Below are 142,030 nucleotides of genomic sequence, written 5' to 3'. Positions count from 1 at the left end.
CGAGCTGCTCCCACAGGTGCTGGGTGGGGTTGAGGTCAGGACTGCAGATCCATAGTCTCCACTCAAAAATCAGTTTCTGTTTCAGAGCTCCTCACAGCACAGAAACAGCTTTAGTGACGGATACAAATCATTTGACCTTTCCCAGGACGTTCCAAGCACCGTTTAAGCACCGTTTCAAAAGTACCGGTTTGGCACCGGTATCAGATAAAACCTAAAAGATACCATCCCTACTGCTGCTGCACCCACACACTGAGGCCTGCTACACACACACACACACACACACACTGAGCCCTGCTACACAAACACACACACACACTGAGGCCTGCTACACACACACACACACACACACACACACACTGAGGCCTGCTACACAAACACACACACACACACACTGAGCCCTGCTACACACACACACACACACACACACACACACACTGAGCCCTGCTACACACACACACACACACACACACACACACACACACACACACACACTGAGCCCTGCTACACAAACACACACACACACACACTGAGCCCTGCTACACACACACACACACACACACACACACACACACACACTGAGCCCTGCTACACACACACACACACACACACACACACTGAGCCCTGCTACACACACACACACACACACACACACACTGAGCCCTGCTACACACACACACACACACACACACACACACAGAGCCCTGCTACACACACACACACACACACACACACACTGAGCCCTGCTACACACACACACACACACACACACACACACACACTGAGCCCTGCTACACACACACACACACACACACACACACACACTGAGCCCTGCTACACACACACACACACACACACACTGAGCCCTGCTACACACACACACACACACACACACACACACACACACACACACACAGAGCCCTGCTACACACACACACACACACACACACACACTGAGCCCTGCTACACACACACACACACACACACACACACACAGAGCCCTGCTACACACACACACACACACACACACACACTGAGCCCTGCTACACACACACACACACACACACACACTGAGCCCTGCTACACACACACACACACACACTGAGCCCTGCTACACACACACACACTGAGCCTTGCTACACACACACACACACACACACACACACACACTCTGAGCCCTGCTACACACACACACACACACACACACACACACACACACACACACACACTGAGCCTTGCTACACACACACACACACACACACACACACACACACACTGAGCCCTGCTCTACCCGTGACTGCTCTCCTTGCACTCCATCAAATGAACATGAAGCCGTCCGCGAGCCCACCGCTGTGAAGCTAACGGCTCGGAGGTGAAAGGTCAGAGGTGAATGGTGAGAGCGTCACCTGGTGGTTGAAGTGCAACTGCTGCACCTGCGCGCTGATCCGGTTCTTCGGGTCCAAGAAGCTGGAGCTCTCCGAGACCAACAGAGTCCGCGGAGTCCGGTCCAGCTCCGAGGACGTCATTTTCTTCGGCTGCGAGTTAACTGCACGTGTTTCCGGCCGCGGCTTTTCAGCTTAGAAGTTTCCGGTAGCGAACCGGAAATGTTCGTTGATTTTATTTTGGAGGATATTCCGGTGTTCAGACTTTTTTTTTTAATGAACTTTATTTATAAACAACAGCATAACATACAAGGCACCATTATTAATTCAAATATCCTCGGCTGAGCGCTACAACGAGAAAAGAAAACAATAAACACAAAGCCAAAAAGAGTTGACAAAAAACGAAAGAACAGTCATTGAAGGAAACCAAAGGCACAAATAATATGAACAAAAAAGGGCAATCATGATCATTAAATAGGGAGGCTTCTTTTGAACATGGATTAAACTTATTAAATAATACAACACGTTTATGAGCTTTCTTGTTATTCACAAGTTTCTCAGCCATCTGTTTATACATGGTTTAGCTTCAAAGTATCTGCATTTGTGAATAATTTTTTTTCCCAGTAACAAAACCGTCCTAATCATCAAGTCAAAATCTGCATTCTCAGCAAGTATTCCAGATTTTATTACCGTCACCGTCAAATGTGGTAACTGAATTCTCCTGGACTGTAGCCAGCTCCACATGTCAGTCCAGAAGTGCACTGATTCACAGTAGAAAAACAAGTGATCCAGACTTTCAACATCATCTTCACAAAATGCGCAGGTGTTCACGTCTAAGTTAAATTTCCGTCTTAAGAATTCATTGGTTGGATAAACCTCATTAATGATTTTAAAGTGAATCTCTTTAACTTTAGGGGAAAGAGGAAGTGAGATATACTTTTTTCTTATCGCCTTAACCTCCATGGTCTCAAATTCTTTATGAATATAATTTCTTTTAACTGGATTAGGGCAAACTTCATTTATCAAAATATTCCTGATCACCTTGTTTGTAAACCTGCTGTCACCAAATTCAACTCCAGCTATGCAGAGCTGCCTCAGTCAAGGAGAAATTTTAGAGTGCACAATATCTTCTTTTATCTTTGATCTCAAAGGGACTGGGATGGCTTTCATCAGGGATTTATATCTCTTAGCAGTACATCTTACATCAAATTTCTCACAAAACGTCTCATGTTCCCATTCTCATCCATAAAATGAGCTACAGCCCAAATCCCTTTAGATCTTCATTCAAGGTTCAAGGTATAGTATATACATTGGGTGAATGTGCAGTAGTAGCAGCAAGCAGGTGAATTCTCTACATTAATAAGAATAGACATCTCACTATTTTACAGAATAGACATCCATGCATTCGCTTCCGCTTATCCTTTTCAGGGTCGCGGGGGGCGCTGGAGCCTATCCCAGCTGTCATAGGGCGAGAGGCGGGGTACACCCTGGACAGGTCGCCAGTCTGTCGCAGGGCCAACACACAGGGACAGACAACCATTCGCACTCACATTCACACCTAGTGACAATTTGGATTAACCAATTAACCTATCCCCACAAGCTGCATGTCTTTGGACGGTGGGAGGAAGCCGGAGTACCCGGAGGGAACCCACGCAAACACGGGGAGAACATGCAAACTCCACACAGAAAGATCCCGGCCTGATGGTGGAATTGAACTCAGGACCTTCTTGCTGTGAGGCAACAGTGCTAACCACCGTGCCCGGTGGCACAGAATAGACAATATAAACATATTTAAAATTAAAGGAATTCATCCACGTACACAGATTTCCTACACAAACGGATATACCTGTTGTTCCATATAGGGGTGTTGTGAGGAGTAAAGTTATGTTTATAGATTAATGTCCAGTCGAGAAGGACCTGCTGATGGAAAGCTGAGAGTTTAACAGGTAACGAACTGCAATCAAGGTCACAACGTAACAAAAAGTCTATTCCACCCATTTTGCCAAAAATCACACTGGGAATAATGTTCCAAAAGGAATTTTTGTTCCTAATGAAAGATCTTAACCATTTCAATTTTAGTACACCATTCATAACATCAAAGTCAATGGCATTAGCCCCACCCTCTTCATAATTCTTAATCATATCATTTTTCTTTATATAATGACATTTGTTCCTCCATATGAACCTAAAATTAAGATTATTTATAGATTGAATTAGTTTTGGAGATGTGGGCAGAGAAAAGGCTGGATAGATGAGTCTGGACAGACTGTCCATGTTGGTTAGCAAGATTCTCCCAAACAGACTTATGTCCCTCTGCAGCCACCTGTTTAAAATCGACTTACACTTTTCTGTATTGGCACAGATATTCTTATTTTCTGTTGATGTCTTATCCTTGCAAATTACAATGCCCAGATACTTAACCTCTTTTTTTATCTGTATATTATTTATTGCTTGCAGGGGACACTCATGCAGAGCTAGTATCTCACATTTATTAATATTCAGCTGTAGGCCAGAAGCTTTGGAGAAGTGGTTGATCGCCTGTAAGGCTGAAGGAATCTGGTCCTCATTTCTTAGAAACAGGGTGGTATCATCTGCCAGCTGACTGATTATTATCTGTTCACCCATCACAGTTAACCCCTCAATGTGACTGTTTTTAATCAAAATAGACAACAGCTCAGCAACCATGATGAACAGAAGTGGTGAGCTGCTACATCCCTGCCTTATCCCTCTATTAACCTCAAACCTTGAACATGTACCATGTTCTAGCAAAACAGAGCTGTTGATGTCATTATATAGCATCTCTATAACATTATAAATTCCTCTTCAAAACCAAAAGACTGCAGAGTTTTTAATATGAACGGATGTTCAACTGAGTCAAATGCTTTGTAAAAATCCAAGAACAGGATGTATCCTCTCTCTTGGATTAATTCACTGTACTCAAGGAGGTCCAAAACCAGCCTAATATTGTTATGAATTAGTCTTCCTTTCAAAAAACCTGATTGTGTTTCACTGATAATGTTTGAGATGCCTTTCTTTAGCCTCTCGGCTCCAGCTGCAGACAGGATCTTATAGTCAGTGTTTAGTACAGTGATGGGTCTTAAATTGTCTAAAATTCTTTTATCCTTGCCCGATTTAGGGATCAGGGTTATCAACCCTTGTTTCATGCTCGGCATCAGTTCTTTCTTCTCTATCGATTCCTTTAATGCATCAAACAATAAAGTTCTTAGGTCCTTCCAGAAGAAATGATAAGAATTAGTAGTGAGTCCATCTGTCCCTGGGGACTTGTTTAATGCCATTTTCATGACCACCAAATCCAGTTCCTCAATTTTAAGCTCTGAATCACACAGATCTTTGAACGGCTTGTCAATACATGGGATGAGATCATGAATCTTATCAAAGAAACTATCAGAATCAGCTGCTGAATATTCTCAGGAGTACAATTTGGAATAAAAAGTGAAGACTTCCTTTTCAATCTCTCTGAAATCTTTACATTCAGTCCCATTTATCAACAAGCTTGAGATTAGATTTCTCTGCTGTCTACACTTTTCCAGCTTACTAAAATATGATGAGTTCTTTTCACCTGCCTCAATCCATTTGGCTCTGATCTTATAAAGGCACCCTGGGCTTTCTCTAGGTAAGGCGATCGTGGCTCAAGAGTTGGGAGTTCGTCTTGTAATCGGAAGGTTGCCGGTTCGAGCCCCAGCTTGGACAGTCTCAGTCGTTGTGTCCTTGGGCAAGACACTTCACCCGTTGCCTACTGGTGGTGGTCAGAGGGCCCGGTGGCGCCAGTGTCCAGCAGCCTCGCCTCTGTCAGTGCGCCCCAGGGTGGCTGTGGCTACAATGTAGCTGCCATCACCAGTGTGTGAATGTGTGGATGACTGGATATGTAAAGCGCTTTGGGGTCCTTAGGGACTAGTAAAGCGCTATATAAATACAGGCCATTTACCATAAAGATAGTCTAATTTAGTTTGTAACTCCATCAATTTATTCTTCTCTTACATGTTTAGTTTTTCTGTACTACAGCACTGAGTTATTTCACGAAGTAAATTACTTTCATATTCCCGTTTTCCCTGTTCAGTTCTTTGCAGAATTTTATAGTGAATTCTCTGATTTTGAATTTAACAAATTCCCATTTCTGTATATTACCCACTACTGAGTCATCATTTTTTATATCTGTAATTGTATGTCTAATTTTATCACAATACTCGTCCTTATTTAAAAGGCTGGCATTAAATTTCCAATATCCCCTGCTACTACGTCTCATCCTTGTTGGTGCTTTGGAGATTTTAGATTGTGAAGTACACCTCAAAATTTAATCGCTCACTAACCAATAATCAATTCTTGACCTGCTTCCTCCATTAGGTTTAAACCATGAATAACTCTTAACTCCAGGATTCAAACTTCTCCAAATGTCTGTAAAATTATTATCACTAGAGACGTTCTCAATAATGTTATTCTGTTGCCTCCTTCCTAAGCGAGGAGGCCATCTGTCCATCCACTCATCTGGTGTCATGTTCCAGTCTCCTCCTACTAGGATGTAATCTGTGGGGTACATAACTTTAAACTCTGAAATAACTTTTGTTAGATTTTCCAATAGACTTTTATTTTGACCCTCATTATTATGGCCGTAAAGATTCATGACAATTAGAAATATACCTTTGCACTTCAAAACTACAGTCAACCAATGGCCCTCTCTATCAGCTTTGTAAGTTATGATCTCGCCTGGGAACTTATTAAAACAAATCGCCACACCTCCAGATCTGTGAGATCCACGACTGAAAACAATCTTTCTCCCCGCTGGCTGTTCTCACTATTCAATTCAATTTTCAATTCAATTTTATTTATACAGCGCCAAATCACAACAGCAGTGGCCTCAAGGATGACAAACCATCCTACTTTGGCAAAACGTCCTACCGTAAGTAGTGTAACGTTCACAAGAACCAGACGGTTGGGTCTCAGTTCGTCCGTTTATTCGGCACATAAGCAAGCGGGTTGCTAACTCAGGGGAGAGCGCCCTCGTGCTACACCTCTCTTCAGCCTGGCACCCACACAACACAGAACCCAGGTCCCCCCTCCCCTTCCTCCACACCACCCTCCCTACTTCCTGCAGCACAACCAAACATGAATCTTAAAAGAACAACAACAGTGTGCAAAGATAACCAACATGTGCAATAACACTTAACCATCGTTACACTGCCCCCCCCAGCAATAAGTTCCTCGTCCCCGAGGGAACGACACAGTCTCTGAGGCGGGGTGGTAGCCTACGTTCCCTCCTTGACCTCCTGAGCCCCTGAGGTGGGCGCGGAGCGTCGGGGCTTTGGGGTGAAGAGTCCGAGGGAGGGGAACGCAGCCCCGGTCGGGGGCCCCTCTGAGCAGGGTCACGGACGCTCTGTACACGTCCCTCTGGAAAGGAGGGGAGGGACTGCCCTCTGTAGGGGGCCATCTGGTCTCTGTGCAGCGCTACTATCCTCCCCCTAGGAGGCAACTGCACCCTGTAAACAACCTCCCCCACTCGCTCTAGGACGCTGCAAGGCCCCACCCAGCTGCTATCCAGTTTAGGACACCGTCCCTTCTTTCTCTTTGGGCTGTAGACCCACACCAGCTCCCCAGCACGGAAGTGCCTCCCCTTAGTGGTGATGTCATAATTCCTCTTTTGGCGCAGGCCTGCCTTCGCCAGCTGCTCCCGGGCGTAGGAATGTGCAGAATCCAGCCGGTCCTGCAGCTTCCTTGCGTAGTCCCGGCCTGGTGGTGCTTCTGGCGCGTCCGGGGGCTTCCCAAAAGCCAACTCTGCAGGAGTTCTCAGCTCTCTCCCTAACATGAGCAGGGCAGGCGTACATTGGGTGGAGTCTTGCACTGCCGACCTGTAGGCCATGAGGATAAGGGGAAGATGGTAGTCCCAGTCCCGTTGGTGTTCTGAGGTAAGGATGGCTAGCTGCTGGGCCAGCGTCCTGTTAAACCTTTCCACCAGTCCATCGCTTTGGGGGTGAAGTGGGGTGGTGCGGGTCTTCTTAATCCCAAGGCGGTCACACATGGCAGCAAATACCTTGGACTCAAAGTTACGCCCCTGGTCACTGTGGAGGGTCTCTGCTGTTCCAAAGCGGCTGAACATCCCCTCCACTAATACATCAGCGACAGTCTCAGCCTCCTGATCTGGGATGGCGTATGCTTCCGGCCACTTGGTAAAATAGTCCATGGCCACAAGAACATAGCGGTTTCCTCTGTCTGTGCGAGGAAATGGGCCCATGACGTCCACAGCTACTCGCTCCATTGGAGCCCCTGCTGGTTGCTGCTGAAGCTGAGCCCGGGACTGGTCCTGTGGCCCTTTGTGTGAGGAACATGCATCACAGCTGCGGCAAAAGTCCTCCACATCCCTCCGCTGTTGACCCCAGTAATAGCCCTGGCGGAGGCGGCGGAGAGTCTTAGAGACCCCAAAGTGGCCGGAGCCAGTGCTCCCATGGCAGGCTTCCAGCACCGCTGACCTCAGCGACCTTGGCACCACAACCTGCCACCTCTCCTCCCCCGTGGCAGGATCCTTCCAGGCACGCTCCAACACCCCCTCCTTCAGCCTGAGAGCTGCAAACTTGGCCCATAGCCCCCTGGTACAGATGGAAAACCCAGTGACCTCATCCCAAAGGGGTTGCTCCCCCTTCTCCAGCCACTGCAGGACCGGCAGCAGGTCTGTGTCTTGTTCCTGCCGTGCCCTCCACTCCACTGCATCCACCACCAGAAGAGCCCTGCAGGCGAGCTGTGCTGCTCCGTCTATTGTCGTGAGTTCCCGCTCTATTTCCTCTCGCTTCTCACAGTAACGGCAGCCAGCTGCAGCACATGGGCGGCGAGAGAGGGCGTCTGCGTTAGAATGGTGCGTCCCTGCTCTGTGCTCCACAGTGAAATTGAAGGCTTGGAGCTCCTCCAGCCAGCGAGCCACCTGCCCCTCTGGCTCCCTGAAAGACATCAGCCACTGAAGGGCAGCATGATCAGTTCTGATAACAAATGCTGTGCCGCACAGGTAGTACTTAAAGTGTCTCACCCCTGCCACCACAGCCAGCAGCTCTCGTCGTGTGACACAGTAGCGCCGCTCACTCCTGTTCAGGACCCGACTGAAGTACGCCACCACCTTCTCACCTTCCGGCCCAACCTGCGACAACACAGCTCCCAGCCCCACATTACTTGCGTCAGTGTCCAGGACAAAAGGCAGGGTGGGGTCAGGGGGGGCGAGGACTGGGGACTCTGTCAGCGATTTGCGGAGGGTGTTGAACGCCTGCTGACAGTCCTGGGTCCAGATGAAGTCACGGTCCTTCTGCAGCAGGTGGAAGAGTGGTGCGGCTATGGAGGAAAAGCCCTTCACAAACCTCCTGTAATAAGACGCCAGTCCTAGGAAGCTTTTGAGCTGTTTCTGGTCTGCTGGTGTGGGCCACTCGGTAATGGTGTGAATTTTTTCCTCCAAAGTGCTGATGCCCTCACGACCCAGCTTGTGGCCCAGAAACTCCACCTCCCTCCTCATGAAGTGGCACTTGTCGGGATGCAGCTTCAGGCCTGCAGCCGCCACCCTCTCCAACACTTGTCTCAGGGCATCCAGGGCAGCATCAAAGGAGCTCCCGTGCACTAGAAGATCATCCAGGTAAACCAGACACCGTTGCCGTGGGACGCCAGCCAGCACACTGTCCATAAGCCTCTCGAAGGTCGCAGGAGCGTTGCAAAGACCAAAGCTCAGGACTTTGAACTGCCATAGTCCCCTGTTAGTGCAGAAGGCTGTCTTCGGTCTGGATTCCGGGGACAGTGGCACCTGCCAGTAGCCACTCCGCAGGTCCAGGGTGGAGAACCAGGAGGACCCGGCTACTAAGTCGAGAGACTCATCAATCCTGGGAAGGGGGTAAGAGTCCTTCTTCGTCACTTTGTTGAGTGGTCTGTAGTCCACACAGAAACGCATCCTAGGACTTTTTTTCTTAGGCACCATCACCACCGCGGAGGCCCACGGGCTATCAGATGGCTCTATGATGCCCGCCTTCATCATTTCACACAACTCTCTGTCTGCAGCCTCCTGATGAGCCAGGGGCAGGCGGCGGGGGCGCACTTTAATAGGCTGGGCATCCCCGGTCTCAATGACGTGCTCTACCAAGTGTGTCAAGCCAACATCACTTTCTTTCAGGGCAAAAATGTCACTAAACTCTTTTAGTACCTGCCATAGACTCTCTTGCTGCTGTGGAGTCAGCCCCTCACAGTTCTTTGACCAGATACTCCTCACTGCTGAGAGCCTCTCCTCCTCCTCCGCTCGCTGTTCTGCTGGCGGGTCTGCAGGGGTCTCTGCGGTGGAGGTGGACGCCGCGGCAGATGCTGTGCAGACCGGGGGGGGAATAAGCGGCACCTTCTTCCCATCAGGGAGTGCGAGGAAGCCTTTGCCTAAGTCCAGTACACCACCAATGGCTCGTAAAAAATCCAGCCCAAGGATGCAGGCGTCCTGCACGTCAGCCACCCAGGCAGCATAAGACACACCGAGGTCCCCCACCTTGAACTGGAACACTCCCCTCCCTCTCATTGGGGCCAGATCACCGGTCACAGTCTTAAGTTGCACATTAGTCGGTTGCACAGCAGCTCCGGGTGGGACAACATCGGGTCGGACCAGCGTTGCATTGGACCCCGTGTCCAGCAGGGCCGTACAGGACACCCCCGCAATCGTCACTGGAACATGGCAAAAGCCGCCAACCTGGGTCCAGCCCACAGCGATGGCCGCACCAGGTGGGGGTGGCGGTGGAGTGGGGATGTCGTTCTCCCAGGCCCGTGTACTCCCGCCTACACGGGCCCATGGGCGTTTCCCTGAACCGCTGCAAGCTTGGGGCACTGCCTGATGAGGTGTCCGACTTGTCCACATCCCCAGCAGCTCTGCGGTCGGCGGTGTGGGCCAGCCCGAGGGGAAGGCGACTGCAGCGAAGCCGCCTGCACCAAACTGCACAGGCCCGCTGGCGTCTCCGTCTGTTCCACAGGTGCTGACACAGCCCTCACCACGTGTGCGTCATCAGCGCCCCCAGAGGATCCCGCAAGCATCTCCCTCTCCAACGCTAGCTCCAGGGCTGCACTGAGTGTGGCCGGCCGAGCAAGCTGAGTTTGCATGCGGAGCTCTTTAGGGCTCAGGGCCTGCAGGAACTGGTCCCGAGCTAACTCCGCCTGCACTGATGGTGGCATGCTGTCATACGCCCTCCGGCAAAGGCACTCGACTTCATGGGCCAAAATGCGGAGGGGCTCACCTGGCAATCTGCGTCTGTTGTGGAACTCTGACCTCAGCAGCACTGGTTGGTTATACTGCCCGAAGCGCCTCTGAAGTGCTCCGACCAGAGCATTATAATCTCCCCTCTGCTCCTCGGTTAGCAGCAGCAGGCATGCAGCTGCATCCTCACACAGGCACAAAGCCAACTGGAGAGCTTTATGTTCCTCAGACCAGCCAGCTGCAACAGCTAACAGCTCGAACTGTGCGATAAACACTTCCCATGGCGTCTTGCCGCTGAACTTAGGCGTTTTTATATGCGCTGCAGCTTGCTGGGCGCCGCCATGTTTGTTTACATCACGTGACGGCGCGCCAAGCGAGGTCGACTCCTTCCCGCCGGAATCGCGGCCGCTGTGCGAACAGTTCCCGAGCCTAGTCAAACCTGGAGAAAATCCAGCCTCGGCAGACAGCCGCAGCGCCGTTTCCCTCACTCCATGGGCGGGCGAGCGCGGACGAACCTCCCTCTCCTCCGTCTCCTTCTTAATCCTGCCCGGCAACATCCTCGTCTCGTAACGGCAAGCGTCGCCAGCAACAGGGTGTCGGGCGTTCTGGGGTTCTTTTTTCTTTCTTCACTTCTGACACCAATGTAACGTTCACAAGAACCAGACGGTTGGGTCTCAGTTCGTCCGTTTATTCGGCACATAAGCAAGCGGGTTGCTAACTCAGGGGAGAGCGCCCTCGTGCTACACCTCTCTTCAGCCTGGCACCCACACAACACAGAACCCAGGTCCCCCCTCCCCTTCCTCCACACCACCCTCCCTACTTCCTGCAGCACAACCAAACATGAATCTTAAAAGAACAACAACAGTGTGCAAAGATAACCAACATGTGCAATAACACTTAACCATCGTTACAGTAGTTTATGCACATTTCTACTGTCACAGAGCAATTCCAGCACGAATTTAAGTAGGTATGATGGAGTGCCTCTCAACGTTACCCTTCAGAGTATGATTGTAGCCCATATTCATGAAGCCAGGATGGTTTGCCACTTCATTTTACCCGATAAAGTATGCTTGTAGGTAACATTCACAAAGGTAGCATGGTTTGGCACTTAATTTTACCCATCAGAGAATTTTTCTAGCTGTTATTCACAAAGGTAGGATGGTTCGCCTCTCAATTTCGTGTTGTACGCATGCGCAGAAACAACGGGTAGGATGATTTGTCAGGTAGGATGGATTCCCAGAACACCACTTCCTCTGGAAAAACGGGACACATTACATCAGAAAAAGTGTATTGATGAATGACTATGAACACGGTGGTCTCAATGTTTTGGATTTTACTACTCTAAACAATACATTTAAGATTAATTGGGCGAAACATATCCCTAAAAATCAGGTCTCCATCTGGAATTTTATTCCTCACTACATTTTCTCTAAGTTTGGGGGTCTAAGTTTTGTCTTAGGTTGTGATTGTAATATAGATAAGCTTCCAGAAAAGCTCTCGATGTTTCACAAACAAGTTCTATTAGCTTGGTCCCTTATATATAAACACAACTTTACACCCCATACGTATTCAATTTGGAATAATAGGAACATAGTGCATAAAAATAAATCATTATTTTTTTCTAGGTGGGTTGAGAAACAGATTGTTTTAGTGAATCAGCTGTTTAAGCAAGATGGCGCCGGTGTGCATGGCTGACCGTCTCCGACCACGTCTTCGCCTCGGCGTTGTACTTCTCGTTGTTTTATCTTTGGTTTTATGTTCTCTAGGTGATTGTACACTAATAACTTATGACAGAGACACGCTCCTGAATCTTCGGTTTTCCTGTTCTCAACGACCTGACTGCCTTGGGACCGCCGGTGCCGCTATCCCCCTGATGCCTGTCTCCCCTACCTATGTGACCTATCCTCCTCTTCCCATGCTCCGTAGGAAACGCTTCAGGAAACGGGGTAGGAGGAGCGGCGTCCGTGTCCGCGTTAAGGCTTATATCAGAGCCATGGCTATGGACTTCCCTTCTACAAGCCGTGAGCTATCCTGTTTCTTCCACTATCTCAGCAGCCACTCTGCGGCTAGACTGCTAACCCACCGTTGGATTTGCTCCGTCAGCCTTCAAACCTACCCTGCTCGCCCAGTGGCTTACCACTCTGCCCGATTTTGGATAACACCGCCTGGCCGCGGTGTTCAACATAACAACCTTTGCTCCTTGCGACGGGCTACTACAAAGGTCCTGGCCCCCCGGATTCGGATGGCCTTATTTAATGTCAGGTCTCTTTCAAATAAGGCCTTCCTCCTAAATGACTTTTTTCTCACCTCGGGACTGGATGTCCTATTTCTAACGGAGACCTGGACTTCTCCGGGTGAGTTCATCCCCTTCTCTGAGCTTCTACCTCCTGACTGTGCCTTCTTTAGCTCACCTAGGCTAACTGGTAGAGGTGGTGGCTTAGCCTCGGTTTTCAATAATAAACATGATGCACGGCTGCTATCCTCTCCAACCTATTCCAGTTTTGAAGTTCAGCTATTGGAACTGACGGGCTCTCGGACCACTTTGTGTGTCGTGGTCTATCGTCCGCCTAAATATCATAAGATGTTTATCTCTGAATTTGCTGATTTTTTGGGATCCGTTCTTTTTAAATATGATGCTGTTATTGTTTCTGGAGATTTTAACATTCATGTTTGCTGTATGAATGACCAATTGGCTAAAGATTTTCTTGTGCTGACTGATTCTTTTAATCTTATTCAGTGGGTGAATGAGCCTACCCATGTTCAAGGCCACACCCTTGATTTGGTTTTTTCATTCAATGTGGACATTTGCATTAAGGAAATCAGGAATACTGGTCTCTCTGATCATTCCCCGGTCATCTTCGATGTAGACCTGGGTGATACTGGACAATACCTAAACTCTCCTCTTTATCCTACGCGCACTATTAATGCCAATACTGTGGTCAACTTTATTACGTCTTTTGTTAACTCCCCATTTAGTATGCTGGATTGTTCTTCCCCACACACACTTGAGAACTCTACTAATACTCTTTTTACCACCTGTTCCTCGATTCTTAACATTGTTGCACCCATCAAAATGAAACGCCCTAGAACTTTCTCACAATGCTGGTTAAATGATTCTGTTCGTGCCCTACGACGTATATGTCGGCGTGATGAGAGGAAGTGGAGGAGTGATAGACTTCAGTCTTCTTATGATATTTTACGTATTAGCCGCTCGAAGTTCCAAACTGCTGCCAGAACGGCTAAAGCGGCTTTTCTCTCTAAAATTATTACCACTAATGGTGATAATCCACGAATTCTATTTAAAATTTTTAACTCTGTGGTGAACCCCCGTCCCTCTATGCCACTGCTGTCTTCCCCGGGTCTTTGTGGAAAATTCTCAAACTATTTTTTAGATAAAGTTTTATCCCTTAGATCTACTCTTCCTCTGGTGACTGATTGTATGTCTACTCCTGATTGTTCGGCCACCTTTTATCAATTTGAACCCGTTTCTCTCTCCACTCTGAAGCGTCTAATTGATAAATTGAACAATACTAACTGTGTACATGATGCTCTCCCATCCCGTATTGTTAAGGATTGTTTCAGTGTAATTGGACCTTGTTTATTGTCCATATTGAACTTCTCCTTGCTTTCTGGCTATGTACCTTCAGCTCTCAAGCATGCCATAATCCAACCTGTTCTAAAAAAAAGGAACCTTGAGCTTAGTGATTTTGCCAATTTTAGGCCAATTTCTAAGCTTCCCTTTCTGGCTAAAATACTTGAGAAGGTGGTTCTGCTCCAACTGCAGACCTACCTTGATGAGAATAATATAAATGATAAATTTCAATCGGCCTTCAAACAACATCACAGCACAGAATCAGCATTGCTTCGTGTTTTCAATGATCTCCTACTAATGGCTGACAACGGACGCCCCTCAGTCTTAGTGCTTTTGGATCTATCATCGGCATTTGACATGGTTGACCATAATATCTTATTAGCGAGACTTGAGCACACTGTAGGCATCAAGGGCGCTGCCCTGGATTGGTTTAAATCCTATCTCTCCAATCGGCTCTCTACGGTACATCTGGCTACATCCTCTTCCTCGGCTGTACCTGTTTGCTGTGGTGTCCCCCAGGGATCTGTGCTGGGCCCTACCCTTTTCTCATTATACTTGCTTCCTTTAAGTGCCATCTTTGAGAAATACCATATTGCTTATCACTATTATGCAGATGATATCCAGCTCTATTTTGAGCTAAACGACGATCTTGCTCTGTCTCTGAATAGCCTCCGAGAATGCATGTCTGAGGCCAAGAAGTGGTTGTTGTCGAATTCTCTTATCCTTAATGAGAAGAAAACCGAGATTATGATTTTTGGTAGTAATGCTCTTCGTGCCAAACTCCGGGATGCCTTTGGTTGTCTTAGTTGTTCTCTCTCTGATACTGTCAGGAATCTAGGTGTCTTATTTGACAGCTCCTTTTCACTTGACAAACAAGTGTCTGCTGTTGTCAGATCTAGTTTTTACCAGCTTCGTCTTATCTCTAAGGCTAGGCGCTATATCCCGCATAAAGATCTCGAAAAGCTCATCCACGCCTTTGTAACGTCGAGGCTAGACTATTGTAATTCACTTTATTGTGGTCTCCACTCTTCCCTTTTACAGAGATTACAGACAGTTCAGAATGCTGCAGCTCGCATTCTAACCAAAACCAGCAAGTTTGCCCACATTACTCCTGTCCTTGCCGATCTGCACTGGTTGCCTGTCAAATATCGTATTCAATTTAAAATTTTGTTGTTTACTTTTAAAATTACTAACAACACTGCACCCAGCTACCTTAAGGACCTTTTAAACCCTTATGCTCCTGCCAGGGCTTTAAGGTCATCGTCACAGTTACTGCTGGCTCAGCCCAGATCTCGACTTAAGACTAGAGGTGATCGATCGTTTGCTCTTGTTGCACCTGTGCTTTGGAACAATCTCCCGATTGGCATCCGGGCATCTGATTCTATTCATTCTTTTAAATCACAGCTTAAAACATATCTTTTTAAACTTGCCTTCTCCACCTTTTAATTGCTGGTTTGTTTGTTTGTTTGTTTGTTTGGTTGCTGTGACCTATTGACCTCTTGTATTAATTCCCTCCTATCTTTCTATTGGTGTTTTTTATTATGGTGGTACAGCTTTTATCTTGCTATTACCCATGTGCTGTAGTCATTCTTATTGGTAGCTTTTATCTATGAACATAACTCCTTATTTTTATTTATCCGTTATCAATGTTTGAACCTTTTATTGTTTTATGTAAAGCACTTTGGTATGCCCAAGGCTTTTAAATGTGCTCTATAAATAAAGATTGTTGTTGTTGTTGTTGTTTAATCCTAATGAGCAGCTTATGTCCTATTCAGAATTCTTAAACACCTATAAATTTCCAGCCACACCCAAAGAATATGCCATATTATTTGATGCAATACCTACGGGTATTATAATGCTTTTTAAAGGTATTCAACCTTGCATATCATTGTTTCTCTCCCCAACCCTTTAGATTCACACATAGGAAGAATCTGTCTAACAAACCACAGTAAAAGTAATAAGAATATTCGTGCTTTGTTCCAGACAGAATCTCTAACTGTCCCACATGTGGTCTCTTATTGGAATTCCTTTGTCAGTGACATTAACTGGAAAAGAGTATGGACAATTCCTAACAAGTATCTGGTAACGAATAAAGTGAAGGAAGTCTCATTTAAAACACTGATTTATCCTGCTAATCATTACATGACGAAGTTCAAAAGGGACATAAATGTGAGCTGTGGATTTTGTGGAAGCCATCCTGAGACTGTGCAGCACCTCTTCTGGATCTGTTCATGCGCTGGAACATTTTGGAAAGACTTCAGTAGATTCATTGCTGGACATCTCTACAAAGACTTTACTGTGAAACGGGACAATGTTGTATTTTGTTTCTTTTGAAGGCAAAAAAAAGAAGTTTACTTTATAATAAACTTGTTAGTTATCTTAGCTAAATTTTATTTTCACAAATGCAAATACAGTAACAAAAAACCTAATTTTAAACATTACTACAATGTTTTATGTTACATAAAATTGATTCGTGGATCACTTAACAAAAAGGCTGTGAAAACTATTACTGTTTGTAGTAATTACAAATTATTTTTTTTTTATAATTCAAGTATTTATTAGATTTTGCATTTTATGACAGCAAATACAGAGATGCAACAACCAAAAGCAAGAAGCAAACAAACAAAAACAAACAAGATAAATAACTAAAATAAATAAATAAATTAAAAAAAAACACAACGAAACAAAACAAAACAAGTGAGGTTTTAACATATGTTGTATTAAGCTCAAATGTCCAAGTCAGGTAGACATGTAGGTGCAAAAATTGTCCCACTGTTCCAGCGCAGCTTCCGTCACATGGTGTATTTTTCCCAGCATCTTTTCGCATGCAACATTCCCAATCATTCTGTCTTTCCACATTTTAAGCGTTGGAATATGAGAGTCCTTCCAGTGTTCCAAAATGACACGGGCACATGTTACCAATGCAGTACTTAACAGGGACGTGCAGAGGGGGGGGGGGGGGGGCTAGAGGGCAGGGATGTGCAGAGGGGGGGGCTAGAGGGGCTTGAGCACCCGCCCCTTTCCTGATGGGTGCCCATTTTTTATTTATTTATTTATTTTTTATGTGTGTGTGCGTGCGGAGTCCTGTCTGTGCCCCTCAACAATAATATTTAACTATTAATCACAGTTTTGCTAAATAAAAGGATCTGGCTTGCATCAGTCACATGATCACATTTAACCAATGATCGCCCTCGACGGCAGAACGCGCTGGTTACGAGCCGGGAACGAGCTCACAAAGAGCACGCGCATTTTTAGCGGTCCGGAGCTGTAGGAGAAACACAAGTTAACTCAGAGACACAGACTGATGCGACACAACCAGTAAGTAGGTGTACAGCGCACACTGTAGTGTGTAGCACCCAGGAGTATCAGCTTATTACGTACACGTTGGTAAGCTGTCTTGTTGCAACTGACGAACTGAAACAAACGAGCGTGCTGTGTGTGCAACAGCGCGACAAACATTACCTGTCCTTTTATTAACTGCACAGGTAGTGCTGGTCACAGCTGCTGGCTACCTGTGTAAGGCTGTCATGGGTCTGTAGCTTTGTCCCCGTTTTAGGGAACATATTTAGTTTTAAAGTATTTAGAAACATATTTAGTTTTAAAGTAAGTTTCCGGGCTTTTCCTGCCTTTCTGGAGGGATTATATTTCACTAAAAACGATCTAATATCCATGTCCACATAATTGTCCACATTATTATAATTATAATATATTAAAAACACACGCTGTATTTTAAAGAACATACATTAAGAAGCAGATTATATTAGATTTATATTTTAAATAAGACAAAAGTTGGATTTTACAGCAGTAAAATGATTGTATCTCTACAGTTTAAACATGTAATAAGCTTTGCCCTGCACAGAGTGGATAGTGAAACAAATGGAATCATCATAAATACATTATTTCATATTTATTACTTCCCCCTCCTCATTGCTTTATTATTGTAGCTCTAGTAATAAATAATAATGTAAGGATTCTGGATCAGCACTGTGATGCCCATAGTATATACAGTATTCTGAAGAAGGTCTAAAATGTCACTGTGTGTGCGTGCATGTGTGTGTTTTATTTAGATGGATTTTTAAAAAAAATATTACTCATGATATAACATTGTGCAGACATGGCTGGTAAGGACACGAGGAGGAAACAGCAGGAGCTGTGTGAGGCTACTAAAGGCAGGGCTATAACATTTTTCTGTCATCATTTTATTATAGATTAAGTGCAGGAGTTGTTAGGTGTGGATAATTAGATTATAGTTTATTGCAATAGCAAGTTGTGCCTTGTTCTCACATAGACAGCAAGTGCAGAGTGATATATGAAATGATGGAAGGAAGAAGAGAAGCAAAGAGTGATTCACAGGCAGAGCCTAAATTATTTCTCACAGTTTTTTGTGTCCTTATGGTTCCAAGCGCTGTCACCAATCTTTGCATTTTGTTATTATCTCATGACACTTGTTTAATCAGCTACCATCTCTCCTGTGGACTTTTTAATGTCTACAGTCTCAGATCAACACAGCCCTGCCCTTCCCATATTAGATTCTTGATGAATGTGTGTTGTTGTTATTCAGCCTGGTTCAATGTGCCCCTTTTTAACTTTGAGCACCCGCCCCTTTAAACCTCTCTGCACGGCCCTGGTACTTAACACTCTAAACTGGTGTTTACTTAATTGTGGCACCTCTCCTTTGTCTCCTAGTAAACATAATTTAGGTGATCTGGGTAGGTTACAAAGTGTCCACCCCTGCAAATAATTCAGTACAGTGTTCCAAACTGGAAAAACCAGCGGGCATTCCCAGAGGGCATGTATCAGAGTACCTTTGGCTTTTTGGCATTTCCAACACAAGTCATCTCTACCAATCCCCATTCTATACAGCCTTGAAGGAGTATAATAGTATCTGTTAAGAATTTTGTATTGAATAAATTTTCCCCTGGCTTCCCTAATGTATAATCCATTGTTCGACAATATAGAATCCCATGTATCTTCATCCATTGTACGCCCTAGATCCCTTTCGCATACTTTTTTCAGGCTCTTATTTATATTGTTTTTAATCCATGGGCAAATATTATACCATTTCGCAGCTGTGCACAGAAATGGGGGTAGTAGCATGAAATTCTCTATCGAGTTACTTTCACATGTTATTGTAACTCCTCCTTTTAAACAGTTTCTTATTTGCAAATACTTCCAGAAATGACTGTTACCCTCTAAACAAAACTTTTTTTTAATATCCTCATACGACATGAAAACACCCCCTTCAAATAGGTCACTAACAGTTCTGATACCTCTTCTCAGCCATTGTGTCCAATAAACAGTCTGCTTACCAATTTTAATTTTAGGGTTATACCACAAGGAGGCATACTTCTGTACATATGGCACAAGTTTATATTTCTTATGCCCCTCCAACCACACCATTTTCGAAAATTTCAAAATAGGGTTTTGCGTCTTACCGTGATTATTCACTTTTTGTGATAAAATATCAATTGGTGTGAATGGAGATGCAAGCTCTTGTTCTATTAAAATCCAGTCTACATTATTTTTCCCTGCCCAATGTTTGCCTAATCTAGCCATTTCAAAAGAGATACTATAATACTCTATATTGGGCAGGGCTAGTCCCCCTTCTTTCTTAGATTGGGACAGTCGATTTATGTTAATACGGGGTTTACCACCCTTCCAAAGAAAATCTTTTATCATATTATTGTAGCTTTGCAACATCCGTCGCGGGATACACATAGGCAGCATTCCTGTATAATAGTTGATGAGCGGTGCCACAACCATTTTAACTGTGTTCACTTTTCCCCACAATGTCAAATTTAGTTTACTCCATTTACCCAAGTTTTTATTGATCTTGTTTAATAATTTTCCCATACTGTTAGCCATAATATCCTCAATATTGGGGTCCAATTCAATTCCAAGATATTTCATTCCCTTGTCCACCCACTTAAAGTTAAAGCCCGATATAAAGTTATGACTGCAAGCCTGGGAAACTGGCATCGCCTCTGATTTATGCCAATTAATTTTGTACCCCGAAAACATTGAGTATGTATTAATCACCTCTAATAGTTTTGTGATAGAATTAGTTGGGTCTTGGTTTAATATCAGCACATCATCTGCATACAGGAATAATTTGTGTTCTCTGCCTCCCCCAAATACACCTTTAATCTCTGCATTTTCTCTGATTTGAATAGCTAATGGCTCTAAAAATATTATAAATAGCAATGGGCTTAAATTGCATCCTTGACGTGTTGATCTGGAAATACTAAAAAAAGGAGAAAGTACCCCATTTGTAAATACAGCTGCCTCTGGACCAGAATACATGGTTCTAATCCATCTGCAAAAATTGTCACCTATTCCAAACTTTTCCAGGGCTGTGAACAGAAAGTTCCACTCCACCCTATCAAAAGCTTTCTGTGCATCTAAAGATATAGCCAATACAGGATTTGTGTTATTTCTATTCAGCCACAGCAGGTGTAGTAATCGCCTCATATTATCAGAAGCAGATCTATTCTTGATAAACCCTACTTGATCTTGATGAATAATTTGTGGTATCACAACCTCCAACCTTGTTGCTAAAACTTTGGATAGAATTTTGCAATCCACATTGATTAAACTTATTGGTCTGTAATTACCTGGATCAGTTAAATCCTTGTCGCCTTTTGGAATTAGTGATATTACTGCCTGATTAAAACTTGCAGGGAGTCGTCCAAATTCAAAGGCTTCATGTAATACTTCAGTTAGAAAAGGACATAGCAAATCTATAAATTTATGGTAAAATTCTGCTGGGAATCCATCTATTCCTGGTGACTTCCCAGCTTTCATTGCACGGATAGCTTCTTTTACTTCTACCTCAGTTAGTGGAGTTTCCAATTTGTCCCTACCCTCTTGTGAGATTTTTGGTATTTTCATTTTATCAAAGTATGTACTCAGCAGATCCATACTTACTTTGTTATCGGACGTGTATAAATCTTGATAAAATATTTTTAAAATTGTGTTAATCTCTGAAGAAGATGTAACTAATTTATCATCCTTTTTAACTGCCGTAATAACATTCTGATTGTCCATTTGCTTAAGTTGTCTGGCTAATAGCCTGCCTGTCTTTTCACCATTCTCATAGAAATTAGTTTTAAGACGAAAGAGGGCATACTCTGCTTTTTTGTTATAAATTTTATGAAGATCATATTTAAGCTGGCAAATCTCTTTAAATTTATTATCATCAAATTTTCCTGCTAATTGTTTTTCCAATTTACTTATATTTTCCTCCAAAGTTTTTATCTTTTCCTTATCTTCTCTATTTTTCTTAGAACTATAGCCTATGCACTTTCCACGAATAAATGCCTTCAAAGCATCCCATACAATAGCCAGCCTGTCCGTAGATCCAACATTCACCTCTAAAAAATATCTTATATCCTCTTTTAGGGTTGATGCAAATTTTTCGTCCTGCAATATGCTTGAGTTTAGTCTCCACCTACCCGTTCTGTTCTTTTCGACATTTAGATTTATGTGCAATTCTACTGGTGCGTGATCTGTTAAAGCAATCACACCAATGTCACAGTTTACTACTAAATTGACACATGATTTAGAAATCAAAAAATAATCTATTCGGGAATATGTCTTATGCGAATGAGAGTAAAAGGTGTATTCTCTTTCCATAGGGTGAACAAGCCTCCAAATATCTACCACACTGAGATCTTCTTTTAAAGCATCTATCGCTGTCCCAGTTCTAGTACTTGAAGTTGCATTAATGGCACTTCTATCAATATATTCATCCATCACATTATTAAAGTCTCCACCTAACAAGATCTGGCCCTTCATGTTCCCTAGCATCTTGTTAACCTCATCCATAAAATTAGGTTCATCCCTATTTGGGGCGTAAATATTGCACAGAACAACCTGAACTCCATTAATGAGAGCCTGCAGAGCCAACACTCGCCCGTCTTCATCCCGGCTTTCCTTCAATAATACAAAGTTTAGTCTTTTATTAATGAGTATCATGACACCACGACTCTTGCTTGATCTTGAGTTATGAAATACTTTCCCAACCCAATCCCTTTTTAATTTCAATGCTTCATTTTCATTCGCAAAATGCGTCTCCTGGATGTATGCAATATCAGCATTATGAGACTTGAGGTAGCTAAGCACTTTTTTTCTTTTGACTGGTGTGCCACAGCCATTTATATTCCATGACACAATATTAACGTCCACATTCCCCATGACTATGCCATGTTAAGGTATCTATAAGCCTTATATCTTCCAACCCATAACCATTTAACCTGTGCTGATAACCCTGCTTGAACCAGAACATAAGTTTAAACAAGAACAGTACCTCACCTATAGAATCTCTACCAAAAAAATAAAAAACAACGAACATAAAAAAAAGAAATAGCGCCGTCCAAAAAAGGAACATGACAGCGCAAAAGCCCCGTGGGCAAAACTGTCTCTGGTCCGTGATGGTCCCGTGGACAGTGAACTGCTGTCCTCCTGCTGTCCCGTCGACACCCCAGGGAGCCCGCCCCCGTCTTATGAAATTATTAACGATGCGCTCCCATGCACGTAATTTAGCTTATTAACCCCTTACTCCACCACTTCCTGAAAGTTCTCACGCACGAATTTCTGGGGAGAAAAGCTTCCTCTGCGCCGCTCGCTCCGCGGTCATATCTTCATAAAATGACAAACGACAGTTCTCCCACAGTATTCCTTTCTTCTGTTTAGCGGTCATGATAACTTTTTGTCGTGCAGTGTAACGGAGAAATCTCACCAGCACGATTCGAGGTGACTGACCAGGTCCCAGGCGTGGTCTCGTACTTCTGTGGCATCTTTCCAGCTCATATTCCTCCCAGCTCATATTCCTCCCCTCGTAGACCTAGGCCATCCGCGAGTATCTTCATCACATAATCATTTATGCTGCCACCACTTTCCAGACCCTCTTCCAGACCGATAAGCCGAACATTCAGTAATTACAAATTATTGAATGTATGTAATTCTTTGTATTACACCCCCTGGCATATGTTAATTTTGTTCTGGTTGTATACATGTTCTGTATACTGTTTCTTAATAAAGTTTAATAATTGAAAAAAAAAAAAAAGGATTCCCAGAACACCTGTTGTTGGGTGAAAGCTAGATTACCGCGTGTGTGTGTTTGAGAGTGGGATCGGTAGAGGTGATGTGACGTCATCCTCTGAGCCGCGCCGCTCTCCGTAGTCACGTGGTCGAACACGGAAGTGGCGTAAACACGAGGAGCGGCGCAGCACAGTCGGTCCAGAAGGTTCAGCGCTCACCTGTGCACGTGTAAGAGGCTTTGATGTCATGGCGGAGTCGGCGTGTGTACCTGGGCAGTTTGATGACGCGGAGGAGGACAGGTGAGTTCGTTTGTTTGTTTTGATAATGCGCTGTAAACAGTGAGGCTGTACCTGGCTAAATCACCATGGTAACGCGTCACCACTCCATAGCAGGATTCAGTCTTATCCAGGTAAGCTCAGGTGTAGCCTGGGTTTCAGCAGCTGATGCTCTGATGCTTTCATGTGTGAGCTTTTCTGTCGCGGTTACTGACGCACCTTACACACACACACACACACACACACACACACACTCAGTGTAAGTCTCCATGGCCGTACTGTTGGTGTTTCAGTCCCATACAGAAACCAGCCTCTCACCATCAGGGCTTCTTGTTTCAGGCCAATATTTGCAGGTAAAATTCATTAATATTTACTACATAAATACAATCGACAGGCTTCAGGGCACAAGAACAGAACCACAACTTTAACCCACAGAGGAGCTCTGATAGCTTCACAGAGGGGACCAGTTCACAGCTCGGGCCTCTGCCTTCCTGACCATCGGGGCACCAGGGCTGCCTCCTCTTTCATCATTACATCTTGTTTGCTGTATGAGTAACTTTCGCAGAGATTTCAGCAGCTCTGACTGTGTTTTTGTTGTTTGTTTGTTTTTGTTCTGCAGCGTCAAATCAGTGGAGCTGACTCGCATCAGTGATGCACTGCCTTCATCAGAGCAGCAGGATTTCAGTGAGGAGGAGGATGAGGATGATGATGAGGATGAGTGGGCCTGGAGCTCAGCAGCAGATCTGGCCAAAAGATATAACCAGGCAGCGGGTGGCTTTCAGGTAAGACAGGAAGTGAGTAGAGGTGGAAGAACCAATAGCCTTCCAGGTGTAAAAGGAGATCAGCTGATGATGTATGTGTTGAACGCCTGATTATGCAACAGAGGAGCTAACAGAGGAGCTAACAGAGGAGCTAACAGGGACTAACAGAGGAGCTAACACAGGAGCTAACAGGGACTAATAGAAGGACTAACAGAGGGGCTAACAGGGACTAACAAAGGAGCTAACAGGGACTAATAGAAGTACTAACAGAGGGACTAACAAAGGAGCTAACAGGGACTAATAGAAGTACTAACAGAGGGGCTAACAGAGGAGCTAACAGGGACTAATAGAGTGGCTAACAGAGGGACTAACAGAGGAGCTAACAGGGACTAATAGAAGGACTAACAGAGGGACTAACAGAGGAGCTAACAGGGACTAATAGAAGGACTAACAGAGGGGCTAACAGAGGGACTAACAGAGGAGCTAACAGGGACTAATAGAAGGACTAACAGAGGGGCTAACAGGGACTAACAAAGGAGCTAACAGGGACTAATAGAAGTACTAACAGAGGGACTAACAGAGGAGCTAACAGGGACTAATAGAGTGGCTAACAGAGGGACTAACAGAGGAGCTAACAGGGACTAATAGAAGGACTAACAGAGGAGCTAACAGGGACTAATAGAAGGACTAACAGAGGGGCTAACAGAGGAGCTAACAGGGACTAATAGAAGGACTAACAGAGGGGCTAACAGAGGGACTAACAGAGGAGCTAACAGAAGGACTAACAGAGGAGCTAACAGGGACTAATAGCAGGACTAACAGAGGGGCTAACAGAGGAGCTAACAGGGACTAACAGAGTGGCTAACAGAGGGACTAACAGAGGAGCTAACAGAAGGACTAACAGAGGAGCTAACAGGGACTAATAGCAGGACTAACAGAGGGGCTAACAGAGGAGCTAACAGGGACTAACAGAGTGACTAACAGAGGAGCTAACAGGGACTAACAGAGTGGCTAACAGAGGGACTAACAGAGGAGCTAACAGGGACTAATAGAAGGACTAACAGAGGGGCTAACAGAGGAGCTAACAGGGACTAATAGAAGGACTAACAGAGGAGCTAACAGAGGGACTAACAGAGGAGCTAACAGAAGGACTAACAGAGGAGCTAACAGGGACTAATAGCAGGACTAACAGAGGGGCTAACAGAGGAGCTAACAGGGACTAATAGAAGTACTAACAGAGGGACTAACAAAGGAGCTAACAGGGACTAATAGAAGTACTAACAGAGGGGCTAACAGAGGAGCTAACAGGGACTAATAGAAGGACTAACAGAGGGACTAACAGAGGAGCTAACAGGGACTAATAGAGTGGCTAACAGAGGGACTAACAGAGGAGCTAACAGGGACTAATAGAAGGACTAACAGAGGGACTAACAGAGGAGCTAACAGGGACTAATAGAAGGACTAACAGAGGGGCTAACAGAGGGACTAACAGAGGAGCTAACAGGGACTAATAGAAGGACTAACAGAGGGGCTAACAGGGACTAACAAAGGAGCTAACAGGGACTAATAGAAGTACTAACAGAGGGACTAACAGAGGAGCTAACAGGGACTAATAGAGTGGCTAACAGAGGGACTAACAGAGGAGCTAACAGGGACTAATAGAAGGACTAACAGAGGGGCTAACAGAGGAGCTAACAGGGACTAACAGAGTGGCTAACAGAGGGACTAACAGAGGAGCTAACAGGGACTAATAGAAGGACTAACAGAGGGGCTAACAGAGGAGCTAACAGGGACTAATAGAAGGACTAACAGAGGAGCTAACAGAGGGACTAACAGAGGAGCTAACAGAAGGACTAACAGAGGAGCTAACAGGGACTAATAGCAGGACTAACAGAGGGGCTAACAGAGGAGCTAACAGGGACTAATAGAAGTACTAACAGAGGGACTAACAAAGGAGCTAACAGGGACTAATAGAAGTACTAACAGAGGGGCTAACAGAGGAGCTAACAGGGACTAATAGAGTGGCTAACAGAGGGACTAACAGAGGAGCTAACAGGGACTAATAGAAGGACTAACAGAGGGACTAACAGAGGAGCTAACAGGGACTAATAGAAGGACTAACAGAGGGGCTAACAGAGGGACTAACAGAGGAGCTAACAGGGACTAATAGAAGGACTAACAGAGGGGCTAACAGGGACTAACAAAGGAGCTAACAGGGACTAATAGAAGTACTAACAGAGGGACTAACAGAGGAGCTAACAGGGACTAATAGAGTGGCTAACAGAGGGACTAACAGAGGAGCTAACAGGGACTAATAGAAGGACTAACAGAGGAGCTAACAGGGACTAATAGAAGGACTAACAGAGGGGCTAACAGAGGAGCTAACAGGGACTAATAGAAGGACTAACAGAGGGGCTAACAGAGGGACTAACAGAGGAGCTAACAGAAGGACTAACAGAGGAGCTAACAGGGACTAATAGCAGGACTAACAGAGGGGCTAACAGAGGAGCTAACAGGGACTAACAGAGTGGCTAACAGAGGGACTAACAGAGGAGCTAACAGAAGGACTAACAGAGGAGCTAACAGGGACTAATAGCAGGACTAACAGAGGGGCTAACAGAGGAGCTAACAGGGACTAACAGAGTGACTAACAGAGGAGCTAACAGGGACTAACAGAGTGGCTAACAGAGGGACTAACAGAGGAGCTAACAGGGACTAATAGAAGGACTAACAGAGGGGCTAACAGAGGAGCTAACAGGGACTAATAGAAGGACTAACAGAGGGGCTAACAGAGGGACTAACAGAGGAGCTAACAGAAGGACTAACAGAGGAGCTAACAGGGACTAATAGCAGGACTAACAGAGGGGCTAACAGAGGAGCTAACAGGGACTAACAGAGTGGCTAACAGAGGGACTAACAGAGGAGCTAACAGAAGGACTAACAGAGGAGCTAACAGGGACTAATAGCAGGACTAACAGAGGGGCTAACAGAGGAGCTAACAGGGACTAACAGAGTGACTAACAGAGGAGCTAACAGGGACTAACAGAGTGGCTAACAGAGGGACTAACAGAGGAGCTAACAGGGACTAATAGCAGGACTAACACAGGGGCTAACAGAGGAGCTAACTGAGGAGATGAGTAGTTCCTTGGAGGACTGTTTCTGTGCAAAGCTAACTGAACCTTGCGTTATATTAACATAATTATAAAATGATAGATAGATGGGAATACAAATATGTCTGTGAAGGTTCTCATGGGAATACAAACTTTAGTCTATCTTTGTTTATACAGCTTGAATCAGAATAAAAAGCATAGAAATAAAAACAAGTCTCTATTTCCTGTTGCCTACATTGTAGAGGGGGACTTTGTCTCCAAACAGGAATATGTGTACAGTCAGAGGTTAATGTGGATTCAGCAGGTGGAGGAACCTTTAAATCAGCTGTCATGTCTCAGTGTGGGGGAAAGACTGAAAGTCATTTCCACTGAGAGCTCCAGTAGTTTCTTAGCGTGCAGGCTGTGATCAGCTGACCTGCTGCTCTCTGTGGATGTACACACCTGGATTCATCCAGATTTGAGCAAATGTAAAATTCATATTGTTGAGTCGGGGTTCTTTCCATTTTAATTCATTACTTAAACATTTAATTATTTAATGGGCTATTTAATTATTTTTGGTACTCCTGGCCCTCCATACCTTGGTATAAGCTAACTGTGAGCATGAACCCACAGCCACTGTGCAGCAGTCACACACTCTACTGTAAACCCATCAGTGCAGCGAACTCACCTGTTCATCCTGCAGAGGATTCTCATGCAGCCTTTAAATGACAGTCTGCCTCAGTTTGATTAGTAGCAGGTTTATGAACAAACACAATGTGACAGATTTAAAACCACGAGGACTTCCATGTGAGCTTTAAATGAGCGTCCTTCTTCCTCTCCTGTCCTTCTTTCTAATCTGTCTCCATCTCTGAGTGAAGTAGCTTTCTGTCTTTTCTCTCCCTGTCAAATACAGCAGCTGGACCTTTAGCTGCAACACACTGTGAGACAAACTGCATGTTTGTTGAGCTGATAAGTGTCAGCTAATAGAAATGAGCTGACAGCGTTGCTCCTCTTCTGTAGTGCTAGCTCGATGCCAAAGAGTGTGTGTGTGTGTGTGTGTGTGTGTGTGTGTGTGTGTGTGTGTGTGTGTGTGTGTGTGTGTGTGTGTGTGAAATCAAATCAAATCACTTTTATTGTCACATCACATGTGCAGGTACATTGGTACAGTACATGTGAGTGAAATTCTTGTGTGCAAAATACAATAATGTAAACAAGCAAAATACAAGAATGGCTACATCTGAAACTAATAAATATATGTACAATATATAATAGTATATGCATTTCTGGATGTGTATACTAAATATTTTTCTACATGTGTGTGTACATATATTTTACAAATTAAATAGAGTCAACAATAAATAAAATATATAAAATATACAGAGTGAGACATGTGCAAAACAGTGGCGTTACTGTACAGTATGGAGTGCATAATGTTAAAGTTCCAGTAGTGAAGCTGAGGTGTCTATGAAGTGTTCAGCAGTCTGATGGCCTGGTGGAAGAAGCTGTCTCTCTTTTTTTTTTTTTTTTTTTTTTAAATGACATCAGAAACAGCAGTATGCGACATTACGTGATGGCAGAGCTTCAGTTCATCCTTTGTCATTTTTTTTTTTTTTTTTTTTTTTTTTTTTTTTTTTTAATAAATAGGACAGGGGGAATGAATGAGAGAGAGAGGGGGAGAGAAAGAAAGAAAACCAAAGGGGAGAAGAGACGGTGAGAAGGGGGGGGAAGAGAGAGAAAGAAAAAAAAAAACTCCTGGGTCACCTGTATGGAGAAAAAACAAACAAACAAAAACAAACAGAGGAGACAGCAAACAACAAAGAGCAACATAATAATAGAGAAAACAAAGCACCATCACAATAAACTAGCTAGTCATAGATATCAGTATTTACTAAGTAATAAACGATATTGTGCAGCACGCAAGATAGACAGCGCACAGTGTGCTTTGAGGCAGCAGCCAAGAAAGCTTTAGTCCGCGTCTGTGAATACCCATGTGTGCATACCTGTGTGGATCAGCATGCTTGCATTCCAAAGGTTTCTCCATGTAATGATCTGCTAGGGAGTGTGGGGGGGCCACAGCCCCGTCCTCCAGGGTGTGAAGCGGGTATGGAGGAGATCAAAACTCCAGACATCCAGAGGCCCCCAGAACACAAGAGACCATGGAAGACCAACAGAGGGGCAGCCGCGCCACTGTCCCAGTAAGAGCTGAGGAGAGTCCCAGATGAGGGCTCACTCAGCAGCCGCGGAGCAGAAGTCAGGGGGAGTTGCAGTGACGCGCCCGTGAGCTCCGCCGGCCCCCAGCTGCGCCTGAGTGACCGAGCCCTAGGCCGAGAGGCCGGGGGCACCCCACCTCCAAAGGGGCCCGAGCGAGCCCCAGGCCCCAGGCCCCGACAAGCGGCCGCCAAGGAGTGAGCCGGTGTGCACCCGGACGCCCACCCCCAGACACAAAGAACCACCAACACACCGACACCTGAGGGAGTCCGCCACCGGCAGGGGAAGTGGTGGTGGGTGGAGATAGGCCTCCAAACCTTGGAGGGCCTGAGGTGTCCCCAGAGAGGTGGCGTCTGATACCCAACCTGACATATAGACACAGACATACAGGCACACACAGACACAAACATCCATTCCCACCCTCATGCTCTCATATGCACTTACTCCACACTCAACCAACGTGGAGACAGACATAAAGAGACGCTGTACACACAATCACACTCCCCAAGCGTACTCTACAAACCGGGTCTAGGTACCCTTGCCCCTGGAGGGGGGAATTGCACCCAGACCCAGGTGGTGTTACCCTTTTCCCTGCGGTGGGGAGAGGCAGACCACCCCGACTCCGCAGCAGCAGGGAGGCGCCACACCCCAGACCGCAGTCGGACGGCCAACTCCTCCTACTAGCCCTCCCGCTCCAGCAGGCCGCAGAGAATGGGGGTGGGAGAAGACTCCAAACCTCCCTCCACCCGCTCATTGTAGTGTTGATGCATATGTGTTCTAAGGTGCAATTAAAACCCAGGAGGGCATGGAGCTACCTGCCAAGGAGCAGCAGGTAAGCGCATAGTCCCTCCTGCTAACCCTCAATGACTAAGTGTATTTAAAATTGAGAGGTGGGCAACGACATCAGGGGTGAGGTATACACCCTGATGGTGATTTGGACTCCGTGATTGTGCCCACCCCCAAGATCCTATATGTATGTGTGATGAGAGTGTGAATAATGTGAATGTCTAAGTTGTGGGATAAAATTGAGGCAGAGGCAGCCAGAAGGGGACGGGGGGGGTAGCCTCCTCTGCACCCTGGTGACATACCCCCACTCCAAGGCCCTGCATGTGTGGGTGGTTGTGGAGGAGCGGGAAGAGGGAGGCAGCTGGAGATGGGGAGGGAAGGAAGGGAGGGGCAGGTAACCCCTCCCTGGGGCCAGCTCCCCCGCTGACCCCAGTAGGCACTCCCACCCTCCGCGACCCGCCAGGGAAGGGGGGCCCAGGCCCATCAGACCGGGGCCCAGTGCAGTAGCGCCCCCCGGCTCCACAGAGCCCTGGACAGTCCACCCAACCCCACCACAGAGAAAACTGCACCCACCCCACCAACCACACATCTTCCAGACTACATAAGACGGTAAACGCCCAGGCTGAGATCTTCCTCCACCTCTCCTGTATCTCCCCCTCCTGCAGAGAGTTCCTAAGAGAAGAAAGCTCCTGCAAGATGTGACCATCCCCCCCACCAGTTGAAGAGCCCCCCAGGCGGCTCGATGCACCGGCGGCACCCTGCTCCAGGGCCGGGCCCCCATGCACCCACCCGCCCACAACCCCGGCAACACACCAACCAGGACCCGAGCCCCCGAGGCCCAGCCCGGGCCCCAGCCCAGAGACGGAGCGCCCCCAAAACCTCACGCCCATCCCGGACCCACCCAGGGGCAGCCAGGTTGCCAGGTCAGTAACCCACGTCCGTCAGCACAGACCCTCCCCTAGCCCCGCTGCACGCAGCCGTGAGGAAACAGTCACCTGAGAGCCAACAGAGCCCTCAACCGGATGTGACCGCTACCCCGGGTTGAGCCCCCCAAGGAAGATGCCTCCGGGGAACCCCCCGACGCCCTAAGCCTGTCCCTACCCCCTCACCAATCACAACAGTGAAGGCGGGACCAAACTATGACCCCCCACCCCCACTAGGTGATGGAGCTGATAAAAGGGGCCCAGAGCAATTGATCTAATGTGGTGGCAGAGGCTGTGTCAAGACTAATGTAATCTAATAGATAATTTCTATATTGGTTAGAATTAAGATTATTTTTATTTTTCCAGTTCATGAGGACTGTTTTCTTGGCTATGCATAGGGCAGTGAAGATCATATGGGCTATATTCTTTTCTGAAGTGACATTATCTAAGCTGCCCAACAAACACACTAAGGGGGAGGTTGGAATGTTACATTTCAGACATTTTGATAAGTCTTCACATATCTCGCGCCAAAACTTTTGCACTGGTGGACAGAACCAAAGAGCGTGGATGTAATTGTCTGGTGTATTGCCTTGACAGTGTGAGCAGTTGTTGGAAGATGTAAAGCCCATCTTGAACATCCGATGACCTGTATAGTGCACTCTATGAAGTATTTTGTATTGTATTAATTGCAGACTGGGATTTTTAATTAATTTAAAAGTTTTTAAGCAAATCTGAGACCAGAAGTTTTGGTCTAGGTTGACTGATAAATCTGCTTCCCACTTTGCAGTAGGAAGGGATATTGATTCATCTAATTTAGAAAGTGTTCTGTATATTTTAGATAATAATTTGGGGGATTTAAGAGTAAGAAAATGTGCCGCACTTAGTGGTGTTTGTAATTCAACTTGACTGAGGTTAAATTTCTTTTTTACTATGGATTTAATTTGTTGATATTCTAAAAACCTTGTCTTGTTGATCCCATATTGTTCAACTAGTCTGTCAAATGGAATAAATTCTGTTCCCTCTAATATATGTTCTAAGTATTTAATTCCTTTACAACTCCATTCTGGGAAATTAATCATATTATTGTTTTGTAATATGTCAGGGTTATTCCAGATAGGTGTACGTTTGCATGGGATTAATGAAGACTCCGTTATTTTTAGAAACTCCCACCATGCTGTTAGAGAAAAGCTGATGTTGATACTTTTAAAGCATTCATGTCTTTTGATGTTTGAGCTAATAAATGGTAGGTCTGAAATCTCTAGATCCTTGCATAGTGCCTGTTCAACATCTAGCCAGGGCTCAACTAAGAAGGTATGTTTTAACCATTCTGAGATGAACTGAAGCCTGTTGGCTAAGAAGTATTGGTGAAAATTAGGCAGATCTAATCCTCCTCTATCCTTGGTTCTTTGTAGCGTTTTTAAGCTAATACGCGGGGGTTTATCTTTCCAAAGGAATTTGGAAATATATGAATCCAGAGATCTGAACCAATCTTGTGATGGTTTGTTAGGGATCATCAAAAATAAGTAATTTATTTTTGGCAAGATCATCATTTTTATAGTGGCGACCCTTCCCATGAGTGATATGGGTAAAGATTTCCATCTAGTCAGATCGCCTTCTACTTTCTTTAGAAGTGGGATGTGGTTTAGTTTAGTTAAGTCTGAAAGCTTAGGAGAGATATTAATACCTAAATATTTAATATTTCCGGATTGCAGTGGGGCAGAGGAAGAATTATGGAAGGAGCAGTTAATGGGGAGAACTGTAGATTTTGGCCAGTTAATTGAATAATCTGAAACTCTTGAAAACCAGTTTATTAAAGTAATTACCTCAGAGAGGTTGGTTTGTGTGTTTTGCAGAAAAAGCAACACATCATCCGCATAGAGACTGATTTTATGTTCTATGTTCTTACATTTTATGCCCTTAATTGTTGTAGCCTGTCTAAATGCTGCTGCTAGAGGTTCGATAAAAATTGCAAAAAGTGAGGGGGAGAGTGGGCATCCCTGTCTGGTGCCCCTCAGGAGACAGAAGCTGGAGGATGTCTGGTCATTTGTTCTGATATGAGCCGTTGGGGAATTGTATAATATTCTTATCCAGTTTATGAAAGAGTTTCCAAAACCAAATTTGTGTAAAGTTGCGAATAAAAATTTCCAATTAACTCTGTCAAATGCTTTTTCTGCATCTAGAGATAATATTATGGCTTCGATGTTTTTATCGTATGAGTAGTCTATTAAATTAAGTAATCTACGAGTGTTTGTTGAGGAGTGCCGACCTTTTATGAAACCAGTTTGGTCAGGATGAATTAAGAGGGGGGTCATTTTCTCTAATCTCTTTGAGAGAGCTTTGCAGATTATTTTAAGGTCTACATTTAAAAGAGAAATTGGACGATAGCTTGAGGGAAATAAAGGGTCTTTGCCTGGTTTTAGCAGGAGACTAATGTTGGCAGAATTCATATTTGGTGGTAGTCTGCTGTCTCTCAGTCTGCTGGTACGGGACCGGATGCTGCAGAACCTCCTTCCTGATGGAAGCAGTCTGAACAGTTTATGGCTGGGGTGACTGGAGTCCTTGATGATCCTCCCCGCTTTCCTCAGGCAGCGCTTCCTGTAGATGTCTTGGAGGGAGGGAAGCTCACCTCCAATTATCCGTTCAGAGCACCGCACTACTCGCTGGAGAGCTTTGCAGTTGTAGGCGGTGCTGTTGCCGTACCAGGTGGTGATGCATCCAGTGAGGATGCTCTCAATGGCACAGTGATAGAAGGTCCTGAGGATGCGGGGGCTCATGCCGAATCTTTTCAGTCTCCTGAGAAAGAAGAGGCGCTGCTGCGCCTTCTTCACTGTTTTGTTTGTGTGTACTGACCACGTAAGATCCTCAGCCAGATGTACACCAAGGAACCGGAAGCTGCTCACTCTCTCCACAGCAGCGCCATTGATGGTGATGGGGGTGTGTACTTCTCTGCACCTCCGGAAGTCCACTATCAACTCCTTTGTCTTTGCGACGTTGAGGGTGAGATGGTTGTCTTGACACCAGTGGGTCAGGGCGCTGACCTCCTTCCTGTAAGCCGTCTCATCACCGTTGGTGATAAGACCCACCACTGTAGTGTCGTCCGCAAACTTCACAATGATGTTGGAGCTGTTAGTGGCTGTGCAGTCGTAGGTGTAGAGTGAGTACAGGAGAGGGCTCAGTACACACCCCTGTGGAGCACCAGTGTTCATCTCCTCCACACATCACTCACTCACTTGGACACTAGAAGGGGGAATTATGTTAAAATGCTCTTCATAGACTACAGCTCTGCATTTAACACCATAATTTCCTCCACACTCACCACCAAGCTGGAGCATCTGGGACTCAGCTCATCTATGTGTCAGTGGATCTCCAACTTCCTAACTGGCAGACCACAGGCAGTAAGGATGGGCGGACATGTCTCAGCCTCCACCACTCTCAGCACTGGAGCCCCCCAGGGGTGTGTTCTGAGCCCCCTGCTGTACTCTTTGTACACATATGACTGTGTGGCCACTACCAGCTCCACCACCATCATCAAGTTTGCTGACGACACCGTCGTGGTGGGCCTGATCTCTGATAACAACGAGACGGCCTACCTGAAGGAGATTAGGAATCTGGAGAACTGGTGCCAGAGGAACAACCTCCTTCTAAACGTCAGTAAGACAAAGGAGCTGATAGTGGACTTCAGCACTAAGCAGGAGAGGAACTACCAGACCCCCGTCATCAACGAGTGCCCAGTGGAGAGAGTGGACAGCTTCAAATACCTCGGAGTTCACATCACGCAGGACCTGTCATGGTCCTGTCACATCAACACCGTGGTGAAAAAGGCCCGACAGCGTCTCTACCACCTCAGACGCTTGAGAGACTTCCAACTGCCCTCCAAGGTGCTCAGGAACTTTTACTCGTGCACCATAGAGAGCATCCTGGTGGGAAATATCTTAACCTGGTTCGGGAACAGCACCATGCAGGACAGACGAGCTCTACAGAGGGTTGTGCGGTCAGCTGAGCGCACCATCCGCTCCGAGCTCCCTGACCTGCACTCAATCTACAGCAGGCGGTGCTGGACCAAGGCCAGGAAGATCGTGAAGGACCTCAGCCATCCCAACAACAGACTGTTCTCTCTGCTGAGGTCAGGAAAGCGATTCCGCTCCCTGAAGACCAACACAGAGAGACTGAGGAGGAGCTTCTTCCCGCAGGCGATACGGTCTCTCAATCACACCACCACACAGTACTGACCCACACATACAGTTCTTACACACACTGGACTTTCTGGACTTTGGTTTTGCACAACACTGGACATTATATTCTTCATTTCCAGTTAATACTTGTACAGCTGCTGTTATTGTGTATATATTTATTTATATTTAGATTTCTTCATACATTCTTATATAGTTCTATATTGTGTATTGTGTATTTTGTTGTACAGTTATTTTATTTTCAACTTTAATTTATATATTTTATCTTATTCTTCCCAGTTAAATTTACCCTTCATTCTAATTTGTGTTGTACAGTTATTTCATTTTTAACCTTAATTTATATTTTATTCCTTCCTAGTTAAATTTACCCTTTTTAATTTTTCATATTTATTTCCTATCTTATTCATAGCCTTTTCCTTTTTTGTTTTCTTTAGGTCACGAGCAGTTGTCCAAGCATTTCACTACATATCGTACTGTGTATGACTGTGTACGTGACAAATAAAATTTGAATTTGAATTTGGGGGATGAGGTGATGCTGCCCAGTCTGACCACCTGGCGTCTGTCAGACAGGAAGCTAAGGATCCAGCTGCAGAGGGAGCTGCTCAGTCCTAGATCCTGCAGTTTCCTGTCCAGCTTCGAGGGAACGATGGTATTGAATGCTGAGCTGTAATCTACAAACAGCATCCTCACATACGTGTCTCTCTTCTCCAGGTGTGACAGGGCAGTGTGTAGTGTCAGGGCTATGGCATCATCAGTGGACCTGTTGTGGCGGTATGCGAACTGTAGAGGGTCCAGTGAGTCGGGTAGTGCAGAGCAGATGAAGTCCCTGACCAGCTTCTCGAAGCATTTGCTTACGATGGGGGTCAGGGCTACAGGTCGCCAGTCGTTCAATGAGGAGATGGTGGAGGATTTGGGTACAGGGACGATGGTGGCCATTTTGAAGCAGGCTGGGACTACAGACAGAGAGAGGGAAAGGTTGAAGATGTGCGTGAACACTCCAGCCAGCTGAGCCGCGCATGACTTGAGGACGCGGCCGGGAATCCCGTCCGGACCAGTAGCTTTGCGTGCGTTCACCTTCCTGAAGCACTTCCGCACATCCTCCTCAGACACAGTGTGCGCACTGACGTCATCCGCGGTGCGCACACTGTCCGGTCTCATGGTGTTCGCTGCGTCGAATCTAGTGTAGAATACGTTAAATCCTCACACAGAGAGGCCGTGGTCTGCGGTGTGCTGGTTTTCCCTCTAAAGTCTGTGATCGTGTTTAGTCCCTGCCACATACTCCGAGGGTTGTCAAACTGTTGCTCCACCCTGTCCCTGTACTCACGTTTGGCTGCTTTGATCGTCTTCCGGAGTTGGTAATGTGCGTGTTTGTAGTCCGATGTGTTCACGGAGGCAAAGGCGGTGTTCCGTGCCGCGCGAACATCTCCGTTAATCCAGGGTTTTTGATTTGGGAAGGATTTAACTGTTCTGGCTGGGACGACATCTTCCACACATTTCCTGATAAATCCACAGACTGAGTCTGTGTATTCATCAATGTCTCTGGCGGCCACGTGAAACATTTCCCAGTCCGCGTGATCAAAACAGTCCCGCAGCGCAGACTCCGATTGGTCCGTCCAACAGTGCACCGCCCTCCGGGTTGGAGCTTCCTGTTTCAGCTTCTGCCTGTAGGCGGGCAGGAGCAGGATGGAGCGGTGATCTGATTGGCCGAATGGGGCGCGGGGGAGGGCTTTGTACGCATCCCGGAAAGAGGTGTAGCAGTGGTCAAGTAGCCGGTCTCCACGAGTGTTGAAATGGATGTGTTGATGGAGTTTTGGTGAGACTTTCTTCAGGTTTCCCTTATTAAAGTCTCCGGCTGTGATAAACGCTGCCTCTGGGTGTGCGGTTTCCTCGCTGCTGATCGCGCTGTACAGTTCCCTGAGTGCACGGTCAGTGTCGGCTTGTGGGGGAATGTAAACAGCCGTAATAATCACTGCTGTAAATTCCCTCGGTAGCCAGAATGGCCGGCACTTAATCATCAGGTACTCCAGGTCCGGTGAGCAGAAGGATTTGACCGGGTGCACGTTCGCATAATCACACCAGCTGTTGTTGATCATGAAACACACACCACCGCCTCTGCTTTTCCCAGTAAGATCCTGTGACCTGTCCGCGCGGTGCACAGAGAACCCCGGCAGTTGTATTGCGGAGTCCGGTACTTTGTCCGATAGCCAGGTTTCTGTGAGGCAGATCACGCAGCAGTCCCGCATCTCTCGCTGGAATGAGATCCGTGCCCGAAGCTCGCACAGCTTGTTCTCCAGAGACTGCACATTAGCCAGTAATAAACTGGGTAACGGTGGTCTGTTAGTGCGCCGTCTCAGTCGAACCAGAACGCCAGATCTTCTCCCTCTGCGTCGGCGTTTGCGGCCTCCAGGGCCAGAGAACAAAGGCGTCTCAGGTGAGATGAATGGGGGGTCTGCAAACGGAGCGTCCGTGTTGCAAAACTTGAACTCCGGAAAGTTATAAGAAAGACCGTCTTTTATGTCCAGTAAGGTTTGTCGGTCGTACACAAGGAGACAAGTGCTGCTCGTGAAAAAATAAAGGAAAAGTAAAATTAAACACAGAAGAAAGCCGTTGCTTGGGGGAGCTCGCGACGAGGCTGCCATACTCGGCGCCATCTTGTTCTTGTATCTCAAATTCAAATTCAAATTCAAATTTTTTTATTTGTCACGTACACAGTCATACACAGTACGATATGTAGTGAAATGCTTGGACAACTGCTCGTGACCTAAAGAAAACAAAAAAGGAAAAGGCTATGAATAAGATAGGAAATAAATATGAAAAATTAAAAAGGGTAAATTTAACTAGGAAGGAATAAAATATAAATTAAGGTTAAAAATGAAATAACTGTACAACACAAATTAGAATGAAGGGTAAATTTAACTGGGAGAATAAGATAAAATATATAAATTAAAGTTGAAAATAAAATAACTGTACAACAAAATACACAATATAGAACTATATAAGAATGTATGAAGAAATATAAATAAATATATACACAATAACAGCAGCGTGATTTAAGTAATGAAGTGAAACAATGTCCAGAAAGTCCAGTGTGTGTGTAAGAACTGTATGTGTGGGTCAGTACTGTGTGGTGGTGTGATTGAGAGACCGTATCGCCTGCGGGAAGAAGCTCCTCCTCAGTCTCTCTGTGTGTGTGTGTGTGTGAGACGTTATAACCTGAGTTATTTTTGTGCACAGAGTCTCCGACTGCAGTCCAACAGACAGAATCCGTCCAATAAGAAGCTGCCGTCATCAACGCCATCTGACAAAGCTCTGAGGAAATATGAACACAAGATCAACCTGGGTAAGAAACACACACACAAAATGCAGATTTTGGTCCTCACAAAGATAGCTAGACAGGAACATACTCACACACAGCTTTTTAGTTTCGTGAAGCTCTTAAACGACATCGATGTGGCATTTCATCCGCCTTTCAGAGCGACCTGTCTGCTCACAGCTGATTGTCAGTATTGATTGTATTGATTGATCACCTGCACCCAACGGCCTGCTATAAGCCGCTGTGGAGGTCTGGAGCCAGTGAAGCATCATCGAGTCTGCGTCTCTGGTCCAACGTCGGTGTAGGCTTTGTAGTTATGATCAGGAATCGATTGAATCGACTGATCGTCTTTGTTTTCCGGCAGACAAACTGAACTACGCAGACTCAGTGATCAATAAAGTGACGACGATGCAGAAACAGAGAGAAGCCGACACGTGAGTGTGAGAGCAGCTGATGATGCTGCCATCAGCCGTGGTGTTCCTGCTGTGACTCACATCCTGATTGGCTTCTCTCCACAGGTACAGAGTGAGGGACAAATCAGATCGAGCCACAGTGGAACAGGTGAGTTCCTGTAGCGGCTCTGGCCTACAATCTAGAGCACCTCGAGGCGACTGTTGTTGTGATGCGATGCTACCACTTTTACTGAGTTCTTTAGGAAAGAAATGCCAGGAGGTGAAAGATAATCAATAAGGTGAAGATCAATAAGCAGCTGATGCTTTCTTCTTCTTCAGGTGTTAGACCCTCGAACTCGAATGATTCTCTTTAAGATGCTGAGTCGAGGAATTATCTCCGAGATCAACGGCTGCATCAGCACCGGGAAGGAGGTCAGACCATTCACTAATCGCTCGATCAATGCGCTGAACAGTTACACGTGCGCTGATCAATACTCGTCCCTCTCAGGCAAACGTTTATCACGCCAGCACAGCAGCCGGGGACAGCAGAGCCATCAAGATCTACAAGACGTCCATCCTGCTGTTCAAAGACCGCGATAAGTACGTCAGCGGGGAGTTCAGGTGAGTCCGGCACCACAGAAGAAGAGCGCTCAGGTACACCACGAGCACTTCCTGTTGCCTCCAGGTACAGCAGGAGACTCCTTCAGGAACAGTTTGTCCTGTTGGACAAACTGGCAGGTCCTGATGGAATACATGGAAAGGTTCTCAGAGCATGTGCTGACGAACTGACCGGAGTCTTCGCTAAAATCTTCAACCTTTCCTTGTCATCAAACACCGTCCCGCCCTGCCTCAAAACCTCCACCATCATCCCCATCGCCAAGAAGACAGCTGTGGCCAGCCCAAATGACTACAGGCCTGTTGCACTTACGCCTGTAGTGATGAAGTGCTTTGAGAGACTGGTCTGTCAGCACATCAGGGCCGGTCTGCCTCCCTCTCTGGACCCCCACCAATTTGCCTACAGGACAAATCGTTCCACCGAGGACGCCATCACCATAGCGCTCCACACTGCGCTGAGTCACCTGGAGCACCGAGGAAGCTATGTGAGAATGCTCTTTCTGGACTTCAGCTCAGCATTCAATCATATCATCCCGGAGATCCTGGTCCAGAAACTGTCTCACCTGGGACTCTCCACCCCCATCTGCCTCTGGATCAAGGACTTCCTGACAAATAGACCACAGTCTGTCAGACTCGGCCCCCACCGGTCCAGCACCATCACACTCAGCACCGGGTCTCCACAAGGATGTGTTTTGAGTCCCCTCCTGTTTACGCTCTACACATCCGACTGCTCCCCTACCCATCTCTCAAACACCATCATAAAGTTCGCGGATGACACCACAGTGGTTGGACTCATCTCAAGGGGGGATGAGTCGGACTACAGAGATGAGGTCAACAGACTGACTGAGTGGTGTTCAGTTAACAACCTCCAACTGAACACCACGAAAACTAAAGAACTTATCTTGGACTTCAGGAAGGGCAGAGCAGACCCGGCCCCACTTTACATTCACGGGAGCTGTGTGGAGAGGGTACACTCCATGAGGTTTCTGGGCGTGCAGATATCTGATGACCTCTCCTGGACTGCAAATACTACAGCGGTGGTTAAAAAGGCCCAGCAGCATCTTCACTTTCTGAGAGTGCTCAGGAGGAACAACCTGGAGGAGAGGCTGCTGGTGACATTTTACAGAGCCACCATAGAGAGCATCCTAACGTACGGCACAACAACATGGTATGCAGGGTGCTCAGCTGCAGACAGGAAAGTACTGCAGAGGGTCATCAACACAGCCCAGAAGATCACTGGCTGCTCTCTGCCCAGCCTGGAGGTCACTGCAAACTCTCGGTACCTCAGCAGAGCTGGCAATATCATCAAGGACCACTCTCACCCCAGCAACCAACTGTTTGAACTATTACCGTCAGGCCGACGGTACAGGTCACATAAAACCAGGACAAACAGATTCAGGGATAGCTTCTTTCCCAGAGCTATCACCGTAGTAAATAAGCACAAAAACAACTGAACCTATTCCATACCGTCACTGTCATTATATTATGCTGCTATTCATACTGTCATCATATTAATGCTGCTATCCTGTATATATTGTACTTACTATTGTTTGAGTACTTACGATTGTTTTTTTTGTACTTTTTATATTTTACATTTATATTTATTATTGAAACTTGCACCAAGGGAGTGGCACTCCAATTTCGTTGTACTCTGTACAATGACAATAAAGGCTATTCTATTCTATTCTATTCTATTCTATTCTATTCTATTCTATTCTGCAGGTTCCGTCATGGGTACTGTAAAGGAAACCCCCGGAAGATGGTGAGAACATGGGCAGAGAAGGAGATGAGGAACCTCATCAGGTCAGAACCTTTGTAACCACACCCAGAACCAAACAGAACTGGTTCTGACTGGTAGAACCCAGTAAAGCCTGTGTCAAGCGTTAGAGATGCTCTTACTGATAACATGGACCCGCTCTGATTGCATAACCTGTTAAAAACATGGAACCTGTCCCGTTGTCAGAACTTGTTCGGATTGCTAGAACCCAGTAGAACTCGTGTGTGTGTTTCAGGCTGCAGACGGCGGGAATCCCGAGCCCAGAACCTCTCCTCCTCAGAAGCCACGTTCTGCTGATGGGGTTCATTGGAAAAGACAACGTGTAAGTATCGGTCCGATTAATAATCGATCACATCAGCAGAGTCTTACGCTGACTTTAAGGTGATTTTACAGGTTTTTTTGACACTTTTTATTTATTTAGGAACATTTTTATGCAACAAGATAAAATAGAAAAAGAAAAAACAGAAACAGTATGAGGTCATGGGAAGATAACATACGCCCGTACATACATCTGCACATCCACACATACATACGTCAGCAAGTCTGCATTACTAATTCTATGCATCAAAGGGTGCTGCCACAAGCTGTAAAGTCCAGCCATTTTCTCCACCGTCTCCTTCCCAAATCTCCCTGCAGTCGCAGAGTGAAAGTCATACATTCCATCAATTTGACGTCTTCCACTATACAGGTAAAAAGTGTTACAGTGGGAGGATCTCTACAGAGCCAGCGTTTTGTTGTGGCCTTCTTCGCAGAAGCCAAGAGAACTTTCAGAAGATAAACATCATCTGCAACTAAATCGTCTGTAAAATATCCCAGATACAATGAGGTAAATGTACAAGACACGTGGAATCCCAACACCTCTGTAATTATCTTTATAACTTCCGTCCAGAAGGGTCGTATGAGTGGGCAGGACCAGAATATATGACCGTAATCAGCCACGACTTCCCCACAATTCCTCCAGCAAAACGCAGGTGTAGCACTGAATTTAGACTTCTGTTTAGGCGTTATGAAATAGCGTATAATGTTCTTCCAGCAGAAGTCCCGCCACATGTTGGAGTTAGTCGTGGTAAACTGTGTCTCCCAGATCCGTGCCCACCCATCTTCTGTAATCACAATGTCCATTTCTTTTTCCCATTTCTGCTTTATGTAAATCGTTGAGTGCCCTTTGAGCTTAGTCATACATTTGTACAATTTACTTATCAAGGCTCTGTTACTCCCAGAGTCATAAGCATCAATGAAAATATTAACAATCGAGAAGTCTCCACGGACACAGCTCTTCAGTCTTTTGCCAATATAGTCACGGAGTTGCAAGTATCAAAAAAAGTCTTGTTTCTCGAGGTCGTAAGTCTTGCATAGGGTATCAAAAGCCATAATTTTAGATTCTACAATAACCAAACACCCAGCAGTGATTCCATGCCACACCCATGGTTCAAATCTACTATCGTGGGAAGCAGGTAAAAAATCAGGGTCATACGCTGGCCACCTCAGAAGTTTTATCTCTTCCTGGAGTTGTGTTCTCCTTTATTCATCGCTGTCTCTTTCATTCATGGGACAGTCCAGCCCCTCTGCTGAAGAACGCCTCACTTTCGGAGTCGAAGGCTCGGGAGCTCTACCTGCAGGTCATACAGAACATGAGGAAGATGTTTCAGGAGGCTCGACTCGTCCACGCCGACCTCAGCGAGTTCAACATGCTGTGAGTTGACTCTTTCAAAGTAAACTTCCTGTGGACCCTTCGGTGTGTTTGATGTATTTCGGCTGTCTGCAGGTATCACAACGGAGACGCTTACATCATCGATGTGTCGCAGTCGGTGGAGCACGATCATCCTCACGCCCTGGAGTTCCTGCGGAAGGACTGCAGCAACATCAATGGTGAGAGGGGTTCTTTCAGAATAACAGGTGAAAGTGAAGAGCAGGTTCTTCTGAAGATGTCGTGCTCTGGCCTCTGACTGCGCTGTCTTCTTTCCCAGAGTTCTTTGTGAAGCACGGCGTGGCTGTGATGACAGTCAGGGAGCTCTTTGACTTCATCACTGACCCGTCCATCACCAGCCAGAACATTGACCAGTACCTGGACAAGGTGCTAACAGCTGCACGGGTCATGTTTTTGCAAGAATGTGCAGAACTTGTTTGATTGACACTTATCGCACTTCTCTCTGATTGTTCAGGCGATGGTGATTGCAGCTGAGAGGACGTCGGAGGAGCGATCGAGTCAGGATGGTGTGGACGAGGAGGTGATGCCTCACAGCTGCTTACACTGATGAGTTTGCCCTTTCTGAGCCAGTCTCACTTCTGACCTCTGACCCCTCAGGTGTTTAAAAAGGCCTACATCCCCCGTACTCTGACTGAGGTGAGTCATTACGAGCGTGACGTCGACCTGGTGAGGACGCAGGAGGAAGAGTCGGCCATCAGTGGACAGAATGACAATGTAAGACCACGAACTCGATGATGCTGATGATGGTGATGATGATGCCGATGATGATGAAGGTATTTTGTGTCTCTCAGATCCTGTATCAGACGCTGACAGGGCTGAAGAAGGACCTCTCTGGAGTTCAGACGGTACGTCACACGTCAGGCGGCCCTTAGCGTAGCGTGGGCGTGGAGTATTTTAGGAGGAAGGTCTTGCTCTGTGGCTGCCATCTTAAAACCCCTCTAGGCAGTTAAACAGCTCCACAGCGAGGAGAGCTGATCAGATCCTGAAAGGGCCTCAACAGCTCAGGTGATCTCACCTGTCTGGTGTCTCCTCAGGTTCCCGCTCTCCTGGAGGACGACTGCTCCTCCTCACAGGAAGAGGAGGAAGAAGAGGAGGAAGAAGAGGAGGAGGAGCAGCAAAGTGAGGATGCTCAGATGGACAGAAAGGTGAAGCAGCAGCAGCGGTGTTCGGGGTTTATCTGTTTGTGCAGCTGGCTCTTCTGTTCGACAGAAGGAAGGTTAGAATTAGCTAAGACAGCTGGGGCGAGTGTTTCGCCGTCAGGTGCAGCTGACTGTGGGGTGTGTCGACACCCTGCTGGGTGGGCGGAGGTTTGCACACCCAAGATTGTGAAAGCGACAACTCGAGATTGAGACGATGTCCACCAAAAATGTCTAACGAGTTTGAAGTGACTGTGAATTCAAGGTCAGAGGCCAGTTTTCTGATGTCACCTGGGATTTTACAAACGATACCGGAGCTGAACGTACCAGCAGGCTAGGAGGGGTTGCTCCGCCCACTGCCAGCAAGGTTAAACTGCTGACAGCCTGAAGGTCTGCGGCGCCTCCGTTTGTCAGAGAGAGGCTGAGCGTGTTTACGGGTCCAGCACTGATCAATGGCAGATGATGATCAGTTTTTGCTTCAGGGCTTCGTTTGAACTCGTAGCGCTCTGTGATCGTCATGGAAACATGACTAAAAATAGACCTGCAGTAGAAGCGTGTCTATGAGTGGCGTGTGACAAGCCCACAAACACACTGATGACACGGCAGCAGCAGTGATGTCATCATTTAATGAGTCTGTCTACACACGGTGAAGAGCAAAGAGGCGGAGCTTAAATGGCACGTAAATACAATCAAAGGGTGTTTCTGAGAAGTGTGAGTCTTCTTCTCCTCTTCAGTGTTTGCCTCCTGCGTGTGGAGCAGCCAACGCTTTGTGGCACATGTACAAACACAAGGCCGATTACAGGCGTAGCTGGAGGAGTAAATAACAAACGCACATACAGAGCTACATACAGGAAGCAGCAGGAGCAGGTTACTGCTCAGAAAACGTGGTTCAAACCGTCTTTCTGAGCACTGGGAACTGTCATGTTATTAATAAGAAGATGGCTGCTGCAGCAGGTCAGAGGTCAAAGTGTTGTGCGCGTCGTTCCTGACGTCACGTCTCGCCATGTTTCCTTTCAGGAGAGGAAGAAGATGGTGAAGGAGGCTCAGCGAGAGAAACGTCGAACCAAAGTACCCAAGCACGTGAAGAAGAGGAAGGAGAAGGTGGCCAAGACGAAGAAGGGCAGATGATGAGTGCCTCCTGCCTCAACCTCCACCTAACAGCCAATCACCAGCGAGCAGAGCTGAGAGCTGCTGCTAGTGAACTTTATGAACAACAGAAACTTTATTTGTACAAATTAACAGAATAAAGATTTTTTTCCCATGATGGTGTTGTCTTTGCAAGAGTCATGTGACCAAACTGCTCTCTGATTATTCATTGGTTGAAGCCCCACCCCCTCGCTGGGTTTGGTCTATAAATAAAGTCCTCCCCACCCTCTTCCTCTGACTCCTCCCCTTCTGCATCGATTAGTCATAAGTGGTGAGAGCTGGATTTGCCATGGCGAAGGAAGATGAGTCATGTGCGGGAACAGTGTTGGGAAAACTTAAGCCGCTGTGAGATGAGCTGGATCAGCCTGAATCTGTGATCCGGATTCACCTTGGACCCGCCCCTCCGTCCAGGTGAACTCGGACCTGGTTTGTGGATCCAAGTTGACCTGCTGAGGCTGATTAAGGTGATACTCAGGTGCTTTAAAATGCAGTCTGACATCATTTGATGACTGGATCTCAGTCTGCCATCACATGTGAGCATGAAATGTAATCATATTACAATTGGGCTGTCTGCTTTTAAAGCGTAAACTATATGCCAGCTGTAGCAGAGCCTGTGCTTTAAACTCAGTCATGTGACAGGGCTGTCAGTGTTTAGCCCCTCCCTTCAATGACGCCTCTTTACACCTGAAGGTAAAAAAAACCTTTCAGATAGGACTCGGAGGTCCTACAGGAAGTCCTTCCTCCGGCTGTCATAAACACTACACTACCCATAATCCTCACACTCAGCTAATTCTCCCTAAACAGTCTGAATGGCCCAGAGGAAGCCCTCTATAATTCTGCTGCTATGGCACCAGCCATGAAGCACAGACATGAAGAGAAATGCACTCTGGGAGTCGTAGGCTGAACCTCCAGAGTCTGTCTGCCCCCAAGCTTCTCACACACAGGCTGTATCCAGTGTTGGTCAAGTTACTTGAAAAAAGTAATCAGTAACTAATTACTGATTACTTCCCCCAAAAATTAATCCCGTTACTTTACTGATTACTTATTTTCAAAAGTAATTAATTACTTAGTTACTTAGTTACTTTTTAAAAACACGATTTACAACCTGAATAGGTGATAAAGCGATAGATCTTTCAGCCCAATATTACTTTTTCTGCATAATCCATCATACAAAATGTAATCAAATGGAAAAGTCTCTTTTTTTTAACTTGTTTTATTAGTTTTAATCTTTTAACTTTATGCATCAAGCAAAAATGTAATTATATGCAACATTCTCTGACTGGAAGAAATTAGTTTAACATTTAAACCTATTTTCTGCACATAATATAAAATATTTTTTGTGTTTACACTCAGTCTTTCAAATAGATGCAAGTAAAACACAGCAGAAAATAAATAAAGTCAAAGAATCAGCGGTCCTGTTGCTCTATTTTCACCTGTAAAGCGGGAGTGGTGTAGGCGGAGGGTTACCCTGGTGCAGGTGTGCTGCAGCGGTCAGTTGAAGAATCCGCGAGTTTCTCTGTGAGTTTCTCATTACCTCGTTGCGCACTCGGTGCTTGTTTGGAAGTTTAGGGGTTTTTTCGCTGCAAAAAGAAGTTTTCTTCCCACGCACAACGGACACTAATATTTTTGTCACTTTTTATGGAATCAAACTCAAAGTAAGGTCAGTACTTCCACGCTTTAAACGCTGCACGCTCATACTCTCTCCCACAATCGATATGTGATCCATTGTTGATCTGCACACAGCTGTTGTCACTAGCGGCGCACTCGCTTACGTCACTGTCGTGAGACATTCTCGCAAAAAATCACAGTTTTAGTAACGCAGTAACGCAGCGTTCCTACGGGAAAGTAACAGTAATCTAATTACCGTTTTTGCAATAGTAATCCCTTACTTTACTCATTACTTGAAAAAAGTAATCAGATTACAATAACGCGTTACAAGTAACGCGTTACTGCCCATCTCTGGCTGTATCCCAATTCAGGGTCTGCAGCCTTAAAGTACGCAGCCTCAACGATCCTCAAGGGCCGCGTACTCAAAGACCGCCAAGGCCGGAAGTGCGAGGCTTGTGAAATGGGACGGTCTAGCCTCCGTTGCGCTGCCCAGGTTGCCTAGCAACCATGATACTAACAGCTGGAAACGTGTCATACAGCTGTGTTTGACAGAAATGAAGGAGAAAATCTTTTGTTCATTTGTTTGTTTCTACATGATCTTTGATCATTCTCTGTAGGATTAAGCTCAGCTATTGAACGGCGTATATTTTAAAGTAAAGGCTTTAAAACCAAGTTAGTACAAACGTCACTAATGTCACATAACTTTGCCGACATGTGGCCAACAGTAATGTTTTAATGTTCTTCGTTATTAAATATTTGCACATAAATAAGTGACATAATATTCAGTACTTAGTTTACTAAGTTACTCTTCAGCCGATGTGCGCGCAAAGTTGATTGGGATATGCCAAACGGTTCTGCCTGCGGAAAAGGAAAAGTTTTCAGAGGTCTTAGACATCGCTCATCGAGTGGGGAAACCAAAACAAAATGACCCGAGACCCAGAGGGATCATCATCCGGTTCATCTCAAGGAGAATTCGTGATCCGGTGTGGAAAGCTGCCAAGAACAATACTTTCCTTCAAAATAATCATCTGCGGTTCACTGAAGACCTGATGAAAGAGGACAAAGAAAAAAGACTGAAGCTGTGGCCCATTATAAAGAAAGCACGTACATATATATATAAAAAAAACAAACACCCAGCACGCCCCTGCAGGCGGTTTATCCTTCAAGCTCGGGTCCTCTACCAGAGGCCTGGGAGCTTGAGGGTCCTGCGCAGTATCTTAGCTGTTCCCAGGACTGCGCTCTTGTGGACAGAGATCTCCGATGTTATTCCCGGGATCTGCTGGAGCCACTCGCCTAGCTTGGGAGTCACCGCACCTAGTGCTCCGATTACCACGGGGACCACCATTACCTTCACCCTCCACATCCTCTCGAGCTCTTCTCTGAGCCCTTGGTATTTCTCCAGCTTCTCGTGTTCCTTCTTCCTGATATTGCTGTCATTCGGAACCGCTACATCGATCACTACGGCCGTCTTCTTCTGTTTGTCTACCACCACTATGTCCGGTTGGTTAGCCACCACCATTTTGTCCGTCTGTATCTGGAAGTCCCACAGGATCTTAGCTTGGTCATTCTCCACCACCCTTGGGGGCATCTCCCATTTTGACCTCGGGACTTCCAGGTTATACTTGGCACAGATGTTCCTGTACACTATGCCGGCCACTTGGTTATGGCGTTCCATGTATGCCCTGCCTGCTAGCATCTTGCACCCTGCTGTTATGTGCTGGATTGTCTCTGGGGCATCTTTACACAGCCTGCACCTGGGGTCTTGCCTGGTGTGATAGACCCCAGCCTCTATGGATCTTGTGCTCAGAGCTTGTTCTTGTGCTGCCATGATTAGTGCCTCTGTGCTGTCTTTCAGTCCAGCTTTGTCCACTGGTAAGATTTCTGGATATCAGCCACCTCCTCTATCTGCCGGAGGTATTCACTGAGCACTCGGTCAGTTGGGGCCATCTTCCCAATGTATTCTTGGATGTTCGTTGTCTCATCCTGGACTGTGGTGCTGACACTCACCAGTCCCCGGCCCCCTTCCTTGCGCTTAGCGTACAGCCTCAGGGTGCTGGACTTGGGGTGAAACCCTCCATGCATGGTAAGGAGCTTTTTGTCTTTATGTCAGTGGCTTCTATCTCCTCCTTTGGCCAGCCTATTACCCCAGCAGGGTACCTGATCACGGGCAGGGCGTACGTGTTGATGGCCCGGATCTTGTTCTTACCATTCAGCTGACTCCTCAGGACTTGCCTGACCCTCTGCAGGTACTTGGTGGTTGCAGCCTTTCTAGCGGCCTCTTCCTGGTTCCCATTCGCCTGTGGGATCCCCAAGTACTTGTAACTGTCCTCTATGTCTGCAATGTTGCCTTCTGGTAGTTCAATCCCCTCAGTTCTGACTAACTTCCCTCTCTTTGTTACCATCCGACTACACTTCTCCAGTCCGAATGACATTCCAATGTCATTGCTGTATAGCCTGGTAGTGTGGATCAGTGAATCGATGTCTCGTTCACTCTTGGCATACAGCTTGATGTCATCCATGTACAGGAGGTGGCTGACAACTGCTCCGTTCCGTAGTCGGTATCCGTAGCCAGTCTTGTTAATGATCTCACTGAGGGGGTTCAGGCCTATGCAGAACAGCAGTGGGGACAGAGCATCTCCTTGGTAGATCCCGCACTTGATGGTGACTTGTGCTATGGGCTTGGAGTTGGCCTCTAGTGTTGTACGCCACATCCCCATTGAGTTCCTGATGAAGGCTCTTAGGGTCCCATTGATCTTGTACAATTCTAAGCATTCCAGTATCCAGCTGTGGGGCATTGAGTCATAGGCCTTCTTGTAATCAATCCAGGCAGTGCACAGGTTGGTCAGTCTGGTCTTGCAGTCTCGGCTGACTGTCTACCAGTAGCTGGTGTTTTGCGCCTCTGGTATTCTTGCCAATCCCTTTCTGTGTCCCGCTCATGTATTGACCCATGTGCCTGTTCATCTTAGCCGATATGATGCCTGACAGGAGCGTCCACGTGGTGCTGAGGCAGGTTATTGGTCGGTAGTTGGAGGGGACCGGTCCCTTCTTGGGGTCCTTGGGGATCAGGACCGTCCGACCTTCGGTTAGCCATTCCGGGTGTCTCTCGTTAACTAGCAGCTGGTTCATTTGTGCTGCCAGTAGGCATGAACCATGTCGGGCCCTGGTGCTGTCCAACTCTTCATACTGGAGACCCTTTCTTGGATATCTGCCACTGTGATGGTTACTGGACCCTGTTCAGGGAGGTCGCTGTGGTCTGCCCTCAGATCCACTAGCCACTGAGCATTGCCGTTATGGGTTGCGTCCTTCTCCCATATGCTCTTCCAGTATTGCTCCGTCTCCAGCCTTGGTGGTGCTGTTCTCTTATTATTGTTCCCTTGCCACTGAGAGTACACCTTTGCTGGTTCTGTGGAGAACAGCTGGTTTATTCTCCTGCCTTCTATCTCTCTGGTGTACCTCCTCAAGCGGCTGGCCAAGGCTATGAGTCTTTGCTTGGCAGTTTCCAAGGCCTCAGGTATGGACAGCTTGCTGTATTTCTTATGCACCTTCTTTGTCGCACCTTTCTGCATCTCCGTTAGTTGGCTAACCTCCCTCCGTGCTACTTTGATCTTGCCCTCATATTCGTTGTGTACCCACTAGTGCTTTCAGGTTAATCTCGTTGAAATGACCCTAACGCCACAACACGGCAAATCTCCGTTAACGAGCTACCGCCGATCGCCCCGTGCATGGGGCTAGACGGCCAACACGTTAACGAGCTAACTGCGCTAACACACTAGTTCCCACCCATGTAATTGAGCATTGCATGGCACATCCAACATACTGTTTTACTTTAGTCCATGACTCGCTTACCTTCAGGGTCATACGTCACATGAAAACCAAAATAATTCCAAACGCCAGATCTGAATGAGGGTGGGGGAGGTCCATGTTGTAAGGAGAGCTTAACTTCTGTCTCGCTAGCTTGCCCTGCGCTCTTCCTTCTGACGATGCTGTCTGTGTTGAGCGCTTAGTGAATCTGCGTTCGACTACTCCGCCTAGGCTGCACTGTCGACCCTAGGCGGAGCAGTCGAACGCAGATTCACTGAGCGCTCAACACAGACAGCATCGTCAGAAGGAAAGTTGATAAAATAAATTACAAATTTTGTATTGTTCGATACATATGCGTACCGAACCGAAAGCACTGTATCGAACAGTTCAATATCGATACGAATATCGTTGCACCCCTAATATTAATATATATATATATATATATATATATATATATATATATATGTATATATATATATATATATATATATATATATGTATATATATATGTATATATATATAAATTATATAATTATGTAATTATATAATAATATATTAAATATTAAATATATTAAATATTAAAGTCAGTCATATATACAGTGGGGCAAAAAAGTATTTAGTCAGCCACCGATTGTGCAAGTTCCCCCACCTAAAATGATGACAGAGGTCAGTAATTTGCACCAGAGGTACACTTCAACTGTGAGAGACAGAATGTGAAAAAAAAATCCATGAATCCACATGGTAGGATTTGTAAAGAATTTATTCGTAAATCAGGGTGGAAAATAAGTATTTGGTCAATAACAAAAATGCAACTCAATACTTTGTAACATAAACTTTGTTGGCAATAACAGAGGTCAAACGTTTACTATAGGTCTTTACCAGGTTTGCACACACAGTAGCTGGTATTTTGGCCCATTCCTCCATGCAGATCTTCTCGAGAGCAGTGATGTTTTGGGGCTGTCGCCGAGCAACACGGACTTTCAACTCCCGCCACAGATTTTCTATGGGGTTGAGGTCTGGAGACTGGCTAGGCCACTCCAGGACTTTCAAATGCTTCTTACGGAGCCACTCCTTTGTTGCCCGGGCGGTGTGTTTTGGATCATTGTCATGCTGGAAGACCCAGCCTCGTTTCATCTTCAAAGTTCTCACTGATGGAAGGAGGTTTGGGCTCAAAATCTCACGATACATGGCCCCATTCATTCTGTCCTTAACACGGATCAGTCGTCCTGTCCCCTTGGCAGAAAAACAGCCCCATAGCATGATGTTTCCACCCCCATGCTTCACAGTAGGTATGGTGTTCTTGGGATGCAACTCAGTATTCTTCTTCCTCCAAACACGACGAGTTGAGTTTATACCAAACAGTTCTACTTTGGTTTCATCTGACCACATGACATTCTCCCAATCCTCTGCTGTATCATCCATATGCTCTCTGGCAAACTTCAGACGGGCCTGGACATGCACTGGCTTCAGCAGCGGAACACGTCTGGCACTGCGGGATTTGATTCCCTGCCGTTGTAGTGTGTTACTGATGGTGACCTTTGTTACTTTGGTCCCAGCTCTCTGCAGGTCATTCACCAGGTCCCCCCGTGTGGTTCTGGGATCTTTGCTCACCGTTCTCATGATCATTTTGACCCCACGGGATGAGATCTTGCGTGGAGCCCCAGATCGAGGGAGATTATCAGTGGTCTTGTATGTCTTCCATTTTCTGATGATTGCTCCCACAGTTGATTTTTTCACACCAAGCTGCTTGCCTATTGTAGATTCACTCTTCCCAGTCTGGTGCAGGTCTACAATACTTTTCCTGGTGTCCTTCGAAAGCTCTTTGGTCTTGGCCATGGCGGAGTTTGGAGTCTGACTGTTTGAGGCTGTGGACAGGTGTCTTTTATACAGATGATGAGTTCAAACAGGTGCCATTCATACAGGTAACAAGTGGGGGACAGAAAAGCTTCTTACAGAAGACGTTACAGGTCTGTGAGAGCCAGAGATTTTCCTTGTTTGAGGTGACCAAATACTTATTTTCCACCCTGATTTACGAATAAATTCTTTACAAATCCTACCATGTGGATTCATGGATTTTTTTTTCACATTCTGTCTCTCACAGTTGAAGTGTACCTCTGGTGCAAATTACTGACCTCTGTCATCATTTTAAGTGGGGGAACTTGCACAATCGGTGGCTGACTAAATACTTTTTTGCCCCACTATATATATATATATATATATATATATATATATATATATATATATATATATATATATATATATATATATATATATATATCAAAGTCAAAAGTCAAAGTCAACTTTATTTGTCGATTCTGCCACATGTACAGGACATACAGAGAATAGAATTTGCGTTACTCTCAATCCCTAGATAAATAGCAAATGAACATTTAAATATATTTAAATATAAAAGTGATTAAAAATGCAAGTAAAATAATTAAAAAGTAAAAATTTAAATAAATACAATTTTACATATAACAAGAAAGCTATACAATATACAATATAATGGGTAAGTGACATTGAGTGTAAACCAGGCAGAGTAGTGCAAATAGGCAAATAGTGCAAATGGAGATTTAGTAATGTACGGTAAGAGAAAGTGTAACAACAAAGTCTTATGAGGTAGTGGCAGTCCAATGCTCCACAAAGTAACTGGTAACTGGTGCAGGCCAGTGAGTGAGTCAGAGAGTGTGTGTGTGTGTGTGTGTGTGTGTGTGTGTGTGTGTGTGTGTGTGTGTGTGTGTGTGTGTGTGTGTGTGACAGAGTTCAGTGAGACCGTGGAGGAGAGAGGGGAGAGGGGGCAGAATCGGGAGGGAGTTAAGCTTCCTGACAGCCTGATGGATGAAGCTGTCCTTCAGCCTGCTGGTCCTGGCCTGGAGACTCCGCAGTCTCCTCCCCGACGGCAGCAGCTTGAAGAAGCTTTGCATTGGGTGCGTGGGATCAGCCGCCATGCAAAGGGCTTTTTTAGTGAGACGGGTGCTGTAAATGTCCTGGAGGGAGGGGAGAGAGACACCAATGATCCTCTCTGCAGCCCTCACTATGCGTTGGAGGGTTCTATGACAGGACGCATTACAAACTCCAAACCACACAGTGATGCAGCACGACAGGATGCTCTCGATGGTGCCTCTGTAGAAAGTGTGCATGATGGGGGCTGGTGCTCCTGCTCTTCTTAGTTTGCGGAGAAAGAAGAGACGCTGCTGTGATTTCTTGGCCAGTGCTGTGGTGTTGTACGTCCAGGAGAGATCCTCTGTGATGTGCACACCCAAGAACTTGGTGCTGCTCACTCTCTCCACAGACGCTCCGTCAATGGTCAGAGGAGCATGTTGGGTGTGCATTCTCCTGAAGTCCACAACAATCTCCTTCGTCTTCTCCACATTCAGAGAGAGATTGTTGTCAGCACACCACGTGGCCAGGCGTCTCACCTCACTTCTGTAGTCGGTCTCATCCCTGTTGCTAATGAGACCCACCACCGTTGTGTCGTCCGCAAACTTGATGAAGAGGTTGGAGCTGTATGATGGAGTGCAGTCATGGGTCAGCAGAGTGAAGAGGAGGGGGCTCAGCACACATCCCTGCGGGGCCCCCGTGTTTAAAATGATGGTGCTGGATGTATTACTGCCGACCCGTACTGCTTGAGGTCTTCCGGTGAGGAAATCCAACAGCCAGTTGCACAGTGAGGTGTTGAGCCCCAGCTGGACCAGTTTTTGAGTGAGCTGTTGGGGGATTATGGTGTTGAATGCTGAACTGAAATCTATGAACAGCATTCGAACATATGAGTCTTTTTTGTCCAGGTGTGTGAGTGCTGAGTGGAGTGCAGTGGAGATGGCATCATCGGTTGAGCGGTTGGGCCGATACGCAAACTGGAAGGGATCCAGGGAGGGGGGCAGGACAGTCTTGATGTGTTGCATGACTAGTCGTTCGAAGCACTTCATCAGGATGGGAGTAAGTGCAACAGGACGGTAGTCATTAAAGCAGGAGGGAGAGGACTTTTTTGGAACCGGAATGATTGTGGTGGCTTTAAAACATGTGGGGACGACAGCCTGGATGAGTGATATGTTGAAGATGTCTGTGAAGACATCAGTGAGTTCCACTGCACAGTCTCTCAGTACACGACCAGGAATGTTGTCAGGACCCGGAGCTTTACGTGCATTGATCCTGCTGAGGGATCTCCTCACGCTGTCCGGTGACAGAGTCATCACCTGGTCACCAGGAGGGGGTGGGGTCTTCTGTGCAGTGGTGCTGTTTTGGACTTCAAAGCGAGCAAAGAAAGTGTTCAGCTCGTTCAGCAGGGGGATAGTGCTATCACAGGTCTGTGGTGGGGGCTTGTAATCTGTGATGGTCTGAAGGACCCGCCACAGGCTCCGTGAGTCTCTGCTGTCTTTGAAGTGATGAGATATTTTCCTGGAGTACTGTCTCTTAGCCTCTCTGATGCCACGGGAAAGGTTGGCCCTAGCTGTCCTCAGGCTCGCCTCGTCTCCATCTCTGAAGGCAACATTCCGAGCTTTCAGCAGCCTGTAGACCTCTCCTGTCATCCATGGTTTTTGATTGGCCCGGACAGTTATGGTTTTCGTGACTGTTACATCCTCAATACACTTGTTGATGTAGGCAGTAACAGTCTCTGCGTACTCCTGGAGGTCAGTGGTGTTGTTATAGGTGGCAGCCTGCTTAAACATGTTCCAGTCTGTAGTATTAAAGCAGTCCTGTAGAGCCTCTGAAGACCCCTCTGGCCACACTTGTATCCGCTTACGAACCGGTTTGGTGGTTTTAACGAGCGGTCTGTAGGCAGGCATTAGCATGACAGTGATGTGGTCTGAGGCGCCGAGGTGGGGGAGGGGAAAAGCTTTGTAAGCTCCTCTCTGGGTGGTGTAAACAAAGTCCAGTGTGTTATTTCCCCTTGTTGGAAAGTCTATGTGTTGTTGTATTTTTGGAAACACGCACTTTAAGTCTGCATGATTGAAATCCCCAGCCAGGATGAGAAAAGCATCAGGATGGGCTGTCTGCTGCTCACTGATGTGCTGGTACAGTTCATTCAGTGCCTCATTCCTGTTGTTGACATTGGAGGAGGGAGGGATGTACACAGCGCACAGGAGTATGGCTGTATATTCCCTCGGTAGATAGAATGGCCGGCACTTAATAACCATAAACTCCAGCACTGGTGAGCAGTGTTTGCAGACCGCAACAGCATCGCGACACCAGGCATCATTGATGTAAACACAAAGTCCTCCCCCGCGGGTCTTACCTCCCGCGACGATGACTCTGTCAGCACGGTAGCATGTTAGCTGGTCGAGCTGAATGGCGCGGTCCGGGACACTGTCGCTGAGCCATGTTTCCGTGAACACAAAAGCACAGCAGTCCTTTACATTCCTTTGAGATGAACGTAGCAGTCGGATGTCGTCCAGTTTATTTTCTAGCGAGCGTACGTTGGCCAGAACAATAGAGGGGATGGCGGGTTTGTGTGGGCTAGCCGCTAGCCTAGCTCGGATGCCACCGCGCTTACCCCTCTTCTGCTTCCTCTCACACCACTTGAGGCGCATCCATTGTGGGCGAAGTGCGGGAGTGGGGGTCGGTGATTGAGTAGGCCTTCGGAGCAGACCCAGATCTTTCAGCTTCTCGGTGTCCACAGAGTTTAACTTAAAAAGTTTGTTTCTGCTGATGTCGAGAAGAAGTGTTCGGGCATATCCTCGCTTGCACACAGATAGACGCGACAAAGACTTACAAAAACACTGCAACTTGCAGGACGAAAAACACGAAAAAGTAGTTTGTTTGGGAGAGAAGAAGAGAGAGAGAAGCCGCTGCGTGTGCACGCGCCGCCATGTTGGATCAATTATATTATATATATATATATATATATATCCATCCATCCATCCATTCGCTTATCCTTTTCAGGGTCGCGGGGGGCGCTGGAGCCTATCCCAGCTGTCATAGGGCGAGAGGCGGGGTACACCCTGGACAGGTCGCCAGTCTGTCGCAGGGCCAACACACAGGGACAGACAACCATTCGCACTCACATTCACTCGCACATTCACACCTAGTGGCAATTTGGATTAATCAATTAACCTATCCCCACAAGCTGCATGTCTTTGGACGGTGGGAGGAAGCCGGAGTACCCGGAGAGAACCCACGCAAACACGGGGAGAACATGCAAACTCCACACAGAAAGACCCCGGCCTGATGTTGGAATTGAACTCAGGACCTTCTTGCTGTGCGGCAACAGTGCTAACCACCGTGCCACCGTGCTGCCCGTTAAAGTCAGTCATATATATATATATATATATATATATGAGACTGACTTTAATTATTACACATTTGCACATAAATAAGTGGCGTCATATTCAGTACTTTTGACAGTTCACTCTTCGGTCGCTCCATCTTATTGGGGAAATTCCACATACATCATTTAATTTGTTTTTGATTGAAATTGAATATTACTTAAACTCTCTTAAATTAACTTCAAATAAAAAAGGTTTATCATTGATTGAAATTCATTCAGAAATGTTTAACGAATGAGCTGTCACAACTTTCAAGTACAAAGTTGTTGTAGCACCCTCAAGGATTGACGTACACACGATGTAGTTATAAAACAGGGTTTATTCTGGTCTTGGCAACCTGTGAGAACTGCTCACGGACAAAACAATAAAACAAAAACATCACATCAAAATGCGCTCTTGTACGTAGTGCCAATCAATCAAAAATCCTTAATTACAGAAAATAAATATTTAAAATACACAAACCTCGTGAGCTGACATCCAGGAGGTACTAAATAGTCCTTTATGGCCTTATTGCCTTATCTTCCATCGTCTTTGTCAATTATTTCCACTCTTAAACGATATTTTCTCCATGTGTGGAGCTAACTGTGAGCTGCAGCATGCAGACACCATGTGCGCTAGCAAAAGAAAAGTGGCTGGGTGGAGACCCAAACAGCAAAGCTGTACCCTACACAGTTCACCACCAGAGGGCGTAAAGGAACAAAATCCAGACATACAGCTTAACAAATATCAAATGCAACAAACATCAAATGCAACAAACATCAAATGCAAAAGACCGTTACAGTTGTTATGAAGTCTGTCACATTCCCCCTTTTTTCTTTTTTATCCTGTATTTATTTATCCTTCTTATTTCATTGTGCTGTATATTGTTACTTTTATTTGCCTTGTATGTCTACTGTGCAAACTGAACTGGAATGACTGACTGTTGGCTTTATAAGTTTAATAAAGTTTGGGAAAAAAAAAAACCTCTGGCCGCTCCCTTCTGCCGTATTTTGCGGCAAAATTCTCCACACCCACCGCTGCGCTATGAATTGTGGGATATATGGGACCATGAAGCGTGCACCGGACCACGCTTGATATTTGGGGAAATCGACGGCGCATTTGGAGTATGCATTTGAAGTACACTTCGAATTGGAACAGCCGTCGTCGCGTGGCGGTGACGTAACCGCACTTAAAATGCGTACTTCCAGCGTGCAGACCCTGAATTGGGACACAGCCACAGTGTGCTGTACTCTGTTCCTGATGCTGATTCTGAGCACGCTCAGTGTTAGTGCATGAGGTTGATATGAAGGGGAGGAGCCTGGTGCTCCTAGCAGAGCTAGCATTGGTCAGCTGTACTGCAGGTGGTGGGAGGTGAGCTCTGATTGGCTGTTTGTAGCATAAAACAGGAAAAAGCTGAGGCGTTTGCAACAGTTTTCTTCTTCATGTCACAGGTGTGAACACTGCTCCTCCTCCTCGCCGTGTGTTTCAGTCTCTTCTTTCTTTCATCTTTTGATTTGTTCTTTTCTCTCTGGTTTCATTGCTTTCTCTCCTTCTCTTCGTGTCCTCAGTGTTGCTCCTCCTCCTCGCCAACACCGCTCGCTCACAATGGCCGACTGGACCGACTGTCTGAATTTCGGCATCTCCATTGCCAAACAGGCCAGTAAGGTAAGTGACACAGCAGCCAATCACAACACAGCACTGAGGTCACAGGTCATGGTGTGGCGTTTTTAATTGTAACAGGTGCTTCTGGTGTGAATCCTGATTGGACGGCTGCTCAGTCAGCTACAGGTGATGATGACACTGCGGTTCAGCAAGCGGTCAGGTTTCCTAGGAACATTCAGGAATGTCACGGAGCAGAGTTTACACACACAGGCGCGCACACAGACACGTGCATGAACGGACACGCGCGCACACAAACGTTTGTGTGCCTTTACCTGCGTCTTTGCTACCAGGTGGTGCTGACAGCGTTCCAACAGGAGAAGGAAGTGAAGCTCAAAAGCTCTCCGGCTGACCTGGTGACAGAAACGGACCAACGAGTTGAGACGATCATCTTATCTGCCATCAGGAGCCAGTATCCTCAGCACAGGTTCTATTGAGTTCTACTGTCACACTGTCTTTATTTTGCTTCATTGTGTCACAGTCGACTAATGAATCCAGCATGAACTCTGGGGAGGGACCCGTTACACAAACTGGATTCAGATTGGACGCCCAGGTTGTAAACTGTTTTAAAGTCTGCCTAGTGACGGCGGGCAGGAAGTTAGCAGGTAGATGATATTACACCTGTGACCTCAGGTTCATCGGGGAGGAGTCTGTGGCTGCAGGTGAGCGTGTAGAGCTGACCGATCTCCCCACCTGGATCATTGACCCTATTGATGGGACCGTGAACTTTGTCCACAGGTGAGTGGCTCCGCCCACATTATGAACTCGCACACATACGGTGTCCCCAGTTTAAAACCCCACAAAGGTTTGAGAACCTGAAAACATGAAGTCTTAGGACCGTCGTTGCCCTCGGAGAACGCGAGGTAACAGAGGTTAGAGCAGTGCTTCCCAAGGCCCCCCTTTATTTTAAATTCTTACACCCCCCCCCCCCCCGCTTTGGGAAGCACTGCGCTGACAGATCCTTTGCTGTCTTTCATCAGGTTCCCGTTTGTTGCCATCTCCATCGCCTTCACTGTCAACAAGCAGGTAGGCTGAGCCATCGGTCTCCGGGGTCGGGGGTCAGAGTGGTCCGACTGACTCGTACTGCTGTTCTCAGACGGAGTTCGGGATCGTGTACAGCTGTGTTGATGACAAACTGTTCCACGCTCAAAGAGGAAGAGGGGCATTCCTGAACGGAGAGCCACTGCACGTCTCTGGACAGGAAGGTGACATCACACAGGACACCATGCTTGTGTGGCGTGCATTTAAGGTGGATCCGGCTTCACGCTGACCTTTGTCTCAATCAGATATCAGCCAGTGTGTGGTGGTGACAGAGATTGGGGCAGAGCGTGATGACCTTGCGTTGTCCACCATGACATCCAACATCTTCAGACTGCTGAAGCTTCCTGTGCACGGGTAAGGCCCTGCCCCCGGGCCCCCCTGCCCCCCCTGGCCCTGCTTTTTGAGCATGCTCAGTGCACCTGCATTGACTCTGAGGTTTGAATCCTGATTTTCTTTCTTCTTAATTTCATTGGTGTGCTGTATAAATAAAGTTTGAATCAGCACACCAATGAAATTAAGAAGAAAGAAAATCAGGATTCAGAGCGCTTCATTGATCACTGATTGGATCCATCACAGAGCAGCTCGAAGTGCAGCAATAGCTGAGAGGTCAGAGGTCGGTCTCGGGGTTGGTGTGGTGTTCAGGTCCAACCGACCTTCCTGTGGGCTTCACACCCAAAGCTTTCTTAAAAGATGTGAAGGTCACATGACCTTTGCATGCTCTCTGACCTGTTGGCACACATGTACCGACCTACTTTCCTCTTTGAACGAGCCTGGAAGAGACCACAGCTCTTTCTGCATTTTGAACTTTTTTGTTTTTTCGCGTTTGTGTTGACGTGTTGTTGCTTGCGTGTTTCAGAGTGCGTGCACTGGGCACAGCAGCGGTTGACATGTGTCAGGTGGCGACAGGCGGTGCCGACGCCTACTATCACATCGGGATGCACTGCTGGGACATCGCTGCCTCCGCCATCATTGTCCGGGAAGCTGGAGGAGTTGTCAAAGATACAGACGGTCTGTATCTGCCGCATGATGTCGTGTCACCTTTTTTAGCTGCGAGGCGTCGTCTAATTGGTCCGTGTGTCCTCAGGCTCAGAGTTTGACATGATGTCCCGAAGAGTCATCGCCGCCAGTTCCGCCGCCGTAGCCAGTCGCATTGCTCAGGTGATCCGGCCGTTCCCCTGTAGCCGTGACGATGATGACCAACACAGGTGTGTGTGTGTGGGGCGACCGGTGTGACCAGACTGTAGGTCAGCTGACAGGAAGTGTGCTGCTGCAGACGATAACGTATTGAAAGCGATTAGTGACACTTCTGTGATCAATGAACCAATAAAAATCTGCGTGCAAACATTCCTGTTCTTGATTGGTGAGCTTAAACCTTCTGAACACACGACTGATTTAGACTAAACAAGTGTGAGCTCTCAGATGACCGTGGTGATGTCAGACTTGCTCAGGCCGATCATCAGACGGAAGGCGGAGCTTAAGACGGAAGGCGAAAGCCGTTGTTAACAGGAAGTTTTTATTGAAAGTGTGTTTAGCAAACTGATATGCCAGTGCTGAAATCAGCACAATGAAATCTCCGTGGAAAGCACATCGCTGTGAGTTGCTGAGGGTAATTCTGCAGCGTCATGTCGGAACACCTCATCCACATCAGGCAACATCTTCCCTGGGAATGTGATCCAGCTGTTCACATCCTGTGTGCCACAGAAGCGTGAGGAGAACCCCGCTGTTATGCTGCAGCGTCTCCGCCTTCCCCTCGCCAGTTTAAAGCCTGCTTCATCTGTGACGGTGTATTCATGGGGCCTTTCCAGGTTTCTCTAAAACAGACGCGCAGTAGTTTCCTGTAGGTGACACAGAGACTTTACAGTAGAGGCACTCCAGATTTATGTACATTACAATAATGTTTACAGTTCAGTAAAAGCAGCAGAGGCTGCAGTAACAGGACAGACATGGATTACAATAGCTGACTAAATATCATCAGTGATGATTGTTCTTGGTCTTCTTCATTCCCCTCCTCTTCCTCCTGTGCCTCGCTGTCTGTCCACTGTAGATGCACCTGTGCGCTCTGAACTGGCTCTTATCCTGATCACCTGTTGCTGTGGGTAACAAACAAATACGCTTCATTCACTGTTTGTTTCACAGTTTAAGCAGGATGCCTGTAATCACCTTCATCACCACCAGCATCATTGTTATCACCTCCACCAATCAGGCTTGAAAATGCTGAGCGATGCTAGGGAGTTAACCTTCTTGATACTGGTTCAGAGTCGGCCATTAAAGTGGCGAACCGTGTCTGACGTGGAGCGATACGGTCGAGGATGGAACCTGTCTCTCTTCCACAGCATGTCTTTATCCTGTCTTCCTTCTCTCACCCCAACCAATCACAGCAGATGGCCCCGCCCCTCCCTGAACCGGAGGTTTCGTCCTGTTTAAGGGAGTTTTTCCTTCCCACTGTCGCCAAAGTGCTTGCTCACAGGGGGTCATATGATTGTTGGGTTTTTCTCTGTATGTATTATTCTAGGGTCTACCTTACAATATAAAGCACCTTGAGGTGACTGCTGTTGTGATTTGGCGCTGTGTAAATAAAACTGAATTAAATGGAAAATCCTGATTCACACAGATGTGTAGTTGTGAATGGGAGAAGGCGTTTCACAGCTCTCAGTGCCAGACATGGGTACTCCTTTGAGACAGGACTCCAGCCCAGGTCCAGTTTGCCCCACTGCAACTTTAGAGTGCTGTCGGTGGAAACTTCCCGAAGCTGGGATTCCAGATGTGAGGGCAAAGCAACATCATTTTCCGTGGTATTCACAGAAAATGGGTCCATAAATCCACACATGCCCTTCTCAGGGATCATCAAATGACTCTGTCAGTTGTGAAAGGTGCTGACGGGCTGAGTCACTGACCTTCACCTGAGGGGAGTTTTCTGAGGTGTGGGACAAAAGTGGAAAGATGTCCATCGTTTTCTCCTGGGCCCTCTTAGTCCACAAAGCAAGTTTCTCTCTTGAAGTGAGATGTTCAGCAGTGAGAAAACGTCACAGAGGTAGACAAGCTCAGCTGTGACCTTTGAGTTGGCATGATAATGTCTAAGAGGAGACTCCTTTCTTCTTTGTTTTCTTTTCTTTTCTCCGTGTGATAAGAGAAGACCTCGTTCCTCAGTTCAAACAAACACTTGAGGACCAGTCCTGTCCCATCTCACCTCACTGTGGTAGAGCAGCTGGACATGATCTGCTTCCATGTCCTCACAAAACATCTGGAGTTCACAGCATTGTTTTCAATGAAGTTGATTGTTTTCACTTCCATCATCTCGTGGAACTCTGGTCACATCGTTTCTAGCTTCTGGTGCACGATCAAGAATCAGCATAATGACGCCCTGACAGCTGCCAGTCATTGAAGCTGCAGCATCACTGCACACCAGTTCTGCCAGTCCAGGTCATTCTCAGTGAAACATCCTGAGTGTTGGTAGCTCTCCAAAACAGTCCCAGCAATAACGAACAGAAACCAGTGTCAGGTGGCAATGGTGACATCAGTGGACTCGCCTAGTTGCAAAGAGACAAATGGACTCTTTTTATTCTTCCCAGAAACCGATGCTGTATGTCTCAGGCCCTGTCTGTGATACGGCAGCTCAGTGTCGTTTGTCACTTTCATCTTCATCTTTTGTTTTAAGAACTTCTCCATATCTAACTGTAAATGGCAGACAGCGTCTTCTTCTGCTCGCTTATTGAGCTGATTAAACACCTCTCACCAAGCAGTGGGGAGCTGTATTGTAACTGAGATTTTCATGGGTGAGAGTAGTCCCCGGTGTCTTTGATTAGTAACTTATGATATCACGCGGTCCACAGGTGTAAAACTAAACTCACGGTGTGGCTGGCGGCCCATCCATGGTTAAGAATCACTGCCCTGCACCATTTACTGATCACAAAGTTATATCAATTAAAATAAACATATCCACCATCTCTGAACCTGCTACTAACTCTGGTTACTGGAAACCCAATAGCTCACTATTAAACAATAATCAGTTTCAGACAGAAATAAAAGACTTGATCTCCACGTTCTGGACAAAAGATACTGATTTTAGAAGGAACTGATAACTTTGTAAATTTGAAACATGGTTGTTAAAAAGTTCAAGGAAAGCCTAAGAGGCTAATATTGTAGCAAATATTTTCACTATTTCCAATAAAAGACCAGAAACTTTATTAGAGGAAGAAGAAATGGAATTGGCAAATCTTCAAGTTAAATTAGACGACCTGTCAGAAAGCGATGGGAGCTTTGAAGATGAATCTTCTCAAAAATAACAAATCACCAGGAACAGACGGTCTATCTGCAGTTTTATCAGGTTTTTGCTGCTGAGCTGGGCCCGCGTTGGGACTGCCCTCTCTCATTCGCAAACCCAATAAAGATCGTTTACTTCGAGATAATTGGCGCCTATTTGTCTGCTTAGTAATGATTACAAGACGTTTGCTCTAATTTTAGCAAAGAGGCTCAAAATGGTCCCGAGCTCCCTCATAGATGAACACAATCAGGTTTGTGGCTAACAGACATAACCAACAATATCAGATCAGTGCTGGACATTTTAGACTACTGTCAACTTTTTGATGACAATGGAGTCGTGTTATTTTAGGTTTTTGTGAAACACCAGTTCACAGTCCTGACATAAACTTGGCTTTGGAAGTGACTTCATCCGCAGAGAGACTACAGAAACGCTAACAGCTCAGTGACACTAGCTGGTGGAACCTGTCCTAGATCTGATCTGTCGACAGGCATCAGGCAAGGATGGCCTGTTTCTCCGTACCTCTTTTTACTAGTCGCCCAACTCTTAGCAGACCATATTAGATCCAGTAAAATTCAATGTATTTCTCTGCTGGACAGAAGTCTGATCATCACTCAGCTGGCTGGTGGTACTACCCTAACCCTTATTCTGAAGAACAAAAACCAAATGTTGCAGCTCTGGAGTCAGTGAAAGCGTTCTCTGGAGCTTCTGGCTTAGATCTGAATATTAACAAGTGTGAACAAAGTGCTGAAGTCTTTATTTTGGAAGGACATCTTACAGAAAACTACAGATCTACAAAAGAAGCCTGACACAGTAAATATAACTGACCTGATTATGGCCAAGTTTTATATACATAAGTGTACATTCAGAGGCACTAACCCTGCATTATGTTCTCTAAAGATGAATTCAAACAGCACATTCAGTGTGTTCAACCATCACAAAACCTGAAGGCAATTAAAGCTGTGGAAGCCTCTTTCTCTAGTCTGTTATCGCCCCCTAGTGCGAAACAACCCTGCTGTAAACTGCTCTTTGCATAGAATTATTTTATTTTACTTGTTTATGTTTGTCTTTTTTCCTCCACTACAACATTCATGAGTGTGACCACGAAGAGCGTTACTTTACATCATTCCCTTACCTTTATTTCTCATATCAGTGTCATATCATCTTTAATGTCACCTGCCTGGAGCTGGACTCTCTCAGGGTGGTGTCGGAGAGGTGGATGCTGTCCAAGATAAAGGTGATGCTGGCGAATACCTCCCACACACTCCATGACATGCTGGTCAGCCACAGGAGCACGCTCACTGAGATACCCATAATGCACCATGGAATGACACAGGAAGTCATTCCTGCCCATGGCCATCTCCCTGTGCAACTCCTCCATCTAACACACTGTGAACACTGCAATAGTTACAGCCTTTTCCACACGCTCTTTTCTATTTTACTGTAATATTCCTGTCAGTGTTCTTGATGCTTATTTATAATCACCTCTGTCAATCCTTGATGTACTGAGCCTTCTCCTGTACTCACTCTCACCTACGACTGCACGGCCACTAACAGCTCCAACATCATTGTGAAGTTTGCGGACGACACTACAGTGGTGGGTCTTATCACCAACGGTGATGAGACGGCTTACAGGAAGGAGGTCAGCGCCCTGACCCACTGGTGTCAAGACAACCATCTCACCCTCAACGTCGCAAAGACAAAGGAGTTGATAGTGGACTTCCGGAGGTGCAGAGAAGTACACACCCCCATCACCATCAACGGCGCTGCTGTGGAGAGAGTGAGCAGCTTCCGGTTCCTTGGTGTACATCTGGCTGAGGATCTTACGTGGTCAGTACACACAAACAAAACAGTGAAGAAGGCGCAGCAGCGCCTCTTCTTTCTCAGGAGACTGAAAAGATTCAGCACGAGCCCCCGCATCCTCAGGACCTCCTATCACTGTGCCATTGAGAGCATCCTCACTGGATGCATCACCACCTGGTATGGCAACAGCACCGCCTACAACTGCAAAGCTCTCCAGCGAGTAGTGCGGTGCTCTGAACGGATAATTGGAGGTGAGCTTCCCTCCCTCCAAGACATCTACAGGAAGCGGTGCCTGAGGAAAGCGGGGAGGATCATCAAGGACTCCAGTCACCCCAGCCATAAACTGTTCAGACTGCTTCCATCAGGAAGGAGGTTCTGCAGCATCCGGTCCCGTACCAGCAGACTGAGAGACAGCTTCTTCCATCAGGCCATCAGACTGCTGAACACGTCATAGACACCTCAGCTTCACTACTGGAACTTTAACATTATGCACTCCACACTGTACAGTAATGCCACTGTTTTGCACATATTCAACTCTGTATATTTTATATATTTTATTTATTGTTTACTCTATTTAATTTGTAAAATATGTGTACACACACACACACACACACACATTTAATATTAACATTTAGTAATGCATACACTCTTATATTGTACATATATTTATTACTCTCAGATGTAGCCATTCTTATATTTGCTTGTTCTTACGTTATTGTATTTTGCACACCTCTGTTGCTTGTGAAGCTCGCACACAAGAATTTCACTTGCATGTACTGTACCAATGTACCTGCACATGTGATGTGACAATAAAAGTGATTTGATTTGTTATTTATTATTGAGTGATTTGTATATATTGTGCTTTTTCTTAAATCTGTAACATATTGTATTGTTAAATAGTCTGTTTCTGTTACTGTACTGGAGCAACTGTAAACCACATCGTTTCCTGAGGGATTAACAAAGTATGCTGATTGTGATTCTAACATTGCTTATCTGGATATGTACAAGATCTTTGATCTGTAATGTTCTGTGTTTGAAATAAAGTACGGAGCTACGGCTGTGCAGGTACCATAAAAGTACCAGGTACTATGACCTAATGCAAAACCCTGAAAACCGTGCCACGCCAGTAGGTAGTAGTAGGCTTTAGTGGTGTATTTGTGTGGATGCCTCAAAGGCACACTGTTGAGTTCCTGTTTCTCTTTATTCTTTATCCTTTATTATTCTAGTTGCTCCGTTTCTTTGCCGCTTAACTACTCCCTCAGTTTTCAGTCGATTTTCACCATTCAAACTTTAAACTGTTCTGCTATTTCTGCTTTCCACTGCTATATCTTTTGGTGATGATAACTTTTATACTTTTTGAGATATTCAGCTTTTTATGCCATTTTTTGGCCCATTTTGCTGACAGGTACCACATTATCAGTGTGATCACTAGTTTTGCTGCTGAGTCGCGTTTTAGCTCAGTGAGATGAGCAGCCGTTCTCAGAGTAGGAGGCGCGGGTTCGAATCCCGCTTATGGCAACATTTTCTTCAGTTAACACTTCAACTGTTTAAACTTTTCCACACAAATTTCAGCTTTTTCACCTCTTTTCAGCACAATTTTCAGGTTCCTTATCTCTTTGTTGCTGAACATTCAGCATTTTCACCTCTTTTCTGCGCATTTAGCTTCTTCTGCACAGTGCACGTTTTTTTCCTCTCATCATATCTTTGTTTGGGACCAGAACTGGTTTGGCGCAGTGGGATGCGCAGCTGCTGTGAGATCTGGTGGCAAGGGTTCGAGCACTACATGGGACAGATGCTGGACATCTCCCCTGCTTGCATGTAATCTGCTTTCTTGACAGTCTTCAGTGTAGTCTTTCAAATAAAGCAGAGTTCAGCTTCTACACCTGTTTTCAACAGATAGCTGTCCTGCTGTTTTCAGATTCCACTACACGGCGTTCACACTGCATTTTCGCAGGAAATGCAACCTTTTCTAGTGTTGTTGTTGTGACAGTCAATGTCCAGTAGGAGGCGGCAGCGCTCAGTCGTAGAACGTAGAAGAAGAAACCCGAAAGTGGAGCTGCTAACCCGTTACGGATTACCTTCAGACCGACCTCGAGAGCCTCAGGTGCGTTTTCAGGGTTCGCGCTGTTCCTCTTTACTTGTTTTCGAAACGTCTCGTTGATCCGCCGCCTTACTTCCGGTTTTGGAATTTGTGGCGGGAATCAGCGGCGTAGTACTTCCGTTCAGAAATCAGCTGATTTCATACGGCGCGGCAGTGCCGGTGGGCACGCGCACGGAAAAGGTGTCGGCGCGCTTGACACTTCGTCACGTGCCACCAGGTAACGCTCATTGATAATCAGTATATACTCGGTTAGTGACCGTAAACTCGATGAGAGGACGCGCTGAGACAGCCACTTAGCGGTCACCTGTGGCCAATTCAGGACCCGCTGTGATAGGTCAGGATTGGTGTTACTGGATTATCGATCCATCACCTCCCAGATTGATGTTATTGATTACTGATGTGGTTCTTATGATGAGGACTCTGGGCATTCCTGGTGCATTCCAGAAGTCCCTCATGTCTCCTATTCCTGACGCTCTTCCTTGACCTCGATGAAAACGTCACTGAGGTCAAAGGTGAGAAGGAGAACTGCTGAGGACTCAGGAAAAGGGAAGAGGCGTGCACTTAGAACCGGAACAACCTTACACTTTTTTTTAAAACTTTATTTAACAAACAATGAGTATACAACATACGAACAGATGAAGTATACAAAACAACAGAACATGAACACACAAAGCCAGGGGTAAAGAAAAAGGTAACAATTATAGGAATACACGCAAAAATTCACATACATATATTGTTTTGAGCCTTTTTGTTGGTGGAGTCTGATATTGATTGTATGTACATTTCCACATCCTTAAAATAATGACAGAAATATGGTGTTTTAGTAGTAAACTTACATTTATGGATAAAAAATTTAGCTAAAAGTATTAACAAATTTATCAGAAAAAAACATTTATCATACTTCTTGGGGAACTTAAAGAAACATGAACAACCTTACACTGGTGTCTCTTTAACAGGAAGTCTGGCGTGTTGAAACTACAATGTGCAGAAGACGAACTACAAAAGGCTGGTCTAGCTTCACCACAGTGTGTGTTCTTGTTTTATGGAGGTGATAGAAACGATAACAGTCTGTAAAGCATATCTTTCTGGTGTTTTAAAGGAGGAGGAACATTTTCTGCAATACTGCTAAAATGATGATATTACTAAAACTTGTGTCCCAAAACTCTTCATCAGTGTCACGCTGAGCGTTCAGAGGCGAGCCCACTTATTGGTCCTCAGTAACTGTTTCCATGAAACAGCAGAAATGAAGTGAACTCAGCTTCTGTTTCTCAGCAGTGCTGTAATCTGTAGTGGAATACATTTTAAAGTAACCTTCCCAACACTGGACATTACTAACGATCACTGATCATACAAGCACACTTTGATCAGTTCGTATAGATCATAATGTTGCGCTCATACAGCTTTCTGTGTTCTTCATGTGACGCTCAGGGTTCAGCTGTGAGTTTCACTGCTGCTGATAAAAGCTGTAAATAAATATATATACAGGTTCTGAATGAAAAGAAAAAACACTTAGAATGGACATTTACATGATCTGCTCCGCTTTGGCTACTGCGATTATGTTTTCATGAATGGTCGGATGGATAACGAATTATGGGACGCCATTTTCTCCTCCCTTTTCATAAAGACGGTCCAGTGTCTCCTCTGCTAAAGGAGGTCATAAAGGAAGCATTGAAGCTGCTTCCCCTAGTGTATGGACAACTGAAGCGTATGTCAGTGAGGAACCTTCCTGATCAAAGTGGAATATTGGAACACACCTCACGCAGTCTTTCCTCTTTCCACAGGAAGTTCCTCCTCCAACATGGCTGACCCCTGGCAGAACGCCATGGACCACGCTGTCGCCGTGGCACGAAAAGCTGGAGAGGTCAGTCGTCATCTTCCTTTTTCTTTCCCACCTGAGACTCACCTGTCAGGGCCTACAGGTGATTTCATTATGAAACAGAGGAGTCTCAGGAAGTTCATTCTTTTCACCTGAACGTCACTCGCCCATGTGACCTTCAGGGTCAGCTGACGACTGCTTGACAGTGAGCCGCACGGCCGTCACGACTGCAGAATCCGCTTCCTGCCATTTCTTCACTTACTGAGCACGCTCCAAAACAGAGGGGGTGGAGTCACTTTCTTCTTCTCTGAAACGTTCTGAGCGCAAAGAGGAAACAAAGGCTTTTATCTTGAAATCTCAGGTTAACCCCAGATGACAGACTTAGTAACTGAAACTATTGGCTGATCAGCTTCTGATTGATAAGCTATCAGTGCATTGATCAGGAGTAAATATTGATCAGTTATTGGTGCATTGATCAGGTGGTGTGTGACGCTCTGCGTGGTGACAGGGCAGTGATGACGAAGAGTTCGGTGGTGGATTTAGTGACGCAGACCGACCAGAAGGTGGAGCAGCTCATCATCCAGTCAGTGAAGGAAAAGTTCCCCACCCACAGGTATGAAGCTCCACCCCCTCTGTGCATGTCCAGTCGGATTATTGATCATCAGTTTACAAAGATAAGCGTTATGATCAGATCCAGATGTTCAGGGATCCAGCTGTGTGCTGCTGAGGAGTAGCAGAGATGACCTGCTGGAACATCTCTGGCTGCCGTCTCGTGGCTCTTCCTCGTTCAGCGTGTAACGGCTTCACCTGTTCTGTGCGATTCAGGTTCATAGGGGAGGAGTCAGTGGCTGCAGGTGAGCCCTGCGTCCTCTCTGACTCGCCCACCTGGATCATCGACCCCATCGATGGCACGACCAACTTCGTTCACGCGTGAGTTTGCACTCTCTGACATCATCATTGCAGCTTCTTTGTTTCCTGTGGGCGCTCAGAGATAGTGCTGGGCCATACTGTTCACGGTAGCACCGGTGTAATGTCGGGCAACGATAGGAAAATGAAAGATGGCGATAGAATATGGGTAAAACGCGCATGCGCAGTGCCTTTGTTTTCATACGCACATGCCGGTGTTGTGCCAAACTCGGTATCCCCGACAGAATTAGTTTCCCCTGCGTCGGGAGCACACGCTGGACTGTCCAAATCACGGACAAACAGTATCCCACATTGTTGATTTTGTTGATACTCCTGACATTTTTGAGATCTTAGCTCTTTATACAACGAAGTTATAGTGGGATACAAATAATATCAGGCTGATCCTGCCACAATTTGTTCCCCCTGTGTAACTCACGGACAAACAGTGTCCCACATTGCTGATTTTTCGTTCACAAACACTTCTTATTATGACGCATTACTCCTGAAACTTTGGAGGATTTATCTCTTTATATAGTGAAGTTACAGGAGAATAAAAATAGTTATCAGCCAAAATGTTAATGGTTTATTAAAATAATCCCATCTGATACCCTGTGAGCAATAAATATATCATTTTCTGTTGTAACCCTCAAACTGAATGGTAATGTAACGATGCTAATTTTTCACAAAATGAAAACATCAGTACTTCCTGCTCCCAGCACAGGGGAAACAAATTCTGTCGGGGATACCTTTGGCACAACAACGGCTATCGTAGGCGGAGCCTCGCGGAGTGATACGTGCTGTGCTTCAGCATAATGTTACCGTGTTGTGTGTGTTTAACCTCTTTTTAAGTGTTGTGGATGTTATACATGGTTATGCTGAGGACGTGTCGGCCAGTTTCCACTGGAAATGCTTTTTGGTTAAACTGTCAGCGAGGAGTTTGCACTGTTACATTTTATATAACTTTAATGCAGATAAAACAGCTGCTTGTTGAAGTGAAAATACATTGATGGGTTTTTGCACTAATAAAGTTGTGGAGTTGTAAAGCATTTTGTCTCGTGTCAGTTATATCGTTATCACAAATTTTCAAATGTATATGGTGATAAATATTTTTGGCCATATCGCCCTGCTCTACTCAGAGAGTGAGGCGGGGTCTACGGCTCTTCTGATCGATTACCTCCAGATCTGAGGTTTATTTGGTCCAACTGACTCAGAGGGAATCGATCAGAGAGTCACTGAGAGATCGATGAAGGATGATCAATGTTCAGCTCGAGCCGTCCCTCAGCGGGTAGATCGATGATGTGATCATCATGAACGTTAGGATGAACCTTTACTTTGAAGCAGATGACTTCCTGTTTGGCTTGGTGTTCGGCACACTGAATCAGCTCATTTAAAACGCTGATGGGCACTGGTTACCGTGGTGACCTAACAGGTAAACAGACCTGCTCTGCAGGAACACGTATGACGGTGCCAACACGTTAACTTCCTGTGTCTGTTTCTCCTTCACAGGTTTCCTTTTGTTGCCATTTCCATCGGATTCGCCATCAACAAACAGGTCTGAGCCCACATCAGCACCATCCTCCTGACCTTTGACATCAGCAGCGACATCACAGGGCTGCAGCCCTGACTTTAGTAGTCGATTAATCAGATAAGAAATCCTTCTGTCTTATTAATGAGCAGCAATAAATACTGAAAAGTGAAAACGGGGCCGCTAACCCCACGCAGATTTTTCTATGCGTTTGCACCTTTCGTCCACACGTAAACGGCGTTTTCGGTCACTGAAAACGGAGATTTTTAAAAACTCAGATTTTGCGTTTACATGTGGACGAGGAACACAGAGAAAACGCAGCGTCAAAGGTGTGCGCCTCGTTTGACATCACACTGTGCGCCATGTTTTTGTGAAATGAATTTCTACAATGGCAGACTTGGACAAAATACTGTTAATTTTACTCTCTGCAGAGTTTACATGCTTACAAACAGTTACTGTCCCTCCACACATAGGACTCAGTTCTGCTTCTATGCCCCGACTTTGTTTACTCTTTCCCACCTAGGCTTCTGATTGGTCAACATTCCTACACGGTTAGGAATATATCGCCAACTGCTGCTTTGGCATGTTCCTAGCTGCGTTTTCCTTCATTTTTGCGTCTGTGGAAGGGATTTAAAAAAAGAAAAGAAAACAGAAAATCTCCGTTTTCAAAAATCCCCGTGTACGTGCAGACGTAGCCTCAGGTGAGCCTCGGTTACTTGAGCCCGGGTCTCATCCCTCTGGTGGAAACTTTTCAGAGTGGCGCCATTTCTGGTTTTATCTTTCTTCAGTTGAGCTTCGCCCTGGCTCACAGGCGCAGCATCACCACTGTCTGCTTCACCTGGGAGTGTTTCCTTAGGTGGAGAGGTGGCGTGGCTGTTCCCACACACGCGTTAGCAAGCGATGGTGCTCCACCTGCTGCAGCATATAAAATGACCAAAAGAGTAAACGCGGCACCTCACCTGCTCCTGACTAGGTGAGGTGCTCAGCATCTGTTACCATGGCGATTTGGCAGCTAAAAAGAGAAAATCAGAATCAGCATACTTTATTAATCCCTCAGGTAATGTGGGTTACAGCTGCTCCAGTACAGAAACTGCTACAGATTTAAGAAATAGCCCTAATATATAGAAATCCCTCAATAATAAATATCAAGGATTAACAGCAACATCAGAGTAGAAAGAGCGTGTGCAAAAGGCTGTAACTACTGCAGTGTTTACAGTGTGTTAGATGGAGTTGTACAGGCAGATGAGTGTGGTGCATTATGGGTAATCTCAGCTTCTCACTGAGCGTGCTCCTGTAGGTAGCACGTCATGGAGTGGGTGGGAGGTATTATCCATCATTGTCTTTGCCTCTCTGACACCACCCTAACGAGTCCAGCTCCATCCCCACAACATTACTGGCCTTGCGATCAGTTTACTGAGCCTGCTGGCAAAACGTCAGCGCTCTCTAAACACTAACAGGTAGCTTCAGGTGTTCAAGCCACCTGAGGATGAGCATGAACGACCTCACCTGTTGACCTCACAGCGGCCTCTACTCTTCTTCCCCTCCCTCAGGTGGAGTTTGGCGTTGTCTTCAGCTGTGTGGAGGACAAGATGTTCACGGCGAGGCGGGGAAAGGGAGCATTCTGTAACGGCGAGCCGCTGCAGGTGTCCCGGCAGGAAGGTCAGCGCTCAGCGAATCGATAACCAATAAATCAGTGACATCACTTATGCGGGCGGTCGATCACCTGTTTGTTTATCTGTGTGTGATGTCATCAGCCGTGGAACAGGCGATGGTGGCCACGGAGTTTGGATCGGACAGAGACGCCGACGTTGTTGATAAAATCTTCCAAAGCCTCCGAAACATCCTCTGCCTCCCTGTTCACGGGTAAGGCTGCCGCCACGTTGACATCACTGCACGCTTGTTTTCCCATAGCTGACGTGTCCATCCGTCTCAGGGTGCGCGGGGCAGGTTCCGCCGCCATCAACATGTGTCTGGTGGCGTCGGGCTGTGTGGAGGCGTACTACGAGATCGGGATCCACGTTTGGGACGTGGCTGCCGCGTCGTTGATCGTGTCCGAGGCTGGCGGCGTGCTGATGGACGTCGATGGTAAGCTAACCCATCAACAGCACATTTCCCTGCTCAGGTGTTTCCAGCTAACGGTGTCTCCGTGTTCAGGTGGCGACGTGGACCTGATGTCCAGGAGGATCATCGCCGCTAACAGCAAAACAATCACAGAGCGACTCGTCAAAGCGATCGTCCCCTTCAGTCTGCCCAGAGACGACGCCACACCACCGAAGAAGAGCTAAACACACACTGACAGGTGTGAGGAGCACACCTTCCTGTTTGGAAAGTTTAAATAAAAGTTTTCTATGAAAGCACCCGCGTGTTTGTGTGACTGACGGCAGGTCACCATTGTTAAGGTTCAAAATACTGGGGATGGAGACAAGAGAAAAAACCACAATAACAACACTGGTCCGGCCGGGTTGAGTCAAACGATTTTAATGAACACACGCGGGAGATGGACACTGTATGCAGACAGCCTCAGATCTCAAAATGGTGGAGCATTAATCAAACTCTTATAGCCTCTGGTGCCTCCACCTTATCATAAAAGCCTAAACATTCACATGCTTTTCTCTCACACGGCGCCTAAGCTACGACCTTGGCTCCCCGTTTATCTGCTCCTGCTGAGTTGGGGCAGAAAACTCCAGTATATTCTGTTCTCTATAAAAATATTCAAACAATTTTTTATTTTTTTTTAATGTTAAAACTCAACTTCCCATGGAAACGGAAGACAGGACGCCGAGGTGTGTTAGGACAGCTTTTATTCATTAAACTTGGTTAAACAGGTAAAGTGCAGCGAACAAAAACAGGATGCTCAAACTCCGCCTCCTGAAGTCTGCTCAAGACATGCTAACAGATGCTAAAACTGGCAGCTTCCATCGTTAGCTTGTTAGCTGAACTCTGATTGGCTGCTCATATTTGGTCCCTAATTAGTATATTTGTGCTGAGCCAATCAAAACACAGGGCCGCCCTGTCATAGCAACTGATGGGTGTAGTGGGAGGTCATACTTTAGGAGTGGGTGGAGTCAATCGCTTAGCAGCACATGAGGGGGCGGGGCTCCAGCAGGCACGGTGACGGGCAGAGGACAGAGGTTGTTAATGCGTTTAACCGGAGAGCAGCGCTGTTTCCTGAGAGGAGTGCAATTGGTCAGCGTCTGCAGAGAGACAGAATTCTGCACTGTGATTGGCTGAAAAGAAACATGGTTGAAACAGCGCATCAGACTTTCAAAATAAATCTCAGACGTCATTGTTGATGACGAACAACACCATCTGGTGATGTCACTGACCATGCGGAGGCGATGAGTGTAGAGTGGCTCTGGCTCCTCGGGTTTTCTGGTCGGAACGGTAACATGCCAACGCTGAAGCTCCGCCTTTATTTCTGCCAGACTGAAGAGGACCGCTGGGTCAGCATGGTAACGGTTAATCAGCTCCACCAAACGCTCCTTATAGTGTGACCTGTCAGGAGAAAGGGGCGAAGCCTCTAAGACCACGCACATCTGGCAGAACATCTTTACTAGGAGCTGTGGTCTTACTGGCAGTATCCTCGGTGTTCAGGTAACGCAGGTCGACCACAGGGCTCCTCCCTCTGGCTGCCATCGTCTCTCAGCTCCAGCACTGGACAGGATGCTGGAACGGGAACACACCTGTCAGTGACTCTAGGACAAAGGAGATGCCAGGTAGACAGGTAGAGGTCTCACCTGGCAGAGCGGTGTCAGGTGAGCTGACCTTGGGCGGTTCCAACCAGGAGGGAGACACTCTGTAATGCTGAGACAGGAGACAGCACACCTGTAAAGTACTGATCACAGAACAGCTGGGAACACCTCAGGTTGATCTGCTGGCTCTCACCTGCAGCAGCAGGTGGAGGCGGGTCAGACTCCAGTCCCTCAGGTAGTACAGGCAGTCTCTGGGGTGGTGAGCATGAAGACCTTTGCTCGTACAGTCTGCAGAGAAGCCACAGGCCTGCAGAGGTTAAACAACACAGGTGTCAAGTCTCTAACACACCTGTCTCGTGCACCTGGCCACTTCGGTGCTGGAAGCCGAACCATTTTCTTGTTAACTTCAAAAACATTAAAGAACTCAAATTATCAGCACGATGAATAATCAGAGCAGGTGCCTTTACTCATAATCAGACCGTTTATAAGGTGAGACGCTGTGATTGGCTCGTTTGATAACGATGTAAATATGAAACCGAGGAACAACTTTCAGTCGTCTAACACTCGTTACCCACAATCCATCTCTCTCTGACCAAACACCTGGAGCTCCACTTACACACAGCACAGCTGGAACTCACCGAGCCCAGAACGAAGCGCTGACTGCAGCCGCCGCAGAACTGATGACCGCACTGACTGCAGGTGAAGTGGAGACACCCCCCTTTGGACAGGCTGAAGACCAGCTGGCAGTTTGGACACTCTGAGGACACAGAGGGAAACGTTAGACCAGGACGGACCAGGCTGAGCCTTAGTGCGACTAAACCTCATTCGTCCAGGTGGGGAAATCGCTGGTTTGAGCGAGGAGTCGAGTGAAAAGACGTAAGGCCATCTCAGAGTTGAGGAGGGGGCCACCATCCTACCTACAATGCTGTGAATGCAGCCAACTCTCGTTGAATGGGACTCTTTGATCAGTGGGCGTGGCAATCTGCATATTACTAATGATCATAAACTGACCTCACAGCCCACTGGTCATTCAGTGGGCTGGTTTCAGCCATTATGTAAATATAATATATTTAATATAAGTCTGAAGTCTACACTTCAGACTGTGTGGCCACCCATGGCTCCAACACCATTGTGAAGTTTGCTGACGACACAGTGGTGTTGGGTGCCATCTCCAACAACGATGAGGCGGCCTACATGGATGAAGTGAAGAATCTGGCATCGTGGTGCCAGGACAACCACCTCCAGCTGAACGTCAGCAAGACCAAGGAGCTGGTGGTGGACTTCAGAAGGGGTCAGCACAGAGACTACAAGCCCATCATCATCAATGGAGCTCCAGTGGAGAGGGTGCAGTCCTTCAAGTATCTTGGTGTCCACATCTCCTCAGACCTGACATGGGCTGCCCACATTCAGGTCCAGACCAAAAAGGCTAGGCAGCGCCTGTATCACCTACGACAACTGAGGAAGTTCAGGGTCTCTCCAGAGATCCTCAGGATTTTCTATACAGGCGCTGTGGAGAGCATCCTCACACAGAACATGACATCGTGGTTTGGGAACAGCTGTGTGAAGGACCAAAAAGCTCTCCAGAGAGTGATCCGTACAGCAGAACGCTGCTGCAGGATTGCTCTCCCCCCGCTTCAGGACACCTACACCAGGAGATGCCGGACTAGAGCAGCGCAGATACTGAAGGACCCGTCCCATCCTGGCAACAAACTGTTCCAACTTCTGCAATCTGGTAGAAGGTTCCGCATCTTCCGGGCAAGGACAGAGAGACTCAAGAGGAGCTTCTATCCCCAAGCCATCCGTGCCCTAAACACACACACACCCGCCCTCTCACATCATCTATAATTGACTGAGACAGGACTCTTCCAGACACTAAACCAAGGCACAATGTACATTTCAATTCCTTTCATTTTAAATATGTTTATATTGTCTATCCTGTAAAATAGTCAGATATCTATTCATATTAATGTACAGAATTCACCTGCTTGCTGCTACTACTGCACATTCACCCAGTGTATATACTATATGTGTATATATATAATGTTCTTCCTCTACACCCCCCCCCCCCCAATTTTTTGCACATGTCGAGGAGTGTGTCAGGCTACATTTCACTGTGTGTTATACTTGTATAACTATGCATGTGACAAATAAAGAACCTTGAACCTTGAAACCTGCAGTCAGCTGACACTGAAGAAGTCACCTGATGGTGGAAACGTCCAGAAGGACACAATCAACATTTGGACAGTTTGTAAACGGATGTTCTTATACTTCATTCACACAAGCACTTTTTCTGAGCTGTTAGCGTTAGCGTCTAACATGCATCACATTCACTCTCCGATGAATGCGTCGCAGAGCAACATGGTGTCCAAGGATATTTGGCATGCAGACTACGGGAAAGCCAGGAATCAAACCACCACCATTCAGTCAGTGGATGACCTGCTCTACCGCCTGAGCAGCCACCATGTCCTCTGTTCGTGGATGCTAAACGTTAATGGAACAGCTGGAGACCAGGACAGACCAGGTCCCGGCATGTCAGCTCAGAGCCCCCAGGCATTGCTTTCTGGGTTTTTTGGCGAGAACACCCACGCCGATCGTTGACTGGACCGGGTCAAGTCCTCTGAGCGTCACGCTTTCGGTGATTGAGGGCCTCGTGTGTTAGTTTGTAAACAGCAAGAGTAAAAAAGCCTTCAGTCACATGCTGACTGCTTCCACTTCTACCTGCTTGCTTATAACCACCTGAGTGATGGGGTGAAACATTAGGTTCAGGTCCTGCAGGAGGCCCTCAGAGTCTCCTGGACCTGGTTCTGGGTTCGTACCGATGCTGCTGTACAGCTGGGAGGTGCTGTGAGGGTCTGGCTGGTTCTGCTGCTGCCACACTTGGAACTGCTCACAGGACAGACCCTGATGCTCGGGGGACCACTGCAGAACACAGGGACTGTGGTCAGGACCCGATCTGAGGCTGGTTCACCTGTGTGTGTGCGTGAGAGAGTGTCTTACAGGTGATCTGCACTGAGAACAGGTGCTCTTCTTACAGCTTGGACAGTCCATCCTGAGGCGCTGGGCCTCGTGCAGCATCCCGAATGAACACTGAAACACCAAACAACAGTCGTCTCAACAAGGTTTATTCTGTAAGGTCAACGGCCCACAGTAATACAAAGAAACCCAACGAACAAGCACTCAGCGACAGCGGGAAGGCAAAACTCCCTTATAACAGGAAGAAACCTCCGGCAGAGCTCAGGGGTTTGGTTGGGGGTCGGGGGAGGAAGAGCCAGAGATGAATAATCACTAATGATTAAATACAGAAGGGTGTATAAACACATGTGAGTGAAGAAGAAACACCCAGGGTTGGATCAGGTGACCCTGAAGCCTCCCTTATTTATGCTGCTATAGGTCTAGGCTGCTGGGGGTTTCCCATGATGCACTGGGTGTATGCTTTAGCAAAAAGGAAAGTTTGAAGCCTAATCTTGAAAGTAGAGATAGTGTCTGTCTCCTGAATCCAAACTGGAAGCTGGTTCCACAGAAGAGGGGCCTGAAAACTGAAGGCTCTGCCTCCCATTCTACTTTCAAATACTCTAGGAACAACAAGTAGGCCTGTCGAGTCGTTTGGTACTGGGCCGCGAAAGTGTGAAATGTATAGTTTTCAGGGTTTTTATCGGTTTTCAGCGTTATTTTGTTATCGTTTTGATCGTTAACTCAGTTTTCCTGGGTCTTTTCACGTGTGTTATGAATAAATCTTCTTTTTTTCGGTACCGGTACTAGTTTTATTTTGTAGTATTTATCCGCGACACCTTAAAGGCCGGTCCGTGAAAATATTGTCGGGCATAAACCGGTCCGTGGCACAAAAAAGGTTGGAGACCGCTGCTCTAATGGTTAAGATTTTATTTGTCATGAAGTCATGGCTCAGGACAGGCTCTGACAGCCACGCTGCAGAGACAAAAAGTATCCCACAGCGGGTCTGAGGACCGAACGTCACGCAGCAGATGATCACAGTTTGTATCGATACTAGCAGCGGTATTCATTTCTTGCTTCTGTGAGCTTCTGGACTGCGAGGCTCAGATCGTTCGGGTTCTTACGTGAGCACACCAGCAGAAGTTGGGCATCTCCTGCAGAGCTCGGTCTCTGAGTTTCCTCTGGAACAGCTCGTGGACGTCGGCAGGCAGAAAGTGGCGGATCTACACCGACAAACAGACACGTGTCAGAACTGGTCATCGCCACGTAAACTAGGCCGGAACGCACCTCACCTGTGTATCCAGCAGGTTGAAGTAGTCCATGGACTCTTCCAGCCCGCCCTGACCTCTGACCTCCGGTCGGCCACACTGAGGGCAGACCAGCTGATCGACATTGCGCTCCTTAATGGCCGTTGTGAAGAACATCTTGAAGCACGTCTGACACAGGAAGCAGGAGCAGTGCGTCATTGTGATGATCTGCGGGGAAACACAGAGAGAGAAGAAGAACATCAGCCGGCTGCGCGCGCTCTGATTGGCCGGTTCAAACCTGTGGCTCACCTTGCTGAAAGACACCTGCTCTTGACAGATGGGGCAGCTGTGGCTCAGGAACCTGAGAGCTGATGCGAAGTCTCTGTTGATCTGGACCGCCTCCAAGACATCGGCCAGACTGAAGCTCCGCCCCTCCATCGCCATCAGAGACAGAAAAACCGCCGCCTGGTCCGGAGGGAGCCGCGCCGCCATCCGGGACACAGACTGGAGAAGCTGCCGAGACGCCAGAGTCTGGCTCACCTGGTCCGCTTGTAACTGAGATCTCTGAGGACGCTGTAGCTCGGGTGCTGCGGCGGATGGCCGTCTCGTAACTGGACGGCGTCGCTCTGCTTCTGATTGGACAGATCGTGCAGACGAGTCTCCATCTAGCCTCAGCTCACCCATCATCCTGCTGAGGGGTTCTGTACCTGCGGGAACCAGAACCAGGTGGGTTCAACTTTTCTCACGTTCACCTGGAGCTTGTTCGTGTTTTCTGAGACTCACCTGAGGAGGAGTTTAGGAAGGGGTTGGTGTGGCGGTTGGAGGTGAGAGGCAGAGCACTGAAGTCAATCCCCAGCAGTTCATCGGTGTATGACCTCGCTGCCCTCACCTCCCCACTCTGCTCACGCTGGCTGGAGTGGGCGGGACTTTGGAAGGTGACTTCAGAAAGTTGGCGACGCTGCGGGGAGGAGGAGGTGCAGTTGTGCAGGGGACTTTGGAGGCTGCAGAAGGAGAAACCACTCTCGTCAGTCCATCTACGTAACCGAAACACTGACTGAACACACAGTGAGGAACTGACCTGTCAGCTGACACCTGTTCACCTGCAGGGGGCGGAGTTTGCACAGGGCACCTGCTATAAAGGGGGGTATCCTTCTGGAAGGCCCGCCTCATCTCTGACACGAGTAGTGACAGGTTGGACACGCCCTAGCAATAAGTGGCATAAACATAATGTTTAGAGTGTGTTTTAGCTCCACCTTCTGCCTGTGTGGAGGCTCCACCTTCTTAAACATGTGTTTTCAGGTATATTTTCACTAATAGTTAGTTTTCTGTTGGGTCAGACCTGTCCACTGAGCCAGCTGACTCAGCCCCACAGAGCATGCTCAGTACATCTTACCTCAGCCCAGTTTGTGAGCGCGTCCAGCCTGATGTTCCCGGCAGCGTCCACGCACGGACAGGTCGGGTTTATCACCATGGAGACCGATGGGCAAACATAACAGCGAGGCCTCGATGATGGGTGCGTCTCGTGGAGCCAGATGCATACTGGGATATTATACTCACTTCCTGTATAAAAACCAAAGCGCCAGCTTGACCTTCATGATGTCACTACAAACAGTAAACAGACAACATGGCCGACAGCTCGGAGGCTCACCTTCGTACTGAACAGGAAGTGTCCCGGCGAGAAACAACAACTTCTTCTTTTGTTTATTTGGGAAACCTGAAACACAAACTCTTATTCTGAAACAGGAAATCGCCCTGATTTACCAAGCCAAGTCTCAATATGCGTACTTGTGCGTACTCGTGATACGTCATCAGTCGGAGACCAAGTACTGTTCCTATTTAAAGTACGCATCAAGCCGAGAACGCGAAAAAGTCCCGGATGTGTTCTCGCTCCGCCCGTTTTATCGAGCGTGCATCGGTGGTGACTTGTGTGGACTTGGTACAGTTAAATATCCCAGAATGCATTTCGTCCAAAACTGAAACGCGGCAATGGCGGACGAGCGCGGCTAAAAACTTTTAAATATTCCTCTTTCTGGGTCACAAAATAAACTTTTAAGTTATTTTCAGGCGAGAATGTAGCTGTGTAAGCTTCAAATATCTGCTCGGTTTATCAAGATATCATATTTCCGAACGTGCGACGTTTCGGAGACGTCTGTGACCCGCCAGCTCCATAGCAGACAGCGAGGTCGAGGATCACTAGAGCCGGCGAGAACAGCGGACTCCCGGCACATCGTTCCCCCCCCCGTGGTCTTTCACTACTCAGGTTAAACATGATATACAAGTCTCTCAGGTAACTTCAAAATGTCAATTTTTTGGTTTATTTCAGTGTTTTATTTGCTCCTGTGTTTTGGCTGAGATATGTTTCAATTCAGGAGGAAAGTTTTTCACCAGCATGTTAATATGTGGAGATTCTGAAGGCTGTTTCAAAATGATCAGATTATAATTTAAATATTTGTTCAGTTCTCTTCCAAACCCCAGCAGCTGTCTGTAATGTTTGAGTGTCCACTAAAATAAAAGTGTTCTAACAGCTCACCTGCTTTTTATTAAGGCATGCATGTACACTGATTTTATTAATAGAGATTTCGCTACTCAGGTTAAACACGATCTATAAGATACTTGGATCACTTCTAAATACTAATGTTCGGTTTATTTCAGTGTTTTATTTGTTCCTGAATAAATCAGTTTGGCTGTGATTGAAGTTAAGCTTCATAACATATTAATCACAGTTAAATTAAGAGGCTCCAGACCTGTGATATCATCAAGTACGCTGGCGGTCCAATTGTACAAATCGCGAGAGAACGCGATCACGGACTCGTGCGCTTCAGAGTTGAGAAAGGGCCTGACAAAATAAAACAACAGGAAGTCATTTCTGAGGTACTCACAGTAAAAATCAACGTAGAGACGAAGATCAGGGAACAGAGACTGAACCGAGTGAAGGTCACACAGGGTCTCACCTGGATGCAGGTACCCACACTGAGGAAGACAGTGAGGAAGAGGAGGATTAAACCACAGTGATAAGGATGCATTAGCCAGGGTGAGGAAGAAACATTAGCTAGAGTAAGGAAGAGAAGGAAAGATGAGCCAGAGTGAGGAAGAGGAGGAAGAGACAACAGCCAGAGTGAGGAAGAGACAACAGCCAGAGTGAGGAAGAGGAGGAAGAAACATGGTGAGGAAGAGGAGGAAGAGACAACAGCCAGAGTGAGGAAGAGGAGGAAGAGACAACAGCCAGAGTGAGGAAGAGGAGGAAGAGACAACAGCCAGAGTGAGGAAGAGGAGGAAGAGACAACAGCCAGAGTGAGGAAGAGGAGGAAGAGACAACAGCCAGAGTGAGGAAGAGGAGGAAGAGACAACAGCCAGAGTGAGGAAGAGGAGGAAGGATAAGCCAGAGTGAGGAAGAGGAGGAAGGATAAGCCAGAGTGAGGAAGAGGAGGAGGAAGGATAAGCCAGAGTGAGGAAGAGGAGGAGGAAGGATAAGCCAGAGTGAGGAAGAGGAGGAGCTTGCTTTTAGCATGTAGCTGCCGAGCTAACCCCAGTTGACCGGCTAGCAGCAGCAGAAAGTTATCAGACTTATAAAGTTTGATTTTGAAGCTCAGGGGCAGCTTCACGGTCTCGTTCTCACCTCCGTCAGAGTGCGGAGCTCCGCCTCCCGCTCGACCTGCGGCATCTCCCCCACAAATGCCTCTCAGAAGCGGGGAAGAGCTTGAACATCCAGCCGCTCCCACAGTCACATGCTAACAAGCTAACTGACCCGACTGGAAAAACAGACGCGCCCTCTTCCGCCCACAGAGTTTCAGAGTAAAGGCATAGCCTCGCAGCTGGAGGGTTACTTTATTTAAAAAGGCTCGTGGTTTCAGTGAATTGATCAGTACATATACTTTATTGAGCAGATACATATACAGGAAGTTTAGGCAGCACGTGACCACACAAAGACTCAAACTAAAGTTTTCCATTTTTCTCTCCTTTCTTTGAACTAAACCTTTTTTCTCCACAATGTAAACTTTAATTTAAACCCAAGCTTTATTGACACTGATGTCTGATCAGCCTGATTGATTGAAACCGTCTGCCGCAGATGAGTCAACTGTGGGCGTGGCCTCAGACGGGTGTGGCCCTCCACTCTTTGCCCTCGGTCAGCGCTCTTGGCTGGTGGATGAACACGCTGTACCGGACGCCCTGATTGGCTGCCGCCCGCACAAAGCGGCTGTTTGCTGTCATGGTAACGGCCCTCAGCCAGTCTCCGGTGCCAAAGATCATGAGTGAACGGCGGTTGATCTTGGCACTGGGCGTGAGGTGCAGAGTGCGCTCCGACGGCTGGTCATCCACCACGTGGAGACGGGCCAGCAGCTTCTGAGCGCGCTCCTTCTCACCAGGCCCGCCAAGCGTGTTCAGAATGACCTGGAAGTCGTGGACGGCGGCACGGCAGGCAAACAATTCCTTGCCCTCCATAAAAGCGTCGAGCTGCGGAAGCACCTGCTGGCGGCATTCCTGGGCGGCTTGCTCTGTCAGCACATGCTCCCTGAAAGCGAAGTGGCACCGGCCGTGGCTGAGCGATGACACGTACGTGATGAGTGTCGTGATGTCCAGATTCACCCGCCGGCACTCTTCCACATGCACTTGTGCTGGGAACGCCAGGCTGGCCACCACTGTGCCGCGGTCAACCCGCGTGAGCTCTGACGTGTCCTCCTCCTCCTCGTCCACCTCACCATCCTTGTCTTCCTCAGCTTGTTCCTCCTCCTCCTCCTGGTGCTGCTCTTCCTCCTCCTCAGTTGCCACAGCATTCACAGCCACGATGTCACCGCGGACGGACACGCCCATGTCCCGCAGGTGGTCAGCCATGGGGCTGGAGACGCCGTTGTAGAAGGCGAAGATGACGTGCGGGTGGCAGTAGTGTACAGGCTGCTGGCGGCTTGCCTGCAGGAAGTCCTCGGCCTGCCGTATGATGCTCTTGTCGCCATACTGGCCCCGCCCCTGCCAGATGTTGTGAAGAGCCTCCGCCTTCCTGCCCACTGCCTTCACCCAAGTGTGTCCCCCGTTGGCGACCACATCAACCACCAGGGTGCGGCGGTGCCCGGCAGAGTCCTGGTAGGTGAAGACGTGCAGCAGCGCTGTGATGTCATCCAGACTCTGTGCAGAGTCCACGATGGCTGTCAGGTGGGTGAGGTTGGTGCTGTGCAGGTGAGACTCCTTCACGTGCACCTCTCCTGCCTCTACCCGCTGCAGGAAGCGCAGCTCGGCTCGCAGTTTCCCACACAGCTTCTGGTGACCCTCGACACCCAGACACAGCGTCTCCGCCCGCTGCAGCAGCTGCTGGGCAGAGCTAATCCTCTGTTGGAGCACAGCCTGCAGGGACATGGCATCTGCATCACACCTGAGGACACCTGAGGACAAAGAGCGTATCAGAGAGGTCACTTCCTGTTTGTAGCCAAGATAACGACTCCAAACGAATCATTCAAAGTGCATCTTCCCGATTCACCTGCACAGGTCAGGAAGATCACCTGCAGTGACAGGAAGTCAGGTAGCCAGTGACTAAACCCAGTCTAACCTGTTTTATGATGTCATCGTAAGTGTTTATTTCACTCTCTGTTTACACCCAAAACCTTTGTACGGCGCCCGTCTGACGAGACACCACCTGCTCCGCCTCGTTTCACCTAGCACCGATATCGCCATCCTTCTACGCTCACCGCCTGTCACGGTTGGGGACAGTGGGTTTAAAAGTAAAAATTTTTAGTTTGTTTTTGTGACATCGACTCATTGAATCTGTTTTAAATGTATTTTGATTCTCAGCTTAAAGCTCACAAAACTACTTCAACAACAGCAAACAGCAGGTACACGCATTCCACACAAAGACGTTCACAGACGGGCTGAAAGTCGACATCTGACAGATTCTGCAGGTTTCCTCACGCTGAGCTAAACTGACTGAACCAGCAGCCAAAGAAGATCCAAAGTACGCTTCAAACATCCTCATTCATCCCCTCGGAGTTTGGCTCTTACTTCCTGCACAGCTCTCTAGGGCTGTTCGATATAACGATATATATCGGATGATGATATAAAAACATCTCTCGTTTTACGCTATCGTTTGTTTCGTGGTGTCGCAAAATAAACTGTTTACAGTAATATTTTTTCATGGCTTTGATGTCACTGTAGATGCTATATTAATTTCTTAAAGTTCTCTCTTTCTCTTATATATAACCACCCTACAGACAGACAAGCGCTTGTTTTTATGCGTTGTCGTTAGCAACAACAACGGTACAACCATCGCGTGTCCGCTTGTTTATTTTCCACATACACCTTTCACAATAAAGCTCAAGATCCTGTTGAGACTTTTCAAAATAAACTGAATCACGTGAAAGATGCAGTGTTTACGGATGAGAAGTAAAAAAAGAGTCGCCAGGTGCTAAAAAAAATAAACCTTAGACTCAAACGTTAGAGCAGGCTTTTCCCCGCAGCACGCCGTGTAATAAATACTCACAAAGAAAACGGCGGCTGTTACAACTTATGTCTAAAAATGTATCGTTTCATGCATCGGTTAAAACACTGGACTCTAGAAGCCCAGCTGGAAACACTTCACGCAAGTCGAGCTGCCCGAGATTCACAGAATATGTTACATTTTTGTGATTTATATCGTTATCGGACGACAGATGATTTATATCGGGATATGAGATTTTGGTCATATCGCACAGCCCTACAGCTCTCTCTCTCTCAGTGTGCTCACACACCAGTTTACCATCAAAGCTCTGCTATCATCATGAACCAGTCGCTGCTGTGTTCAGTGTGTCGGCCTCTGACGTCACAGCCCCATTTCTGCTCTACAGTACTGAACACACGTAAACCTCAATGACTGCTCAGCTGTGTCTGTAATCAAACCTCTGTAACTTTGCTTCCCTTCAGCAGCACCAGTTCATGTTCACATGTTGATTCATGGTTTTCTTCAGTTTTTGTTCTACTGCAGAATATTTTAAGGTCATCTGCTATAAAAAGCCAGGCCAGGAACATCTGCTTCATGTTTTATCCTCAGTTACTTTGACACAAAGCTGTGATGCTCACACCTCTGATGAAGTCTCACAGCTTTGTTTGTATACATGGATATAACTGATAAATGAATTATAATATTTCTGTCTGAGGCTAAATTGAATGAGGACCTTGTGAATCAGAACTGCAGATTGTAGAAACCAGCGATACGCAGACCTAGCTTTGGGGCACAGAGCTTGTACTGCTGCCATAATCCCAACTCTACCCTTTGAGTGGATTACACATGAAGTCTGATGACGTTGTCCTCTTATTCAAACACTACAATGAACGAAGCAGCTCTCCGACCACGTCACAATTGAGACACATCTGTCGACTTCAGCTAACCTGAACAAACATGAACCCTCTGCAGGGTCGCGCCTTCAGCATCACCCCATCAAAGGTCGGGCAGTTCTCCAAATTCTTCCTCACCTCGTGACTAACCCATCTATACTGTACTGTAAGCGTTACTCACAGAGCTCTTCCTAAAGGTCAGAGGTCAGGAAAGTTTGATGACGTCAGCTGTTGTACAGCTGCTGCATGCTGCTTACACAGGTGTTTATATCACACACGCTGCTGATCCGGTCTATTCACTACTGATAATTGATCGCTGTCCCGTGCGGCTTGTTCTTCTTGAAGCTACCCACGTGATCTGAATGCAGGCGATATTTATGAGGTGCTCTGATTGGACAGCTTTGGGTTTTCCTTTACTCGACCCTTAAAGCTGAAGTTTGTACAGGTATGAACTCACCTGTACAAACTCGCATACCTTTGAACGTTAGCTATGATGCTAACATGACGTCAGCCCGGTATTAAACGTTGATCTGTGACGTAATTCATATATATATATATATATTTTTAAAAAGTCCAGAAGCTAAAAGGAAACTTTGACGTTACTTACGGCAGCAGTGACGTGTGCGCGGCAGAAATGTGCTACCTGCGAGGCTAATGCTAACGCTAACTGACAGCAGTTTTTTCCTCTGCGGCTCTGCTCAGCTGGCAGGAAGAGCCCGGCCGCTTCCGGCAGGATTTTCAGAACAAAGGCGGAGTTCAAACCTTAAATAGAAAATAAGAGCTCGTAATAAGAGAGGCTTGCACAGACCAGGTTCCGGTCACTGCTGCTGTTATGGATGTGATCCCAGGTGATTACCGGTGCTAGCGCTTGATGCAGTGTTTTGATTTTGTTGCCACTCGTACCTACAATGCAATGCGCGAAAGTCACGTGGTCTGTCAATCTCTATAAACGCTGTACTTTCCACAGCGCTTCCTGCTGCTTCATTTCTTTGTCAGTTGGTTACCTGGTTACCATGGAAATATGCATCCATCCATTCTGATTCGCGGCTGAAGCCTATCCCAGCTGTCTTAGGTAGAAACACCCTGGTCAGGTGTTGCTAGCACAGAGAGGAAGACAAACATTCACACCTGTGGGCAGTTAGCCACTCAGACACGGGAACATGTTAACCACACACAGACAGACCGCGGCCTGACGGTGGAATTGAATAAGCGTAACCTTATTGATCACTTCAGCATCTACAGGGCACTGATCTGTGAAAATGATCAATAAAATAATATTGTAATACAACATTATCAACTGAGTTTGATCAATATTTTAAAAACGTGTTAAAGAGCAGAACTCAAACTATTGACCACAGGTAAAGAGGAAAAGAAATCAGACGTTTATTTCATGAGCTGATCAGTGCCAATCAATCAATACGAAACAAGGTTTTATTGTAAATATTTCAGTCAAAGAAAAACAAATAGGCAGCTAATAAATACTGTTTATTGATGAGTAAACACGTGATTGGCTGAAGGGAGATTAAGGCACATCAGACTGTGAGGTCACTTCCTGTTTCTCACACACACACACACACACACACACACACACACACACACACACACACACACAGCAGAGGGTGGGGCCCAAAAGCAAAGGCGTGACCGGCTGATGATCACAAATCAGAATATCGATCAGTCGATTGATATCACACAGAATTTCTGATCAATGCTGTGAGCATGCTCAGTCTGGAAGAACGTCTAATCAATATTCTGATCAGTTATCTGTGTGTGTGTCGCCTCGTTGTCCAATCCTCTAAGTGCTGTGATTCTGTCCAATCAGGAGGCAGCGGAAGGTCACCTGACCAGAGGGGGTGGAGTCATAACCTTGCATCAGCTCTTGGCTTGTTTCCTCTTCTGAATGAGCTCAGCGAGGATCTTATACCGGATCATGCACTCCTCCTGTAATCGATACACACAATCCGTCAGTCACCATTGTCAAATTTTAGAAAAATACAAGTTTTTAAATTTTACTAATTTCAAATTATTTAAATCTGCCTGTCTAATATACAAAGTTATACATGGTCTGGTGCCTCCACCAATGAGTGATTTTATTAAACAAAAGTCTAGCAGTGTTGCCGGGTCTCGACTGACTCGAGCCACTGTTAGAGGTGATTGTGAACTGGCACTCAGACGGACCACCTTTTCACAGATGCTCTGTCATATCAGGGAGTGAGCTTCTGGAATAGTCTTCCACTGTCAGTGAGGGAAAGTACAAGTCTACCCATTTTTAAGAGTCACTTAAAAGGGCGGCTGAGGGACACACAAACATGTAATCATGTTTAATAATCATGTTTTATATTGGACGGGAAAAAGAGTTAGTGTATTACAAAAAGGGAAACAACTGTTAGTGCAATGGGTGAACGCAATATCACGACGGTCAGGGCATGTGCAATACTGGGGTTTGTGCAATATAATTGATGTGTTTCCATTATTGTTATCTGTCCTCTGTGTCCACTCTCCTTGTCATTGTTTGTTCTAGTATAATGTGATCACTGTTTTTGTCCTTGTCACATGACCTGTAAATAGTGTCTCTGTATGTTTTTACTAACTTGTGTTTAACACCAACCTGCCAGAGGGTCTGCAGATGGAAATTAGCCCAAGGCTGTAATCTGGCATATTTACATTTGTTAAAATGTTCATTAGTTATCTTAGTGAACTTCTCAAACCACATACTCCTGCTAGAACACTCAGATCTGCCACTCAACTACTTCTGACCCAACCCAGATCTCGACTGAAGTCCCGGGGTGACCGTGCGTTTGCTCTGGCTGCCCCGGTACTGTGGAATACCCTTCCTCTCGACCTCCGCGCATCTGATTCCATTGCACTGTTCAAATCACGATTAAAAACCCACTTATTCAATCTTGCCTTTCCCTCTAGTTAATATTTCTTTTATGATTTTATATCATGCACTTTTATGCTCATTTAAATTCTTGTTTGCTCTGTACCTGTTGCTTTCCTATGTATTAGTGACAGTTATCTGCTTGCATATTTAGTACTTGCTTTGGTCCTATTTCTATTATCCTCCTCCTATACTCTATTTTACTTGTTAAGCACCTTGGCATACCCTTGGTTTTTAAGTGTGCTTTATAAATAAAGTTTATTATTATATTATTATTAATATGTATTGCCCCTCTTTCTAAAAAAATAAATAAATAAAAAAAATAAAAGTTATTGATCGCCTCTCAATCGCTTGTCGAAAGTTCGCCCGCCCCCACCTCACCTTGCTCTTTCCCGGGACCACCTTGGCAATGCGGTCCCAGCGCTCGGGCGTCCCGCGAGGGAACTGCTGCAGAGCGAGTTCCAGCAGTTTCTGCTGGTTCTGAGTCCACACGGTGGGCTCCGCCTGAGGCTCCGCGTCCTCCTCGTCCACCGTCGCCGGGTCAAAATCTCTCTGCCGACGACCTCTGACCTTCACCCCCCCCCCATCCGAACACTTCCTGTTCCTCCTGCGAACCGTCGGTGCCTCCACCTCCTCCTCTTGTTCCTCCTCACAAGCCTCGCCCTCCCTCTGAGTCATCATGCTGTCGTCCACATTATGTGACTTCACAGGAAGAGGAGGCGCCTTTAGCTGCGACAGCTTTACCAGACCTGAAACACGAGAGAATCGGAGTACGACTGATGAAACCGGACAGAACCGACAGTAGAACCAAAGAATAGAACGTGACTGTCCTATAAGGAACTTGGACACATATGGAGACGACTGACATTATCACTGGTGTCAAAAATGTAACAACATATTTTTACAGCGTCTTATTTGGTCATCTACAAACTTTGTTCACGGTAATCAGTAATCAAAGCTACGCCACAGAAACACGACCTGGAAAGTTTATCGACGTTGAACTGCAGCGACATTTTTGTCCAGAAGGCAAGCTGGAGGTGGGCGGAGTTACCTGAGGTGTGGCTCACGCTGTCTTTCATCTGTTTGACTTTAGCCGTCACCTGTAGAAGAAACAGACTCTGTTACAGGAAGCAGAGAAGGTCCAGGAGAGTATGTCCCTGTTAAATGACGCCTCTCTGTATTTAATTATTAGTGATTATTCATCTCTGGCTCTCTTCCACAGCACGTCTTCCTCCCCCCGCCCCTCCCTGAGCCTGGTTCTGCTGGAGGTTTCTTCCTGTTAAAAGGGAGTTTTTCCTTCCCACTGTTGCTCATAGTGCTCATGGGGGTCATATGATTGCTGGGTGTTTCTCTGTATGTATTATTGTAGGGTCTACCTTACAATATAAAGCGCCTTGAGGTGACTGTTGTGATTTATGTGTAAATAAAACTGAATTGAACTGAACTGATTGGAGAAGATGATGACAGGACAGCCTTCACAGCAGAGTGAAGACCAGACACACTTACATCGCTGACAGATCGACCCAGCTCATGAACAATCTTCTCCCAGCGGCCCGGAGTTCCACCTGGGAATTTTACCATCAACCTGCTAAGGAGACTCAGCTCGTCTTCAGTCCAATCGGCAGCCTGAGGACAGACAAAGAGCGTTCACAGAGGCTGGATCGCGTTTAACAGAACCAGAACAGGTCCTCTTTAACACCTGATGTGAGCAATCAATACGCGATCAATAACCTTCTTCTTGGGGGCTCTGCGGTCCTGCAGCCAGTCGTCCATCTGCTCCTCGATGTCCTCGATAGATGTGGCCGGGTCATAGCTCTGGGTGTGGTTCTGGTTCTCTGCCGATGGCTCGTAAATGGGAAACTCCACCTTCGGCTTCTTTACCTTCGGCCGCTTCTCTCCTAGGAGGACGGGTCAGCGATTACTGATTGATTACTGATCACTCTGAAGGCAAACTGGCAGCTTGAAAACTGATTATTGATCAGCTGTTCTTACGTGGAGCCACTTCCTGCTCAGCTTCAGCCTCTCTCTGCTCCTGCTTCATCTGCTGATAGTCCTCATAGTACTGCTTCACCTCCTGCAACAGAGAGACTGGGTCAGAACCAGGAGCACCAGAGCCGGGACCAGAAGGGATTTCCACTGCTACGTCATCAGGCTGTGGGACAGGAAGCTTTCATATTTCCATGGATACAGCTCTATCTTGCAGCTGTCACCTTTTCCCGCTCTGTGCCAAAGATCGCCACATTAACCAGCTCAAAGCGTACCGGTACCGAGGGTGTGTTCCCGTTACATCGGTTGTAACAGGAGTTACAGGCTGTGTAAGTCCCGGCGTGTGTGGCATCCACAGGAACCTCTGAATCTCAGCTACAAGCTCGTATGAACTGTTTCTACGAACACCAAAGAGCGAAAACAACAAACAGTTAATGGTCACATCATTTCATGAAATGTCTATAAACAAGCAGAACAGAGCCTCGATAGCACGAGCTACCCGAGCGAACAGTACATTTTCTGAAAGCAGAGATTTCACAAATTCCTAAACTGCGAGTTTCGTCACGCTCCAACGAAGATTTACCGAACCAGCCGCAGAAGCAGACCGCTCATGAAGTCAGACTTTTCCTGTTGCTTTCACAGAATAAACATCCAGCTTGTTTCCTTAATAACTCAATCTCCCACAATGCCTCAGAGCCGTTTCCTGTTAAAAAAAATATCCAGTTTTCTGCCCAGTTACAGACATTTGATTGGACGAGGATCTTAAATTTAGTAACACGTGTACTTTTCGTGTTGCAACTTCTGATTGATGGAACTGACGTAAACACGACAACGATACCGTGATTCTATTGGCTCAACGATTAAAAAGAGGTGTCAATCATGCAAACCGGCCAATAGAAGCCAGAGTTACAGCCGCTGAGAGTGGAGGCGACTCTTGACAAACACTCAAACCAAACATTTTTAGGTGTGTAAATAAACTTCCATCATTTCTGCTTTCATCTCTAAATGTAACTGACAGATGTGCCAAACGCTTGGTTATCATCAACAGTAATCTCTCACTGCTTCACAGCACAAATCTTTGCACAGATGATGAATATATTTCCTGTCGACTGAAGCATATTTTCAAAGAGGCTCTATGCAATAAAATGCAAAAATCAATGAGGCGACCTACTTTCCTGTGTCCCAGCCTCTTTGACACCGTAACATCTGCTGTGATATTTACAGCTTTGTAACTGCAGAGAAACACTCCACTGATTTCAGCAGGAAGCCCAGGAGGGCCCTCGGGGCTCAGCTGGTTCTGTGCTGACGGTCGTCATCTCTGACGGGGTTTCATCGACCAATCGTATCACTGGAAAATAGTGTCATCATTCCTGGAAGATCCCACTGTGGTTAGAGCATTAGGGTGTGAAGCATCTGACACGATCCTGCTACAGTTTAATTGTTCTGGTCCTAAAACACCGGCTGAGCTGGGGTCAGATCTGCTCTGAATCCAGAGCGTTAAACTTTAAAGAATCCCTCAGATCACAAATGTGACCCTGATCAGTGTGGGCACATCTCACAGCTGTGGATTCAAACAGGCCAAACTTTATTGTTATAGTGGAGCTTTTCCTTCCTCAGCGCTGCTCAGTCTGCAGTCGCTCTAATTACATCTAGCTTTGTGATTGGCCCAGACTGCTGCCATACCCGCGCCCCCTCACGTCCTGATAGGCAGAGGCCTTGTGGCTATGGCTTACTGAGGAGACCAGCCCACTCTTACCTGCATGGCCTGGGGGAGGTTCTTAATGGACAGGTAGATCCAGATGCTGAGCTTCAGAGGGAGGATGTCCTGCCAATGAGGTCGCTCCTGGTCTCTGAAACACACACACACACACACACATCAGACACACACACACACACAAAGGAACTCCACAGGTGATGATGTCACACCGTACCTGTCAGCCCGCTCCTGACTGACACACCTGAGCTCCTCTGCAGGTTTGGAGTTCAGCTTCTTCTTCTTCTCCTTCTTCTTCTTACTTAGCAGCTCATCCTGCAGACAGAAGACCGGCCCTCATTGGCTATTTCTATCTGCTCCTTTCGGATTGGCTGCAGCAGATATACCATGACCTCGCTCTGATTGGCCAACTCACCAGCTGTTTCTCCAGGTAGATGGACCAAATGACGGCGTAGTGCCCCACGGTGAGGATGACGAAAAGGAGGAAGCCCAGCTCGACGTTGCTCATCTTCCTCACCCGTCTGTAGTAAAACACCGGCTGCCTCCAATCAGGGAGCCCGTTCAGCAGGATGTCATCATACCTGAGGAGTCACACACCTGTCAGAACGCCAAGCTCTGATTGGCTCTCACTGACTGACGTAAACAGATGTAAACACTCACTTGCGGCGCCTCTCCTCATCCTTCAGGACTTCATAGATGGCCACCAGCTGCAAAGACACACACGCTAACAGTCATCAGGTCTCACGAGTGTCGTTTGTGCTGCTGTTGTGTTTAAGGTTGTTGTTGTTTGTCGTTGTTCCCACCTGTCTGAACTGTGTCTCTGCGTTTTCGTCCTTGTTCTTGTCGGGGTGCAGAATCAGGGACAGACGGCGGTACGCCTTCTTTATCTCTGCTCCCGACGCCTCCTGAAGAGAGACAGAGGTCAGAGGTCAGCGTTGGACACCTGAGACCAGGTGATGTTTGCTCTGTCAGCAGTGAATGAAGGCCCGTGTGATGGTGTAGAACACGACGCTGATCTGCTGCTGAGTCTCTGTCACGGGGCTCAGGAAACACAGCGGCGGCACTCGGAGCCTGTGGCAGAGAGCCCGGGTTAACGGAGACGGCGGACAACCACCGTGGCCACAGACATCATCTCTGATGGCATTTGAGATAACTAAGAGAAAACCTGCACATGATGAACTTCCTGTGACTCGTCTTTATTTGAACATTTACTTTCTCGCAGCTGATTCCCACCAGGGTTCCTGTGATGTCACAGATGTTGAGCACCTGCATTAGAATCAGTCAAAGCTAGATAAAGGCACCTGCTGACCAATCAGAGAAGGCCTCTTCAGCCCGTTTATTAAAAGAAGAAGAAGAGTCATTGTGGTTTTTTTTCATCGCCCTTAAAAACACCAACTTCCTCTGAGCAGCTCAACGCCGCCTGATGTCAGAGTCCGCCGCCGTCTGCATCACAGAGCAACCTGCTGCTGTGCGAACTGCACATGCTCAGAAACACAGCATTACATTAATAAGCAACCAATAACGGACCAATAACAGCCTCCCCACCCACCTGGCTCCACCTGCTGCAGGTTCTATTGATCAGGTTAAAAAACACATGATCAGGTAACATCTGGTCTGATTATCGATCACCTTCTCTAACGGATCTATCAGCTGTGATCGTCGCAATAATCTTTCATTATGACAAGAGTTAACCAGACCCGGCTCGGCACGGACCTGCTCCACGTTCAGGAACTGGTAGAAGGTCTGCGGGATCTCCTCCACCAGGTCCAGCAGCTCCAGGTCCTCGTCCCATGCGCTAAGAGGGGGGACCGCGGAGACCAGCAGGGCCAAGCAGACCAGCAGGAGCCCCATCCCCGAGGACCCGCTCCTGGATCCGGCTACAGAGACCATAGAGACCCGGGCACCCGATCGCTTCGACAGCCACCTCACACGGTCCGGAACATCCGGCTCTTCTTCTTCGTCTGTGGCGTTCATGGCTGCGAGGAGCAGCGCCCCCGCGCGGGCCCGCTGCAGCTCCGCGCGCCTCTTCAATCACGTGATTATGCTCCGCCCCGTTGGAGTACTGACGTCATTTCGTTTTACCCTGTTGGAGCTTCCTCTTGTTAGCAGAGCTGCTCTGTGCAGCGTTATGGCATAATAATTTTAAGGGAGAATAAAAAGTCGACACACATATCTCATTCCTGACGGAGGACTCTACCACTACACTTCTCCAGTCCATTCACAGAGTCGTTGCATGGCAAGACATGGATAGGAAGTGGGCGGAGCCTTTTACCGTCATTTTATTACGACGCAAAGTACAAACACCTGTGGACACACAATCCAACACCCCCACTTGTACACAGGTTGGGGAAAAACAATCCTCCGGAAAAAACATCTTACATTCCAAACACAAATACAGAGAATTTTTCTAACTTAGACTTTGAAACTGGTTTCGTCATCATATCTGCTACCATTGACTCAGTTGTTCAGTAATCAATGAGCACTTTCCTTTCATGTACAGCTGACCTTATAAAATGATATTTCACATCAATGTGTTTACATCTTTGTCTGTTCACTGGATTTTTTGACAAAGCGATTGTTCCCTGATTGTCCTCCAATATCATAGGTATTTCATACTCAAACTCATCAAGATCTTGAATCAAATAAGTCAAATACATACATTCCTGAACTGTTGCTGCTAATGCCATGTATTCGGCTTCACGGCCCTGTTTCAGGAAGCCGGTTTAGTGGAAAAACTGAGTAAGTATACCCTGAGTTAACGAAAACTCTGGGTTTTCGGTTTCACAAAGCGAGTTCAGCTGCAGCCTGAGTGAGTCACTATGACGACACACTCCGTGAAGCTAACCTGCCCCCTAGCAGGTTTACTACAACTAACCCTGACTGTCTCCGCCTCTTTGTCGGAAACCTGACAGTAGGAAGTGTCAGACATGGCGTGCTCCTTCCTTGAAGAGCCAGTAGATCGTGAAGCCCAAATTCTCCGCAGAGCTCTCCGCCGGGAGAGAGTGATCAGAGCGCGTTTGGACATTTTATCATTTCCTGATGATTTTCTGTGTGAACGTTACCGTTTCTCAGCACAATCTATAAGTTATTTGGATAACATCCTCAGGCCTAATATTGCTCATGTGACACATCGCGGACATGCTCTCAGTTCATTGCATATTATTTGTATTGCACTTCGGTTTCTTGCAAACGGGAGCTTTCTGTATAATATTGGTGACGCTGAGCACGTTTCCAAGGCTACCGTCTGTCGGGCAGTCAGGAATGTTACAGTTGCACTGAAACGTCTCCTGTACTCGTCTGTGGTGTTCCCCGGTCACAGACCCACAAGATTTATCAAAGAGGGATGCCACAAAATTGCAGGTATCAGGATGAACAAAACTTAATTTATGATGTGGTGATACTTGGACTACTACTTAAATTTTACATTTATTCTCACGGTTCCCAGGCGTGATTGGCTGTACAGATGGCACTCACATTCCAATCATTGCTCCTTCAGTAAATGAAGGAGACTATGTGAACAGGAAGTCTTTCCACAGCATTAATGTACAGGTACATAGTTCCCTGTAGCATGTCAAACTAACAAATTATTTCATTATAGTAATGGATGCTAATTTGTGTTCTCTGCACTGTGAAGATCATATATGATGCTGCCAACATTATCACAAATGTGGAAGCCAAGTGGCCAGGCTCTGCCCATGACTCACAAATATTCCGTGAATGTACACTGAGCACAAAATTTGGACATGGTGAGTTGAGAATACTTTAAAATATATAAAGACCAATTGCTTCAGGGACATTTGAACTGAAGTGTATCCTTCTGTCTTAGGAGAGTTCACTGGCTACTTGCTTGGTGATAGGGGGTATCCATGTTTACCCTATTTGCTTACCCCTTACCCTGACCCTGAACCGGGCCCACAGCAGCGATATAATCTGGCTAATTGCAGGACAAGAGCCAGAATTGAAATGACTATCGGAATGCTTAAGGCCCGGTTCCAGTGCCTGCAAAGACTCAGGGTCACCCCAGAAAGGGCATGTGACATTATTGTGGCATGTGTGATTCTTCACAACATTGCCACAATTAGAGGAGAACACTGTCCTTCTGAACCAAACATCAGCAGTGATCCAAACCATGAACATCCTGACCCTCCCACGGACATACAAGATGGAAGCGCAGTCAGAGACACCATATGTCACAATCATTTCTTTTGACCCATCACCTCAACATGTTGAAAGAAGAATAAACAGATTTTTTGTTCAACTGGCTTTATTGGTCGCCTGTGTTTCCTGTACACAAAGTATTAAAAGATGTAAACCTCATAAAGTGTCTCTGTTGCTTCCTCCTCTGTAACAGCTGTCAATGTTTCTTCATTATTTTCCTGTAGTAAAGAAATAAACAACATTGCTGTTCTACTGTAAACTCATATAATCTGTGGAGTATTACTCACAACTGCATGTTGGTCTGGCTCAACAGGAGGCTGCACCAGATGCAGTACACCATCACCATCAACTGATAGAATATGAGGTTTATACAGGTCACTTATAACTTACAAGGGACCAAATGGCAATTAACAAACATACCAAGCACCTTACACTTCATTGTCATTATGCTCTCAAAGACAACCAAGACTGAGGGAAGGCAAAATCAGTCGGAAAATAACTTCACTACAAAATAATTCATTATGGTAAAGAGTTTATCAAATGAATGTGTCGCACTGCAAAGGTGACTGTGAAGAAAGGATGTATGCACATCATGTATTATTTTGAATTTACCCCTTATGTAGGCACTTGTGTCTTGCGGGGTTATTGACTCAGAGGATGTCCCCGCAGAGATGCCTTCGGCCACAGGGCGCCCACTGTTTTGGCTGAGGGCCAACTGCTCAGCCTCTGTGAGTGGTGGTGGTGGAGGACCCCCACCTGTTTTTCGGGCCTCCGCTTTTTTTCTGTTGGCTATAACGGGCCACATTTGAGCATACAGAGTAAGCAAATATGTACTTGTAATGTGCTCAGATAATTTCAATAAGTGCTTACAGAAAGAAAATTAATGTAGCCTCTAACTGCAATTGATTTACATGGGACAAACAGACCAAGCACTATGGCTCATAATACAATTACACCTTACCTGTTTGGACTATATTTTTATATTTCATTTTTACTTGCTGCCAGGCACGTTTGGGGCCTGTTGGGTTGCACCTGCGCTCACATCACATCACAAAATAAAATGTATAAAATAACAAATAAAATAACATATGATAAAATAACGTGTTAAATGGGTGGAAATCCCTCGATCAATGTTTAAATTAACACTCACGCATTGACTCTGTCGGCTATGTTTTGCCATGCATGCTTTTGCAGCTGTGGCTGTGTTACTTTTTTCCGCGGAATTTGCATGTTATCGGCATATGCTGCCATCAGAATTTCGGCCTCAAGCGCTGTGAAATACATTGACCGCGCCTTCTTTCCCTCCGTCTCCATGGTGACTCGCTTAATCTGTGCTCCGCTTATCAGGGCTTTATGTATCCTCGTCCGCGCGCTTCACTTGGGGTTAAAGCAACTCCGCGTTGACTGAACTAATTGTTATCAGCCTTTCTGAAACGGAATATTCCGAGTTGGACAGTTCGGGGTTACTCAACCGTGAGTGTCGTTTTTCACTCTGAGTTTTCCAAACCGGCTTCCTGAAACAGGGCCCACATGTTGATAGTGCTGTAGTTGTCTGCTTTTTGGTTTTCCATGATATCAAAGGACCATTTTCATTTAGGCTTACACAATAACCTGTCATACTGCGTCTATCAGAAACATCGGATGCCCAATCTGCATCACTGTATGCTTGTAGACCTAGTTTTCCACTTGAACATTTCCTAAAACACAGTTCTTTTCCTCGACTACCTTTTAGATATCTCAGAACATGTTTCACTGCTGTCCAATCATCAACAGTTGGCGCATTGAAATGTTGTGACAGTTTGCTGACAACATAGCTTAAATCAGGTCGCGTACAATAGCTCAGATAAATAAGACATCCTACCGCTTCACGATATCTCCTCACATCTGGTAATGTCTCGGATTTATCAGAATGAGTCCATTTCTGTTCACAGGGTGTTAACCTTGGCTTACAGTTTTGCATGTTAAATCTCTTTAAAATGTTCTCAATATATATTTTCTGTGACATTTTGACACATTCTTTTTCTTGAAGAAAATCTATTCCTAGAAAATGGTTAAGTTTCCCCAGATCTTTCATTTGGAATTTAGAAGAGAGCATTTCTTTCACGCCTGAAAGCACATTTTCATTGTTAGCTGCAATGAGTAAATCATCCACCCACACTATGATGATTACTTTTTCACTTTCAGTTTCTTTTGAATACACACAATGATCAGCAATATTTTGTCTAAATCCACAACTGCTTAAATAGTCATGTAAGGTTTGGTTCCAGTTACGACCCGATTGCTTCAGCCCATAAAGTGATTTCTTTAGTCTGTACACCAGTTTATTAGTCTCACTTGATTCTGTCTCAAAACCTTCTGGTTGTTGTATATATATTTCTTCATTTATTGGTGCATGTAGATAGGCGGTTTTTACATCCATCTGGTGAACCAACATATCATCCTGAACCACTTTCTGCATCAAAACTCTCACACTCGATAAGTTAGCAGTCGGTGAAAAAGTCTCCTCATAATCAACTCCTTTTGTTTGACTAAAACCTTTAGCCACAAATCGAGCTTTATATCTGTCTGATCCGTCTGAGTTCTTTTTAACGGCATAAACCCATTTACCCCCCACTGCTTTCTTACCCTCTGGTAAAGTGGTTAAAGTAAATGTGTCATTCTCCTTAAGGGATTGAATTTCTTCATTCATCGCTCTTTCCCATTCTTTTGACTCACTTGACACAATAGCTTCGCTAAATGATGTGGGTATTTCACACAACAATCTGTAGCAATAATCAACACTGGTTTGCATCTGTTCATTTTCACACTCTTTCACATCCGTGATATAATCACTCAAATAATCAGGTCTCTTTCTGATTCTGGATGGATAACGTGTAGCTCCAGCATCTACTTTATCATCAGTTTTAACCTCGGACTCAGTTTGACTGCTTTCACTACCATCTGGAATATCCTCATCCTTCGTCTGTTTGGGTTCACCATCTTTTCTGGATTCATAAACCTCATCTTCATACATCTGATCACTCTGTGTTTGTTGATCCATTGTCGCGGGATTTAGTATTTTTATCAATCTGTGCTTTTCAACCTTCCCGGTTTTTGGGAAATAGATCAAATATGCTGGACTATTTTTGTCATATCCCAAGAAAACACCTTTGTCGCATCTTGGATCCAGCTTTCCCCTATTTTGTTTATAAGCATAGCACAATGATCCGAATTTTTTCATTCTAGAAAGATCAGGTCTTTTTCCAGTTAACATCTTATACGCTGTCTGACCTGTGCGTTTGTTAAAACATCGGTTCCGAATCACTCCCGCGGTTTGTACTACATATGGCCATAAAGACTTTGGCAATTCGCTCTCAACTAACATGCATCTCGCCATGTCAAAAAGTGTACGCCAGTTCCTCTCTGCTGTTCCGTTTTGATGAGGCGAATATGGCGCCGAAGTTTCCTGCCTAATGCCGTGTCTACTTAATAAATCTCTGAACTGTCTGCTTGTAAATTCAGTTCCATTATCAGAACGAATGCACTTGATTTTCCCATATGACGCCACCTCTGCAATGAATCTTTCAGTTGCTTGAGTTGTATCACTTTTGCTTTTCAGATTATATACAAATGTTGCACCTGAATAATCATCAACAAACGACAAGACATACTTAAACCCTTCTTTAGAGTTTGGCGTAATCGGACCAGCTAAATCCGTATGTACCAACTCTAATGCTGCCCTGGCCTTTTCATCTGGTTCTCGGTTCCTAGTTTGAGTAAACTTCCCTTGTATACAGGCTTCACATTGCATATTTTTGTTGATTTTACCCTTAATTTCCATTCCATCAACGACATTTTGCAGATTTTGAACATCCTCATAATTACAGTGTCCTAGAATTTCATGCCACGTTTGCATATCAAAACATCCATTACATTTCTCTTCAAACTCTTGCACAGTGTTTATAAAGAACAGTCTCTCGTGTTCATATATAGGGAATTTTGTTCCATCAACATGTTTAAGAAAACTGTCCCCGTGTTTGAAAACTACAGTGGCTCCGTTACTAGTAGCTGCTTTTACTGACAAAATGTCCTGTGGAAACGATGGAATGTAGAGTGCTTGTTTCAATGTTACCTTGTGACTGCGTCCTTTACTGTCAATCATACTTATCTCAGCATCTCCTCGCCGCTTTGCAGCTCCTCTGCTCCGCCTTCCGTCAGCCAACTCTACACAATGAGCCTCGGGTCGAAATGTGTCATCAAAAGTCTTAAAACTCTCGATCTTCGTAAAGATATGTGACGTCGCTCCCGTATCCACCAGTAGCTGGTTATTCAGCATCTCTTGGCCGCCGTCCGGGACCCTCTGGGGTTCGGAGCCCGTCCTGAACGCGTAGTCCTTCTCCACAACCCCTCTCGCTTCATCCCGTCTTAGCTTCCTTCTACAGGTCGCATCTTTGTGTGTACTACTCCGGCAAAAACTGCACCATACTCTGGATCGGCACGTTCTTGCAGTGTGTCCCTTTAGTCCACATTTAAAACACACAATCTCATTATTCTTTGATCTTCGGTCATCTGCTCGCCATGAAGTAGAATCCTGGTCTAATTGCACTTTTGTCCTCATTACGTTGTCATCAGTTACAGCCGCACGCATTCTCTCGGTTTCTTCATAACTTCTGAGTTTTACTTTAAACTCTGAAAATGTGATTTTTGCTTCGCTCTGTGTAACGTGCACAATCAGGGGTTTAAACGTCTCTGGTAGACCTCTCATTATCATTGCGATCAGAAGTCCATCAGTTAATGACTCACCCGCATTTTTTAACGCTGTGATAATTGCTTCTGCTCGGATAATATAGTCCGTCACACTTTCATTCTTTTCATTTGTGAGAGAAGTAAGTTCGGTGTACAGACTTATGATCCTTGGCTTGCCCACTCCTGCATAATGACCTCTCAAAATATTTAGGGCTTTCCGTCCGTCATCAACTGCATCTCTCATAACTAACGATAAACTTTTGTCATCCAGAAATTGTATCAACTCTGCATATGCTTCTGCATTTTTGTCATCATCTTCACCATCGGCTTCTTCATCACCCTCAGCCTTTAAGATGACATCTTTCAAACCTTGTAGTCTGAGATGACCAAGGAACTTCGTTTCCCATATCTCATATTTCCTTTCATCTCCATCAAACTGCAAACGGGAATATCGACTGCCCGACTCTGCCGTGCGTCTGCTCATGATGCACAAAAACGCTTACTCACTCAATCGTGCCAAACTTTTAACACCTGCCGGTAACTTGCGGTTTCAGGAAACGCTGCCCTTCCTTTGGCAGTTACAGGATCTCTAGGATCTCTTTACTGCTGCTCTGGGCCCATAACCTGTTAGCAGAGCTGCTCTGGGCAGCGTTATGGCATAATAATTTTAAGGGAGAATAAAAAGTCGACACACATATCTCATTCCTGACGGAGGACTCTACCACTACACTTCTCCAGTCCATTCACAGAGTCGTTGCATGGTAAGACATGGATAGAGAGTGGGCGGAGCCTTTTACCGTCATTTTATTACGACGCAAAGTACAAACACCTGTGGACACACAATCCAACACCTCTAAACCCATGAGAGCGATATAGAAACATTTAGCTTTACTCCGGTCTCGTGGAAACAAGTCGCTCGTTTCTGACGGCGTCTGATCAAAACGACTGACTGAGAGACTCGCTCATCTGAAGTTCTCAGACTTTCAGCACAGAAACAGAAAACTACAATTTGTTCCTCACAACAAGAAAACTTTGAAAACCATTCATATTTGTAATATTTTTAATGTCTTTATTTAATTATTTGGCGTCACTGTATCTCTCACTGTTTTTCCCCTTTAATCGGTATTTCTTCCTATGTGTTTAATTATACACACCCATCTTTGTCTGTATGATAATTTTACACTACAGTTGTATGATGCTGGTGGTCGTTAAAAGTTTCTGTTGAAATAAAGTTGGAGGTAAAAAAAAGATGCATTATATCTGTAATACTTGGTTTGTTCCAGCAGCGACTCACAGTCACTCATTTCAGTTTCAGTGGACAGCAAACACTCTTTCTATTTAACATACCAGATGTTTTTTGTATGGTGGAAAGCATCTCTGTGCCCCGCCCACTAAGCTTGTCACACGTGAGCACACGTGAAGAACCATCAGTGGTTCAGTCTGGACTCATCAGAATCTTAAAAAAAAATAAATCAAAGTGAGTCACAAACTAAAAACATTTTTGCTGAAAAGTTTTTCCTCCAAATTCAGAGTTGTGCATACGTCACAGGACGACGTCAGCATGGAGAGGCTGAGCGTTTGGGACGTGTTACAGCAGTAAAAACAGCAGCTGCAGTTTTCATAAATTCAGTTTTATTTCTGTTGTTACACATTCAGGCTTACAAAATAAAAGCAGCACCACTGGCAAGCTTTTATTGTGAAATAGCAACAGCAGGAAATATTTCACAGTAACTACGTAAAGGTCCAGTCAGGCAGCTCAAGCTCGAGCTGGCTGGTTCCAGGTCCAGCTGCCGGTACTTCTACAGGTTCTGCTCTGGTTCAGGGTGCTCAGAGCTCCTGGTGTGAGGACTAATCCAGTTCATATGGGCTAAACAGACCACACACCTGTTGCCGCAAGGCGTGCACTCTATGAGGCACCACCTCCCTCGCGGTCTTTGTAGAGTTCTGCAAGCTTCCGAAACTTTGGCCCCCACTCACTCAGGAAGTGGTAGCTCTGCTCCGACTCCAGCGAGGTTAACGAGCTAAACGAGCTCAGCGACACAGCAGCTGACCCGCTGCCCTCCAAAGCGTACGTCTGCACAGAGTCAAAGGGTGGTGCCGTCATGTCCAGGTTGGCCTCCCGGAGCCGGTCCTCGATGAACTCCTGGAACAGTTGGTGTTTATCTTCCCTGGATGGCGGGGGCTCAGGGGCGGTGACATGGTAGCTCCGTTTGGTCTCGTTCAGGTGTCTCAGCGTGAACATGTCGAAGGCCTCGGTGTCCTCCTCGCCACCGCCCTCATCGTCATAACAAACAATATTCTCACGAACATCTCGCTCATCGTCAATAATCAGAGGCTCCTTCCTTCTGCGTCTGATGGCCCCTGTTACCATAGCGACACCTAAGGGCAGACGAAGGGGTGGAGTCATCTTAAAAAGTTTACAAGGCAGAGGTGATGGCGGCAAAGTCAAGTAATTTTAAATGAAGTTCTGCAGCACGACCCTGGATGTGGAAGTTTTCATCTTCCTGAAAGTGACATGGGTTCAGAATTCCACACACACAATATCAGAATCCTACTTTACTCCTTGTGTGATATTTGTTGTTGTTCTCTGCACTGGTAGAGTTGTTTGCTTCCCTGCTACAGACCAACGAACAGCTTCCAGCTATCTTCATAGATAATTGGCAAGCCTTCTGGAGGAAACCTGGTCTTGCATCCATCCCACTTTGGATGGAGCAGCTCTTATTTCTAGAAATATGGACAAATTTATTAAACCCCCCAAAATATGACCAGAGTTGGGACCAGGAAGCAGAGTTGCAGTCTTACACGCCTCTCTGCAGCTTCTCTCCTCCTGCTACCCCCCAAACCCATCTCCATAGAGACGAGCTGACAAACAGACAAAATTCACAATTAAACTATTACATTAAAAGGTCGTCTGTTGTAACCCTTTCTATGTCAGAAATTCTCCAAAGACCACTACAGGTTTTCTTATGCAGCGTCTGACTGGCAGCTGATTCGATCGTTTTCACAGACCCCACCAAACCCTGACAAGATGGTACAGGTGATGCTGAGAACAGCTGGTCGGGGTAATGTTCCTGGCAGACACGTGAAAGCTGAGCCCGTCAGTGTCCCAATGAAGTCATCATCATTTATAGAGCACTCCACAGCTGACACAAAATGCTCTACACTGGAACTAAATAATAAAAAACAAACATAAAATATACCCAATAAAATAAAAAACAGGAGAAAAACTAAAAGCTCGCTGCTTTCAGGTGACTTCAGATTTGGTTCTAGTTTCATCAGTTTGATGATCTACTCCAGCTTCAGCTAGTTTTTTTATTCTACCTCATGGACAGAGGTTCTGGATCAGCTCTAAGCCAACCAGGTTCTACTTCTTGTTTCTGACTTTACTGAGTTTAACTTGAAGAGGCGCGACGTTGTCTCAGGTCATACCCAGCAGTGTGAGGAGACCGGTGAGGAGGACAACAGCGGCGAGGCTGAGGCCTTCTGGCAGCAGCAGCGCTGACATCTCCTGGACGCAGCTGCGACGATTTCCATGAAGATCGCACTCGCAGACGGTGACGGTCAGCGTGTTGGTGCTGCTGAGAGGCGGAGTCCCGCAGTCTGAAATCACCACCGGCAGGAAGTAGAGCGGCCGCTCCCGCTGCAGGAACCCGGCCCGCCACGTCAGGACAGACGCCGTGTTGTCTGAGGACAGACAGACAGATCGACGTCATCACCAGCAGCTTTTAAGGTGGAACACAGAGTGCTATCTAAGGGGGTGCCATGCCAAGCAAAGAACTAAAACGTGTGGGAGGAGCTACAGCGAGAAGCTCATGGATGATTGGCAGCTGGAGATCCTGTGAAGGTTTTTGCTTTGTGGTAATGGGTTAGAAAGAGATGGCACCGCTCAGTGTGTTCGCTGAAACCACGAGGGACAAACACACAAAGACGAGACAACGTGGGACACCAACCGGGCGGTCCGCTGAACCGACAGGTCACACAACTCAAACGGGCCGTCCTCCACACAGTCCTCACTCACAAAGTCTCTCCAAAGGGAATATTACGGCTAACGGGCGGATCCTGTTTCAGTGCAGGTAGCCACCAGTGAACAACAAGGACAGGCGGTGCATGACGTCAGCTTGTTAACATAAAATTCACTGTTGCAGCACTAAAGTGATCCCCTTACACCCAGTTTAAGGGCCCTTATTTTCCTCATGAACCAATGAGTGACAGGTTCCAATGTGACTACCAGCCACAACATCACTGACACAGGAGGCGTTAAACCTTAAATTCAGGCTGGTCCATGTACACCACAGAGCTGCTCTGTTTCATTGAAGTTATCTTTGGTTTTAAGGTGGACTGCACAGTTCTGCTGTATACTGATTAAGGTGGACTGTACCGTTGTTGTCTCTCAGGACGAAGCTTTGGTTCCAGGCAGCCTTGGCAGCCAAAGAAAACAGGAAGTGATGTCCATTCTTAGGTTCATCCAAATCCACGGCGCTCAGCGTCACAATGATCTAAAGGTCAAAGGTCAAACAGAGGCAGAAAATCAGAAGCACATCCAGTCACCAACGCTCATGTGACCTGAGAAGGGACTTCTGGATCCATCTCAGTAACAGATTACAGAGATTTCACAGACGATGCTCATTAAATAACGGATATCAGTGACATCACAGCCACAGCAGCTGTATTTACCTGTCTGTCTACACACCTGCTCACTCGCCTTCTGCTCACTCGCTCACCTTTCTGTGAACACCTGTCTGTAAGCCACAAGTGAGCCTCACCTGTCCCGGCTGGGCGTCCTCACAGACGGATGTCTGGTACTCGACGGGAAAGCTCGGAGCGTTGTCATTGACGTCTGTCACAGAGACCAGAACCACGGCTTTGCCCACCTGAGAGTGATCCACTGAGACAGACACACCTGTCAGATACACCTGCTGCTCGCAGGAAGACAAACTGATGTCATGTGACTTACAGCTCTCTGTGGCGAGCACAGTGATGTTGTGCAGAGCGCTCAGCTCTCTGTCCAGACGTCTGCTCGTCCGGATCACGCCTGATTGTCTGTCAATGTCAAAGTAGTTCTCCACGTCCGACTTCCTGTCGATGGCGTACCTGCAGAGGAGCACAGGTGTTGTCTTTGCGTTTTGGTGGAAATGTGTTTGCAGTGATTTTACCGCCTCGCGTCTTACCTGATGGGACAATTTGAGGCGTCGGGGTCGTGAGCTGAAACCGATCCCACCTCAGTTCCCACCGGCGCTGCCTCTGAAACCGCCATCTGGCTGATGCGGGGGGAAAAACACGGAGGCTCGTTCACGTCCTCCACCTGCAGCCGGACTGTCGCCACGTCGCTGAACGGCCCAGCTGACAGAAAGCGGGTGTCCATGTAGCGATTGGATGCCTCGACGCGTAAAGCGTAGCTGGTCTTGGTCTCAAAGTCCAGAGTCTGAGGAGGAGGGAGGACATGACATCACAGGTGCCTCTGAGTGCAGGCTGTTCTCCCTGGAGATCCGAGTACTTCTGAATATTTAGCGTAACAAAAACGCCACGATGCATTAACTGTTTCTGAAGCGCTGTGGATGCTCCTACAAAGCTGAGCCGCCTGACAGCACACCAACAGATGTTTGAGCTGCACCTCATCAAGAGGGGCCTTCATGGGAATGGAGGCCAGAGCTATGACAGAGTCTGTGCACCACGGTCCAGCTTACAACATTAGAAACGTCACATTGGCAGCAAATAGGAAAAGAACTACAGCGTAATTATTAAGAGAGCTGCGAGTCAGACGAGAACACGGCTCTCCAACGTAATCAGAAGGTAAAAACCTCAGGAGCTTATTTCACCTACAAACTCAAATCAGTTATTTTCTGTATAAAGAAAACTGAAGCTACCAGGATGTTTCTGCCGTCTTACACATCCTGCTGGCGTTTTCTCTGCATCGCTAAAGAACAGAAATTATATCCTGCTGCATTTAGTGTTCATTAACATGAAATTTACCAGTAAGGGAAAGTGACTTTTAATCAAACTGCTGAATGTTTCAGTCACAGCACAGAAGCTGCTCTCATAAATGTGTTAAAAGATGGTCACCTGAAAACAGACCCCGTTACTGTTACACCTCAGTACAGGTGAGAACTCAGGTGTGCTTCTCAGACAGGTAGAAGGCAGGAATTAGCTCCATGCCTCATGGAGGCTCAAGGGTCAGTCCTCCAGTCCATTATGTCATGAATGCAGGGTGGGTTACACAGACGAGTTGGCTCTGTCACAAAAATACCTTTTTGTGGACAGTTGGCACTTTAACAGAGACAAGCCTGAGATGTTTTATGTGTCCAGCAAGACTTGAGAGGCTTATTCGTGTGTACAGGGATGACGATGCTCTACTTACTGGCTTCCTCTAAGGCTGGAAAGACGGCTGCAGTTAGAAAACAGAGCACATCACTCCAACTCCCTGTCTTAGCTTCCAAGAAGTATTGCTAATGGTTTAAAAGTCGGAGGATGGCTCAGGCCCTGATGTATCTGACTTCATATCAGCAGGGCTTTCAGTTAGTGGTGCCCAGATCTGAAACTACACACAGGGAGATGATTTATCTGCTGCCCACCGCTGGAGCCAGCGACACATGGAGGTCAGACTGACCGAAGCTGGAAACCTATCTACTTTTGTTCTCCTTTGTAAGTCATGTTACTGGGTTGAATAAACTAGCGTGGCCATCAGTAAAACGTGGTCATGCGATTATGTGAAGGTGACACCCACATTTATTCTCATTGTGCTGGAACAGACACGACTGCTGACAGAAGAGAACAGAAAGGAAACCTTTATCTGAGCGATGAATCTAAAATCAGAACAATAAAAAAAATGTCATCTGCAAGAGACGCAGCGAGCTAAATTTAAACAGCTGTGAGCAGCTGCCGAGCAGCAGGGACGTCCTCTGGGACGCACACGAGGCCAGTGCTAACGCGATGATGCAACGATCACAGGGACGCGTCCCGAGAAGACTCGGAAGAGTTCACAGTGGACAGAAACATCAGAACCAAAAACTGGAGATTTCTGTGACCTACAAATAATCCAGAACCTTGATCAGGATGACCAGTCCTTCCTGTGTGTGGGGGTCTGTGAGCATCCTGAAGGTTCCCAGTCCATCCCCGTCCAGGATCCTGTAGTCCATCTCAGCGTTTGGACCCGCGTCCGCATCCAGAGCTTTGATCTTCGCGACCACCGCTGACACCAGTGTGGATTCTGGGACGCTGAACTGGTAACTCTCTGTGGGTCACAGAGGATGAAGCCTGAATGAGTGCCTGCAGCGCCCCCTTCAGTTCAATTCAATTCTTTATTGTCTCTGGGGAAATTAGTGCAACAGCAAGCGCAGTCACAGCGGGGTATGTGTTGTGAACAGGACCCAGAAGCAGGGAGAGGTCAGGTGAACAAAAAAACGAGCCTTTATTTGGCTGGTGGCAGGAGATAAACATGAAAACTATGAGAGACTATGGTGGGGATCACAGATGACCTGACAATGAAACACAGAAAACAGAGGACGTAAATACACAGGAGGTGATCAGGGGAAGTGGGGACACATGGGGAAACAGCTGACACAATGGCTGTGTCCCAATTCAGGGTCTGCAGCCTCAACGATCCTCAAGGGCCGCGTACTCAAAGACCGGTAAGGCCGGAAGTGCGAGGCTTGTGAGATGGGACGGTCTAGCCTCCGTCGCGCTGCCCAGGTTGCTTAGCAACCATGATACTAACAGCTGGAAACGTGCCATACAGCTGTGTTTGACAGAAATGAAGGAGAAAATCTTTTGTTCATTTGTTTGTTTCTACATGAGCTTTGATCATTCTCTGTAAGATTAAGCTCAGCTATTGAACGGCGTATATTTTAAAATAAAGGCTTTAAAACCAAGTTAGTACAAACGTCACTAATGTCACATGACTTTGCCGACATGTGGCCAACAGTAATGTTTAATGTTCTTCGTTATTAAACATTTGCACATAAATAAGTGACATCATATTCAGTACTTAAAGTTTACTCTTCGGCCGCCCCTCATCCGCCGTTTTTTTTCAGCAAAATTATCCACACCCACCGCCGCGCTATGCATTCTGGGATATGGTGGGCCACGAAGTCTAAACCACCACGTCCTTAAAATTCAGGGGAATGAAGGACGCATTTGAGGGCCGCATTTCGAGCAGCCTTTGAATTGGGACAGCCTTCGGCGCGTCGCTGTGACGTAATCGGCCTTAAAATGCGCCTTTAAGGCTGCAGACCCTGAATTGGGATACAGCCGAGGTGGAAAGTCACAATGAACAAGAACGCACCAGACTCTTTCAAAATAAAACAGGAAACATGGAGACGTAGACATGACAACACAATACACAGCCCTAAAACACATGAAAGACAAGAAACAGAATTTAAAAAACTCATGAGACAGATGATAATAATGGCAAACCAAAACTCAACTAAACCTTAAATAAGAATAACAAAGGAACTTATCATACAACCTTAACATAAGAGACTCAAAAATACAAAATAAAGCACTGGGTCAGAGAGGCAGCCTGTGACCAGTGCAACAATGAGAATAAACAAAACAATAATAAAAAGCCACAAGACATTTATTTTCCATTAAGAAGACAGGTTGCAGTCGGGATAAAAGAAACCAGGAGTCTTTGGTCGTCCTCACAGGTACTCTAAAACAACGGCCAGAGGGCAACAAGTCAAAGTCAGTGTGAAGTGGATGGTTCAAACGGTTAACAGAATGAGCCTTCCTCAGCACATGCTTGTTACAAATGGTCAAAAGTCCGTCTTGCCAAACGCCCTGAGAGTTCGCTGCAAGTTTTTACCCAAAGTCCCAACCGATTCTTGTTCTTCAGAGTCATGTTACCAAACCAAGCAGATAAATGATTCAATAAAACTTCTGTAAAACAAGGACAAAATTTCAGATAAGACATTAAAAGATCTCATTTGCCTTAAAAAGAACAGTTTTTGCTGAACTTGTTTGGTAGCGGCATCAGCATGAGGCTCAAAACACAGTTTGTGGTCAAGAACAACCCTAAATACTTGTAACACTCCGCAATCTCAGGACATCATGTTGGAATAAAGTCACGACGCTCTGCAGGCTCACTGTTAAAAATCCAGCAGGCAGAGGGAGGAGCTGTGATTTCTAAAGAAACTCTGTTAGGTTTGAATCCAGAAGGACAGGAAAAGGAGAGAGTCAAATATCAATGAACAGGTGTTAACAGGATGCTCTCAGGTGAGACTCACTGCGGGGGAAGCGAGGTGGGTTGTCGTTGACATCAGTCAGCATCACAGTGACCGTTGTGGTTCCTGACAGACCTCCCATCTGACCAATCATGTCTTTGGCCTGGATGACCAGCAGGTAATGGTCCCGCAGCTCCCGGTCCATGTCGGGCAGGGCTGTACGCACCACACCTGCAGACAGGTGAGACATTAGCACAGTCTGAAGGTGAGCATGAGCGCCCAGATGACAAACATCGGAATGTGACATAATCAACATGACGCATTCATAATTGATCCACATGCTGACATTAAAAAGGTCACAGGTGTTGTGCGGCGCCGACACAAACCGATGTGAACGTGACATCATGTGGCCTCATTTACACACAGTAAATAAAGCGGCTTCAGGCGAAGAGGCCGAAGCTGCTTTAATCCGCTTTAATCTGCTGCAATCTGACTACATCTGATGTGTGAAGCAGCAAAGGAGGATTCAGAGAGGAGGCGTGACCGTGTCACCTTCAACACGAAGGTGGTTACAGACAACTCTGCAGCCAAACGCTCATGGGTAAAGTCAGTCATGGTCTGTAGCAGTTTAATCCCAACTGGTCGTGGCGTCACCAAGTGCTCTCTGCGTTTCACAGCCACACGCTCACCTGACTTTGGCTCCACAGAGAAATATGGCTGCCCCTGCAGGATGCTGTAAACCAGGTGGGCGGAGTTTCCATAGGTCGGATCATCGGCGTCTGTCGCCACCACGGTCAACACAGACGTACCTGTACAAAATCAAACTTTATTCAAACAGGGAGTGCTGCCGTCTCGTAGAAACGCTGTCAAACCTAAATTTGGATTTGCTCCAACTAGTGAATTCTGAGATGGTGTCTTCATAAAACAAACCAAGGGACTTAACTGAAGTCTTAACGTTTCAGGATCAACACTAGTGAGCATGTGCAATGGGACCAACAACAGGAGACTCACCTGGAGGACAGAAAACCTATCCAGGTGTTTCACAACAAGAACCTGCTCAGCTCTGGTTTGTACATTGCCTGTTCAACCTCAGACTTTCACATTAAAAGCCTGCATGACATCAGGTTTTCACGTTACAAGCAGAAGTCTATGAAAATGGCTTCTGCTTGCTGAATCGCTGCTGATCTAATTCACGTTCAGCTGAGGTGACTTCAGTGCAGATAGAAACGAGTGGACTGTAAAAAAGCTAACTACACTCACACATGAAATCTGCCTGTTCACACGGGACTATGTGAAGACAAAAGCTGGTTCTGGACTCACCTACAGGTGACCTCTCAGCCACCCGGGCCACATACGGTCCATCCAGGAACTTGGGCTCGTTGTCGTTGATGTCCTGGACCTTGATGATGAACTGGGACTCGGGTTCGAGCGGCAGGTTGGTATTTCGGTCTCGAGCCTGAGCTCTCAGTGTGTAGTACGCCTGCTGTTCCCGATCCAAGCTTTTGGTGGTGTGTATGTCTCCGGTGTCCTCATCAATGGAGAAGATGGACATTGCTCCTTCGCCGCTCAGGACGTACCTCACCTGTCCGTCACCTTTATCCAGGTCAGAGTGGAGCTGCAGGAAACCAGTTGAGTACAACAAATATTTCTTATTGTTATTTTCGAGAAAATGAACCTTCAAAGGTGGAGCTCGCCGTGAAACAAAGCAAATGTGCCCGTTTCACTTTAAATAAGCATCACCTGTTTCACTGTTTTGACCTTTGAACTGCACAATCAACAAACTGGTGTTTTTATGCCACATTTCTTACTACAAGCCTGACTCAGTGCTGCTAACATTCACACAGTACAATGGACAAGTAAGAGCTCAGTATACGCCAGGGATTAAACCATCAACCTCCCAGTTAGGAGACGTCCCACTCTTACTCCTGAACCACAGCCACACTGTACCAGGTTCACCAGGTACATCCATCCACACCATAAACTCAGAGTGGAGTTCCTCCTGATGTCCTTTAGTTCCCTCACTCTGTTCCCTTTCGTCTTTGGGCTTTCTCCAAATGAACGCTTTCCAAATACCAGTTTGATATCCGATGTTCTTGGAAAAGTCCTAATCCAGTACCCAGAAGAACTTCCTGATTAAAGTTTGTCATATTTTTAATCCACTTTAGATTCAGTAGAATTACCGCTAGTTTTATGTTTCTTAATTTTTTCCCTGAAGAATTTTGTTTATTCATTATTGGTTTCTGTTTGGACTTCTGGGTCTGTGACATGCTTAAAGTTCTCATCCAAAACAAAAGTATGAGCTATGAACTGCTGCTGGGAACAAAAACGAGTTTCTGTTCTGGTTCAGAGACACTTTAAATCTGCTGCAACAAAGCTGCACAGAAACATCTCCTTCGCACCGACACATCTGAACCCCACATCTATGATGCAGAGCCAGGACGTAGGCCCGGACCGGTACGGGCACCTGCACGGGCACCTGCACGGGCCCTGGGCCTGGAGCCGTCATTTAAACTAAATCTGTAAATCTACAGTTCGTACCTTTCCGATGTAGAGCGGCTCGTCTCCCGTGTACTCCTCCAGGACGAAGAACTGGTTCCACACCCAGCTTCTCCTCCTCCTGCTCTGGGTGGAGTAGACACCCGCTCCCCCTCCTCGTGTTCTTGCTGACACCTGAAGGAGGGCCGTGGAGTTCAGCGTCATTGCCCCGCAGCCGGACGTCTCCCACAGGGAAAGGATGATTACAGTGAGCATGCTCGGGAGACGCAGAAAGCTCATCTCTGAGGTTAACAGGCGTGGCCAGCAAAAAGATGTCAGTGGCAGGAGCTGCTGGTGGGATCGTTTGAGCCAAAGAGAATGAAAGTTTACGGTAAGCACCTGTCCTCTCTTTTAATATTGATGATGTCATTAAACTCTATCAGGGCATGAATGAGTTCTCAGCTCACTTTGAATTTTTAACAAAATCCTGAGACAAATGAATCAAAATGTAACTCAGTCATTTTCCAATGATCAGTTTGGTAACATTACTGCGATGTAAATGAGCTCAGTTTGAAGGATTTATCTCAGAGTGCTGCTGCAGAGCATCTCTTTGTGTTACCCTCTGAACTTTTTATGAAGCAAACGTACAACGTTGGAGAAGTGTGATTATAGAAACATATTTTAGCCCAGTTTAAAGGATTTTGTTAATCTGAAGCTCCTCTTCATCCCGTTAAATCTGCTCCAGTAATCTGAAAGCACTCTCCTCACTCTTAAATCTGCTGTTTTTGCCAACTCTGACCTTAAATACACAAACCAGCAGTCTTACCTTCCAGCTGCTGATCGGACCGTCCCCTGTGGATCTGTAGGTTATTGACAGCAATTGCATCAGATGACGATGACTGATTATTGATGAAAGAGTAGCAGCAGCTCCGACGCTCTATCCCTCTCTGCCACTCTCTGTCTGTCACACAAACCCCGCTCCCTTTGAGGAGGGGGTGTTAGGCTCCGCCTCATCAGCAGGGGGGGAGGAGTCAAATGACTTGGACCGAGGACGGCAGCTTCTTCATGTGTTGTTTTAATGAACATCTTCTCAATAAGTGCTCCTCAATAAGCCTGAACACTTGTAATGAGGACTTTGTCATTTTGAAGTTTTTACGGGTTTTTGAACCCTGCCGAGTTTCTGTGTTGGACGGAGATGGAGCACAAACGTTATCCCTGCAACTTCTAACCCTCCAGGTTTCCTCAGCTCACCGTCATGCAACATTTTCTCCTCCCATTACAAAAATCTTCATTGTCTGAAACTCCTCCTGCTCCTCTTCCTCACAGTTTCTCGCTGACATTTACAGAGATATTTTTGGAAGAGATCATTTTTAATAGGAACAAGTTCCTAACAAGGATAGATCACAGCAAAGCATTCCTCAAACATGTTCATTTAAGTGCTGTATGTTTGTCCCAGGTCTCTAGAGCAGCTTTGTATGATTCACAGTTCAAAATGATCCTTCTGATACTGACTCTCCACTCAGTTTCTTCTGACTGAAGGTTTGGACAGGTGGGTGGGGCTGCTGTGCCTGAGATGGCCACATAAAGATTAGAGATGGACCGATCCGATATTACGTATCGGTATCGGTCCGATACTGACCTAAATTACTGGATCGGGTATCGGAGAAAAATAAAAAATGTAATCGATCCATTAAATATCACGAAAGCACCTCACAAAACTTGCAACACGCTATAACTCGCCTCAGAACGTTAGCACGTCAGAGCAGTATGCATCACGTGATAGAGCGGCGGTGGCATGCGGGACCTGTGGTGGTCTGGATAGCATGTGGAGCTTCGCTAGCAACCCGGCATTTCATCTCCGACAAAGTTATCCCCGAGAGAAGTAAAGCAAGTGTGTAAGTCCATCTCTGAATGTTTGTAAAGCATTCCTGCGTTAAGCTTAACGAGCGACTGCCTCTCCTGCTGCTACTTCAATCATGAAACTGATCAATGATCAGCTGATCGGCTTTTCTGTCGTGAGTCCGTCTCTCTTGTTTGTTTTTGGCCCACTTTGCACCAGAAAGAGGAAACCAGCGGCTGAACAACAGCAGCACGTTTAAGCTTGATCAGCTGTTGTTAGAATTTATTTAATATTACTTTCTACTCGAGGATCTTTTTCTACGTAGCTGACGCTGGTAACTGTGCAGGGGCGGATCTAGCAAAGTTTAGCCAGGGGGGCCGATAGGGCATTAACAGGGAAAAGGGGGCACAAAGACATACTTTTCTTTCTTATTCTCATTTAAAAGGTCTAGCTTTTAATAAATAATTATCTGACACCCAAAGTTTTAATCTGATGTAAAATGAATAGAAGTCCATTACTGTATATAGTAACTATTAAGTCTAATATACCCTAGTAAGCTATAGTACTTTTTCCTTTGGGAAGGTACCATCTGTGCAGTCTGCAATTTTGTTGAAGAAAGATGTTGAATCTATTTAATATTTCTTGAAAAATAATTGATTTCTGTGCATTTTTTTTCACACTGCATCAAACTAAGGTTGATTACGTCGATTAAGCATCATGAGGTGGAGCGTGAGGGGTGGTTCCCTATTTTTTATTTATTTATTTTTGTTGCTGGGAGTTGGAACCCTATTAGTTAGGTTGCTTAATATTTATGCTAAGTACTCTTTAAAATACCAGAATAGGGAGGATGGTGTAGGTTTAAGTTTATTAGATTGATCAGTATTGCTGAACTATGAAATATTTTTTTTGCATACAGGTATAACAGAATAGCTTTAGTGTAGTTGTTGTTTTAAACTTGAGTATGAACTTATACAAAATGCAGCAAGATATTTAAAAAAAACAGTTTTGTTGATTAAAAAACACTATATCGGATTCATATCGGTATCAGCAGATATCCAAATTTATGATATCGGTATCGGACATAAAAAAGTGGTATCGTGCCATCTCTAATAAAGATGCTGTTACTCTCGCTTTAATATGAAAATCCAGCACTGAAACAGGAGATAGATGACAGAAAGCAAGGAGAAGCTGAACCTCTGACAGACTCTCAGTGAGAATGAAAACTCACAGGGGAGGCCTCAAGTCAAAACTCAAAGCTTAAACACAAAACAATGTTCAGAAAGTTGAATTAAAGGGCATCAGGGCCTGTTATTGATTACTGACTGATGTGTGATTAATCAGACTGTGGATCAAATGACTGAAAAGAGTCCTGAGGTGTGAAGAGATCGTGATGGATGTCTGATGGAGGACTTTCCTTTTTGCTAAAGTTAGGGCTGGATCAGGTGACCCTGAATCCTCCCTTATAATAATAATTGCATTTATATAGCGCTTTTCAAGGCACCCAAAGCGCTTTACAATGCCACTATTCATTCACTCTCACATTCATACACTGGTGGAGGCAGCTACAGTTGTGGGGCAGACTGACAGAAGCGAGGCTGCCATATCGCACCATCGGCCCCTCTGGCCATCACCAGTAGGCAAGTAGGGTAAAGTGTCTTGCCCAAGGACACAACGACCAGGACAGAGAGCCCGGGGATCGAACTGGTAACCTTCCAGTTACAGATGCGCTTCCCAACCCCCTGAGCCACGGTCACCCCTTAGTTATGCTGCAATAGGTGTAGGCTACTGAGGGATTCCCATGATGCACTGGGTGTTTCTTCTTCACTCACTATGTATTAATAGACCTCTCTGCATTGAATCATATCTGTTATTAACCTCTGTCTCTCTTCCACAGCATGTCTTTATTCTGTCTTCCTTCTCTCACCCCAACCAATCACAGCAGATGGCCCCGCCCCTCCCTGAGCCTGGTTCTTCCTGTTAAAAGGGAGTTTTTCCTTCCCACTCTCGCCAAAGTGCTTGCTCATGGGGGTCATATGATTGTTGGGTTTTTTTCTCTGTATGTATTATTGTAGGGTCTACATTACAATACTCTCCACTCCACCTAACTGTAGTAGCAAAGGGGTGGAGTGGAGAGAGAGTGTGGACCCAAATGCAAACACTGGCAACGGACTTAAACTGAAAACACACCTTTTGTTGAGGCAGAAGAAACACAAACACAGCGCAGTAAGATAATGACTACACTGACAAAAGCTAAACAGGAAGGAAACTAGAAACATGTATAAAAAACTTTAAAACCTTGAGATGTGAAAACTGAAAAATAGGAAATGCACTGGGAAATACGTAGATGATCTGGCGACAAACAGAGGAACACGAGGGCTTAAACACACAATTGACCCCTCTGAGGGGGTCATATGATTGTAGAGGGATAACGAGGAAATGACACACAACGAGGCTGGGGGAAGCAAAACTGAAAAGTAAAACAGGAAACGTAAGGCAGGCACTCGAGACTGTCAAAGTAAAACAGGAAACATGACACAACTGGGTCAGACATGACCAGTGTTGGGTAAGTTACTTTAAAATAGTAACTTAGTTACATTACTAGTTACTTCTCTCAAAAGTAACTCAGTTACTTCAAGTTACTCGTTACTTTCAAAGTAACTAGTTACTAGGGAAAGTAACTTTGGTTTTACTCAGAATTCTCTTGTTAATGTGTTTCTTCCATAACTTTGCCAGTCTTCTAGCTTGCTTACCTGCCACAGTGCACTGTGCCACCTACCAATAGAAAGGAAAAGATAATGTGCATATTTCCACGAGAGAAATCCCACACCTGGACCGTCATTGACTGCTGCCATGATTCTAGCCTACGTCACAGCGTCAGGTGCGCCTTTTACATCCAACACAAAAACTGCAGTCGTGGTGCTTTGATTGTACTCAGAACTCGGAAATTCTGCCTTCTGAATAGGAAGATGTAGGTAACACCAGACTGCAGATGAGCTGCATACAGGGCTGGACTGGGACAGAAAATTGGCCCGGAGAATTTGACTACAGACCGGCCCGCCATTATAGGAAAAATCATAAAGCCTTTGAATGAAAACAAACGCTGTTGTGACAGTGATGTACACTGTTTTGATGGTATATATGCATCAATCTATCAATCGTTTGTTGTAAGATTCAGATAATTATTTTTTAAAAGCTAGAAATTTTAAATGAGAATAAGATAGAAAAGTATTTCTTTGTGCCCACCTCTCCCTGTTAATGCCCTACCTGCCCCCCTGGCAAAACTTTGCTAGATCCGCCCCTGCACAGTTACCAGCTGTCAGCTGCTTAGAAAAGGATCCTGGTGTTATTTGTCTCTCAGAAACAGTTCATAACTTCAACTCATCCATGTCACCTAAAAGGTAAACCTGTTTCTCCATCACAGCTCTGATGATCCAGTAAGGACATCTCCTGGTTTCATCTTCATGTTTCCCTCTCACCAGATAACCAAACCATATCATGACCAGCAGCTTTACAGCTGTGGCTCCAGCAAACATCAGCTGATACTAGAAATTAATATTAAATACATTCTAACAACAGCTGATCAAGCTTAAACATGCTGCTGTTGTTTAGCGCGACATCCGCTGGTTTCCTCTTTCTGGCGCAAAGTGGGCGATAAATAAACAAGAGAGCCGATCAGCTGATCATCGATCAGTTTCATGATTGAAGTAGAAACGGGAGAGGGGAGAATGAGAGAAGAAGAGGCAGCTGTGCAGCAAAGACACAGAATAACTCCAGCTTTGTGCCTTTTTCATTGTAGCTGAATTACGGGACAAACTGTTCCTTTTCACCTCAATACGAAACGCGTAATATTTTCTCTGAATACCAGACGGGACGGTTGGCAACTCTAATAACTTATGAACAAAATAAAGTTCAACATCATTAACATCATAGCACCACCCAGCTGTATAGAAACTCCGTCATGCTAGCTAGCACGCAGTACGGAAAAAGTCAGCATAACGAAAATAAACTCCACCTAAACTTGGTTTATATCTGACCCAGAGAGACTGCAGGTCATAACTTCTTACCTGGAGTTCAGGTCACACTCGGACCGGCGGCCGCCTCGGGTCTCTTTTCCTTCTGCATCCCCTTTCTCCAGCCCCAGAACGTGTTGCTTTCTCTCATCCACCTGCTGGCCTCCACCACTTGCTAATGTTACTGAATCTGTGGAAGCTCCGCGATAGCCACCACACGAAGTAACGAGTAACGACCCTATCTAAATCCCAGTAACGACTAACGCGTTCCTGATTTTGGCATAATAACTAGTTACCGTGCTCGTTACCACAATAATAACGTAGTTACTGTAACGCGTTACTTAATAACGCGTTAGTCCCAACACTGGACATGACACAAGGAACTCAGGGGAAGCACAGAGACAGAAATTAAGAGACTAGAAACGAAATAACAATGAAATCAAAGACTATTCATAATTCAAAAACACAAAATGCTGGGTCACAGACCCCGGACTGTGACGAATAAGGACTGATAAAGGTCTGAAGGAGCTCTGATGGGCTCCTGCAGGGCCCAGTGTGAAGATGCTTGTTTGACATTTACACCAGACAGCAGGAAATAAGAATAAATAACATATAAGCTGCAGGAAGTCCAAATCAGAGGTGAAGAAGAAAAAACCACAGGGAACTGTTCTGTTGAGCCTCGTTTCCAAACTTCCGTCCTACCTGTGCTCATCACCTGCCTGAATGATCGCTGCTCTTGGTCAGCTGATCAGTTACTGGAAATGAACCAGTACATTTTCCTGAGCTACTTGAGTAAACAGAGAGAGAGAGAAAGAGAAAAGGCTGACTTTGTCTACTGAGTGGGAGTCTGCCTGCAGGAGCTGCCACAAGATTTTATCAAGCTTAAGTCAAACATCACAGGAAGTCTACCACCACGCCACCTTCATCAGCATTATCCTCTTCATCTTCTCATGTCGGTCTCAGCAGTTCATCAGCAGATCAAACTCTGCCGTGGTTCATCTGCAGGTTTATGACATGCAGCTCACAGGACAGCTGTTTATATTTAGAATGAGAAGAAGTGTGTGTTTCCACTTTGAGAGGAACAGCCAGGAACTGAGCGATGACAGTGCTGCACAGTTTAAAGCTTGGTGAGGCTGTGGTTATGCTGTTGTTAAGTGGACAAGCAACTGATATAGGACAGAAAACTGTCTCAGAGGTCAAAGGTCAGTACTGCAAGGTAATAGGTACCTAATGTGAATCTTCCGTTTGTCTAAAGGGGTGGGGGCGGAGCCACAGAGACCCGTGAGTCTCAGGTGTTCTGATCTGTGACAGCCTGCAGCTGCTCTGAGCTCAGGTGTTCACAGGAAGTGAATCAAGTGCTACTGAGGGCAACACACACACACACACACACACACACACACACACACACACACACACACACACACACACACACACACACACACACACAGCTAAAAAAAAACACTACCGCATGAAACCATGACATCAGTGAGAGGACAGCTGTTGTCACCAGGACTGCACCGGGCAGAGAGCATGCTGGGAAACATCTCCTCGCTGTGCTAAGTGGAGCGGAGGACAAGCTGATTGTTTCCAGAGATAAACAAGTCCTGCAGACAAACAAGAACTCACAGCTGAGCTCTGCAGGTTTGACTTAAGGACACTTCTGCAGCAGTTCAAACCACAGCAGAGTTACTCAGGTGTCAACAAAGGGTCATACGTCTGCTTCAAACTTAAATTTACACAGGCCCAGACTCTTCAGTTCACATTTATTTGAACAACAAGATCAACAGACACAGAGAGAGGTGACACAAACAGCCAAGAACAGACAGGTCAGCAGGTAAGAACAAGGTCAGTGACTCCATCGTCTGTGCTGATGATTCAGAGATTCATGAAGCAGAGCTCAGAGGTTGGTGATGTTCATACCCTCAGAGCTGTGGACCATGCCTGAATACCTTCAACATGAACACAGCTCATCCACAAACAGCAGAGCATCATCATCATCATCATCACTTTTATTCATAAAGCACAAAGTGCTGTAGATTTGAACTAAATAATAAAATTACATAAGATATAAATAAAATAATTAAATAAATCACACAAAAAAAATTCCATCCATCTCAGTTGACTGAAAACAATTTTCTCTAAAGCCTTGGAAAGTAAAGGCATCTTGGAAACATAATTAGCTAAGGCTGTGTGATCAAGGCAGCGGCTGCACTGCTGCATGTTTGAAATTTGCAGGAACCACAGCAGAGGACACACTGCCCTAGAGCAGCTGAAGCTGGCCTTCAGACTGACACACGACAGTGGACACAATGACATACAACAACAACAACAACAAGCAAGAACAGGAATGAGAACTGTGAAGTGCTTCCTGCTTCCTGTCACAGATTCCCATTGTGAACTCGCCGTGGTCTCCAACTACAGACAAAGACAGAACTGACAGGGCTTCAATGTGTTTAGTGCTTTAAATGCATTTCTGTATAATAACTGTGCTGCAGTAACACCTGTGACAGGTCTGAACCTGAAGCTGGAGGCTGTACTGTGACGCAGGACCTCGTCTTATCCGGATACCTTCAAGGTTAAGCTTGGGGCTTCTGGACTGTGAAGGTGGTTCATTTCTTAACATGGCGATTTACTGATGTTTCCATCACCACCTGCTGACCAATCAGTTCTCCAGAAAATACTGTCGCCATTCCTGGAAGATCCCTCACAGCTCTGTGTGTGAACAGTCGGAGGCTGTGAAGTTTTTACTAGTGTGATGTTTTAATAAATAATAAGTTCATTATTATTTCTGTCAGCAGCAGTGAGCAGCATTAATATCTGCTCCTGAAACAGGTCCGCTGCACCGGCTGAGCTCAGATCAGATTTGAGTTCACTTTGTTCTTTACTGTCAAACAGCAGCGAGTCTGCAGCTGAGAGCGCGCAAAGCTGCGAGGGGAGGTTGTGCAGCCGTCGCCTTAGAAACCAACCGCAGCTCTGAGTGCGCTCAGTGATAAAACCGTTAACCAGAGTTAAAAGGTTTGTTGTGATTAACTGAAGAATTTTTACTGCTATATTTTCATGATCTCTTTTGTCACCATTTGATAACGTGTGGAGCAGGTGGCATTCACGAGGATCGTTTCTGTGGAGGAGGGGTCATGCGACCTGTGAAATGCCCCTTTGTGATTGGTCAGATGCTGGGTTGGAGATCATCATATACTTCAGGAGAACTTACACCCTGGTAAGTTACACCCTGGTAAGTCATCAATGGTGCTGCTGTGGAGAGGGTAAGCAGCACCAAAGTCCTGGGTGTGCGAGAGCCTCAACCCCCATAATGAGCACATGGAGAGCATCCTCACAGCTGCTTCTCTTCCCTCTCTCCAGGACATCTACTGCACCCACCTCACCCAGAAAGCCCTCTGCATTACAGGTGACTCCACCCATTCATTCAACAGCTTCTTCACTTTGCTGCGATGAGGAAAGAGACTGAACCTGAGCCTACCTGGTATTAGGAACAGACTGAGACAGCAGGCGCATCGCGCACCACTGCCCAGTATCCTACTGGCCAATGTACAATCCATGGAGAACAAGCTCGATGACCTAAGAGCAAGGGTCACCTTCCAACGTGACATGAGGGACTGCAACATTCTGTGCTTCACGGAGACATGGCTGACCCCCACCGTGCCGGACCAGGCCGTAACTCCGTCGGATTCATTCTTTGTGCTCCGCGCGGACAGAACGGCAGAGTCGAACAAAACCAAAGGTGGAGGAGTGTGTTTCATGGTAAACAGAAAGTGGTGTGATGCCAGGAGCATTTCTACTCTCTCCAGCGGCTGCTCGCCACATCTGGAGTTCCTGAGCATTAAGTGCCGCCCTTTCTATCTGCCCCGTGAGTTCACCTCGGTCATCGCCACGGCGGTCTACATCCCACCCCAAGCGGACACAGGTATGGCTTTGTCCGAATTACATGATGTGCTGAGCTCGCTTCAAAACAAGGACCCGGGCGCAGCCCTCATTGTAGCAGGAGACTTTAACAAAGCGAACCTCAGACAAGTCATGCCAAACCTTTACCAGCATGTCTCGTGTCCAACGAGAGGGGATCGGATTTTGGATCACTGCTACACGCCATACAAGCAGGGCTACAAAGCTGTCTCACACCCGGCTTTTGGGAAGTCTGACCACAACGCCATCTTCCTCATTCCCCAGTATAAACAAAGCATACGGAGGGAAGAAGTAACCACGAGGGAGGTAAAACGGTGGACTGCCCAATCAGAAGCTACGCTACAGGACGCACTCAACGACGTCGACTGGGACATGTTCAGAGCATGCGCAGTCGACATCAACGAGTTTACGGAAGTAGCAGTATGCTTCGTCAGTATGCTAGCGGAGGAGATTATCCCCACTGCGAGAGTCACCACATTCCCAAACCAGAAACCGTGGATGGACAGATCGATCCGCACTGCAGTGAACGCCAGAACCGCCACCTACAACGCGGGTCTCGCCGCTGGCGATATGAGCGCCTACAAAGCGGCCTCATACGGCGTGCGGCGCGCGGTGAGAGATGCCAAACGCAGGTACCGGGAACGTGTGGATTCCCGCTTCCACCAGGGCGACACACGGAGTATGTGGCACGGACTACGCACCATTACGGACTACAAAGCCAGGGACACTGCGCCGATCAACGCCGACTCTGCATTCACCAACGAGCTGAATCGGTTCTACGCCCGTTTCGAGGTTAGCCAGGCGGCTAATGCTATCTACCGCCTGACTACCGAGATCCACCATCATCCCTGTGCCCAAGAACAGCAAACCCTCATCCCTGAACGATTACCGGCCAGTTGCACTGACCTCGGTAGTAATGAAGGTGTTTGAGAGGCTGCTGAAGAACATCATCTCCTCCTCCATCCCAGACACCACAGATCCGCTGCAGTTTGCCTACAGATCCAACAGATCCACAGAGGATGCCATCGCCCACGTCCTACACACCACTCTCAGCCACGTGGACAAGAAACAGGGTAACTATGTGCGAATGCTGTTTGTTGATTACAGTTCAGCGTTTAACACAATAGTGCCCTGCAGACTGTTCACAAAGCTGAGGGATCTGGGCCTTAACAGCCGTCTGTGTGCATGGGTGTTGGACTTCCTCACTGGCAGAACTCAGGTGGTGAGGGTGGGCAGGTGCTTCTCCAACAGCATCACCATCAACACAGGAGCACCTCAGGGATGTGTCCTCTCGCCACTGCTCTACGCCCTCTACACTTCAGACTGTGTGGCCACCCATGGCTCCAACACCATTGTGAAGTTTGCTGACGACACAGTGGTGTTGGGTGCCATCTCCAACAACGATGAGGCGGCCTACATGGATGAAGTGAAGAATCTGGCATCGTGGTGCCAGGACAACCACCTCCAGCTGAACGTCGGCAAGACCAAGGAGCTGGTGGTGGACTTCAGAAGGGGTCAGCACAGAGACTACAAGCCCATCATCATCAATGGAGCTCCAGTGGAGAGGGTGCAGTCCTTCAAGTATCTTGGTGTCCACATCTCCTCAGACCTGACATGGGCTGCCCACATTCAGGTCCAGACCAAAAAGGCTAGGCAGCGCCTGTATCACCTACGACAACTGAGGAAGTTCAGGGTCTCTCCAAAGATCCTCAGGATTTTCTATACAGGCGCTGTGGAGAGCATCCTCACACAGAACATGACATCGTGGTTTGGGAACAGCTGTGTGAAGGACCAAAAAGCTCTCCAGAGAGTGATCCGTACAGCAGAACGCTACTGCAGGATTGCTCTCCCCCCGCTTCAGGACACCTACACCAGGAGATGCCGGACTAGAGCAGCGCAGATACTGAAGGACCCGTCCCATCCTGGCAACAAACTGTTCCAACTTCTGCAATCTGGTAGAAGGTTCTGCATCATCCGGGCAAGGACAGAGAGACTCAAGAGGAGCTTCTATCCCCAAGCCATCCGTGCCCTAAACACACACACACCCGCCCTCTCACATCATCTATAATTGACTGAGACAGGACTCTTCCAGACACTAAACCAAGGCACAATGTACATTTCAAATTCCTTTAATTTTAAATATGTTTATATTGTCTATCCTGTAAAATAGTCAGATGTCTATTCATATTAATGTACAGAATTCACCTGCTTGCTGCTACTACTGCACATTCACCCAGTGTATATACTATATGTGTATATATATATTTAAATATATATATATATATATATATATATATATATATATAATGTTCTTCCTCCACCCACCCCCCCCCAATTTTTGCACATGTCGAGGAGCGTGTCAGGCTACATTTCACTGTGTGTTATACTTGTATAACTATGCATGTGACAAATAATAAAGAACCTAGAACCTAGAACCTACCTGAAGGAGATTAGGAATCTGGAGAACTGGTGCCAGAGGAACAACCTCCTTCTAAACGTCAGTAAGACAAAGGAGCTGATAGTGGACTTCAGCACTAAGCAGGAGAGGAACTACCAGACCTCCGTCATCAACGAGTGCCCAGTGGAGAGAGTGGACAGCTTCAAATACCTCGGAGTTCACATCACGCAGGACCTGTCATGGTCCTGTCACATCAACACCGTGGTGAAAAAGGCCCGTCAGCGTCTCTACCACCTCAGACGCTTGAGAGACTTCCAACTGCCCTCCAAGGTGCTCAGGAACTTTTACTCGTGCACCATAGAGAGCATCCTGACGGGAAACATCTTAACCTGGTTCGGGAACAGCACCATGCAGGACAGACGAGCTCTACAGAGGGTTGTGCGGTCAGCTGAGCGCACCATCCGCTCCGAGCTCCCTGACCTGCACTCAATCTACAGCAGGCGGTGCTGGACCAAGGCCAGGAAGATGGTGAAGGACCTCAGCCATCCCAACAACAGACTGTTCTCTCTGCTGAGGTCAGGAAAGCGATTCCGCTCCCTGAAGACCAACACAGAGAGACTGAGGAGGAGCTTCTTCCCGCAGGCGATACGGTCTCTCAATCACACCACCACACAGTACTGACCCACACATACAGTTCTTACACACACACTGGACTTTCTGGACTTTGGTTTTGCACAACACTGGACATTATATTCTTCATTTCCAGTTAATACTTGTACAGCTGCTGTTATTGTGTATATATTTATATATATATTTATATATTTATTGATCTTATTCTTTCCCAGTTAAATTTACCCTTCATTCTAATTTGTGTTGTACAGTTATTTCATTTTTAACCTTAATTTATATTTTATTCCTTCCTAGTTAAATTTACCCTTTTTAATTTTTCATATTTATTTCCTATCTTATTCATAGCCTTTTTTTTTTTTAGGTCACGATCAGTTGTCTAAGCATTTCACTGCATATCGTACTGTGTATGACTGTGTACGTGACAAATAAAATTTGAATTTGAATTTGAATTTGAATTTGAATTTGAAGAGCCTCCAGGCCAGAACCAGCAGACTGAGAGACTTCGTCCATCAGGTTGTCAGGATGCTGAAGTCTCTCCCTGCTCTCACACATGAACTCCAGACCTGCATCCACCTCTTCCCTCTGAACCCAACATACACACTCTGAACCACCACCACCCTTCACTGACTGCCCCACACCATGTGCACACAAATTCTTGGATTGTGTTGGACTCTATAAGATTTTTACTTTTTTATCTTTATGTTGTTTAGTGTCACACTGAGGGCCGTGGTAACATTGCAATTTCAAATTCCTGTGCATGATCTGTACATGCGGTTTCTGACAATAAAGCTGACTTTGGCTGCGTTCACTCTGCAGGTTTTAATGCTCAATTCCGATTTTTTTAAAAATCAGATTTTTTTATCTGCTTGTTCACACGATAAATAAAATGCGACGGCAAACGCGCTCTAGTGTGAACCCTCAAAGCAGCCGCATGCACAAAAGAAGGCGTCACACACAACACGCTCTGTTTAGACCCAGAGCAAACAATGTTTGACTGATGGCCTTAATATAAAGACTTGTTTACATTTCCCAGTTTTGCTTTAAGTTATAAAGTTTTTGTGTTATCTACATTTGGCCTAATAATGATCCTTATTGCTGTTTAAGAGAGGAGCGGTGCTTCGAAGGATAGTTGCAGATTTCTGTCAGACTCTGCAGATTATACAGTACAAATAAAATGTTCACGTTTCTCCAACATTGTCTTCCCAACAGTTTCACTGGATGGACAGGAAGCGTTCACGATGTCTTATCGAGCGCTTCTCCGGCGCTGATAATTGGCGTCTGTCTTGTGTCAGTGATGTAAAAGATGGATTTAATGCAACGTGACCATCAAACAGCAGTCGCTTTCTAAAACATCAGATATGTATCGGATTCAGCACCACATACAAAAGTGACCCAGATCGGATTTGAAAATATCGGATTTGTGCCGTTCACACTGTCACACCATGATCGGATATGGGTCGCATAGGGTCAAAAAAGTCGTATTTGACGCGCTTTCACCTGCAGTGTGAACGTAGCCTTAGTCTTTAACACCAAAATCTGAGCTCAGACTCTGACACAGTTCAGCTTCTGAACCACGGGACGATCCCGACGCCTCGCTGACCTGCTGGAAACTGTTTTTAAACAAGATGTAGGACCTGATGCTTTCAGCTTCAAAATCGCTAATCTGTCATCTTGTGTTTTGCTCAGTGTTCAAGCCTTTGGTGTGACTGCAGATTTCAGATTATTGACTGTTAGAACGTCTGGATGTTTAAAAGCACAACACCAGCATGAGTACACACACACGCACACACACGCACGCACACACACACAGTCAGTGTAATATCAGGTGACAGTTTCAGAGGTTTGGCATTTCAGAGTGTCCTGCTTCAGCCTAAAGGTTGCAGTTCGGGGTGACACACACACGCATACCATCAGGTGGTTACCAGCTGACAGGAAGTGACATGACTTCATGTCTGGGATGCAGCTGATTAAAACGTATTGACACACATAAATAAATAAACCTTGATAGTGACTGTGTGACATCATCTGTGTCTCTGAAACTGTGAGTCATCACAGATTCATGTTTTCTGCTCAACTGTGTAAGGGTAGGGGATTCAAGACCCTATTGGGAACACTCCCACAGGGATGACTGAGAACCCTCACAGATGGTCAGGTCCTCATGTGTATGCTCTATCTCTATAGTAGCAGCTTATCTACCACCAATTTATTCCACCACTTTTGCACCATAAATCTAAAAGTGCTGTACGTGTTGGTACTAGGGATGTAAGAAATATCTCCATATTTTGTGTTGTCATACTGAATCAATGTTCAAAAGCAGCGTTTTGGTATTTTCATTGAGAATGTCCATCCATTTATTGTTTATTTCTTATTTCTGTGTGGTGCAACCGCTAGTTGTTGGCAATTTTCACCACCTTCACTCTGATGGAACGTCGAGGTTCCTGGCTAGTTTGCCAAACGGAGAAGTAGAACAGTGGATGTGTGACAAATAGTGCTAGCTCACTGATGACTGAAGAGGACAGGATGCAGCAGCCCCAGCAGCTTTTTTGGACAAAAGAAGGCAGTAAAGACTATGACAAGAGCTATGCAGTCTGTAAAATCTGCACCGCCAGGGTCAAATACTCGGGTAACACGACATTTTTGCGAGCACATGTATCTAGACACCAGATCAACATAGCATCAAATGCTAACTTTAAAGACAGGTGATCCCATGCAACAGACAACAGAAGAAGTTCACTTTTGGAAACTAGCAGCAACTTTAGCTCGTGCAACCAAAATAAAGCAGTCAGTACTTGTTTTTATTTGCAAAGACATGTTGTGCTGTGGAGAATAAAGGATCTTGTAATATGATTTGTTATGAAGTAACAGTAGGCTAGCAGCGTTTTGACCACCAGGGGGCAACAGTGTTTTTCTTTATGACCCAGTTCCGGTAATAAAAAGATGACTGCGAGGTCCAAATAGTCTCCGTGGGTCCTTACCGCTTGGAACATCACACGATTAAAACGCCCCGTTACACCAGTCCTTCCCAACTGTCACGGTTTGGCAGGGCAAACCGTGGGGATGTGGGGAAAGGAGGACCCAGGCGCGGTGCTCTGTGTATAAGCAGTGCATTTATTTACAGTGAATGGAACTGTGGTGTAATTGCATTGTACAGTAGATATTAATGCAGCCGGTTAGTGTAGTTAGGCTGACGGCAGCTAGAGGGCGAGACCGGGGAGTTTGGAATGTAATGGTATGGTGTGTGGGGAGCAGAGCAGAAATGGGAAAAAATAAACAAGGGTTATGAATCGTACAGTGGACCCGCGTATAATTGAATAACACGACAGGAACAATAACAGTAAATCCCCGTGCTCTCCCGTGACTCCCGTGTCGTGTCTTCCTTCCCAATAAGTCCGTGTCTTGTGGTCTCTGCTCCCGTGTGTCTGGACTCCCCGTGCTCGCTGCTCTTCCATTTTCCATGCTCTCTCTCTCTCAGAACCAAAACAAGCAAAAACAACAAAATAACAAACCCTCCCAGGTCACAGTCCCAAAGTTAGACCGCGCATCCAACAGCGGTGCAAAAAAAAAAAGAAACCCCCCCACAAAACAGTCCCCGGCGGCAACAACAATAACAGAGTTCAGGAGGCCTACCTCGGGTCCCGTGACAGCAGTAGGACGCTTTAGGGGGCCTACCTCGAGTCCAGTTGTGACAGCCTTGAAGCTCCTGCGGGCAGCCATGGGTCCGGCAGCAGCAGCAAAACGGTTCCGGCGGCCTGGCCCGGGTCCAGTGGCGGCGACGCTGCTCCTCCGGTGACCTGTCCCGGGTCCGGCGGCAGCGGCATGGCAGCTCCGGCAGGCGACAATTTAGCACAACCCATGTTACGTGTCTGCAGGCTGCATGTTTTCTTTCCCTCTCCTTTTGTTTGCCGTTCCCTTAGGTCGCAGACTGCAGGCTGATGTCAATCTAACAAAGCCAATCTGAGCCATGAGCTTCCAAAATATAAGCAGCATATTAAATGCCCGACCAGAGAGGAGAGAACATTAGACCACTGTTACAGCACGATCAGCGGGGCCTATCGCGCGGTGCCCCGCGCTTCACTCGGACTTTCTGACCACGTCATGATCCATCTGATCCCCGCGTACAGACAGAGGCTGAAGCTCTCCAAACCTGTCGTGAGGACTAAAAAACTGTGGAGCAACGAGGCTGTGGAGGAGCTTCGCACGTGTTTGGAGTCTACAGACTGGGACACAATGAAGGCTGCTTCTAACAGCTTGGACGAGTTTACGGACACTGTCACCTCCTATATCCACTTCTGTGAGGACAGCATTGTGCCATCACGCACCAGGGTGAGTTATAACAATGACAAACCCTGGTTTACTCCTAAACTCAAAAAGCTGTGGCTGGAAAAGAGAAAGGCGTTCAGAAGCGGAGACAGGGACTGCTACAGAGAGGCCAAGTACAGGTTCACTAAAGAAGTGGACGTTGCCAAACATCAGCACTCTGAGAAGATGCAGCAGCAGATCTCAGAGAATGACTCGGCCTCTGTGTGGAAAGGTTTTAGGAATATTACAAACTACAAGCCTAAAACCCCCCACTCCACTGATGACTTGCTCTTAGCCAACACCCTTAACGACTTTTACTGCCGTTTTGACGAGCCATCAGGCAGCCTTCACAACTCCAACGACCCCAACAATAGAGGCACTTTGGACACTCATTCCCCCACCTCTCCCCCCTCCATAGAGCCATCACCACCTTCAAACTGTTCACCTGCAACACCCGCCCCCTCACCCCACACAAAAGAGGATTTCACACCACCTCCTCCCACCACAACTCTTCATATTCATGAAGCAGATGTGAGGAAGCAGTTTAGGAGTCTGAATGCTCGGAAAGCTCCCGGCCCAGACGGCGTGTCTCCTGCCACCCTCAGACACTGTGCAAACGAGCTGGCCCCAGTGTTTTCTGGCATCTTCAACTCCTCACTGCAGGCATGTCATGTGCCTGCCTGCTTCAAGTCCTCTACCATAATCCCTGTCCCCAAGAAACCTAGGATCACTGGACTAAATGACTACAGACCCGTGGCTCTGACATCTGTGGTCATGAAGTCATTTGAGCGCCTAGTTCTCTCCCATCTCAAGACCCTCACGGCCCCCCTCCTGGACCCCCTGTAGTTTGCATACAGAGCCAACAGGTCTGTAGACGACGCCATCAACATGGCCCTACACTTCATCCTGCAGCATCTGGACTCCCCAGGAACCTACGCCAGGATCCTGTTTGTGGACTTCAGCTCTGCCTTCAACACCATCCTTCCAGACCATCTCCGAGGCAAGCTTTCCCAGATGAATGTGCCTGATCCCATCTGCCGGTGGATCACTGACTTCCTGACGGACAGGAAGCAGCATGTGAGGCTGGGAAAGAATGTCTCGGACTCCCGGACCATCAGCACCGGCTCCCCTCAGGGCTGTGTTCTTTCTCCTCTGCTCTTCTCCCTGTACACCAACTGCTGCACCTCCACCCACCAGTCTGTCAAGCTAATCAAGTTCGCAGATGACACCACCGTCATTGGGCTCATCTCGGACGGGGACGAGTCTGCCTACAGGAGAGAGGTTGAACGTCTGGTGTCTTGGTGCAGCCACAACAACCTGGTGCTGAATGCCCAGAAGACAGTGGAGATTATTGTGGACTTCAGGAAGCACACAGCCCCACTCCCCCCCATCATCCTGACTGACACCCCCATCACCTCTGTGGACTCATTCCGCTTCCTGGGTACCACCATCACCCAGGACCTGAAGTGGGAGCCCACCATCACCTCCGTCATCAAGAAAGCCCAGCAGAGGATGTACTTCCTGAGGCAGCTGAAGAAATTCAACCTGCCAACACGGACGATGATGCAATTCTACACCGCAATCATCGAGTCCATCCTCACCTCCTCCATCACCGTGTGGTACGCTGGAGCCACTATCAGGGACAAACAGAGACTGCAGCGTGTTGTGCGCTCTGCTGAGAAGGTGATTGGCTGCAGACTCCCATCTCTGCAGGACCTGTACACCTCCAGGACACTGGGGCGTGCAGCTCGGATCTCAGCTGACCCTTCTCACCCTGGACACAGTCTGTTTGACCTGCTCCCCTCAGGCAGGAGGCTCCGGTCCATTCGCACCAGAACCTCTCGCCACAAGAACAGTTTCTTCCCCTCTGCTGTTGGACACATGAACAATAACCACATGATTGTCCCCGCCACTAACACATGACCCTACGCTGTGTCACTGCATCATTTCATGTTTGGCACTGATCACCACCTGCACTCATGTATATATCTTTCTACGTAGCACTCATAATTCTTATTCTCATGTATATATCTCATGTATATCTCATGCACATATCTTTCTTTCTACATAGCACTTTAATTCTTATTGTCTGCACTGAAGCACCGCAGCAATTTCCTAATGTTGTAAACCTCAACATCTGGCAATAAACCCATTCTGATTCTGATTCTGATTCTGATCTGGGGACGTCCAACTAATTAGAGGAGGGAGGCCCTGATTGGACAAACCAGGAGTGAACACCTTGATAAGGAGACTCACCTGTGGCTGGGTGTGGTGCTCTTCCCTCCTTTGAATTGTTTGGCACATGTGTGACGTTTTTCCTGCCGGCTTTCTTTTGTTTGATGATTGTGGTAGGAGTAAAGTGGACTAGGTAAGTTTGGGGACCCCATACACTTACTCACATAGAGTCTTTTTGTTAGAAACACTAGGTAAGTAGGTTGGTGCCACCCATGTAATTTTGAGCTTGTTTTAAGTTAAGGTTCAGGGTCTTTCTCTCCTGTTTGTTGCTTTTCTAGGATAATAGCTCAGCTCAGCTAAGTTTTGGTTTTGTCTTTTTGGTGTTTTTTTTGGCACAACCTAACTGTCCCTTTTCCCCCCACATTTGTTGTTTGAATCTGGGTTGTTTATTTTGTGACAGCGCTGCCATTAAACCTTTTTCATAACACCTGTACCGAGTTTCCGGAGTTGTTGTGTTATCCCCTCCTGCCCTCAAGGAGACGTAACAACCCACTATTCCCAATGTGCTGGCCGTGCAGGACGTGGCCACGCCGGATGTAGACGTGGCAGCCATGTTGCTGGTTGCGGAGGACGTGCTGGTCCCTCTGGCTTGCAGAGGTCTTCAGCGGCCAGCGCGGGCTCGTCCCGCTCTCCGAGCTCCTCAGCTGGCGGCGCATGTCCCTCCTCCGGTGGCGGTGCGGGCTCCTGCCGCTTGCTGAGCTCCGGCTCGCCCTGCTCCAGCTCCGGCTTGCTGACCTCCTCCGGCAGTGGCGCTGGCTCCCCCGGCTCACTGAGCTCCAGCTCCGGCTTGTTGAGCTCCTGCGGCAGCGGCTGAGCAGGTCCGGGTGGCGACGTAGCAGGCGGTGAAGAAGATGGCAGAATGGTGGCTGCAGGCAGATGAGACGACGGCGGCGATGCTACCTGCTGGCTTACACCAGCGTCAGCGTCCACTGCAGACACACAAACAGATGGTGAGGAAAATGAAAAATTGTCTGTATTATTACGTATTACCACAGCCGGCTCTTGAGACGTCCGGGAAATCGGCTGCGGTGAGGAACGCCGGCGGCGCGAATGTCGTTTCCGTGTAGACGTCGGGGCCGGCGTGTCAGGCTGTGAATCCACCAGCTGTCCGGGCTGATGAGTTGGAGAGTGGAGGTGGAGGGTTGAGAGCAGTAAGTCCAGGACAACTGAATTATGGGAATCCACCAGACAGGGGAATTTAAACAGCGTTTCCTGTAGCCGTCTCTCCATGGCGCGACGCAACACTTCCCCGGGTTTCTCCCACCACAATTCACACAGTCTGTAAACTCTGTCCATAACCTCCCTCCTGAGCCTCTCCTCAGAGACAGCTGGGTCAATGCTGGGCGGGATCATTCTGTCGCGGTTTGGCAGGGCAAACGGTGGGGATGTGGGAAAAGGAGGACCCAGGCACGATGCTCTGTGTAAGCAATGCGTTTATTTCAATTCAATTCAATTTTCTTTATATAGCGCCAAATCACAACAAAAGTCGCCTCAAGGTGCTTCATAGATACAGAGAAAAACCCAACAATCATATGACCCCCTATGAGCAAGCTCTTTGGCGACAGTGGGAAGGAAAAACTCCCTTTTAACAGGAAGAAACCTCTGGCAGAACCAGGCTCAGGGAGGGGCAGGGCCATCTGCTGTGATTGGTTGGGGTGAGAGAAGGAAGACAGGATAAAGACATGCTGTGGAAGAGAGACAGAGGTTAATAACAGATATGATTCAATGCAGAGAGGTCTGTTAACACATAGTGAGTGAGAAAGGTGACTGGAAAGGAAAAACTCAATGCATCATGGGAATCCCCGGCAGCCTACGTCTATTGCAGCATAACTAAGGGAGGATTCAGGGTCACCTGGTCCAGCCCTAACTATATGCTTTAGCAAAAAGGAAAGTTTGAAGCCTAATCTTGAAAGTAGAGATAGTGTCTGTCTCCTGAATCCAAACTGGAAGCTGGTTCCACAGAAGAGGGGCCTGAAAACTGAAGGCTCTGCCTCCCATTCTACTTTTAAATACTCTAGGAACAACAAGTAGGCCTGCAGAGCGAGAGCGAAGTGCTCTAATAGGGTGATATGGTACTACAAGGTCATTAAGATAAGATGGGGCCTGATTATTTAAGACCTTGTATGTGAGGAGCAGGATTTTGAATTCTGGATGTATAAAACCCCTGTGATTTTGTGTATATAGACTGTTCCACGGACCCCTCTAACCACTGCTAAGATGGTACATTACTCCCATCCTTTGTTTGTGTTTGCGCTGGTTCACCGTGATAGCGCTGGTGGAGCTGGGCTGTTGTACTGAACATGTGTCGTGCGTGTGCGTGATGATAAGTAAGTGCCTTGTATTTGTTTGTTCTATGGTTGTAACTTATCATATACTTGCCTATGTACATTGTGTGATGCTTTTATAGAGTTTTCCAGCGGTTTGTGTAGCCACGAGACAATGTATATTCACGCTGATTTGACCAAAATGGTGCTACCCTTGTGAACTGAGCTGCCCAAAGTAAAGATGGAGTCTATCCCTGTGCAGCAGCCCATTTGTGTCCACCAGGGGGTGGTGTTTAGTCATTTTCGAATTAGACTTTCTGTTCAACCCTTTCTGTATTATTTAGACCAGCTTGGTTGACTTTAATTGTTTGCTAATTGTAATTTCTGTTATTTTACAGAACCACACACATACATATACTCACACGAATTTACTTCTGGAGATGTTTTGGATTAAAGGAACCCTAATTCTCATTGCTGTGGACCCTCTCTTTCATCATATAAGTCACCTGTGCCTTCTGACCGAGAATAGGAAAATCCTGCTGTAATTTGCCAGTTTATTAAGCACACACATGTCCAGTTCACTGGATTTAACAGGAAGCCAAAACAGGAGAAATCTGCTCTCTCTTTCTAGTCCCTGTCAGGACTCTTGCTGCAGCATTTTGGATTAGCTGAAGGCTTTTCAGGGAGTTTTTAGGACTTCCTGATAATAATGAATTACAGTCATCCAGCCTGGAAGTAATAAATGCATGAACTAGTTTTTCAGCGTCACTCTGAGACAGGATATTTCTAATTTTAGAGATGTTGCACAAATGGAAGAAAGCAGGCTTACATATTTGTTTAATATGTGCGTTGAAGGACATGTCCTGGTCAAAAATGACTCCAAGGTTCCTCACAGCGTTACTGGAGGCCAAGGTAATGCCATCCAGAGTAAGAATCTGCTTAGATACCATATTTCTAAGATTTTCAGGGCCGAGTACAATAACCTCAGTTTGATCTGAATTAAGAAGCAGAAAGTTAGCGGCCATCCAGGTCTTTATGTCTTTAAGACATTCCTGCAGTTTAACTAATTGGTGTGTGTTATCTGGCTTCATGGACAGATAGAGCTGGGTGTCATCTGCATAGCAGTGAAAATGTATGCTATGTCTTCTAATGATGCTGCCTAAGGGAAGCATGTATAATGTAAACAGAATTGGTCCTAGCACTGAACCCTGTGGAACTCCATAATTAACCTCAGTGTGTGAAGAGGACTCTCCATTTACATGCACAAACTGGAGTCTATTAGATAGATATGATACAAACCACTGCAGCACAGTACCTGTAATACAAATTCAAATCAAATTCAAATTTTATTTGTCACGTACACAGTCATACACAGTACGATATGTAGTGAAATGCTTGGACAACTGCTCGTGACCTAAAGAAAACAAAAAAGGAAAAGGCTATGAATAAGATAGGAAATAATATGAAAAATTAAAAAGGGTAAATTTAACTAAGAAGGAATAAAATATAAATTAAGGTTAAAAATGAAATAACTGTACAACACAAATTAGAATGAAGGGTAAATTTAACCGGGAAAGAATAAGATAAAATATATAAATTAAAGTTGAAAATAAAATAACTGTACAACAAAATACACAATATAGAACTATATAAGAATGTATGAAGAAATCTAAATATAAATAAATATATACACAATAACAGCAGCTGTACAAGTATTAACTGGAAATGAAGAATATAGTGTCCAGTGTTGTGCAATCCACATTATGTGTTGTGCAGTGCAAATATGCTTAAAGTTATTTAAGTGATGAAGTGAAAACAATGTCCAGAAAGTCCAGTGTGTGTAAGAACTGTATGTGTGGGTCAGTACTGTGTGGTGGTGTGATTGAGAGACCGTATCGCCTGCGGGAAGAAGCTCCTCCTCAGTCTCTCTGTGTTGGTCTTCAGGGAGCGGAATCGCTTTCCTGACCTCAGCAGAGAGAACAGTCTGTTGTTGGGATGGCTGAGGTCCTTCACCATCTTCCTGGCCTTGGTCCAGCACCGCCTGCTGTAGATTGAGTGCAGGTCAGGGAGCTCGGAGCGGATGGTGCGCTCAGCTGACCGCACAACCCTCTGTAGAGCTCGTCTGTCCTGCATGGTGCTGTTCCCGAACCAGGTTGAGATGTTTCCCGTCAGGATGCTCTCTATGGTGCACGAGTAAAAGTTCCTGAGCACCTTGGAGGGCAGTTGGAAGTCTCTCAAGCGTCTGAGGTGGTAGAGACGCTGACGGGCCTTTTTCACCACGGTGTTGATGTGACAGGACCATGACAGGTCCTGCGTGATGTGAACTCCGAGGTATTTGAAGCTGTCCACTCTCTCCACTGGGCACTCGTTGATGACGGGGGTCTGGTAGTTCCTCTCCTGCTTAGTTCTGAAGTCCACTATCAGCTCCTTTGTCTTACTGACGTTTAGAAGGAGGTTGTTCCTCTGGCACCAGTTCTCCAGATTCCTAATCTCCTTCAGGTAGGCCGTCTCGTTGTTATCAGAGATCAGGCCCACCACGACGGTGTCGTCAGCAAACTTGATGATGGTGGTGGAGCTGGTAGTGAACACACAGTCATATGTGTACAAAGAGTACAGCAGGGGGCTCAGAACACACCCCTGGGGGGCTCCAGTGCTGAGAGTGGTGGAGGCTGAGACATGTCCGCCCATCCTTACTGCCTGTGGTCTGCCAGTTAGGAAGTTGGAGATCCACAGACACATAGATGAGCTGAGTCCCAGATGCTCCAGCTTGGTGGTGAGTGTGGAGGAAATTATGGCGTTAAATGCAGAGCTGTAGTCTATGAAGAGCATTTTAACATAATAATGGACTCTTTGAAGCATGTGGGGATGACCGACTGAGATAAAGAGATGTTGAATATCTCAGTGAACACAGGAGTTAGCTGGTATGCGCAGTCTCTGAGGATACGACCTGGGATGCCGTCTGGGCCTGCTGCTTTCCTGGTGTTCACTCTCTTGAAGGCTCTCCTTACTTCATGCTCGGAGATGACGAGCACGTTTCCGGTGCTGGCAGTATCTTCCTGTCTGCAGCCGTTAGCGCCGCTAGCACTAGCATTGTTGGAGTCCTTAGCTGCAGCCTCGAAGCGAGCATAGAAAGTGTTCAGCTTGTCTGCCAGAGTCACGGCCGCGTTCGTCATACCGGTTGTTGGTGCTTTATAGTCCGTTATTGTCCTTAGTCCCCGCCACAAGCTCCTAGAGTCACTCTGTTGGAGTTGTGACTCTAGTTTCCTCCCGTAGCGCTGCTTCGCCTCTTTCACCGCCCTCCGCACGTTATATGACGCGGCTTTGTACAGGTCCATGTCCCCCGTCGTGAGTCCCGTGTTGTAGGCAGCAGTGCGGGATCTCAGAGCGTCGTGGATGGTTTTATCCACCCACGGCTTCTGGTTGGGAAACGTTGTGATAGTCTTTGTCTCCACGGTATCATCCGCTAGTTTCCCGATGAATCCCACAACAGTAATACCTACAGCATGTTCTAATTGCTCTAATAGGATATTATGGTCGACAGTATCGAACGCTGCACTGAGGTCTAGCAGGACAAGCACAGAGATGAGTCCACTGTCAGAGGCCATAAGAAGATCATTTGTAACCTTCACTAAAGCTGTTTCTGTGCTGTGATGAGCTCTGAAACCTGAATAAAACTCTTCAAATAAACCTCTGCAGATGATCTGTTAGCTGTTTGACAACTACTCTTTCAAGGATCTTTGATATGAAAGGAAGGTTGGAGATTGGCCTATAATTAGCTAAGACTGCTGGGTCTAGAGATGCTTTTTGAGTAAAGGTTTAACTACAGCCAGCTTGAAGGCCTGTGGTACATAGCTGATTATTAGAGATAGGTTGATCATATTTAAGATCGAAGAATTAATTAATGGCAGGACTTCTTTGAGCAGTTTTGTAGGAATGGGGTCTAAAAGACACGTTGATGGTTTGGAGGAAGTAATTATTGAAGTTAACTCAGAAAGATCAATTAGAGAAAAAGAGTCTAACTTAACATCAATGGTACTAAGAGTAGCTGTAGATAATATTACATCTGTGGGATGATTACTGGTAATTTTTTCTCTAATGATAAATATTTTAGCTGTGAAGAAGTTCATGAAGTCATTACTAGTTAACGTTAAAGGGATGGTTGGCTCAACAGAGCTCTGACTGTTTGTCAGCCTGGCTACAGAGCTGAAGAGAAACCTGGGGTTGTTCTTATTTACTTCAATCAGTGATGAATAGTAAGATGTTCTGGCTTTGTGGAGGGCTTTCTTATAAAGCAGCAAACTATTTCTCCAGGCTAAATGATGATCCTCTAAATTTGTGACACGCCATTTCCTCTCCAGCTTACGAGTCATCTGCTTTAGGCTACGTGTTTGAGAATTATACCACAGAGTCAGGTACTTCTGACTAGAGACCTTACTTTTCACAGGAGCTACAGTATCCAGAGTCGTACGTAGTGAGGAGGTGAAATTATTACCAAGATGATCGACCTCTGTTAGAGTAGTGTTCAGATAGCTGCTCTGCTGTGTTGGTACAGGGCATTGGAGATGATAACAGTGGGTGGATTATATTCTTTAACTTAGTTACAGCGCTTTCAGAAAGACATCTACTGTGATAAAGTCTACTCTCCACCGCTGTGTAATCAATCATTGTAAATGTAAATGTTATCAGGAAATGATCAGACAGGAGAGGGTTTTCAAGAAACACTGTTAAATGTTGAGTTTCTATGCCATATGTTAACACAAGATCTAGAGTGTGATTAAAGTGGTGGGTGGGTTCTTTTACATTTTGAGAGAAGCCAATTGAGTCTAATATTAAATGCCATGTTGAGGCTGTCATTTTTAGCATCTACATGGATGTTAAAATCACCCACAATAATTATTTTATCTGAGCTCAGAACTAAATCAGATATAAAGTCTGAGAAATCAGACAGAAACTCTGTGTAAGGCCCAGGTGGACGATAGATGATAACAAGTAAGACTGGTTTCTGAGTTTCACAGCTGGGGTGGACGAGGCTAAGCATCAGGCTTTCAAATGAATTAAAAGTCTGTCTTGGTCTTTCATTAATTAATAGGCTGGTGTGAAAAATTGCTGCCACACCGCCCCCTCGGCCTGTGCTTCGAGGTTTCTGGTAGTTAGAATGACTCGGGGGTGTTGATTAATTTAAACTAACATAATCATCCTGCTGCAACCAGGTTTCTGTAAGGCAGAGTAAATCAATTTGTTGATCAATTATTAAGTCATGTACTAACAGAGACTTGGAGGAGAGAAACCTAATATTTGAAGGCGCCTGTAAACAAGTATTCGCAGACACACCTGCATCCATACACACACACACACACTCATATCTGCAAACAGGGGGAAGGAGGACAGCACTACCAAAAATACATATAATAAAAGATAAGTCCATCGCTGCTCAGGGAGCCTGGGTCACTCCTCTCGCTACCTAGCCTGACCTGTCAGCTAAATCCACATCATCCTCTTCATGCATGTTGTCTTACTCCAAGCTGTATAGGCTCGAAAGCCTACTACCAATTAAGCATATTAGGTGATGTGCATCTCTGTAATGAGAAGGGGTGTGGTCTAATGACATCAACACCCTATATCAGGTGTGCATAATTATTAGGCAACGTCCTTTCCTTTGGCAAAATGGGTCAAAAGAAGGACTTGACAGGCTCAGAAAAGTCAAAAATAGTGAGATATCTTGCAGAGGGATGCAGCAGTCTCAAAATTGCAAAGCTTCTGAAGCGTGATCATCGAACAATCAAGCGTTTCATTCAAAATAGTCAACAGGGTCGCAAGAAGCGTGTGGAAAAACCAAGGCGCAAAATAACTGCCCATGAACTGAGAAA

The 142,030-nt window shown here is 46.4% G+C and overlaps 8 protein-coding genes and 1 long non-coding RNA gene across 16 annotated transcripts in view; 4 read left to right on the top strand and 5 right to left on the bottom strand.

Moving 5' to 3' along the window:
- The window catches only part of rpp40 (ribonuclease P/MRP 40 subunit), an 8,805-nt gene extending 7,242 nt beyond the window's left edge, over positions 1-1,563 (bottom strand). The window contains exon 1 of the mRNA XM_085388155.1: positions 1,404-1,563. Within this exon, the coding sequence (XP_085244281.1) occupies positions 1,404-1,523 (120 nt within the window). The 5' untranslated portion in view covers positions 1,524-1,563. The remainder of the gene's footprint in view (positions 1-1,403) is intronic.
- Positions 1,564-23,360: 21,797 nt separating this feature from the next.
- On the top strand, positions 23,361-45,649 carry riok1 (RIO kinase 1 (yeast)). The gene is made up of 17 exons (XM_085388436.1): positions 23,361-23,511; positions 24,107-24,269; positions 38,679-38,784; positions 39,122-39,191; positions 39,276-39,318; positions 39,489-39,581; positions 39,658-39,770; positions 41,487-41,567; positions 41,777-41,863; positions 43,097-43,234; positions 43,307-43,410; positions 43,509-43,615; positions 43,704-43,769; positions 43,847-43,963; positions 44,041-44,094; positions 44,284-44,394; positions 45,403-45,649. Exons 1-17 carry the CDS (start codon positions 23,459-23,461, stop codon positions 45,511-45,513), a joined length of 1,617 nt encoding a protein of 538 aa, XP_085244562.1. The 5' UTR covers positions 23,361-23,458; the 3' UTR covers positions 45,514-45,649.
- A 12,987-nt stretch (positions 45,650-58,636) lies between these two features.
- Positions 58,637-61,244, top strand: LOC146647302 (inositol monophosphatase 1-like). The gene is made up of 8 exons (XM_085388595.1): positions 58,637-58,847; positions 59,135-59,268; positions 59,475-59,579; positions 59,822-59,867; positions 59,938-60,046; positions 60,128-60,236; positions 60,739-60,890; positions 60,967-61,244. The coding sequence occupies exons 1-8, from the start codon at positions 58,788-58,790 to the stop codon at positions 61,113-61,115; spliced, it is 864 nt and encodes a 287-aa protein (XP_085244721.1). The 5' UTR covers positions 58,637-58,787; the 3' UTR covers positions 61,116-61,244.
- A 6,740-nt stretch (positions 61,245-67,984) lies between these two features.
- On the top strand, positions 67,985-74,645 carry LOC146647301 (inositol monophosphatase 1-like). 2 transcript variants are annotated; one of them, XM_085388195.1, is made up of 9 exons: positions 67,985-68,047; positions 69,826-69,905; positions 70,340-70,473; positions 70,686-70,790; positions 72,273-72,318; positions 73,842-73,950; positions 74,046-74,154; positions 74,225-74,376; positions 74,446-74,645. In XM_085388195.1, the coding sequence occupies exons 2-9, from the start codon at positions 69,843-69,845 to the stop codon at positions 74,574-74,576; spliced, it is 849 nt and encodes a 282-aa protein (XP_085244321.1). In that variant the 5' UTR covers positions 67,985-68,047; positions 69,826-69,842; the 3' UTR covers positions 74,577-74,645. The 2 variants fall into 2 exon arrangements, with proteins under 2 accessions (XP_085244321.1, XP_085244322.1); XM_085388196.1 differs by lacking the exon at positions 67,985-68,047 and adding an exon at positions 68,074-68,261.
- A 429-nt stretch (positions 74,646-75,074) lies between these two features.
- LOC146647300 (E3 ubiquitin-protein ligase RNF31) lies at positions 75,075-83,992 on the bottom strand. 4 transcript variants are annotated; one of them, XM_085388189.1, is made up of 17 exons: positions 83,796-83,992; positions 83,059-83,149; positions 81,828-81,893; positions 81,573-81,739; positions 81,258-81,382; positions 80,963-81,180; positions 80,489-80,886; positions 80,225-80,407; positions 80,057-80,155; positions 78,981-79,070; positions 78,800-78,902; positions 76,622-76,740; positions 76,177-76,290; positions 76,029-76,095; positions 75,864-75,957; positions 75,618-75,786; positions 75,075-75,518 (listed from the first exon to the last, which is right to left on the bottom strand). In XM_085388189.1, exons 1-17 carry the CDS (start codon positions 83,838-83,840, stop codon positions 75,357-75,359), a joined length of 2,310 nt encoding a protein of 769 aa, XP_085244315.1. In that variant the 5' UTR covers positions 83,841-83,992; the 3' UTR covers positions 75,075-75,356. The 4 variants fall into 4 exon arrangements, 2 of the variants coding, with proteins under 2 accessions (XP_085244315.1, XP_085244316.1); XM_085388190.1 differs by having other exon boundaries at positions 75,075-75,485; XR_014908388.1 differs by lacking the exon at positions 75,075-75,518 and having other exon boundaries at positions 75,742-75,786; positions 76,177-76,271; positions 78,720-78,902.
- A 42-nt stretch (positions 83,993-84,034) lies between these two features.
- lg18h7orf25 (linkage group 18 C7orf25 homolog) lies at positions 84,035-88,221 on the bottom strand. Of its 3 annotated transcripts, none has more exons than XM_085388192.1 (2): positions 88,080-88,221; positions 84,035-85,551 (listed from the first exon to the last, which is right to left on the bottom strand). In XM_085388192.1, exon 2 carries the CDS (start codon positions 85,523-85,525, stop codon positions 84,269-84,271), a length of 1,257 nt encoding a protein of 418 aa, XP_085244318.1. In that variant the 5' UTR covers positions 85,526-85,551; positions 88,080-88,221; the 3' UTR covers positions 84,035-84,268. The 3 variants fall into 3 exon arrangements, with proteins under 3 accessions (XP_085244318.1, XP_085244320.1, XP_085244319.1); XM_085388194.1 differs by lacking the exon at positions 88,080-88,221 and adding an exon at positions 87,654-87,672; XM_085388193.1 differs by lacking the exon at positions 88,080-88,221 and adding an exon at positions 87,527-87,632.
- A 612-nt stretch (positions 88,222-88,833) lies between these two features.
- On the bottom strand, positions 88,834-96,042 carry dnajc1 (DnaJ (Hsp40) homolog, subfamily C, member 1). The gene is made up of 12 exons (XM_085389100.1): positions 95,767-96,042; positions 94,857-94,958; positions 94,714-94,760; positions 94,469-94,634; positions 94,271-94,368; positions 94,096-94,189; positions 92,346-92,427; positions 92,085-92,251; positions 91,860-91,979; positions 91,405-91,453; positions 90,735-91,102; positions 88,834-89,413 (listed from the first exon to the last, which is right to left on the bottom strand). Exons 1-12 carry the CDS (start codon positions 96,025-96,027, stop codon positions 89,345-89,347), a joined length of 1,623 nt encoding a protein of 540 aa, XP_085245226.1. The 5' UTR covers positions 96,028-96,042; the 3' UTR covers positions 88,834-89,344.
- Positions 96,043-96,833: 791 nt separating this feature from the next.
- On the top strand, positions 96,834-98,316 carry LOC146647297 (uncharacterized). Its single transcript, XR_014908461.1, has 3 exons — positions 96,834-97,602; positions 97,688-97,799; positions 97,880-98,316. It is a non-coding gene; the product is annotated as an uncharacterized LOC146647297 (long non-coding RNA).
- A 5,685-nt stretch (positions 98,317-104,001) lies between these two features.
- Positions 104,002-119,681, bottom strand: LOC146647296 (cadherin-7-like). Of its 2 annotated transcripts, XM_085388504.1 has the most exons (12): positions 115,396-119,676; positions 114,633-114,917; positions 113,415-113,709; positions 112,784-112,903; positions 112,158-112,325; positions 109,977-110,164; positions 108,105-108,358; positions 107,891-108,027; positions 107,700-107,821; positions 107,315-107,432; positions 106,366-106,620; positions 104,004-105,315 (listed from the first exon to the last, which is right to left on the bottom strand). In XM_085388504.1, the coding sequence occupies exons 1-12, from the start codon at positions 115,453-115,455 to the stop codon at positions 104,843-104,845; spliced, it is 2,475 nt and encodes an 824-aa protein (XP_085244630.1). In that variant the 5' UTR covers positions 115,456-119,676; the 3' UTR covers positions 104,004-104,842. The 2 variants fall into 2 exon arrangements, with proteins under 2 accessions (XP_085244629.1, XP_085244630.1); XM_085388503.1 differs by having other exon boundaries at positions 104,002-105,315; positions 107,700-108,027; positions 115,396-119,681.
- Between the last annotated feature and the right edge of the window lie 22,349 nt (positions 119,682-142,030).

This window comes from Rhamphochromis longiceps, linkage group LG18, assembly GCF_057381845.1.
Source record: "Rhamphochromis longiceps isolate RC_006_pf linkage group LG18, R_longiceps_female_GT1.1, whole genome shotgun sequence".
NCBI lineage: Eukaryota > Metazoa > Chordata > Actinopteri > Cichliformes > Cichlidae > Rhamphochromis > Rhamphochromis longiceps.
This window is presented reverse-complemented; position numbering and strand designations above follow the sequence as displayed.

Coding starts and splice junctions, on each gene's coding strand:
- riok1 (XM_085388436.1), top strand. CDS start 23,459: ATGGCGGAGTCGGCGTGTGTACCTGGGCAGTTTGATGACGCGGAGGAG. Junction 43,235..43,306: donor CTCAGCGAGTTCAACATGCT/GTGAGTTGACTC, acceptor GGCTGTCTGCAG/GTATCACAACGGAGACGCTT. Junction 44,395..45,402: donor ATGCTCAGATGGACAGAAAG/GTGAAGCAGCAG, acceptor GTTTCCTTTCAG/GAGAGGAAGAAGATGGTGAA.
- LOC146647302 (XM_085388595.1), top strand. CDS start 58,788: ATGGCCGACTGGACCGACTGTCTGAATTTCGGCATCTCCATTGCCAAA. Junction 59,868..59,937: donor CCTTCACTGTCAACAAGCAG/GTAGGCTGAGCC, acceptor TGCTGTTCTCAG/ACGGAGTTCGGGATCGTGTA. Junction 60,047..60,127: donor GCACGTCTCTGGACAGGAAG/GTGACATCACAC, acceptor TGTCTCAATCAG/ATATCAGCCAGTGTGTGGTG.
- LOC146647301 (XM_085388195.1), top strand. CDS start 69,843: ATGGCTGACCCCTGGCAGAACGCCATGGACCACGCTGTCGCCGTGGCA. Junction 70,791..72,272: donor ACGACCAACTTCGTTCACGC/GTGAGTTTGCAC, acceptor TCTCCTTCACAG/GTTTCCTTTTGTTGCCATTT. Junction 74,377..74,445: donor CGTGCTGATGGACGTCGATG/GTAAGCTAACCC, acceptor CTCCGTGTTCAG/GTGGCGACGTGGACCTGATG.
- LOC146647300 (XM_085388189.1), bottom strand. CDS start 83,840: ATGCCGCAGGTCGAGCGGGAGGCGGAGCTCCGCACTCTGACGGAG. Junction 80,887..80,962: donor CTTCCTAAACTCCTCCTCAG/GTGAGTCTCAGA, acceptor TGGTTCCCGCAG/GTACAGAACCCCTCAGCAGG. Junction 75,519..75,617: donor ACACTCATCGCCTCCGCATG/GTCAGTGACATC, acceptor GTTTCTTTTCAG/CCAATCACAGTGCAGAATTC.
- lg18h7orf25 (XM_085388192.1), bottom strand. CDS start 85,525: ATGTCCCTGCAGGCTGTGCTCCAACAGAGGATTAGCTCTGCCCAGCAG.
- dnajc1 (XM_085389100.1), bottom strand. CDS start 96,027: ATGAACGCCACAGACGAAGAAGAAGAGCCGGATGTTCCGGACCGTGTG. Junction 94,761..94,856: donor CAGAGACACAGTTCAGACAG/GTGGGAACAACG, acceptor GTGTCTTTGCAG/CTGGTGGCCATCTATGAAGT. Junction 91,103..91,404: donor CAGCGTGAGCCACACCTCAG/GTAACTCCGCCC, acceptor CTCGTGTTTCAG/GTCTGGTAAAGCTGTCGCAG.
- LOC146647296 (XM_085388503.1), bottom strand. CDS start 115,455: ATGCAATTGCTGTCAATAACCTACAGATCCACAGGGGACGGTCCGATC. Junction 112,904..113,414: donor GGCTGAGAGGTCACCTGTAG/GTGAGTCCAGAA, acceptor GATTTTGTACAG/GTACGTCTGTGTTGACCGTG. Junction 106,621..107,314: donor CGTCCTGAGAGACAACAACG/GTACAGTCCACC, acceptor GTCTGTCCTCAG/ACAACACGGCGTCTGTCCTG.